The sequence below is a fragment of the Condylostylus longicornis genome, unplaced genomic scaffold, assembly GCF_029603195.1.
Source record: "Condylostylus longicornis isolate FDR11 unplaced genomic scaffold, ASM2960319v2 ptg000081l, whole genome shotgun sequence".
Classification (NCBI taxonomy): Eukaryota; Metazoa; Arthropoda; class Insecta; order Diptera; family Dolichopodidae; genus Condylostylus; species Condylostylus longicornis.
Genome location: NW_026578049.1, coordinates 4,925,447 through 5,069,625, shown reverse-complemented (window position 1 = coordinate 5,069,625; position 144,179 = coordinate 4,925,447). Strand labels below are relative to the sequence as shown.

The 144,179-nt window shown below is 24.2% G+C and overlaps 1 protein-coding gene across 3 annotated transcripts; it reads left to right on the top strand.

Moving 5' to 3' along the window:
• The first annotated feature begins 30,469 nt into the window (after window positions 1-30,469).
• LOC129613266 (serine-rich adhesin for platelets) lies at window positions 30,470-123,647 on the top strand. 3 transcript variants are annotated; one of them, XM_055527253.1, is made up of 8 exons: window positions 30,470-31,299; window positions 40,295-40,669; window positions 64,369-71,115; window positions 77,667-77,754; window positions 97,885-97,999; window positions 114,619-114,706; window positions 114,787-114,953; window positions 119,985-123,647. In XM_055527253.1, the coding sequence occupies exons 3-8, from the start codon at window positions 65,244-65,246 to the stop codon at window positions 121,881-121,883; spliced, it is 8,229 nt and encodes a 2,742-aa protein (XP_055383228.1). In that variant the 5' UTR covers window positions 30,470-31,299; window positions 40,295-40,669; window positions 64,369-65,243; the 3' UTR covers window positions 121,884-123,647. The 3 variants fall into 3 exon arrangements, with proteins under 3 accessions (XP_055383228.1, XP_055383226.1, XP_055383229.1); XM_055527251.1 differs by having other exon boundaries at window positions 114,619-114,712; window positions 119,985-123,646; XM_055527254.1 differs by lacking the exons at window positions 114,619-114,706; window positions 114,787-114,953 and having other exon boundaries at window positions 119,985-123,646.
• Window positions 123,648-144,179: the final 20,532 nt, after the last annotated feature.

Genomic DNA, 144,179 nt, shown 5'->3' with positions numbered 1-144,179 from the left:
CACAGGTCTATTCAAGAAAAGATCCTGCTTTTATATGATAGGATCAAAACATAATTATGTAACGTCTAAATCAAATTTTCATAAAGAAGAATAACATAAAATGGTTTTTTAATAACATTGTACATTTTGTCATCAGTTCCCATTTCCATTAATGGACGTTTTGAAATACTGCATTAGAGGTAGTTTCATTAGGCTCCCAGGAAATTCAAATTATCAAAATAATATAGGTAGAGGAGCATTGGAATGAGATTTTTGATGAATGCTTTGTAAAGTAGTATTATTCCCCTGAAATTTACTACATTATTTAAATTATTTTCACTGATTTACCAAAATAAATTAAAATTATTGCATTTTAAAATTGAGTCAAAGCAATTTTAATTTAAGCCAGTATAAGCTGAGATAAATAATAAAATTTTATTAAAATGATAGCATTTTCTGTTAGCTTTTAGCTTTTGGGTTAAAGCATTTGTTCGGGGGAAAAGCTCGCCTTTACAAACAATATCTTTTGACCCAATTTTTTTTGCGAACAGTACAGGATGCATAACTACATACAAGTATATTATTGTCTATAACATATTCTGAAATTTGACCTAACTAAAGTAAAATTACAATTGCTGTAGTGGCACCAATCAGCACTATTTTCGATTCAATTATTTTCATTAAAGTTTATTGTGATATTTAAGGGAATCTCTCTAAAATATAATCAAATTTCTTTAACAAGTCAATCATCAATAATTTCTGTATTTAATTGCTCTAAAATCCTACAATTTAGAGTACTTAGACTCATATAAAAAATTTTATATTTTTAACATATTTAAAATTATGCACATTACATAATCTATAAATGTACAAGCAACCTACTATTACAATTAGTACAATTGCAATTCTTTATTATTTTAATGAATAAACATTTAAAAGCAATTTCAACAAATTCTTAAGTAAAATAATTAAACGACAATGAAGGAAAATGAAAAACAATAATTAAAGTATTTTGAAATTTTATTTTCTTCTTTTTTTGATTGCTTTTTCTTTCACTTTTTGTTTCAAAAATTTGCTTTATTTCTTTAAATTATTTTAAGACTTAAAGAGTTGTAAGCAATTACTTAAATTACTAATAAAATTTGGTACAATTAAATTCAATTGAACCAAATTTTTTTAAATTATTAAAATGGACTGCAGGGTTTAAATTTATTATTTTGTTTCAATGTTTTGATTAATATTTTTCATGAAAAATAAGATGGGATATTTAATTTGGGATATAAAAAGCCTATTTTGGAATGAAAACCTCATTTACTTTAAATTTATTTATTTACCATAATTGACATAAATTTTCCATACTTTTCTTTAATTGTAAATTTTACCCGAAAATTCATCACGCAAGTTGTCTCATAAAGCAACCTTAATGCAGTTTTCGATCATAATTTGAAAGAAAACGTGCAGGTGTCTAAGATTCGTACTTTTCTTTTGGGCGTTTTACATTCATTACAATATTGTTATAGATTTCAACTCAACCCTCATTGCTATTATACCTTGTTGTTATGTACAGACTGACACTCGAACAAAGCATCTACATTTTTAAAATTTTACAAATTATATTAAAAAATGTCTTTAGTACCAAATTAATTTAAAGTTTCGAACCTAACGATTGACTCTGGGATTTGATTATATTCGATGATTTTTGTTGCTAGAGAGAATGGTAACTTTATTGTTAAAATCCTCTTCCATTTATCGATTGTACTAATGAAATCGATTGACATAATGAACGTGTGATTGACGGTATTTCCGAATCTAGTATAGAAATATGAATGGATAGTAAATGGGGATGCTAAAACGTAATCCTGGCCAACCTTCACATAAAATTATTATATTTTAAGAAGTGAATGGTAACAATCCATCAAATGCTTAAAATTTTCAATTGTTCTGTGCTTTTCCTTAAATTTAAATAGCCAATATTTAAAAAGTTACCCTATATTCTCAAAAATTTACTTCAAATTACTAATGTTGAAACAGGAAATAACTATAGAATAACTTCACTAATAGTTTGTATCCTTAATTTTATTTTTTTTCCCTCCATTTCCTTATTACTCTTATTTTATGAATGAAATTAAATTTATGAATTACAATATCCTTTTTTTTTTTATTATTATTTATTACAATCAAAACAAAAATAATTTTATCCTTATGAATTTACTTATTCACTTTATTTTTACTGTAAAAAAACAAACATTCAAAATATTTAAAAACCGTTAATTTAACCATTAAAATATTATACAAGCGAGAAATAAAGAAAAGCACAAAAAACAAAAAAGGATTTTCTTTGGTACGCGGAAGTGTTTTAATCATTCATTATAGACAACAAACCAAACAACAAATTAATAAATCATAAATTTTAAGGGATTTATCGTCACGAAAACAAGAAATTATTAAGGTTTTTTAATGCCATATGTTAAACAAGAGAAAATGAATTTTTCATATTTACTTGTTTAGTCTATCTGTATACGTTAAAGGATATTGGAAAACCTAAAAGGTTGGGTTCACCCTTCTTTATTTTTGTATCTCTTACAATATTTTGGGTGGAACAACAAAAGAAAAATACAGAAACAAAAAATATTTTTCATCAACAAGTAATTTTTTTTTCAGTGTTTTTTTTTTTTGTTTTCCATGATTTATGAAGTAATTTTGTTTTAATAAGAGTTACGCGATTGTTTGTTTATAGCACATAAAAAAAAGGGTTGGAATGAAAAATTTCAGACAAAAAAAAAATAACGATTTTTTTGTACTTGTTGTTTTATTTTTATTGAGGATCAAAAATTAAATGCAATGAACATGACACGCTCCATAATGTTTTCTTTCAACTTTAAACAGTTTAATAACTTAACAGACAGAAAGGGAAAACATATTGACTAAAAGCTAAAAATTTTAGAAGATCTTCAAATCCAATAAATTTTCAAAAGTCTTTTAAACAATTTGAAATTTGTTTTCAATTTTATCCTTTTCATCCTTTAAGAGTCGCAGACGTTTTGATAAAATTTACGCATTTTTAAAGCTCTTGTACATCAAACATACATTTGAAATTTTATAGGAAGAATGAACTGCAAGCAAAAGCCGTTGATCCGGCATTATATTATTAGTGTATAGAATATTAAAGGCAAAAAACCGTATTCGAAGTAAGAAGTTATAGTATTTTCTGAATTAAGGCATATTGACTGTATTAATCGAGTGACAAATTATCTTCACTAAAATATTCTCAAGATTTTTAATTGTTTCTTTATTTTCGTCTGATGATTCAATTTACAATCGAATGATAATTTCCATGATAATCGATTATATGTGTAAATGGGTCTTATGACGATGACTGTATAAAGGAATTTAGAATATAAACTATCAATAGTTTGCTGACGCCGTCATAGACCAATTGACACGTATAGAAAGTGTAATGTCATCCCTTCGACTCTCACTTGAACAGAATTTTTTTTCTGCCTTATTATTTGTGTTTTATTCATATGTCATCTATCTGTCCTGCTGTTGTTAAACACAATAATAACTAGTTTAACAATTTGGCTAAAATTGTATGTTTCATAAATAAGGAAGCAACACTATCGATGTATTTTAATAATTTATTACCATTACTTTGTAAAATTATATTACTAAATAAAATTTACCACAAACATTAATTTAATATTAAATCATTTTCAAAAGGAAGTTGGGTTACTCACATGAATTATGCAGACACAATTCACTCGCATTCCTATATTATATATTCTTAAATGGATTGTGCCTATACACAATATATTATTATATTTCAAAAGGTTCTTTTATCAATCGAATATTTTTTGCAATTTATATGTTTAGATATTCTAAATGACATTCTAAATGTGAACCTTTTTCTTTATTATATGGAAAATATGAAATTTATTAAACATTCTCAATTTTATCCTATTTCTCATATACAAAAAGCCCTGAAATAACAATTGTATGTAGAAAAAAAAGGTCCTTTTCGATTTTTTTCAAAAAAAGAGGGAGAGAGACAAAAAATATGAATAATTTAATCATCCCGAAAATATTATAAGAATCAAACATATTAAGAAATGGCACTAAATAAATGACTCTTTTTTTAAAGGATTACATTTTTTCTATACAATGTTTTTAGAGCACTACACACAAAAATGAATTTGTTGAAGACTTTCCATTTTTTATATAGGTGAAAAACAAAAAAAAAAATTGTTGCTTTGTACACAATTTTAGACTTGTTTGCCTTTTTTTTTTGCTCAAATTTCAATGTAGATGGGACTAATGTGAAAAAATATGATGTAATTAGTTTCAAGAAATGTATGTAATAATTTATACCACACATGTGTCACATATTTTTGCAAATAAAAACACAATGTGAATGAAAATTATGAAAATTATTTAATTTGTAAAAGCAAAAAAGTATGTTGCAAATTTTTGAAATGAGAAATTGTTTTAGAAATTAATCAGTTAGGATTATTGCAGAATGAGTGAGTATAGATGTGTGGGTATATAGATAAAGTCATTTAATAACATTTTATAATGCATAACGGCTTTATGAAAACAAAGACTATCAAGTAAAATATTTGGTAAATATGAATATTCATTTGCAAAATATTGGAGCTTTGTTGCAAATAATTTTTGAAACTAATTACGACAAAATTAGAAAATTTTGAATTTGCCAGATCAAATTATCCCTCTCTGTCCACTTTGATGAAACGTTTCGTATGATTTATTTTCTGTAATACTTCGTATTGTTTTGTATTTACTCCCAAAAAGTAGTACAATAATTAGTAAGCCCATTCTCACCCGTTATAATATGGAGGTATAAATTCGCCAAAATTTTTTTATAAATTTTATTACCGTCCTGTTTTGTTAATTTCAAATAAATGGAGAAGTTTATTGAATTAATTCTAGGGAAATATTTATTCCTATTTTTATGAGGTCGAGATTGTTTACAAATTTGTAATAATAAAAATCCCATTAACATTTTTAAATTGTTTAAGATTTTTGAATGAAGCAAGATAAGTGTTACTTTTAATGAAAACAGATTCTTGATAATGTGAAAGATTAGATTATTTTTCACACTATTTTGATGCTTACATAATCGTTTTAATTCATAACTATTTTTCAAATTAAATTTTTTTTTAAATGCGATGCAAAAATACTCATCCACGGGTACACCTTTAAACGTCGAGTAAAGGTTGAATTTATAATATTCAGGTGAATGCTTATATTTATAATTAAAATTTTCAGTACAGAACGCCTTGTTTAACAGAATTATTGGTATAAAAGATTAAAAAATTAAAATTTCATTAATTAATATTCATATTGCATAAACATAATAATTATTACTCGTATTGCATATTATGCAATAATATACCATTATCATTAGGTATTTTAATAATTAGAAAAATTCTAATTAATCAATGGATTCTTTGCTTTAAAAAAAAATACCATCCTTTAAGCTACAAGTACCTATACATACATTCATTTTATAAAAATACATCTAACAAGTTTTCTTTAGATTTTCTCCCCCATTTATTATTGTTGTATTGTTAAGATCAAGAAAGAGTCAAAAAAATAATGAAATAGAAAAAAAAACTAAAGTCAAAAGGAAAAATTTATTTCTGAATTGGGTTACATGCATATTATTAAACTGTACAGAGAGAGTTTAATTGGTACAGAAGGAAAACAAAAGAAAAATTAGTTTTTTTTTTTTGAATTTGAAAATCAATTCATCTTTTTTTTTAAGGTATTTAAGACAAGAGAACAAAAAAAAAACAAACAAAAAATCTTTAAGGTAATCATAATAATGGAAATTGAAAACAAAAAAAAAATTAATTAGAAAAACTTATGCAGGAATTGAAAAATAAAAAAGGATTAACTTTCCTCTTTTCCATATTTTTAGTTTAGCTATTTTGTTTTTGTTTTATTTTTGCTTTTTGTTAAGATTCAAAACACGATTACATAATTAAATTGCAAATCTAAACCGGATTTTCCCTTTCCCATAATCATCTTTTCTCTTCTTCCTTTTTAATATCTTTTATAAAATTTATTATTATGGATTTAGAAATGAGAATTTTTTCCTCATTTTTTTTTTTTTTGAATTTATACTGATTCTACTTCCTTTGTAGTTAAAATAAGCTTTGAGAATTGAATAATTTCAGTATAGTGATTCTTTTAATGTATGATTGTAATTTAAACATCCTTTTTAGATATAATTTGTATATATATAGGAATTCCGTTAATGCATGTACCTACCTATCTATTTTAGATCATATAAAAGGTACATACTCGTATAATATGAAAATAGGTAAGACTAGCTATTTAATATTATGAAAATATTAATGTTTAATCTAACTTACAAGTTGCTTTTACATGATGTTATGAAAACGAGCATATAGATATGATAAAAAGCTAGATTATTATTATACTATAGTTATGTAGGTATATATACGATTAAAATAACCTAATATCTAGAGAATTATATTAGATATATTTTATATATGTGCTAATAAGAGAAGACATTATGAAAATGTAAAGTTTTTCTTTTCAAAAAAAAAAATTCTTTATATTATGCGAGCTCTTAACGAATTAAAAAGTCCTTTTTTTCGATTCTTTTGAAAGAGAATATTTTTATAAGCTTTCAAGTAGATATGTGAGAGTTTTTTTTTTCAAACACATTTGCATTTCGAAAAATCATTTTATTGTTCTTGAATGAAGATTAAATTTTTTTTTTATACCCGTACGAACGTATGTTCGAAGGGTATACTAAATTTGCCTTACCGTTTGTAACGGTAAGGCAAATAACGGTGTTAGATATAGACTCAAGTGTATGTTTTTGATCAGCGTCAAATTCTGAGTTGATTTAGCTTTGTCTGTCCGTCCGTCCGTCCGTCCGTCCGTCCGTCCGAACGATAACTCAAAAACTAATTGAGCTAAGTTCACCAAATTTTCATAAATGATTTATTGTAGTAAGTGCCAGAACCCTATTTAAATTGGACATGATCAGGGTACCGGTTCGGGTAGCTGCCATACAACTTCAAAATTTATTTGGCTATATCTCAGAAACTATAAAAGTTATGGTATTGAAATTTCACACAAACGAATATATTAGTAGGGCCAATATGCCATATAAAAGTCGTTGAAATTACTTGGCTCCTTCTGGTACCTGCCATATAACTTCAAAAATTATTTGGCTATATTTCAGAAACTAATAAAGCTATGGTATTGAAATTTCATACAAACGAATATATTAATAGGGCCAATGTGTCACATAAAAGTAGTTGAAATTACTTGGCTCCTTCTGGTACCTGCCATACAACTTCAAAAGTTATTTGACTATATTTCAGAAACTATTAAAGCTATGGTATTGAAATTTCACACAAACGAATATATTAGTAGGGCCAATGTGTCTCATAAAAGTCGTTGAAATTACTTGGCTCCTTCTTGTACCTGCCATACAACTTCAAAAGTTATTTGACTATATCTTAGAAACTATAAAAGCTGTGATATTGAGATTTCACACAAGTGAATATATTAGTAGGGCCGATGTGCTTGATAAAATTCGCTAAAATTTCTTGGCTCTTTCTGGTAGGTGCCATACAACATCAATAGTAGTTTGGCACAACCAGTATTTTGAATAACACATAGTACTGAAATTTTGCATAAATTAATATGGTAATACGGCAACTTAAAGTCATAGTCTGCCCCATAGTTAGTTATGACACATTAGTTATTCGCGCATAGGATAACAAATTCGTACGGGTATCACAGAGTTGACAAGGTCAACTCTATTTTTTTTCTCGATTTAAATAAAAATTTTTCAAAAAGCATGTCATAAGTATAACTATGTAAATTATGTGAGTTATTGACTTTTAATATTTTTCATTTTAACTGTTATATTAATGTAATTTACCTTAAAAGAAGTGAGAAATTTCTAAATTGTTTGAAATGCGTGTTTTAATTATTAAATGAACTCAATTTGTTATATTAAGCTGTTGAATATTTTCTTAATGGTTTCGTATAATTTGTTTGAAATGATATAATTATTGTCAAAGAAACTGTTATATTGGGTGAATTAAAATTTTATAAGATTGCACAATGAGAGACAGGATGGAGTATAAAATTTTAGAATTGGATAATTAATTTTTCGATTGTATATGACGATGTTATTGTTAGTATTGTTGCAACCACTGTCAAGAATAATTAGTAACCATCCCCGAACTAGAAATTTCACTAAATCAAAAAAAAAGAAAACCCAAAATAAAAGCAGTAAACTTTCGGTTCATTACCATCAATGTATACCGTCAGTCCGTTTGACACTAAATTAAATTCACCACATTTTCACATTTTAATAGAGTGAGACCTAGTTAATATTTCGTTTAGTTACCATAAAACATTGAAAGTTATTTGAAACGAGAAAAAAAATAGAGTTGACCTTGTCAACTCTGTGATACCCGTACGAATTTGTTATCCTATGTGCGAATAACTAATGTGCCATAACTAACTATGGGGCAGACTATGACTTTAAGTTGCCGTATTACCATATTAATTTATGCAAAATTTCAGTACTATGTGTTATTCAAAATACTGGTTGTGCCAAACTACTATTGAATTTGTATGGCAGCTACCAGAAAGAGCCATGAAATTTTAGCGAATTTTATCAAGCACATCGGCCCTACTAATATACTCACTTGTGTGAAATCTCAATATCACAGCTTTTATAGTTTCTGAGATATAGCCAAATTACTTTTGAAGTTGTATGGCAGGTACCAGAAGGAGCCAAGTAATTTCAACGATTTTTATGAAACACATTGGCCCTACTAATATATTCGTTTGTGTGAAATTTCAATACCACAACTTTTATAGTTTCTGAGATATAGCCAAATAAATTTTGAAGTTGTATGGCAGGTACCAGAAGGAGCCAAGTAATTTCAACGACTTTTATGAGACACATTGGCCCTACTAATATATTCGTTTGTGTGAAATTTCAATACCACAACTTTTATAGTTTCTGAGATATAGCCAAATAAATTTTGAAGTTGTATGGCAGCTACCCGAACCGGTACCCTGATCATGTCCAATTTAAATAGGGTTCTGGCACTTACTACAATAAATCATTTATGAAAATTTGGTGAACTTAGCTCAATTAGTTTTTGAGTTATCGTTGGGACGGACGGACGGACGGACGGACGGACAGACAAAGCTAAATCAACTCAGAATTTGACGCTGATCAAAAACATACACTTGAGTCTATATCTAACGCCGTTATTTCTTAACGTTACAAACGGTAAGGCAAATTTAGTATACCCTTCGAACATACGTTCGTACGGGTATAAATATCTCAAGAATAATTGTGGAACACATAATATTGAAATTTTACCGAAACAATTTTTAAAAAAAGTTGCAGAAAATAGTGTATAAAAAAGAGTTGCATGAATCAGTGTGAAATTTTTCATACAACACTGTTAAAATAATTCATTTCTATGATTTGCACACCGTAAACCGTGTCAACTCTACCTTTTCTAAGAAAGAGTAAGAGAATAAAATTATAAAAGAGTGTTATTTATTTCTAAGAAAGCAAAATTCTAAGCACTCATGTTAATATTAAAGCTTAATTAAAAATTAAATATAGTGCTAAGATGAATGCTATTATGAATGGCATTATGTACAATTTGTGCTAGTGTTAATTTTATAATACATTTTGTATATTTATTAAATAAATTTGAAAATGATAAAGTCAGATAATTTTAAGTTAACGTAACTGTAATATTTTATTTACGTTTCAGTTTTACTTTCTACTAAATACGAGTAATAGTTTCAGTATCTGGTATGGAGTATAAAAATTAAACCAAAAAAAAAGGGGCCATACAAATATTTTGTATTATGATTTGATTTGAGATGAATAAAATGAGTGTGGAATATATGCCAAAAAAGGGACTATTTCAACAAAAAATTTATAATTTTCCATGTGTTTCTTTAACATTCTTTAATATTCGTGATTTCGTCTTCTATACCATATAATTTAATAAATGGAAAAAAAATTTTTGAATAGTTGGAAAATTCAGTTTCCTCACAGATTGTGTGTAGAATTTTACCAATATTAATTTTTTTTTCAGTTTAAATTTTCTTCTTAATGTACACTGCACTTATGAAAAATTTTTAGGGATTAAATGAGAATTTTTGAACTCATTTTCCGTTTCCCTTTAAAGATTTCAAAGAGATTACTCGCACTTATTCTCTTTGAAAACCCTTTTCACTTATAAAAAAATTTTATTGTTAATTTTTTTTTTGAAATTTTATTGTACAAAAAAAAATTCATTGATAACTATCGCGAAAGTAATTCAAATGCAACAACAAAAAAAACTTAACTGCCATATTATTTTAATATTAAAATTGCATACTATAAAAAAAAAGTAGAAAATTAAATAAAATGGGCTATATAAAAATTTTAAGATATTTTTGCATTCTTTTCTCTGGATTTAAGTGTAAATTCTCAGCGGGATTCCTTCAGAATTCAAAAATAAAAAAAAATAGTGAAAAACTATAATGGTGGTTCGGATATACAGCGAAAATATTCTTATTATATTATCTTAAATCTATTATTTTAATTTCAGAGAAGAACCAAAGTCATCTTCTGCATTTTATAGTGTGCGATATCATATGTATACCCAAGGCGCCACTATCATATGTATAAATAGTGTATAACAGTATATAGGATTAAGAAAAAGTGTACCATCATCTTAGAAAAATGGAATTGGAATTTTTGTTATTTTGTATTTTTTATTTTTTCACTTTTCTCTTCCTTTCACATCTTATAAATTATTGCAATCTATTTTTGGTTTTTCATATTCTAGAATATAGAATGGCGTTTATATGCATAAACTTTATTGCCATAAGGAACTGCAAGAAAGAAAAAAGTAGAAAACATTATAAAATAATAAAAAGATAAAATTGTATAATAAAATTTAATTTTCTTAGTTGAAACAACACTGCTTAAAGCATTCATTTTATCTCTTCTTCTTAATTTTACACTATAATATTTAGTGAATTTAAAATGAATAGGAAATAAAGTACATATGTACCGAATACTACTTATATTATATGACCTGATATTCATAATACTGTATAACATATTATTTGTAAGTGTATATTTTATTTAAAATGTATAGGTTTGCATACACATTATTCTTCTGAATAAATAAATAGTATGGTTTTTTTTTTTAAGGACATGGTGAATGAATTAAGAAGAAAGAAAATTGTGTTATAAGGTAAAAATAATACAAGAATGCAAAATAATATTATAAAGATTGCTGCTTATACGTGAATTATATTCACACTTAGTCATTGTGTGTAATAATATAAAATATAAAATATGTTTTAAAAAATGATTATATTAAATTTATTATTCGGTGTAATTTATGTGTTGGAAATTCTGTCTTATGTGTGTACATCCTTTTTTCTATTTTCATATTTTTCTTGTTAACATTAAATCGTTTGCAACGATCAAGAGCACAAGGAATAACGATGGTGTTTTGTTTTTTTTTTACAAACCAATTTTTATTTTATATATACATAAGATGTTTTTGAAAATATAAGTAATGTGAATTGGTAGATTTATTATATGGAATTCTATTATTGTATTGTATACTTATGAAAATAATGTATTATAAATTAAATATATTATAAGAAACTAATTTGGGCTGTGGGACTATAAAAAACCAGTCCGTGTCCATAACTTAAATAAAATAATTCATTATAATCAAAGCATTTTAAGTTTTTCAAAATATATTTGTGTAATGGAACCGCACAAGTTTCTTATCTGTAGAGTAGTAGCGTTCCAAATAGACACTATTTCTTATTACAGTTAGATTTGGTTCTTGAAACATATAAATATTCAATATTTCGTATTGAGTAGTAATTCAAACATTTCACACTTCTTATTTCAGCTTGTTTTTCAAAGGCTTTCAGACAGAAAACAATTCTCTTATTAATAACATAAATAGAGTTCTAGACCGACAAAATTTCTTATTTCTGCCAATTTGAACACATGAAACATTCAAAATTGACAGATTTCCTATTTCTGTTAATTTTGATTCAAGCACATTTATTACAAACGAAAAATTTCTCAATTTTCCCCACTTTCGCATTGAATAGTGTCTCAGATAGAGCGATTATCATAAAAATTTGCGTAAATAATTTCCAATTTCTTTACTGAGTAGCTTTCCCGATAAAAAGCGTTCCCATTGCAGAATTTTTTTTTTATTTTTTTCAAAATATTTGAATAAATAGCGTAATAATAATGAGAAATTTCATGTTAAATTAATTTTCTACTCTAACGTCACATTTTTGTACACTTGAGCTAAAAAAATGTTGCACATTAATATTAAAACTTTAAAAATATCATATTTAAACTCAAATAAACAGAAAAACATTTATAAATAAAATAAAATATGAAGTAATTAGTTGGTTTTTAAAGATATTGCAAGATGATTTCCGTCTTCATTTTCTAGTTTTATGCTTTGAATCTAAAAGAAGAAAAAATCTCATGGGAAATTATTTTTAGTGCAAAAATATTTCCTCCATCCACTAAAGAAACAAAGTTAAAAATAATGAAATTTTTAAATGAATCTGAAACCAACCCCAATCCAATTTTTCCACAATCCAAATAATATAAAGAAAATTTTATATTAAAATTTTAAAAGAAAGTACTTAGATATAGCAAAAATAGAAATGTTCTTTGAAAAACAAGTAAGGATTAAACTGAGAAAAATTGTTGTTTTGCATTTATTCGTTTTTCTTTCTGCTTTTCAAGTAACAAGCGTGAAATTTTCCACCTAGTGTTTTTAAAAATATTTCTTTACTCTGAAATGCAAATGCATGTTGCAAGTTATTTTAAAGAATGGTTACTGAGTGGAAATCGAATCTACTTCTTATGCGTTATTAGGAGTTATGGAAAAGGTAACAGGTATGTTATGAATTAAATTAATATTTTTATTACAGTCTTCCCATATTATATTAGTGAAGTTTAGGTATATAGAAATAGAAAATAGAATTTAGTGTAATGTAAATTTGCCACAGCCACTTGGGTCTTAAAATTCTTAAAAAACTTTAATTCACACAAAATATTTTTTATTTGAAAAAAACTGCTGTTCAAAGTCAAAATTGTCTAAGAATTCCTTTTAAGATTTTCTATTTGTATTACTCATTATTCAATTTATATAGTATTTCAGTGATTAATTCACAGCACATATAGGATAACATATCTTATACAGTCGGCCTATCACTTAAAATTTTTTTTAATTTTCCTCTTGTTTTAAGTGTTATAGAATTAAGCCGTTTTCTTCATTTTATTCATTAGCTAGATTTTCCACTTCAAAAATTTTAAGTTGCAGTATAGTGATAATTAGCTTTTATTCTTCAACCATATAAAATGGAAGAGTTATTCAAAACTTTTCTGACTTATTATCATTTTAATTAACTGTATACACGTATTCGCAATTTAAAGTTAAATTTCACTAAAACAAACATTAAAAATTAAATTAAAAGTAAAAATAAAAAATAAAATACAAAATTGTGTGAAACATAAAAACGCATATAATTCTAAAGTCCCAAGTTGAATACTTTTTATTAGCATAAGACCTCATAATAAAAAACTCTTAGCAAAATATAAAAGTTTCAAATGCTGCGATTCTTTAAAAAAAAAAAAATTAGAAACCTACGCCATTAATGTTTTAAAACTAGTGATAATAAAAAACAATAATTCCATTTTGATCTGGATTAAGAAAAAGAGAGAAAAAGAGAGAGTGAGAGAGAAAGGAAAAACAAAAATAACGCTTCAACGCTGCAAACTTTCAAATGTAATGAAATTTTTGTTAAAATATAAAATTTTATGTGAGTAGTGAATGCAGTTAAAATTTAGTTTAGAACTGTTTTTAAAAATATAAAACACGCGAGGTACACATGAAAAATTATAAAAAAATTTGTGCTATTATAAAATATTTTTTTTAGTTATAGTTCCCTTTCATCATTTTCTTTTGCGTATACAAGACGGAATATGGATAGAAAAAAATCATGTAGATTATCTTGAATTTTATGAAAAGGATGCTTTAAAACTTTTCACAAATTTTAGATGTTTAACTTTTACCACGAATTTTTATTCCATTTTCCTTATTCTTACGAATGTGTTAAGTGTATAAATTTAGTATTTGGCCAACTCTATGCAATCGTGAGAATGGGTAGTGTAAAATAGATTAAAAGTAAAATCTTCTTGAATCCTCTGATTAATCCTGTAAATAATCGTAGCTGATGTTATTACTAAAACCTAAAGAAATACTGATTTATTTGAATTCAGATTTTTTGATTTCATTTATATTCGTGGCTCATAAATGTTTGGCTAAATTTTAAATCTCGTAATTTATTTTGGCAAGCTACGTATCATATTTTTATTTTTGGGAAAATTAACGAAAATTTTTACAATACTTTTCGACGTTTAGTAACTATTGCCAGAACATGTCGTTCCAACTTTTTGTTCCAAACCTGTAAAATGCTATATTTTTATATAAGTAAAATGTACAATCTGGAATATGGGTGATTTTCTTGTGTGTTATTTACGACATATCAGTGAGGGGATAAAAAAATTCATGTATTTAAATTGAAATCAAAAGTGAATTGAAAATTTAGTAAATCTTCCTATATAGAGTAAATTATTATTAAAATTCTTTTAGAAAACTAATGAATACCAAATCTTAATACAAGATTAAATAAATAAATTGACTAAAATTAATTGTGGTGCAAAAGTTATTGAAAAAATTTACTTTAAATACCATTAAATATTTAAAACTCTCAATAATATTTACATGAAAAAAGACAAAATTTTCATAATTAAAATTATTTGTAATTTAAAATTTAATGAACACGTTCATAGTGTATAATTGTGTTGGATATATATACATATATAGTTAGTATGTTGTTGTTCTGCTTGCTCCCTTTCTTTTGTTTATATATAATATTGTTTTGTTTGTATTAAAATAATATTATTTATGATTTTAATATTTATTCATTTTATTATCATTATTATTACACTCTTCTTTAAGCAATTAAAATTTATTTAGAAACCGCATAAAAAATAACCACAAAATTTATTTCCTTTTCTCTAAGAGTAGTTCATAAAAATATTTTCATATTATTATACATTCATATAAGATATACGTTGTATATAGAAAGATATGAACATACATAAGAACATTGTGATACATATATTAGTAGTACAGTGTACTAGAAAATTGGTAGGGATTTGGAAATATTATTTAATTTTGTATACTTATTTTGGTAGCATAAAATTATTAAATGAATAGCAATTCTGCTCGATTAATAAAGTTAATAATAATCGCTCACATTTTTAGGAGAAGAGAATCAATATCATAATTTTCTTTTAATAATAACATTTTGTGTCACTTCCTCTAAGGATCAGTGTATGTAGCGCTCGAATTATTATATGTTATCACAAAATAAAATGCTGATGAATACGTTAGCAAAAATTAAAGCAAAATTTTTCTTCATTTTAAAAAAATTTTCGGAATATACTGTATATGTTTTAGGTAAAATTTTATTACAAAATCTTACAGTCTAAAAGACACATACCGCTCGTCCTTTCAATTGCACGAACTTAGCTAGAATAAAATTACCAATGCATAATATTATAATCATCGTCTTTAATTTCTACATTAATTATAAGATTAAAATATATGAAATAAAAATTTACAGAAAAATATTTACATGTCAATTTCTCGAAATATTATATTTTAGTTTTTATATCCCCACCTACCCTTAGCCATGTTAAATTAATGGATTTTAATGTAATAAGCACATACATAAAAATGAAATAATAACAATTTTAAATAATTTCACGTATACTTATATATGAAAATATAAACAGCAACTTTGAAATCCGTATTTAATTTTAATATCACTCTGTACTACAAAATATCCTGTTTAATTTTTTCAATAAATAACATTGTAAATAGTTTATAATAACATATACTATATACATATAATTATAAGAGCACATAAAATAATTACATATTATTCTTGTTTGCTATATGAATACATATATACATAATATATAAAGCTCTTAATACATAATCTAATAAATCCATAATATTATCATAATGAAATTTTTTTTTTACATAATTATTATTATATACAATATATACGATATACGAGTATTCCATATAATAATATCCTTTATCTTTTTAAATAAATGTTTCTAATAATATTGTAGCGCCATACATCTTATATACATTATACATGGCATATATGTTTTTTTTGAATAGTAATATATAATATTATATACATAATAATTATATAATATACGTTTTATATGCTTATCTAAATATTAATAATATTCACATACACTCACATTTATAAAAAGATGATATTATTTAAAATAATTTCCATAAAGATATTTTCTTCCTTTAAAATTCTATGTATACATATTATATACATCAAATATACAAAATATTATTATTAATATTGTTATTATTATACAACATACTTTATTGTCCTTGATCTTATTTAAATATTGTTACAATATTTTCGGTATATGTACTCCAACTTCTATACAAGAATAAGAACCATAACAAATTAAGAAAAACAAAGAAAATATGAAAAGAAAATAAAGTAAAATTAAAGGTTCATTGTAACCATCATTCATATACATACTATCATCATTTCTATATTATTATAATCAATGATCATCGTTTATAATCGTTGTATTTTTCATTTTTAATAGTGTAGAGATTTTCGCTTTTTATACTTATACTATATATACGAAATATTTTATATACAAATTCTATAGTAGGTGATATTCATATATCAAGGATATTGAACTTTTTTTCCTTCTCCATTTTGTTTTAATTTTTCGTATAACATTAACTTAAATCACGATAGATTGGTAGTATAGTGGCATTTTCAATTTTGCTTAAAAAAACAAAAAAAAAAAAAAGATAAAGCAAAATAAAACGAATATTTTCTTCCTTTCTTTCTTCCATTTTTATAAAGTTCGAAAAAAAAAAATATTTTGATTTTCTTTTTGTTCTCTTTCATATTCAATTTTTCTAATAAATTTTCTTTTAAGGATGTTTTAAATTTGAAATATATAGAATAATATAATGTAAGAAAATCAAGAAGAAGCAAACAAGAACTATGGCACTATATAGCTACTTATTATTCACATCTTGTCGAATTTATAACACATTTTGTTATACTGCATGTATACAAAAAAAAAAAAAAAAACCAAAATTTTTTATCACAACTAAAGAAGGAGCTAGATGAAAATCTTATGTATTCAAATATAGGACTATAGATGCAGAAAGAAAAAGAAAGGAATAGTTAATAGAAAGAAATATAGATTTTGTACAACGATTTTAAAATTTATAATAGAGTAAAACTTGTATTAAACATGAAATTTATTGAAATTACATTTTATTTTTAGAGTATTGTGGACTTGAAAAACTGACGGCCCAGACAAAAAAGTTTGAGTTTTTATTTTGTTCGTAAAAAAATGTATTACGTAAGAATATTTTGTAATTGATCAAATGTATATGGTTTGTAAAATAGCACATTTTTCTATTTTATGATTTAAATCTAGAACTTGCACATATTGGTTTGCTCCTTTCATTATTTAGATTATATTTCTTTAAAGTCCAAGTAAAGAAAGAGATCTATTACAAATATTCTCTTTTTATTATATTATACTATTGCATAAATTTCGGAGAAAAGAGTTGAAGTAATACTCTGGCACAATAATTGCTTATTGACTCTTCAAAAAAGCTCAACGCTAATCGATTACTAACTGTCTATAATTTTTAACGAGCAATAACTCAGCAATAGGAGGAACAAGAAATTTTGTTTTAGTAAAGTTGAAGTATATTCAATAAATTTTTTAAAATAAGATTTGCAGCTTGTATCGTGAAGGAGATAAATTACTCTGAAAAATCGACAGTCGGAAATTTGTTCCATAATTTTTTACTTTTATTCGTTTACAAAATGTAAAATTTGTTTTGAATTTTACTCGCATTAGTTTGTCAATCATTTGTATTTCTACGACTTTAAGATTCTAAGATGTGTTGCTTTACAAATATTTCTTTCACTTCCATTTATTCATGCAGACAATTTCATTTTGCTATCTTCGACAATTTTCCATTTATTCATGCAGACAATTTCATTTTGCTATCTTTCATTTGCTATTCGAAACAACGAACAGACAGAGTGAGACTAATTGGCACATTTTTCCAGAATTTTTATTTTTTGGAAATATTCCAAAATAATGCTATAGTATAGGTTTATGAGTAAAATTAAAAAATAATAAGCGAAAGAATTCAATATTATATTGGAATTGAATTTGATTCGAATTGGCTATCATAAATTCCTCTTTTTCTTTATACTTGCTAGCTATGATTATGGGATTAAGATTATGATTTATTGAAACTGCAGTTCATTCATATTTTATGCTTATGAAGAGTTTCAATAAAAATTTATGATATTAATTTTGTTTTTTTTTTTTGTATTCTATAAAAAACATTTTGTGAACAATATGAAAATTTGAGAAAATTTTAAAATTTTTTCATTATTTTTTTTGTGTTGAGTTCTTCAGAAAAAAAAAAAAACCGAGGGAATTTCTATGATTATTTCAATCTTTAATATCATGTCTCAGACAACCAATTGTGTAGTTTTGTATGTTGTCACTAAAATATTTATTATTTTAAAATTATTGTATAACAGTGATACTTTAAATTTGATTTCATATTTTATTTACATTAATGACGTTTTACGCCCCCATAAAATGAACATTCAAAATCTATTTTGTTTTATCTATCAAACAGGGATTTAGTTAAATAAAAAAAATGTTGTTTCTACAGAAAAATTGTCCAGCATACAATCAAATTAAGAGTTCAAATAAAATTTGATAAACTTTTCTAGTTACTTATTTACATTCCAGGGAAAGAAGATAATGTTTCTCTAAATTACCCACATTGTATATTATAAAAATTTTAAAATTATGGCGAAGACTTGTAAATTAAAATTTGTAAATTAAGATTTCCAAAACAGTATTCGCGATAAAATCAAACGCATTAGTAAGAAATCATTTTCCTCCCTTAAAAACATTAATTTCTTGGTATATAGAGTAAAGAAAATCGATTTGGGTGAATAAAGTACTAATACCATTTTATTGTTTCAAGCTAGACCTTACAATTGCATAAACTTTGTTAATGGTTTGGAAAGCTCTAAAAACTTATTAAAATTAAGTTTGAAAAAAAATTCTAATTTTATAACGTTCAGAATACCAAAATAAAAATTGTCCTTAAATAACCTTTAAATTATTTAGAGAAGAGCATTTGTCTGGCGTTTAAAAACAGCTTAAATAGAATTAATTCATGTGGTCTAGCATTATTTTTTGTAAAATTTTAAAAAATTTTCACAGTTTTTAAATTATATCTGCCTGTCTGCTTCGTCTGTAGTTGGAATTAAAATAATTTCACTATAAAATTGAGTTTGTCTCCCTACTTTGATTTTTGTGTTCAACCTAGACCTCTTCCTTTCTGCTTCTTAATTTTAATCCTTTATTATGCTCTATGCATAATTTTTTCATATATACAACAAAAAAAAATATAATTTTCTAAAAACCTTTTGGTTAAACTTAACTTGTCTTCTAATTTTTTCTTTAATTTTCTGTTTTTTTTTTTGATCCGACGTCGTATCCTCACAAAAATATTCAATTTCTTAACCCATGTTATGACGTTCTTGTAATTTTAATGATGTGCATGCAAGGAATTAATATTATATCTACTCGTACACAAAAATTCGTAGAATATCTTGTCATGCATGTAGAGATTCCACAAACGCTTGTGTGGACTACATACAAGTTATATTTATAAGCCTACAGATACATTATTTCACATGTGTGCTCAAAAGATCAAATTTTTGTAAATTTTTTTTTTTCAAAGAAAAACAAAAAAAAAATATATTTTAAATCTTATTTATTCCCATAAGATTTTTCTATAAATTTAAAAGAATTTTGGTGTTGAAAAACACTAAAAATAAAGTTCTGTGTGTTTTTTTTTTTTTGAGTAGAATTTCTGAAAATAATGCTAATAGAGTAAAATATATTGGTTGATCAGGTCAAACTTTAAATTTAATTTACGTTTTTGACCTACAATTATTTTTGACTTAAGAATTTAAAGATGATTGTAGTTTTCTTTTACAAGGAAAAAATGTCTTGAAAATGTTTAAAATAATAGAGTAGGCATTAAACAGTTTAAACCATGCGTAAAATGGTCAAATAAATCGTATATATTAAATAAGTAGGAAAATTTCGGATAACAACAAAATAAAAGTCTGATTTTTCTAATACAATTTTTAGTTATCTACTTATAGAATGCAAACAGATCTTTTAGCATTCATAAAATATTAATAAAATGTGCATTATTATTGAATTAATTTATTGTAACCACAAGCATTGAACAATATTGAAAAAATTAGAGTTTTCCCAAAACTGAGTCAAATGTAGATATTCGGGTTTTTTAAATGCTTACTGCATGCGATTAAATTTAAGTCCATTTCCTTTTTTAAAGTGATTCTATTTGAGAGAATCGAAATTAGCTTTATATTTTTCCATAAAATGTAGAAATAATATGAAAATGTAGCAGCACATACAAACCATATTATGTGCTATTCTGGAGTGCTAAATTGTGATAATATAAAAGAAAATCGCTGATTACTTGATTCCGATTGAATTAACACATTTCGAGCTCATTAGACATTTCAAGTAACCACCAAACTACTTAAATTTTTTGCCCTCTAACAAAAAGGAATCTAATAAAATAAATAATATGTGCGGGTAATTGATTTCGTACTCGCCCTCACTGTTCTCATAAGCCTCGAAATTATTTAATTTACAACTTCATTTAAAATTATATTTTAGAGTTATAGAGGTAATAAAAATATAGGTATTGAAAATATTCTTATTATATCAAAGAAATTTGTCATAATAATCGAAAATGTCCTTATCTTATAAGGACTTTCATGATTACAGCTTGTATTACTCTTCAAACTGCCCAAAAATGATTATGTACTTATTTATACCTACATTTTTTGAAATAAAACTTAATATGCTATATAAAAAAAATTATATTAATCCGAAAATGTCAAATTATTAATGAAATTATTTCATTTTTTTTGAAGGAGATGCTACGTGACTTGACCACCTATGTACATTTTGATATCATTTATAGGTAAAGCAATTTTCAAATAATTTTTATAAAATTTTTGCAATTTCATAATTTTTTTAATAAAAATCTAATGTAACTGGATGATAACGCATACTGAATACAAAACTTTTGGCACAGTAAATTGGTACATAACGTATGTCGTAAGGGGCAGATAAGAGAGGTAGAGACAAAAAAAAAATTTGAACATTTTTATTTATCCAACAGAAATCATTATAACTGGTTAACTAATAATAATCAATTAAAGGAAACAGTTTTTTGCTTTAACGGAAATAAAAGAGAAAATCTTCTTATAAAATTTTTTGTCTTAGCCAATTTGAAAGCAATACACTCTACATTCTGTTTCACTTCTATTGAATATACACATTTGAAATGAAAATTTTCATTTTTTCATTTTGAATATTTTGTTTTTTCTTACATTATTTTTTTTCTCTTTTTTCAATATAACACTTTAAAAAAATCTTCTTCTAAAGAGCTGTTACTAAAAATACTCTAAAGGGAATAGAAAATAATTTATCCTGGCCACTTGGGAGTCTTTTTTTCTTATTTTATTATTGTAATTTATATCAAAAAAGCAGATAAAATCGTAATACAAATAAATATTTTTTGTGGTAAAATTGATACTTAACAATGTTGCCAGATTATAGAAATAGAATTTTGCAATTTAACGGTTTGTAAATTTTGAAAATAAAAAAATTTTACTATTGAATAATTTTCAATTTTATTCGACAATTTTGTTTTATGTTTTCGTTATAAATAAATTAGGCCCCTTATAATTTGCTATTGTGTATTTGTGTAATAAAAACGGGGTGACAAGGCTGCCTAGATTTCATGAAAACAGTGATGCGCAAACTATCAACCTGAACTAATATGTACAATATGGATAAAATTAACCCTGTATATTTTCTTCAAAAAGTGCTGTAAGAAAAACACATTCTGGCCGTATGAGCCCTACCACCAGATCCACCAGAATTTTGCTTGATACTCTCCGACATTTTACAGCTTAGAAAATTGTTCCACAAATCCTCGCCTTATAAAGAAAATAGACATTTATAAACATACCATTTAAAAACATTCCATAGAAATGCTCAATGGAATAAATATGAAGGTCTGTTCAAACCCGTTCGCTCTCATTTTATTTATTTCGTTTATTTTATTTTCATTTTTCTGATTTACTTTCATTTATTTTATTTTCATATTACAATTAATCGTAAAATGTCACTTTTTACTAAGAATCAGTATTATGTCCTGGCAACAATATCTTTATTCACAAAGAATTCTGCACATCTTCTTTTTCTTATGCTTATATGCTACTGTTTTATATTCTATTTCTGAATGAGCAGAAATGTATAATGGTAACAAATTATTTAGAGCAACGCCAACGCAATTTCGTATCATATAATATGTATTACGTATATATATATAGAGAAAATAAAAATATAATTTATATTGAAAATAACCCGATTGTTTTGAATACCAATGCTGATTGCTTCAATGTATACACTTTAAATATTAATATTATGAAAAGGTGCTAGCGTTATTATGGTTGGTTCACATTATTTCATATTTTTTATGATATAGGTTTTGCAATCTAACAAAAATATCACGTTTTTTTTTTTCCTCTCAACTCGGTATAGAATAATTTGTTTAAATTTAAAATTATTTTTAAAATTTTATTTCTAATGGAATTGAAAAGCTTTCAATTTCATTTTTTTTTTTAATGAAAAATGTGAATGAAAATCTTATTTTTCTGAATTGTTTTGTTTTCGTTTTTTTTTTGTTTTTGCCCAAAAATTCACCCAAGGCTATGGCAATTATTTTATTTATAAATTTGAATAATTCAATTTATTATGTGCTTTTCATAATAAAAAGTATTTTTTTTTTGTTGGTTGGTTGGTTTTTTAATTAAATTTTAAAATTTTAAAATTATTTAAAAATTATATGGAAATACTTATTCATTTATGAAGAGACCATTAAATTCAAAATATAATAATTTTTTAATAATAATTTACGTGTTCAATAGATCAATTAATTGATTAAATCAATTAATAAAGGTCGGTGGTATTTATACGCAAAACATATTTAATTCTATTTTATATAAATGTTTTAATGTATAGGTGTGAAGAAACAGAATGATTGATTAAACTTTTATGCATCCACATAGTTAAAATTTACCCGCAGTTCCATACATTTGGGATGAGAAAAAAAAATACGAAAACAAATTGCATACTTTTAGGATGCGGTAAAAAAAATTTGCTTAAATTCAGGGCATTTCTAATTTGACAAATTCGTCAAATAAAACAAATATAATCATATTTTTTCATATATAAGGTGCCGAAAATTTAAATTTTACCAATTTTGGGCTACAATAACTTGAGAAGGTGATCGAGATGGTTAAAATTTTCTTCTAACGATATAAATCATTTGTTAATGTCCAAAAGTTGCTAAAATATCAGACTCCTAGAACTTATTGTCCAAAAGAGAGCCGATATAAAAAATTTAAGAAAAATTACATTTAGATAAAGGCCAATTTCAGCTGTCATTTTGTTATCTTAAAATTCTATTACGCTGTGTGCCACATAATAGAAGATAAAAAATGACGAAGAAAACTCTGAAATCAGTTTGAATCTAATATTTTGTTTTTTATTATGAATTGGTTAGCTTTAGTTCTTTGGAACATATTCCCTATTAAAGGTTTCGTAAATGTTAATCATTTTGCATTAAAAAAACAACAATTTCTGAAATACTAAATTTATATGAAAAAAATATCTGAGGTAATATTATTCTATTAAATACGACATAGGGAGATGATAGGTAGTTGATATTAAAGCATTAACAATTTGTCACTTTATCTCAATTTAAGACAATATATTAGCAAATAACTGAGCACATATTTTGTTAATATTACACAAAAATGTAGGAGCTCAAATTTTGTACATTATAATGAATATTTTTTGCTTATTCATATTGATATATTTTTGTGTATATATAAATAAAATGCTCTTTTTCTGTTAATAAACTGCTTGAGAGCTGTGAATTTGAATTTTTTGATTAAGAAATTTTTGCTCTATATAAGTAGGTGAAAATAAACTATTTTAGAGTTTGGAATTATTTTCAATTTAAATACTTTCAATAATTTTAAAAAATTCGAATGCAGAGAATTTAGAAAACTTATTTATTAAATATTTGCATTGAACTTTTATATACAAAGTGTAGTAAAAGGAATATTATATAGCTTTTGCTGAATCACCATACATAATTTATTGTACATACATAGCTCTAACTTAAATAACTGAAACGAAATCCATTTATTGTAAATAATTATAATAAATACAAGTAAGCTGACTGACGTTTATGAGATTAACTATTGAATTACCGTTATGCAGGCGTATTAACAATAAGAGGAAGTTGCAACTTGCGAGCAACGCATTTTACTAACTGTACCAACTTTATAGCTTTAACCGATATCTTGTCAGGCACAATTTATTTATTTTAATTTTGTTGAATACTCCCACACGGAAAATTTTGTTCTTAAAAAATCCAAGAAAAAAAAAATAGCTTTAACATCAAATGCTGTCAACCCTGTATAATATAGTAAGTTTGTAGATATGTTAGGACTAAAATTTCAATATGAATAATTCAATACGAAATAAATTATATCCGAAACTCTAAACTCTAAAATGTTAATGGTAAACTAAAATATTTTCTAAACTAATTCAATGTCATGATTATTTGTGTCATTGATTATTTGTGTTCATGATTATTTGTGTGATTATTTGTGATGCAATAAAATTCTCTAACTCAAGTTCATATACCCATAATATACTCTTATATATACAAGGACTCATACACATACTAAAATATTTATTTTAAATAATCACTTAAAAACTAGCTTTTTAATTGAATTTAAAATAATAATGTTATACACGTAAGTATAACATTTTCCTTTACATACGTTATTTATTATTTATGAAGAATTTTTAAAATAATTTACTTAAAAAACATTATAAATTTCGATTCCATTTTAAAAAAATAAAGAAGAAAAATAAAAATTTTATTTATTTTTTATTATATTTTTTTTTTGAAACATTTTCTTTAATTAAGTTAAATTTAAAATAAAGCAAAGCAAAATAAAAAAGGAGAAAAAAAATGCAACCCTTAAACAAAATTGAAATTACATAAATTTTAATTACATTAAAATTTATTCACAATAAGTCTTTTATAATTAACATTGCATATATTTAGGTAACTATATAAATATGTATATGTAGATATTGTTTTCTATATGTATTGTACTTAAATATAATGTATAATGGTATATAAATGAAGCTAAATATAACAAAAATAATGAATGTAATAAAAGTATAAAGTGAAAAATAACTATCATGATGGGAATGATACACAGTATTCAGGAATTTCAAAATAATATGCAGCGAACCAAAATTGATTCGATGCTTTGGTAAGAAGAAATTTTATATCAGAATTGAAAATTTCTTATTCTAATAATTAGGAACTTTTCATTTCAATTGAAATTAGAGCTATTTTCATCTCTATTAGATATTTTAGCATAGTTTTACAATTCTAACAAAGTACTGCAATGGTAACACGTTTTTGTAATTTGCTGCAAAAAGTATCCCCTTTCTTGAAGATAGAACTGGAAAAGATCTTCTGTGAAATCGACATTATAACTTTTTTTTTCTGCTCTTATATTTATAACCTCAATTAAAAGTGAACTCATTATTAAGAGAATAGAGATGAAATTATTGAGATTACACTAGAGTTTTTGTTGGCAGCGCTGCTTTAGTAGCCCTTTTGTAGTACAGTTTCAATCAATAAGATCTGTCGCAGTCAGAACTGTAAACGTGAATTTAATCATATATTTTTGACATTGAAAAATTTTTATATTTGAAATTCATCTACTAAAATAGTTTTGATAAAAATGGGCAATTATCAAATTTTAGAACCTTTTTGATTTAGAGATTATTAAAAAGTGATAACAAGACAATTTGTACAAGAATATGCATAAATTAAAAATAAGAGTGCTCTTTCACATTATTCCTTTTACTACTTTGTGATTTTGTATGAAAAGAGCAATGAAATGAGTTCATAATTTGTAAAGTATGCTATATACTTCTGCCACTATTTACTGTTGGCAGGTTGGTTGATAAACGTGACAGACATAGCCCGTCCACCGCACCAAAATTATCTAATCCACCAGGCATCTGGAAGAATCTATCTAAACACCCGATGCTAATTTACGATATTTCGCCAATCTTTCCATACAAGCAGCTACTTATTGTAGTTGTAACTTTTTCCACTTTAACAATTCGTTAAAAAATTTGTTGAAAATTGGTTCGCCAATGAAAACGCAATGTAAGCTCACTGATTTAATTCAATTAAAAAAATAATAAAAATTACAAAATAATGCTCACAGCAACATAGTTAATATTTTCATATAGAAAAAACTATAGTTTTTCTCTCCTTTCAATATTCATTATTTTTAACTATAGCTTTTTAATTAAATAACCTTTTCATTATATACGTTCACTTTTTTTTTTCTACTCTAACATGAAAGGAAAATATAAAAAACAAGAAACTCCCTCTTTCATAAAATAAGTGAAAAACAAAATATTAAACGCTTATTTTTTAAACATTTTATATTATGACATACATCACATTAATGTGCGTTACATTGTACAGTTAAAATGTTTTATGACTTATAAAAACACCTGTTCACAACACAATGAACAAGACAGGAAAATATTATGGTTTTTTACTTTATATCGAGGAAAAATTTATTTATATCACTGTTTATACATTATACCGTTATTATAGACTTATGTGTATATAAAATACAATTTTTTTAAGGTAAATTTGTAATTAGCACGAATCTTTAGTTGAAACGAAACTTTCAATATGAAATTAATATTACACAATAAACCTCATATAACACACCATAGAATAAAAATTAAATTTTTTTTAGTTTACAAAATTTTTTGGCGAAAATGTTTTTTTAAAGTACAATTTTAAATTTCTAGAATAAGGTGCAAAGTAACAGTTATTGAACGATATTCGTTCATAATACGGTTTAGTAATATCTATTTTCTTGACTATTGAATTAAAATGCTTCAGAAAGTCACTAATTTTGGTAATAAGCCAAAAAATAGATTTGGCCGTGCCGACTTAAATAATCTTCATATGAATGTTTTCAAAAGCTATGGGAAAATATTGTCAAAAAAGTTCACTACTAACATTATTAAGAAATTTTGTTTTCGAATTTTATAATAGGTATATAAAAACTTATACAACAACTATTATATTTTATTGGAATAACTTCCCCATTACAACATTCGTTTATTGTGTTGTTTAAATATTGCAGGCTTACCAAATTTTATATTATGTTGCAACATTGCTATTACAAGAATTAATACAAACCCATCCAAATGTTAATTTATTATTAAATTTGTGGTCCTATTATTTCATTCAACTATATGCAAAATTTGAATACTGTTACTTTTATAGTAAGTAACCGAAACAAGACCAAAATAATATGTTATAGTTGCAGGACAGCTGCCCACTGCTTTGATTTAATCAAAATTATTTAATTGTAATTTTGATGATTTTAAACACAAACGTTCAGTATAGAAATATTGCACACTTTCAGACACTCAGTATTAATAAAGTTAGGTCAAACCAATGGTTTGTATTGTAGCACTTTTCCCTTCAACTAGTGGAAATTCTGTTTTTAAAAATCTATGTATATCCACCACACTATTAAAATTATTTTCATTCATAAACGAAACTATTTCTAGGATTGCATATATTTAGGATGACCGATTTATGCAGTATTTGAAATAGAGCAAAAATTAATATAAAGAGGGGTTAACATAATGCTCGGTTTTAAGGTTTAAATGTGTGAGTTAAGAAAAATAATTATATTTTTTAATGTCATGGAATTTACCGTTAACTTTTTGCGTTTACAGACATTTGAAAAAGCTTGCGGTTTCGGAAATATAGGGTGTCAAAAATTCAAATTTTACAAATTTCAAGGGGCGATAACTTGAGAGGGGGCGGAGATGGAAAAAAATTTTCTTCTAACGAAATGAACTATTTGTTAATGTCTAAAAGCCCCTAAAATTTCAAGCTTCTACAGGCTGGGGTCTAGAAGAAAAACGATATCAAAAATTTGAAAAAAAACGGATTTTATGTAACAGTAAATTTTAACGGGCATTTTGTTTTTTTTAAAGTTCAAGTATAGTATACCACGCTAAGGAAAGCAAGCCGCTGCATTTTTGCGTTTGCAAAATTTCAAAAATGATTATGGTTTCTTTGCAACAAATAGTTGAAAAAGGCCATTTTTAGGGTTTTGGGGGGGTATACCTTCTAGAGGGGGGAAGATAGGTAAAAATTTTGTTCTACGGAAATAAGATTCTAGTAAAGATCTATGTACGTACAAAATTTCAGCTTTCTATCTTCAAGGGTGTAGAAGTTTTGTAAACAGACACACGGACGGACGGACGGACGGACAGACGGACGGACGGACGGACGGACGGACGGACGGACGGTCGGACGGACGGACGGACGGACGGACAGAGTGAAACTAATAAGCACTTTTTTTCAAAAATATTTTGGAAAAGTGCTAAAAATTAGTTTGCGAGAATTCATTAATATACGAAATCTCACGACTATATAGTAATTTAGTCTTACACAAGCAGTCTCGTAGGACTGCGGGAATATTTCAAGCTTTAGAGGTTAAATTCATTTGAACTGCTTCTGGAATTATATTATAGTTAAATATTAAATATTAGTATGATAAAATATATAGACACAATTTGAAAAAGTAATGTAAAGGTATTCGAAAATTGATTCCGCACCAAATTGAGAACATTCTATTACGCTTATCCTATTTGAAGTTAAAATAATTTCACCTTTGTAAATTCATCTCCATAATAATGTTGTAATACAATATTATGAACTGTACAATATAATTTTACATTATTTTCATTTTGTTATCCTTTAACCAGAATTATTATCTAAACTTTAAATTTACAGTATAAAGTCAATGTCTTTGAAATCAAAGAAATAAAATCAGACCATTTCCTGTAAAGAAAAACATAAAAGTAACAGAATATTTGTAATGTTGCATATATCATACAAATATTTTACAGATTTTCATGTTATTTTCACAATGTTTTCATAACACGTAATAAGAACTGCCACAATAAATTTTTATTTATACCGTCCCTTCATCACACAAAAATATTATCAAAAATCAGTCTTTCTCAAATTGTTAAAAATTTAAATAATATGACCTACCATTCACATATTTTTATTGTTATAGAAAATTTGTAACAGTTAACAGTTTTATACACAAATGAAAAATGTCATTTATATCAAATGAATTAAAAGAATATTGTAAACAATAGGCTGTTATGTATTCAAGTAAGAAAATCACACATTCATAAAAAAAGTTTCCAAAATTCATTTTGAGTTCCCCAACATGAGCATGTATTCGTAATTTGTTAACATTCACATGTATACCAATGTTCAAAACATGGAGTTTTTTTTATTCTTAGATTTCTACAGAATGCCAATGTGGTAAGTGCGTTTTAATAATGGTAAAACAAAATAACAGCGGTATTTTTCTACTATGTATTTTGTTTTTAAAAATTAGGAAAAAAACCAAAAACAAAAAATGAAGTTTTCGAAGAGCGCATGTCATTTTCGTGCAGTTCAGCATCCTTTATGGCTATATACATAAATATTTTAATTTACACTTCACTTCACCCTCTTTTTCTATATCTTTTTTTACCTTATTCTTCACTCCCTCATTTTATCATCTAGCATATAATATGGTATAAATATTTTTTTTTAAATGTTAGGTAAGTACACATTAAATAAGAAAAGAGAGATAGAGAGAGAGCGAGAGAAAGAGAATAACAATATTTAAAAAACAGAAAAAAGAAACAAATTGAAAAGCTCGAAACAAGTGAAATCCCCAGGCAACTTCATTATATTTATACCGAATCCTTTATACTACATAATATGTATACTATATACAAAACAATAATAAAAAAAAAAAAGAAAATTTTAAGGATTTTTCATTTCATCAAAAAAAAAATTTTTATCTCTATTACACAAAAAAATTTTCAGTCAGTATCAGAAATTTGGAACGTTCGAAACAATTTTTAAGAGTAATCCGCTACTCTAATTCGGTTGCGGTTTTAATTATTAAAATACAATAACAACAATTATAATAACAACAACAAACAACAACAATATAATATTCAGAAAGTGAAAAATCAAAATAAAATAAAAAAAACAACATAACAAAAAACAAAAAAGAAAATTTATATATTTTTCTTTAAAAGGGAAAAAAGGGATATTTGATACTCCGATTTTAAATTTTTTTTCTTGCTTTTATTAAATTTACGGGAATATACGATATTTAAAATTAAAATTTCTTTATTATTATCAAAATTAAAATAATTTATTAAAATAAACACAAAAAATATTAAAATAAAAAAAAAAAGAACATATTCATGTTCGTCCTTTTTAAACGATATTTTTGAGTGAAAAACAATTCATAAGATATTCGCAAAAAATCCTTGAAATTATACAGGATCTAATTTAAAAATTTTCCCCAATTTGATTTAATTAAGCTTTTAACATTTAAAAAATAATTGAAAATTTTAAAGTTAATACAAAAAAAAAATTTAAGGATATTTCATTATTTTTTGTTTTTTAATTAAATAAATAAAAAGTATTAAAGTTGAGAAAACCAAATTTCATTTTATGGAATACCAGTGAATGGAATACAAAAATTTTGAAATATATTAAAGTAAACATTTTTCCCTTCGTGTTATGAAATTAAATGAAAAGCAACAAAATATCAGAGGAAAAAACAAAAAATAAATAAATAAACAGAAATAAAATAATAAGAGAGAACGGAATTTAAAATTTAGGAAGACTTAAATATCCTTGTAAAAATTCTAAAGTATGTGAAAATTCAATTTAAAGTAATAAAAATGAAAATTTAAAATTAGAAAATTTAATAAATTTTTTTCTTTAAAATTTTTTGTTTTTCCTATTGCTAATTAAATTTACGATATTACTTTTAAGTATGTATATAATGTATATACAATAATATTTTGGTATACTGCCGTTAAATATACCTACATAAATATACGTACAAAACATTAATATTAAATTATAATTAATTCTGTCATAAAATGTGTAATTCATTTTAGTTTTTTAATTACATAGATCAAAATATTTGCTCTCGAATTGAATTTAAATCGTATATTTTTAGAATAACTTTAATTCTAACAATAAATTGTAGCAACAATTTTCATATTATAAAAATTCTGTGAATAAATTTTGAATTTTTTTATGTACATATTATTATGTATTTCTTAATATTATTTTGTATTACACATTTTATTATTAAACATACGAATTACGAGTACAACATGTATCTCTACACTCTTTTAACATTATTCATACATACATGCATATATACATAAAATATAAGTATATAAAACTCTATAAATATTATAATGTAATATATTATGAATAAATATGTATAACAATATGTTTGTATGTCGGAATATTATTATAAAATTTAACATCAAAGTATATAATATTATATTGAAAAGCTTCTCTTTCTCTCTCTGTATATATAATAATTTAATATTTAACATGAAATATAATATTATTTTGTTTTTAGTATAAAAATAAATGTAAGAGAGTATGGGAATGAGGTGAATATTCTAAATATATATACATAGAATATTAAATGATGATTATATTTATAATAGTAATATAAAAGTGAATACATTACATATTACATAAAAATAAATTAATAATAATTTTGAAATTAATAAATTATTTATAAAAAAAAAATTTATGTGCCATATTATTATTATTATAACAATATGTTGATATTATATGGAAGCTTATTACATTGTAAATAAAATGTGTACATAATAAATTTATATTATGTGCATATTGTGTACTTACTGCATATTTTATGAAAAATATATTTTTATCTTAAATTTATATTAAAAAAAATTTTTGTTTAAAATTAAATTGCTCACATAATTTGTATCTTCTGGAATAGTGAGGTATCCTTTTTCATTATATTTAAATTTTTAGATCAGGTTCAATTATATATTTGTAATTTTATTATCAATAATAAATAAGTTTGTTATTTACAAAAATTTTGAAGAATTAGATCTTATTAATAAATATTTGTTTTAAAAAGACTCAGTGCAACTATTTAAAGGTTTTTGCAATAAATATTAAATTAACTATTATAGTGTAGCAAAAAATGCTTGTGTTAAAGATGAACTGAAACTGAAATAAATTTTTAAAATCGAATAGTTAAAACTTTATTGAAAACAAAAATTTATTTAAGAAAATAAAAATAAGAATGTTGGGAAAAGAATGGCATTTAAATTATTAGTGGAGCAGAAAATAAAAAATTTCATTAAATTTAAGAAGAAATTTTAAAAAATTAACCAAACCTTCTATTTTAGATAGTAATATTCGAATTTTCTATAAATATGAGGAAAAAAGCGCTAGAATTTATTGAGAATAATAACTAGACATTTTAATGAGATATTAGTTTATTTGAGCCAAAAATTTAAAATTGTTCCAACTTCATATACTTTTTTTTGAAAAACTTGCAAAATAATATTAATTTCATTACTACTACATTCTGTTTGTTACTTACTTAAAATTACTACTAGGTTTCTGTTAAAATTCTGTGAAGGCACAGTAAAAAGTTAAACTGAAATTTTTTATTTTTTTCAAAAAAAATTTAAAATTTTGTTTAAAGTTTATTTTTGCTGTACGATTTCGTTTTGATCGCAATGTTTAATATATTTAAGATTATTAATAAATTGTATTCATTAAATTAATATAATTTAAAAAGGCTTATGAAAATTATAATAGTATAAGGAACTTGATATTATGGTCGCTAATATTACTTTAATTTAAATCCTTTGTTTAAAATTTGTTGCAAGCCCACACAATATTATTAGAATAAAAGCTCTAGTAATACATTAGAATCTGTTCTAATTTTACAGCATTCGCATGAGATTTCATCCGGAAAAATGAAAGATTAGTAATTCAAAATTAAGATAAATCTTAATCCAATAATTCATTTTATTCGGAATAAAAATTTATCATGATTGATATCTTAACAAATTTCACAATAATTGTATATAAAATATAAATTTATTGTGAGTTAATAAATTTTTGTTGAGCAATTTTGTTCAACCAATAAGTAGGCAATTTTATATCTTATATAATTAAAAAAACAGCAAAAATCATAATCCTTCTGCACTTTATATACACCATTTTTTTATATTTATTGCCAAAAAATTATTAAACATACCTTTGAACATGTTAAGCACACATTTTTTTCATTCAAGCCCCTTATGGTATGCAAAATTTTTTATTTTTAAAATATTTTTAACATATTCTGGAATTTATTAGCCAAGTCGAAAATTGTCAATTCAAAATTTTTGAATAGCTATTCATAAATATACAATAAATATAAGAAAGAACTTTTTATTAACTTAATTTGGAAAAGTGTAAATTCCTTACTTTGAAATAGCCTTTTAAAAGATCTGTAGCGAAAAGTGTACTTTTCTGTGAAAATACCAAAAAAAATAATTCTGTTTGGCCAATAAAACGGACCTTTCTGGAAACAACTATAATATTATAATTATATTGGGCAAATTTTGTTTAAAACTTAGAAACCGACACTCCTATGCAAATTCCAATCATCTCCAGTTTTATGGATTACCTATAACTTTTCTATAAAAATTTCGTATCATATTTTCAATTTCTAAATTAAAAAAAATATTTTTGAAAATTTAATTGTAAATTTTATTTCCATCATTTCTATCTAATCCTAAAAATGGAAATTTTTAATTTGAAGATATTGTCAAAGTCCAATATTCTAATTTTATCATTATAATTTTCTGAGATTGTTATTTTGATGCTGTAACCAAATGGCAATAGATTTTTTGTTCAACGGAAATTTTTAGTTCTTTATTTTTTGCAAATGACATTAGTTTTAACGTACTGACATGAATTTTCGTCCACCCACAACTTTTGTTTGTTGTATGTTTTACAAAAATTCAAAATACATAAAAAAAGATCAACTTTTATGTTGATAATATTTTATTCATTTTTTGTCATGCAAAACATTTTTAGATACAAACATAAAAAACAAGACCAAAGAAAATTGAAAGAAACATAAATGAGAAATAATGGTCCTTTCTTTACAAAGTACACGTATACACACATATTATATTCAAATTGGGATTTCATTTTGAGCACGGCAAACACATAATTTGATTCCTAGAATTTTAAAAATAAATTTTCATTTATTTCTTGTTTTTATTTTTGGTGTTATTTTGAAAGTATAGTTGAACATTATATTAATTTTGGATATTTATGGAAAATTATTTTTTCTGACAAGGTGAAAAACCAAATGTTATGCAAAACCATGGAGAATAATAATATAGTCAACGAAAATATAGAGGCTTTGTTTGAGGATTGAAAAGCTATGTTTGGTTTTTACTTTGAAAAGTCCCAATTTATAATACGATTTTTTTTTGAGAATATCTTTGTGAATAAGGAAATTTTTTTTTTAATTTGTAAAAGAATTCAATTATACCAAAAAAAAAGGTAAGCACATAAATTATTTTTTTACCTTTGTTGTGTTGTGGTCATTCAAATTTTGAATGAAATTATAAAGCTAAAATATTTTTTTAGAAATTAAAAAATTTTTTCAAACAGATATTTTTAATACAATAAATTAAATTAATGTTTTTACAAAATATAGAAAAGGTTTCTTTTAAGATTATTTTCTGTGTAAATTCAAAATTTTTTTAGAAACTCAATAAAACTCATTTTTATCAAAATATATTATTAATTAATTTGAAATTATTTATTATACTCAACGAAATTATAAAAATAATTGCAACCTGTTAAATGTTTTCTAAATTATAAGTTCGATATAATATAATTTTTACAAACAGTTGTTAATCATTGTATTACAGTCACATTTTCTTTACATAATATCCCAAAAACTTGAATTTTTCTTGAAATAGAATTCATTTTCGTTCACTTACAAACATTTTTTTATATTCAAGTTTTCTTCATTGGCAGTTAAATTCTATAGATAATGTTTTTAAAACAATTCGAGCTTTCCGAAAGTCAGTAAATTATAGTGCCCCCTTCTGAATTGTAAAACGTAGTATTGAATTCAGTGTAGAAAAACGCAGGCCGATTAACTTATTTTTTCATATACTTCATTTCAATAATTTAAGTAACAAATAATTGCATACTTATGGGATTTAAAAGCATACAAAAATATAGAAAAAGAATTAATATAATAATTCTCATCTTATAATAAAATCTAGTTCCATTTCGATGAGAAAATTAGAAAAATAAATTTGAAAAAATTCAATTGGAATAATAGTTGTATTAGACTATAGCAGTTTCGTTTGTTGAGAAATTAAATTTTAGTTTATGATCACACTTTATCATAAATTCTGCAAGAATCATATTTCTACAAATGATCGAAAATTTTACTAAATTTAAGAGAATAAGCAAGAAGAGAATAATTTTCTCCCAATAAAGTAAAATATATATATACCATTTAAAGAAAAATCCCGCTTTGGAATATCGGTTACTTAGAAAATGTAAAACAGTCTGATATATTATTTTCATTTTTCCGGATAGAGGATATGTTTCGGAAGACTTTACTTTCAGCCTTATTTATGGAATTAGAAATACCTTCTTAATCCGCCTCAATAACTTTTCAAAAATTAAACAAACTACAAATTCGTTTGCTATAATTTGGTTGGGAACGGAAATAGGCAAAAAAAGAAAATGATTTTCTATGTAAAATCTATATTGACTTCTCGTACTTCAGCTTAACATCTTTAAATTTTGTTAAGAAGCGTGCGAACAGCCAAATAGAACTAATAAGTGCAAGTTTTTCCAACCATTTATTATTATTCTTAATATTATTATCAGATAGATTTGTACGATATAGAAAACACAATCATCATTTAGACGCAAAAATTGCGGCTAACAAATTGCTAAGCAAAATCGTCATTATTCTAATATGGAAGGAACAAAAGAAATCAAAAAAATTGTAAATTGTATGTAGAATTGTATGTAGAATCTATTTATATATGGGTGTCTTCTTTTATTTTATAAAACTTTCCGTAGAATTATTTCTCATTTTATTTCTGAACCATAAAACATTTTCATCAAAATAGAATCAATTAAATTACAGAATATTTTAGTATACATGAGCAATTCCGTTTCTATCTTATTAATTTTACACAAAATTGAAAATTTTTAACTAGAAATACATGAAACGAATTTGTAATCCCAATTTGATTACATTTGAAGGACGTTGAGTGTTACATTACATTTTTTTCTATATTTAAAAAAACCATATAGAGAATTAAATTTGTGTCACCTAATTAACCAATAAAAAAATATCGATTCTATTTCAATTTTTATTTCATGACATAAGAATTAATGATTTTAATGGTTGGGTGTATAGAGAAGAAAAATTCTTTTACCGAAGGACTTTGAACTTTTTCATTTTAAATGGATTGTTAACTTTTTGGAATTTATTTTTCCTTTTTTTATTATTTTCCAATTTTCATTTGATTTCACCAGTATATTTGGTTCCAAACTTTTTTTTTTTAACTTTTGCAATTTTTTTGTTTTTTCTTCTTTAATTTTCATTATAAAAAAAAAAAAAAGTTTTTTAAATTTCTTTTTTCTGATTTCTACAACCCCAAAATCTTTTTTGCTGATTACAATCCGTTTCTAAAAATTAAATTTTCTTTCAAGTTTCTTTCGCTTCTTTTTTCTTACAAGGACGGTTTCTTTTCATCCCTTTTTTTGACCCCAAAATGTGCAAGTAAAACAACAAACTTAAAGTATGGAAAACCAATCTTTGAGTGTGAGTTGTTTTTTAATAAAAATAATTTTGAATTCAGCGCAGATGCAATTTGCATTGAAAGAAAATGCATTCCCTTTACTATACAACTGCACTAGAGCTGTAAAATTTTTTTTTGCTTTCATTGCTCTTATTTAAGAATTTTGAAATTAATTAAATGTGAAAGAGAAATTGAGGGTTATAAAAACATTTAATGAAATTTTTTTCTGTACTTTTTAAATTTGAATTTCAACAAAAACAGAGAATTTTCGCAGTTTCATTAAATTTCCAACTGGATTTCCAAAGAATTTGGCTATTGTTGTTGTTTTCGGTACATTTAATTTATTTATTTCTTTTTATGTAATTACAAGAAAATCTTATAGTTTAAATTTTATTTTGAAATTTTAATATTGAAAAAAAATGGTTGAATATTTAAAATTAAATTCATGATTTATTTTATTATGTTTCATCATGTTGTTGGATGCAATAGGTTTTAACTAATTTCAAGAAATTTTCGCGATTCTGTGTATTCCTAGTGCACATAATGTTTGTAATTTTTTATGTACTAACCCGATGTTACCATCATCTAGTTATAGAGCTATACGTATTTAAAGTCGAAATTCAAGTTTTTGAGAAACCTGTGCTCAAACCAAAAGCCATTTATAAACCTAGAAAAATAAATAATTATTTTGTTCCAATATTTTGTTTTTCTTATAAAAAAATATTCTTAGATATAATAATGTATATCCCAGGCTGTTGAATAGACCCAAATAACTCGCATTCTTATACTTGTTTTCCCCCTATTTTTGGAATAATTTTTCTATTACATAGTACCTTGAGATATGGACATCAATATTAATCTTCTACCTTACTAGAAAAAAAATTTACAACATATATTTCCTTTTTTACTGTATCTTTGCCCTTTACACAAAAATATACATTTTTTTTTTCAATTTCCTATTTTCTTAATTTTCCATTTTCATACTATATCAATGTTCTTATGATATCATTCTCTGGAACTGATATATCGTATAATAATTATTATAATATTCTGTTCAATTTACATTAAATGAATGAAATTTTTAAATCTTCAACCATATTCATTAAAATTATTTAATATTATTAGCAAAGATCCTGTTGTGATCATATCACCATAAAAAATGTCCATAATTATAACCTAATATTTAAATTTCGAATTGATTGCAATTAAAAGCTGGATAATTAAATTATAATGAAAAGACAAAAACATTAAAAATTTTTCCATTTATTTTTAACGCACACAAGCAATAGTACATAATATAGTATAGATGAATATAAAAATTTACACATAAATTTATACATAAATAATAAAAAAACTTGACTCTGAACTTAACATTGATATTTTTAACATACAAAAACACAATATAGAAAAGTAACAATAAAAAATACACGTACATCAAAAAACCAAAAAGAAAAAAACAAATTTTTTCTTAAAACAATTTATTTATATTTTTTTCTTTATTTATATAATATTAACAGAACCTTGACAGGACATCAAGAGCAAAAATGAAAAAAAAAGAAAAAAAAATTACTATAATAATTTATTAAAGGAAATAATAAATTTCCTTATTTTTTCATTTTATTTTTAGTTTATAAAATATACGATATCCGAGAGTATATACTTTATGTATACATATTAACATATTTGTAATATATATAATATAAGCATATATAGCATTTTTATTCTGATATACCTTATATTGTATAGAATTTGATCCAAGGTCCAAAATACAACATTGAAATATTATAATTGCATATAATGTGTATAGGAGAATAACCATTTGAAGTATATTTAAATAAATGAGATCCTTATATATGTATAAAAGTAATTAATAAATATAAAAATTATAAAAATAAAAACATAGGTATATCATATGTATTTATAGAAATTTAAATATACTTTATACAGAACTATTAACACGCACTTATACTATAAATATATTAGAAATAGTATGTTACTTTAATATTTTGAATTAGAATATTATAAAGAAGATCATACATTTTATTATAATATATAGCTAATATTATATAAATAAATTTTATATATAAAATAATACACGAACACAATTACATAGAATACAAACAGTTTATGTAAAAATTATTTTGTTTTTTCTTACATTTCAACCAAAACCATAAAATACATAATATGAAATAAATAAAAAATAATTCAAATAAATTATTCATTCCTACATATATATGTATGTATGTATATACAGAACAAAGTGTGAATTTTTAAATTACATTTTAACATACAAACACTTATATAAACATACAAAATTGTATAATATAGTGATAAGTTATTGTATGCTATTTATACTATAAGAAAAATCATAATAGCAACAACAGCAGCCACAGTAACACAGTATATACGAGTATAAGAGAACAATAACAAAGAGAAATATATTTAGCAAAAATAAAAGAAAAGAATAAAAAAAAACAAAACAAGAAAATCATAATAAAAACAGAGAGAAAAGATTTTTATAAAAAGAAAAAAATTCAAAACAACTAGCTACACACAAAATATAAAACGTACAATTGCTCAATATTACATACATAAATATTATATTATAATATATAGTGGAATATCAAGGACTTTGAAAGGTGAAAAAGGATTAAATATAAATTTTATGTACCTACAAATTTCTAATTTATACATACCATTATTACATACACACATATTATATACATATGCATAATATACCAGTATAATAATAATATGAGTTTTGTATATAATATTATTTTCTTTTATCGATTACATACGACCGATTCTGTAAAAAATATATACATTAATACATACTTAAAATAAAATTTCCTAGTGGTAATACATTTTTTGTGAAATAGAAAATATATAACATTTATACTCATTTATATACATATTTTATACACGCATTATATAATATCGTAATTATAAAATAGCTATATATACAAGTAAAAAATATAACTCTATGTAATTTATTATTTTCAGAATATAAAAAAGGAAGAAATACTATATAATAAACATATATAAATATAATATAGAAATCCTTAAATCCTAGTTCAGAAAAAAAAACAAGAAGGATAACATTTCTTTACACATAAAATATCTAATTTATTGGATAATAAGAAATTAAATTGCAAAAAAACAAAAAAAAAAAATTTTATATGAATGATCTTTAACAAAAAATCATAAAAGGAACCACAAAGATATATATATATAAAAAAAAATAAAAACTAATAGAAAGGATTTTCATTCAACTCAATAAAATAGAAAACCAAGAAAAAACAAAATTAGAAATTCTTGCTTTTCTATTTGTTGTTGCTTTCCTGGAGAGGTTAATAAAGACATCAAACAAGGATCAATGTAAGTTTTATTTAATTTTATTCCTTAGATATATATAACATATAATATAAATGCTAATATATACATATAAAAATTCTTATATAATAAAGTTTAATGTGTTGATCAAAGTTTAATGACGATTAAAAGTCAAAAAAATAAAACATAAAAATTATATTGCAAATTATGAGTATAAGTAATTAAAATATTATTTGTATCTGAAATTAAGTGGAGGAAAATGAAGAGCTGAAATCGGTTATAACGTACACCATCAAAGGGGATGATTTCGAAACGGTCTCTTGAATAATCATTGGAAAAACTTAATGTTGTTAGCAATTTTGTCGTTGAAAATCGTTTTTTATAAACCATAACACATTTTACCCTTTTTATTGTTTCAGACCCTCGAATATAGTAGAAATCCCGCTATTTTGGTGTAAACTTAAAATTTCATTAGTCATATAATATGCGAATATCAGTTTAAAATGTGACGATATTATTATTTTTGCAATATGATTAAGTATACATGAAGTGAAGGGACAAAAGGGGATTAGTGTGATAATATTGAACTATGGAATAATAATTATGAAATAAAAATGTAGGTATACCAATGAGATCAACAATAAACCGTAATAATTTTTTACCATTATCGTATATAACAAATAGCGTTAAAGCCAATGCAAAATAACTCGCGACGCAGTGAATTTTCCAGAAACTGTGCAGCCATAAAAGCCTCTAAGAGAATTAAAATGAGTCAAACCATTGATTTGTAAAATAGCTCTTATCAATAAGTGAAAATATAATTTCATTTATATATAAGAATTTTTTAAAGATTGCATACATTTAGGATGAATCAAAAAAAAAATTGAAAGAAACGTTAATTTAATGCTCGAATTTAAGGGTTAATTGCATGAATTAAGAATAATAATTATATTTTTTGATGGCATGCCGTTTACCGCCAGCTTTTCGCATTTGTAGAAATTGTAGGTGGCAAATTTCAAGCTTTTCAATTTCGAGAGCCGATAATTTGAGAGGGGGTGCTAGATAGACAAAGTGAAACTAATAAGCACTTTTTTCCCAAATTTCTTTGAAAAAGTGCTTAATAGTAGTAATAGCAGAATAAAAATACAAAAGTTCATATAATGAAATATTCTCGCTAGTGGCTCATTTCTGACACAATAATCGTCAATGTGCTATAGTCAGCATCATTTAGTGATCACAAAAAGCTCAGTTTTCTATATTATATTTTCGTTAAATGATACCATTAGGTACAGACGGAGTAAATAAATTAAATATAAACAACTATTCTACGACAACGCAATGAAAGATGCCCATAAATTAAGTAGGAAAATAACTACGAATTTCTAATTAACTTTTATTGAATTTTTTAAATAAACTCTAACCAAATTGTTTAGAAACAGGCTATAGTTATAAATTTCAATGATTAAACTTTGAAACTGAAAATTCAAAATTTTTTACTTATATATATAATAATTGGGATGTGGAGTAAAAAGCATATGGTACTCTAACTAAACATGATTTTTTAATGACAATTTAAAAAGTTGAATATAAAGTTTTTATGTCATCAAAAATTTCGGAATGATATAGACATTAAAAAGTTTTTTTTTTTTTGTTTCTCTAAATATCAAAATAATAACTTTGAAGGGTTATTGTCCCCCAAAAGAAAAAAGAAAGAAGAAAAAAGTTAATAGAATTTTTGAAAAACTTTATTTTCCTTTCTCTTTTTTTTCCTCTCTCAATTTTTTTTTTACGATAAAACAAAAACATAATAAAATGTGTTGTTGTTTAAAACATTTATAAAATGCAATTAAGTGCTCAAGTGCAACATATTGTTAACTGAATTTTTTTTTAGAAAATTTCATGAATAATTTTCCATTTTTCAAAAGTTTCTTCATAATTTTTTCTCTTTTCTTTTTTTTTTTTATAAATAACATATGGCTAAATTAATTTTTCAATGCGTAACAAAATTTATATATACTACATACATACAAACATGTGTACATATTTTGTATGCAAACTTTTCGTTGGAATATGCAATGATCACTTAATTTGAGTTTTTTTTTCCAGTTTCGAGTAAGAAAATAAATGCTTATGTTGCAAAATACACAGTATTTTTTAAACTTCAGCATTATTTAGCACTCTTCCATAAAATTTTTGAAAAAAATGCTTAATAGTTTTAGTCTCTGCTTAATAGTTTTAGTCTCTCTGTCCGTCCGTCTGTTCATGTGTCTGTTTATAGAACTTCAAGATAGAAAGCTAACATTTTATATGTACATAAATCTTTATTAGGAACTTACTCCCATAAAAGAAAAGTTTTACCTGTCTTCCCCACCCTTTTTTGAATTTTAGGCGTATTATATTTCTTATCTCTCGCAATAAACCAGTAAAATCGAGCATTATGTTAACGTCTTCTTAAATTTATTTTTGCTTTGTTTCTAAGATCATTGATCATCCTAGACGTATGCAATTTTTGAAATATTTTCGTATATGACTGAAAGTAATTTTAATAATACAAACATAGTTAGATTGTCATTAAAAGCAGTATTTTTACTTGTTAAAGCGAAAAGTGCCACATTACAAATCCTTGGTTTGACATAACTTCATTTTTTGATTATTATTATCAAATTTTGTTTAGGAGATTTTTAAAATTTGTTTCTATGCATAGTTTATGTAGAAAAACAGAGAAGTTTCTGCATTCTTTGTAAAATAAATTTTTAAAATCAATGAAATTTGATTGATGATGATTTTGATTGAGTATTAAAATTTTCAAAAAATCCTTGTATATCTCAAAAAAATATTAATCAAATTCATAAAACAATTTTTGGGAGACAAATTTTCGGTCTTGAATTTCATCTGTAATTGACTTCTATTCGAAGATTTCTATGATTTAAGAAACACAAATTTTGAAAAATCTTCTATCCTTCTAGAGCTAACAATAAGTTTATTGTTAAAACTTTTAAATTAGAAATTTTTTTCCCGCAAATTAACGGTGTTATCACAAATATAAATAAAAAATATTTTAATTATTGTGTTCTTTTATTTCAAACAGTTCCATCAGCATCTTTCCACTCATTACTGAACTATTGACTTTGATTTAGAATTATAATTGCCTCAATTCTGGACCTAACTTTAATTACCTCAAAGAATCATTTCACTTTAAGAACACTTTCATGATTTATTCTACATTAATAATAATTATTATCAATTACCGCTATACGATATAGCTATTATATCGTATTTTAAGAACTTGAAATTATTGGAATTTCATACTTTAAATTAACATTTCAAATCAAAATGTCAAAATATTATAAAGTTAATTATTAAATATTGTAAAAATAATATTGATAATATTCTCTTCGTTTTAATACTATGTTTAAATCCTATGTATAAAATGATTTTATGACGGTATTAACGTTCTGAATGATGGTAATCTAGAAGAGAATAGGGATAATTGAATAAGAAAAATATAAATATCTAAAAATGCTTCTTTGCTGTGAGTGAACTGAGCTCCCATTAAATAAAAAAGATACCCTGATTACATGACATCTAATTTTCTTTTGTAATCAATTAAGAGAATAAAGGGAAGATGAAGAATCTGGTGAATAAGTGAAGAAGAGAGAAAAGAAATAAAAATTTTTATTTTTGATAACGATCTCATTGACATAGGAACTATTAAAAGATTTTCATTTCTTCCTTTCTGCTTATCATTAGTGTTGGTCTTTTCTTTTTTTTTTTGTCGCTTTGATTTTTTAAATTATTTGCTATTTTTCTGCCATATTTCTTTTGTTCCTTTCACATTCAAAGAATTACAAAAATGAAGAAAAAAAAATTTTTTTTTGTATTTCTTTCCTTTTTTAAATAATTTTCGTTTGTTGTTTTATTAAAAAATAAAATAAAAGAACAGGAAAGAAAAAAAAATTTATATTGATCTCTTTAGACCTCTTTACCATTTTCCGTCGCTACCTCTCTCTCTCTATTTTTCTCTCATTTCATGTTTTACTTTTGTGTCTCTTATATTATAATATGCCGTATATTTTTTCCCTTAATTTTTTTTTCTTTTCAATAGCCCCTTTGTTTACAAGTGGCTATATTTTATTTTTAGGAAACATTATTTATCCTTAACGTTGAAGGACATTCGAAATTTTTTTTTATTGTTTTCATTTCTTTTTTTTTTATATATATTTTCTTGGAATTTTATTTTCCTTTTTTTTTCTACGCCATTGTCCACAATTTAAATAATAATATTTACAATTTATAAATATTCGCACTTCTATTTTATAAGATCTATACAAAAATTATATATTAATACATAGAGAAAAATTTATACGAGTATGTACAAATAAATGAAGTATTTTTCATAGCCTATATACAATATATAGGTAGTTATTGTAGAACAATAATTTTATGTATATGAGTATGACATCGGACTAAGAAATTCACTTGAGATTTGTTATATTTGTTAACATCAACTAGAAGAAAATAGAAAATGAAAAACAATAACATTATAATGCGTGAACAAGTAGAGAGAAAAATAGAGAAATGAAAAAAAAAAGACATCTGGTTTACATATTTTACATAGTAAAGAATGTAGTTTAAATTTACATTACATGTAAAATAAAATTTAACAGAAAACAGAAAAAAAAAGAAAATGCTTTGGGATAAAATGGGCTTTGAAATATTTGGTCAAAAAATAATATAGTACGAGTTTTTGTTGTTGTAAAATAATATCGAGTTTGTGTGTATTTTTAGGATCAAAATTTCAAAGATGAAAATAATATTTGAAATTTCGAAATAGATCCTTTTAAAATAAAAATTTTGAATAGTAATTCGTTTGCTAAATAAAAAATATTCAAAAAAATAATTGAAAAATATCCTAACCTTACTTTAAAATCACAATATCAAGATTTTCATTCTCTTACTTGTACCTCATATTTGCCATTTAGGGACGAGTAAAATGGCGAAACACAATATAACGTTTTAGCACGCAAATAAAAATGTGAAGGCTACGATGGAAAATTCCGGTTCAACACATAAATTTTTTACTTTGGCCCTCCTCACTTCTATTATTTGAAAAATTTTCATGTCATTTATATATTATAGTCTAGTAAAACATCCTGCCAGTACCTTCTAAAAATCGCAATATCATAATAATATGGTAATTTCCATTTTTACGAATAAAATAAATGGTAGGTTTTAAATGAATCATAATGATTAAAATTCACCTACAAATTTCCTATGCTATATTTTCATGCAATTCTTCAACAACATCATATTGTGTTTTTCTAAAAATAAAAATAAATTACCATTATCCTTGTAAAAATGTCAGCTATTTTATTGATTTTTATACCTACACACATATTTTTTTCTATGTAAAAGGAAATGAATTTGGAATAAATCAAAAATAAAGGACAACTTTTATAACAAACTGACATTTTATGTTATTTTTTGAGACTAACAGAAATTTTTGAATAAAGAAAAGCACTTCAAGTAGGACTACACATCTAAAATGTCAATTGGACCTTTCCTATAACATTAAGTTTTAATTACTTAGTATTTAAATATTACACATCTTTATAATATTTTCAAACCGTTTTTTGAGTTATTGATATTTTAAAATAACAAACTTAGTGGCAGGCAGCTAAGACTAAGTTAAGTGATAATTTCTTATTCTGTGAAGCAAAAACATAATATAATGAACATTTGTGTTAACAGGAAACTTTTTATCGAAAACAAAGGTACCCGTAGAACATTGCTGCTTGTTGTTATATTAGCAAATTTCTAAAACTAAAATGAAGCAATTAGACAATTTCTTATATTTGCTGAAATAGAACAAATTTGAAAAATTTTTTTGTTAAAAGCTCCTCTAATGTAAATTTACCTTTGAATTCAAAGTTGTAAATGAAGTGAGGTTATGTTAAAGGCTCATACGGTTTATTATTCTTGTCGTAACGTAGCAAGCGCCGTAGTCACAGAAAATGTGCATACGATGAGAAATCTAGTCGTAGAAAAATTTCCCTACCTTAAATTTAAAGCTTTCACTAGAAAAACATCTCATTTTTCTCTAAACTTCTAAAACTACAATACAATCTATGAACTTTATAAATACATATGAGTCTACATAATCCCTGGTTAACTAATTTTTCTTTAATGAAAAGTCAAAACGATTCAAAAACAAATTTTATATTGTAACAAGAATCATTTTTTTTTTTATTTTCCTGAATATTTGATTTTTATTCCCATATACAGGATTTTACCTGGTACGAGTATTGTTTCCGTTTGTGTTTTAAATTGGATTTTTTTATTATTATTTTTTTCCCCCAAAAAAAAAAAAAAATTATTATTTCCTTTAAAATGTACTTTACAAATTCAAACGACTTATTGCTTATATTATTAAACTGCCATGGGACAATTCGATTCTCTATAATTCTGATGTTTTTTTTTTTCTTCCTGTTTCTTTTTTTTTTTTTATTAAATCCTGACTTTCTCATTCCAATTTCAATTTGTTTTTTTTTTAAACCTAAAATTTAGGGTATGCATAGAGTGAAAGAATTTTAAGAGGAAGTAAAAGAAGAAAATTTAATAGAATGAGAATAAGAACGAAAATATGCCCACTCCATAAGAGAACAGAAAAAAAAAAACAATAAGATTTGAATTAGTAAAAACAGAATAACCAAGGGAACCAAAGATAGAACAAGGAAAAAAATTATGAAGTAGAAATAAAAATGCAAATAAAATTTAATAATTGAGTTCAATAAAGAAAGCAGAACATAATAAAATTGTTGGTATGTGGAGAGAGGGAGTCGGGGGAGGAGGCAAAAAATTTCTCTTACGTATCATTGGTTCTTTGAAATAAATTATGCTGTAGTTGTATGCAAATAAGTTGAAAATGAAATTGGGAATGAGGAAAATTGTGAAGAAGAAAAATTTTTTTTTAACATTAAATATACACTTGGAGAAGAGGTCAAAATAACATTTCTCAAAAACAATTTTGATATAATAATTAAGGAAAAAATCCTGACTCTTATAAAGCTACTTTATAATATGTAGTTATTTGAAACAGCTAGTTAACCTCTCATTCTATAATGATAATTGCTTCTTCTGATTTTAGAGTAGCAATTTGTGTTGAATGATAAAATGTAGTTAGAGCCAGACATGCTTTAAGCAAATATTTAGTACACTATAAAGTGAAATTAAGTAGTTTTTTCCTACAGAAAGATTTATCTACGTTTTTTTTTGAATACAAGACTATAACAATGTGTCACAAAAAGAATCAGTTAAACAACTTGATTGTTAAAAGTATATGTGAGTGAGGCTTTAGACTGTTAAAATTGTTTTTATAAATTTTTTTTTATTGATGAAAATTTGATATGAAATTTGCCAATTATTTCATTTGTTAAAAAAAATAGAGCTGCAATTAGTTTTAATCAATTGAAATTTACAAACAATTAAAAACACTTTAAAATCTTTTCAAAATTCGAAGCAGTCAGAAAATGTTTAACATAAATTACAATAAGTTTATATGAGCAAGCCACTGTATTTCTTTTTTCGGCAGAATAATGTAATTTAAAATATGGATTGATAGCTAAAATAACACTAGTTCGAGTCTACCGCTATGATTTTTAATATCTTTCATTGTTTTTCGACTTCTAACCATATTTCGGTCTCATAATGAATGCATACCTTTCTCTCTTTAGGACATTTATTATCCTTTACTATGATTCAAAATTAGTTCTTTGTATTCGAAATCGGTATACCTTATTGTTTAAATAAAAAATTTCTACTTAAAAATAAATCAAAGTTAAGCTTAGCAATGTTGTTCACATCATTAATTTCTTCTTCATTTTTTACATTTTATTTTTTCTTTGTTTCCCCTCCCCCCTTTATTCTTATTTTAACATTTTAATAAGAACAATGTAATGTTAAGCACCCCTATTTCAAAAAAAAAAAAAAAAATCTCCAACAAAAATACAAAACAAAACATTAAAAATAAAATGGGTATGAGGGTGCTTATTTTATTTTTGACCCAAAAGTTTTTGATTATTAAAATTTTTTCATTATTTTATAAATATAAAAAAAAAAATAGAATAATAAGAACTAAAAACAAAAAAAAAAAACACAGTGCCAAATGAATTGTATTTCAACTTTTAAAAAATTATAACCAAACAATATTTATACAATCATAACCCCAAGTCCTCTTACTCATTCCCTCCTTCTCAATCACTGCACCAGCGTCCCTTCTTTTGCCAATTATCGTCTCCCTCCAATATATAAACTTATTTTTCTTTGTTCTCTTATTTATATTATTACCTTATGTACATACTATATTTCGTCTTATTTCGATTTTGTTGTTCTGTTATTTTATTTTCGTAATACCTTTTCTCTCGACTCTCTAGCGCATATTATAACTACTGCTTGCACTCGCATACATTTTTATTATAACATACCTATACACTCTCATACATACATACATTATAATATTTCTTATTATCTTTTATGGTTCTTGTTTTGTTCGAATATTATTTTTGTTTTATTCTTCTTCTTTATTCCCTGTGTTTATTATATTTTCGCAGATAATAAAAAATCTCGTGAAAAATTGCTAGGAAATTATTTGAAAAAAAAAAAAAATAAAAACTTTTTATATTGCTCATTGTGTTCTGTTATTTTTTTTTTTGTTGTTTTTTGCTATTATTATTATTGTTGTTAGCATAATATTTTTGTTTTCTGTTTCATTTTCGAGGGGATCAGCACATAATAAGAAAATTCATAACTTTTTTCTCTTTATTTTTGCGAACAGGACATTAAATTTAATATTAAAAAACAAAAAAAACAAAAAATATGAAAACAAAGAAAAAAGAAAATTTTTTATTTCAAAGCTTGATGAAGAGCAAAATAAAAAAAATTTTAAATAAAAAAATTGAAATTATATGCATATTTTTTTTTCTGTTTTTTTTTTTTTTTGTTGAAAAATCATTCATTCATTAAAATTTCAATTCAATCATGTCGAATCACCTGTATAACTGTATACATACATAATATATATATTTATATACATACCAGTAATAATTTTGAACTTTTATTGTTGTTGTACAGTTATAAAATAACAGTTATTGCACCAAAGAAGACAAGAATTTGCTTTTCATTGACTGAAATTATCTTTCATAAAAAAAAAAAGAAATGAAAAGAAAATGATGAAAATTTCCAATACTAAAAATAATGATGAAAATAAGAAAAAATTAATGAAAAATTTAAGATTCAGGAAAATTTATGAAGAATAAAAAGAAAATATTACGTAATTAGGTTCATTATTACGTAATACTGGAAATTTTTTATATCTAATACAAATTCCATTTTACTTCGAAACTTCAACATCCAATAAAATAATGATTTTAAATTATGAAGTAGGTAATAAGATTAACATTGTAAGTTTAAATGTTCAAGATTTGCGTTCTGATTAAGATAATTGCATTTGTAATTTGATTTAATTGAATTTTTGTAGTTCTCCTTTATCAAAAATCATTCTAATTTTTGTAATATTTGAAATTGCTCAATGAATCAAAACTAGGAGTTCATTGGATTCTAGTTCTGTCGGCAAATACGCAATTTCGTATTTATTATAATGTATTTGTCATCGGTAAGAACTGCTATATAGCGGAAAAATGGCATTAATGAAAAATTTTTCTTATTCATTTTTAATTCTTTAAAATTTTCTTTCGGATTTCATTCCAGTTAAATAAATTTATTCAAAAGATATGCTATTATAACTTATTGAAAAGTTTAGTTCTTTATTTAAAATTATTTAATGGAAATGAAGATTAAGAATAAAATTATTATTTGAAGAGTTTCTTTTTATAAAATTTGTTTTCTATTAAAAAATTCAATTAAATAAAAGTTAAATAAATACAACGTTGAATAAAACTTGAAAAAATATTTTAAAATTTTCAACTCAATTTCTTCGTTCACTTTTCATTTATGGAAAAAAAAAAATTAATGATTCGCTCTTATTTCTAAATTTCTTTAGAATCTTTAACTAAAATTGGTAAAGTACTTGATTTTATAATAATAGTAATTTCATATGTACATATGGCAACCAAGTACTGCCCTATACGCTTTGCCATTACACAAAGGAAATTAAAATTCTGTTTATACTAAAACCATTTTTTTTTTCCTTCTTCACTCCTATAAGGAGTATAGGGCTAGTGCATGATATTTATCATGCCCTAGTTTCTATAGTCATAGGGAGTTAGCTAGGTAGGTGACTAGCCTACCGTAAGACTAAAACCATTAATCAATGGAAATTAAAATTAAATTTGCGCAAGCAAGCTTTAGAAATGTTCTATAATATGTTAATTAATATTCTGTATATTTTAAAAAAATTAAGAATGCTGCAAGAAAATTTATTTAACCAATAATTTTTAATTGGTTTTCATTTAGTAAAATGAATAAGATTCAAAAGCCCAAGATCAATTTTTTAAGATTATTTTTTGTTTTCACATTATGTTTCATAATTTTTATGAGAGGTTATAATTACATGTATTGGAATATTAAGCATGCTTCTAAAAAAAAAAGTTTAAGTCAACTATATGCCATTAAATCAACTATAATTTTAACAATATATAGAAAACATTGAAATACAAAATTTGTGAAAATATTTAAAAATAATTCAAAAGATGGTTGAATAATTAAGCTAAAACTATCGATCCCAATTATTTACCACTTTTCTTATATATGCACAAATTTTCAAATGTTGTTTCCAGAAATACTATAATAGAATTAAGAGAATTATAATATTTTAGAAGTTTAAAAGCAGCGTTCATGTATTGAATCCTATTTTCCAACAAAATATTTTTAATATTTAATTTTTAAAAATTACTTAATTTAAATTTAATATTTTATTAAGTAATTAAATTGCGGTACAAAATTTTGTTGTTTTGTTAATATTTTTATAAGTGAAAAATTCATGATTGCAAAAGATGTTTAAAAAGAAATTTACATAAAAAATAATAACAAAATTTTTTTTCATTGGCCAACATTCCCGAATTTCACGACCATCTATCTCAAAATAATATTTGCCTTCTATATATTAATAGCTAAATTATTCTTTATTTCTTTGAATTGTTATTAAAATTCTGTTATTAAAATAATTCATTAAAATAAATAGTTTCTGACAAAGATTAAATTTTGTAAAGCTTGCTGTTATTATATAAAAATAATAATTGTGACATTCATTCGATCACATTATTAACAAAAAATAATTGGTTTTAAAAAATAATTGGTGCGAAAAACAAAGGAAAAAAACCAATATTTTCCAAAATATACAAATATTTGCCTTTCGCCCTATTAATTTTTTTTTAGTTTATTTGTCAATCAATAATTTTCGCTCCATAGCTACTCATGGATCTTGTTTTTTTACATAATTTATTGTGAATACAAATAAAAACAAAAAAAAAGAAAATATCTTTAATATACCCAATTATCAAATAAACTTTTAGACAATAAATTATCCAAAATTACCTTACAATAGCATTTTATGCTCATTAATAACAGTCAATTTTGTACACCTTATCAATATTATTATATTCAAAAGTTATCCAGCGACAAAACAAAAAAAAAGAAAAGAAAAATTAAAGAGATTTAACAAAAATTTCCACAAAATTTTTTTTCTCTTCTTTTTTTTTCCAAAAACATTATTAGTTGAATAAAGGGCCTGAATATTGTTCTCAAGGACTATATTATCTTCTCCAACAAAAACTATTAAGAATATTTCTACATTCCTATTCTAATATTGTTATATCTAGAGTACTATAACTTACCAATAAAAACTCTATACGCGGTAACGCGAAAACGAGAAGGATCAAAAAAGGAAGATACCATTAACGCTTAATGATCCATTACAGACAAAAAAATAAAAAAAAACAATAAAAGAGAGAGCAAACAAATAAGAATCGAAACTTTTATTAAGAACCATTGAAAATAATTTATGACTATTATTTTCCGCAAAACGAAAAAGAAAGCAAACAAATTAAAAAGGAAATTCCTATTAAAAATACGAAGAAAAAAAAAATAAAACAAGAAAAACACCAAAAACTTTATTAAACTGAATATAGGCTTCTTAAATGAAGTGAAATATAAAACAAAATAATTTAGATTAAAATTAAAAACTGTACATTATACTTTATGTGCCATACAAAATACATTTTTGGGTTTGGACCAACTTACAATAGGGGGATTTTAATGTAGCGTTAAATACCGAATTCTGTGGCATATTAATTTATTACATATTACGCCTGGCTAATCAATATCTCTAGTTGGGAAATTTATTGATTTTGTTAGGAAAATGCCTAAGAATTTTGTAATTTTTAATAAATTAAATTTTTAATTTGTTAACAATTAAATCAAAGTTTATGACTAAATTATATCACTCATATATTTCACATTTTCCGTAAGATTACATTTTGTTAATATGATTTTAAATTAAACTTTGTTACAACGCTCCTTTTAAATTAAATAACATATCTTCTAATATTTTGCTATACTAATTCTTTAGTATACAAATCGCAGTAGCATTATAAAATTAAAGGACTAATTACTGAATTGTTAAGAAGTGTAATGAAGTATTTTTAAAGATTGAATGTTAGAGGTTTCATATGTGCTGTGCTATAATAAAATAATAGCAACTGTGAATTTATTTCCAATAAACTTACAAAATATAAGTTTAACTCAACTTTATTGTCATCATTTTTTTTCAATATTCCACTCATTTTCGTGCATTTCATTCACTTATAATTTCTTATAAACTATGACACGGTCATTTATAGTTCAAATTACAACACCGATGACCAATTGCTCATTATAATGGAAATTTTCTGTATTATCATTATTTTTTTAAAGTTGCCTCGAAAATTATTAAAATAAAAAAAATAATTAAATAAAACCAAAAATTTAATAGTTATGATTGAAACCAAAAAAAATATTAAGAAATTTTTCTAATCTTAAAATTTAATTAAAAAAACAAAAACAAAATAATTTTTAATAAAATCATTTTTAATTTTTTACTTATACTTATATAAAAATGAAACAAGAAAAAATCATTAAATATAAAGCAATTTTTAATGGACAATGAAAATTTTTTCTATTTTCGAATTTCCTTCGCATAAATTTTTCCAATTTCATTACACAATTTTGATTATTAGCTTAAGATTTTTAATGTTATTTATTTTGTTAACAAAATAATATTCTTGTATAATTTTCAAATTAAAATCCATGATTTTTTATAACTAAATGTTAAGTTTGAGATTACAAGAAATAAAACAAAAACATGAAAAAATGATTTCATCAATATTGCGTATAAATTTCTAAATGCTAAGAGTTTTTTTTTTCTCAAGGATATTTTAGGATAATTTCATTTTTAATACCTACTCTGTCTATTTTACATTATAAAAATATGGGAAGAAGAAAGACTCAGATCATAATTATGAGCTGTTAAGTAGTACATTTCCCTAAAATAATTGGAATTACGAAGAATAATTTTTTTTTTATTTTTTCTAAATTCATATAGATAATAAGTAATTCTTATTGCATAGTTTTAGGAGTATGCATAAAAAATGTTCAAAAAAGCATTAATATAAAATTATTCAAATTAATTAAAAAATATTTTTAAATTAAAAAATATTTTTTTGTAATTAAATTTTACCGTTAATTTTCTGTTCTAATGGAAACTTATTAAAGCTTTTCAAAGAAGTTCGTAAAGAATTTTGCGAATTCTAAATTTTAGTAGGTTCAAAATATTCAAATGGTTGAAAAATTTAAATAGTTCGGAAGGTAGAAAGGTAGAAAAAACCAATTTCCATTTGAAATTCTATAATATTTTGGAAAAGACACATGCACATTGGTGGACGGACGGTAACCGTGAAATTAATGAAAGTAATTTTTTTCATTTCTGTTAGAAATATGTAAAAAACAGCGGAATCAAGAACAACACGAGTAGAAAAACCAAATTTTTTTTTATTATTGTAATATTTGTTTGCAAAATGTGCGGTTATGTTTAATCTTCTCGAACATAATATCCTTATTATTTTTTTTTTTTTGCGAAAACAAACAAACAAATAAAATAAAAAGTGGTATAATTATCATAATAAATATTATAAGTGGCCTCAAGGATAAAATTAAATTTACTTTACCGTTACTTGGTGTTTTTTCATATTACGTTTTTATTTATTCTATTTGTTTTGAATTTATATTTTTCTTATTATTTTTTACATATACTTCATGTAATATAATTATTATATACCTTCCATTTTAATTACAATGATGACCTTGTTCTCTTTTGAAAATTTTATTTCTTGAAAAGTATTTAGAAATTCAAATAATGCGATGTAAAAAAATATTATACAAAAAGCCAATTTTAAAAACAAAATATATTTATTTACTTTTAATATTTATATAAAGTTAGAAATATGCATAATATGTATAGATGTTTATGTATTCTTACTATATAAGAATATTTTCAATTCTTTACACAAAATATACAAAATTATTCCAAGGTAAGACATATCACAGGTAACATCTAACAGTTAAAAGAATGTGTTAAAATATTAAACACAATGATACGAGGGAAATTTACTATAATAATAAAATATTTCAACTAGCACATAATTTATGCTGCTAAAAAATCAAGAAGAAGTGAATATCGTAAAATATTCTTTTTTATCGTTAATAAAACCTGATTTTTTCAATATGATTTTTATGATCTTTTGTAACTGTTTTATAAGTTTCGTAATATTTTATTAATTGTTATTTTGAGAACACAACGTAATCAAGAATTGTAATATCGTAATTTTACGAGTATAATTCATGCGGGAATTCTAGCCAAGAAAACTAAAATTCTTTCTAACGTAAATAGCATTAATTCAGAATATATATTTTAATACAATAATATTAATAACACAAATAATAATAACACAAGAAACTAATTCTTATTTAATTTAATTTCACCACGCTTAACAAACTTACGATCATGTATTTAAGTTATCATACTTTATTATTTGTAGTAGCACCCATTATTTTGTTTATCAAAAATAATATTTTCTAATCTCATCAATTTCTAAACTCACTCTCGTAAGAATCCGGAAAAAAAATATTCTTTCCATTTTCATGTCACTATAATACAATTGTGTTAAAATAAGATACAGAAATGAAATTAAAATGAAGAAGAAGAAAAAAATTTGTGTACATAATAGTATAATAACGGTAACAGCAGTTATTTTTCCCTGAGAGGATTTACTTTAAGCTCTATAGATATTTTGTTCTAATTTTGTTTTTCTTTTTTTTTTTTGCTTTTTTCATGAATACACAAACAAAATAGAAAACTAAGAAAGTTTTTAGATGAATTACGTGGTAAGAATTTTTTTCGAAGCGATTTCCCCAGTTTCATCACGATAGTAAAACAAAAATTTAAATATTAAAATTTTTTTTTTCTTTTGTGGAAAATAAAGAAAATCTAGTGTAATGCGTACATGTAAGAATCTTTAATTTTAAAATAACTTTAAAATAGTTACCTATATACATTGTTTAAGATTTTCACTTTGTATTTAGATTGATTACAGAGTTGATGAAAGGTTAACAATGTCATCATTATAATACAGGAATTTAAATTTTTCGTTTTTCAAAAATTTTGAAAATGTTGTGCTATTATGCAGAAGTACACAAAATGCTTCAATATAATTTTAAAGCTATAACTAATAGCTAGTTTCCATAGAAATTTCTAAGTAATCCTGGCACGTTGCTTCACGATTTTATTATTAGACTTTATTCTTTAATGTATAAATTTCCGAATAAACAACCAGTAGTTTATATTGTAACTAAAGAGTTGAATCCTAATCTCTTACAATGTTACAATTTACTTCAAATTGGTAAAAAAATCCTGTCGATAAATTCGCTAAAAATATTAAAGTTAAAACAAATAAATCAAAAAATTCTTCATTCCAATCTATAAATTTTGTGATCTGTTTAAACTCATTATTATGAAAGCCTTAATTTATCATAATTTCTGTTGAAGCTGGAAAGCTAATGCAGAAATAATAATGGAACAAATTTAGTCTTCTACGTAGGCTAAATACAGCTGTACTTGCACTCTACAAGTGCAAAGTAATATTGAATCTTGGTTTGACTATTTCAAAATTCCATTGAATTTGATTGTACTAGGGTAAAGTTAAAGTTAAAAGCATGTATTACAATTGACTTTCACCCTATAAATGCGGATATATGCAAAATTTCAATGAGTAGAAAACAATTTTCGGTTCTCGAATATTCCTTGAAACGAATTCCAAGCTCAACTGTAATAATTTAAATTTTTTAATTCATAAAATTTAAAAAAATTATTTACATAAAACTTTTTAATTAAATTGAATTTTTTTTTTGTAATAATGGAAAAAATTTAAATTTTCACATTGAAATCTTTGTATTTTTTTAAAATGTGAATTATTGCATACTTTGAAATGAATAAAATTTCAGTTGATAAAATGTACTAGTGATGATGATGATGAGGATGATGGTGAAGGTGATGAGGATTTATTCTTATGACCTTGAATAAAATGAAATATCTGTTTTGAATTTTTTTTTTATTTATCTTTTTATTAAAACTACTTTAAAAATAAATTTCCTGTGACTAATGTACGTAATGGAAAGTTTACGGAAAAGAAAAAGCTATTAAAATCATTGATTTTTTTTTTTTCACTAAATATTTGAAGAAGTGTAAAAGAAGTGCAATTTTTGAAAATTTACGATTTTGTGATCTTAATTTAATTTTACTTATATTTTACTCTTGAAAATAAAATAGTTTTAATTTTGTAGAGAAGTTAAAATTAATTTTCTAAAATAAATTTTTCTCTTTTAGAAATGAAATAAAATGTGAAATTTATTTTTATAAAATTTTAAATTTGAAATTGAAAATTTATCGTGTTTTTTATTCATGACAGCAAACAACAAAAACATGAACAAAATATTGATTTGGCCCAAAGCAATGACAAAACAGGATTTTATAATATCCTGTGCAAATAATAAAAAAAGTCTAGTATTATATCAAGTCTAGTATTATTTACCTGAACAAATGAATGTTCTTATTATGTCATTAGAAATTGCACATTGGGAAGAATAACGTCACATTTCAAAAATATAACTTCAACTCCCGGAACTTAAAGTGTTTATAACCGCGTATAAATTACTGTACCAAAACACGTTGGTGTAGAACTATTCTACAATTAGCTGTATGAACAAATGTTCTACATTATTTTATTACAGAAAAGCTTTATATATTAAAATAAAATAGTAATAAATACAAGTTTGCATGCAAATCTGCATTTTTACTTATATATTGTTGCTCTCACAAATGTTTGATATGTGAATAGGATGAAAATGAATAATGTTGCAATTTATTGGGTTCTTATATTTGATTGTGATAATTGCTGTGATGAATACTCGCTAATAAAAGAAATAATAACAAATTATACACGAAACAGCAATTTGTGGTTGACCAATGGTAGAATCTGTAGGACAAAATTTTAATAAATATGTTAATTGTTTCATGAAAATGTGAATTTTTTGAATTTTTCATACTTAATTCTACAAATAAATTTCAGTTCTAACTCTGCAAAAATATTTACACTGTTATTTCTAAATTTCTAAATGTTTGACATTATCTATGTTTTCTTCATTTTTCTTACAAAAATTTAGTTTCAAATTTTAATTATACTCGTACATTTACCAATAATACAAAATTTTCAAATTTTTGAAATGGGTCCAATATAATTTTACTCTTTTTCAAAAAATAATTCAAATTTTGGTCCTACCAAAAAAAAATTTAAAATTATTTTATACAAAATTCAAATTTTTTCATAAATTTTTCATAAATAAATTGAATATTTTTTAAGGAAATTAATGTTTTTGGCATGTAATCTTTTTTAAATTTGAAATATTGAATTTTATTATTATAAAGTTAGGTGGCACTCTTACACGTTTTAAAATTCATGAATATTTTTTATGAAATTTTTCTGAAAATTGTTTTTTTTTGAATTTTTTCACACTCTTGATATACATTTTATCTATAATAATTTTTTTTTGCATTTTTCTACTAACTAGTCGTATACAGCTAGGTTGTTATACGAAAAAATTTTATTATCATAAATGTAGTTATAGCGCATAATGGTATTCATATTATTTTTGTTAAATAGCTTTATAGAAAACAAATTGTTTCTTTACAAGGATTCTTTATTGGCTGCCAATTATTATAAAATTTTGATTAAAAAAAAATTTTTCAAAACCTTTTTTACTGCTTTACAATAATTGGTATATTAAGCAGTTTAAGTGCTCTCAAATGCAGGCTTTCCTAAACATTATTCAATTTAATTTTATGCCAGACTGAAATAAATTAAAAATATAAAGTTAATAACCTTTATACCTAATTGAAATCATTTTCACAGGTTGGAAAATTACTATACCTTAAATTTGTAAAATAGCAAAAATTGCCTAGAAATAAAGTAATTTTGAGTTTATTATTTACTTTAATTTTAAATTTCCATAATTTTTTGTAAATAAGTATTTTCTTAAAAAAAAAACGCGTAGCGAATGATTTGAAAGGTCAAAGGATCATATTGTGGAATTATTTGGAAATTATGAAAAAAGAAGCAATTTTTTTTTATCAGTTTTTGAAAAATCTTCTTTTTTTTAAAAGAAAAAAAAAACTTTATTGTTAAAATAAACAAGTTATACAAAATAGTTGGAAGTAACAAATAGTTAGAACTAGAGTGGGTTTCACACAAAACAAAAGAAAAACTTACAGTGCCAAGACGTGTCTAGCTGCAATTTTCTACTTTAAAAATCAATCAGGTTTACTATATTAGATAGAGTATAGAAATTTAACTTCAATGTTACGCTGGTAATCCTATGGAGGTAGTTGCTTTTGACCAACCGCATTACATACACTAAGGTAAATTATGTGATGGTACCAATGCATATCGAGTTTTCGCTTGAACACTTGTCACGGATTGATCAATTTTCGAGATATGTCACGCCCCGGCAAATTGACCTTTTTGCTGGCCAATTTTACATTTTTGCGCATACAAAGCGACATGACTATAAATTTTTAGACCAGAGCTCGGAAACCGAAGGACCAGGACTCGGAAAACGAACTCGGAGTTGATTACATTTTTTACCATATCTACTGAACTAATTATGCGTGTGGTCTGTTATATGTGCTGACCACATCAGATCTTTTTTGCATTATCACTATAGCGATAATCGGAAACCAACATAATAAATTTACAAAAAAAAAAATTAAATTTCCTAGTTTCAATATTGTCGTTTGAAATTTCTATTAAAAAATATCGCATAATTTCAGTCATTCTCATGAAATTTTTATTTAACATGAATTCAATCTTTATTTAAGAGACAATGTGAGAAAATTCGTCAGAAAAAGAAAAGATTAAACAAAAAAATTCTTAAATTTCCTTTTTGAGTTTTATTAACACATTTCATCTTTTAATCACATTTTTTTATGACACAATTTAAATGTTTCAGTGAGAATACTATAAAACAAAAAAGAGCGAGAATAATCCTTTTTTTTTTTGTTTTTTAAAGAAAAACTCATGAAAATTTTTTCATTTTATTTGTCATTTATTTAACCTAGAAAACAATTGAAGCATTATTTTAAGTAAACAATAAATTGTAGGTGGATAATAAAAAAATTTAAGAAGAAAGAGCAAGATTATGGGTTGTGTGAAAGTAAATGGAAAAACTGTTAAACATTAAAATTGAAAATTTTCTACTTTTTCAATGTTATCTATGTGATTATTTTATTTTTGCAGATTTTATTGCAAAAATATTGTGTTTTGCTTAATATTAGAGTTGAATAAATGAAAAATTTTATTCGGATACGTAACAGCTGATTTTCACTTCATTTAATTCTTAAATTGAGAATATTGTTAACGGTGAAAGAATTAATGGAAAAAGGTGGAGAAAGAGATAGACGTTAGCTTGCTGTATCCTTAATATTGAATTCAATAATTTAATCAAAAAACTGTGTTAGTAAAAAGAAGAAGTCACAAGTAGAAAGATTATGTGAAAAATTTTTATAAATTTCACCTTGCTGTTAATACGAAATTAATTGTTAAGAAGTGTTGAGATGATTCCTTAAATAGTCTTAAAATATTGGATTGTTTTTGATACATTTAACAAATATAATTGAATTCGTTTCTTTAGGATTATGCTAAATTGTAATTAATGCAATTTATAAGTTCAATTCAATTTGAATATCAACTCAATTTAATTATTTCTCAATTCAATCAATTAAAATTTTGGACAATTTAAAGCTATTTTCATGTTTTAGATATTTTTTAAACTCTTACCTTTATACTCCATTACCTTTAAAATTATTCATGGATTCCAAATATTAAATTACTTACATAAACTAATTAAATTTTTAAAATGAAAATCATCGATTTCAGATTTTTATGCAGATTTCAATTTGCCAATTTTCTTCTTTTCTATTTAAATTTCAATTTAATTTCCACAAAAAGGAAAATTTAATAAAACAAATATTTTTACAAAATTTCCATTAAATGTTATAATATAGCAATACTTTCCAGCTTTTTAACTGAAGTTTTCTTAACTCATTCTTCATCAATAACAAAATGAAAATTTGATTTATTTGAATAGTTTTTGTTTTTGTAAAGAATTGCTTTTCCAAATTAACTTTTCTTTAAAAAAAAATTATTTTTTACTTTCTTCTCTTTTTTTTTAATTCACCATCTCATCTCATATAAAGAAAAAGATGGTTTTTCAGCAAATTAAAGTATGATATTATGATGGGTAATGGAAGAATAGAAAAATAATAGGGTCAATATGCATAACAAACCGTTATCAAATTAATTTTTTTTCTGTGTATAACGTTAACAATGATAAAGTGGTTACCCAGAGCACAAAGCAAAAAAAAAAACAAAACATAAATAAAGTATGTGGGTTTACTGATTTTTCATTTGAAATGATTGAAAGCTTGTTAGCTTTAAAAAAAAAATACAAAAAAAAAAATAACTCAAATATAGAAAAGAAAACCGAACTTTGACTTTGTAAAAATCAATAAAAATATTTTTCTCTTTTTTTTTTCTTAAAGAATGTATGAATGTAATTGGAATTTATGTGTATACTTAAAAACAAAACGAGGACACAAAAAGGTCAAAAATCAAAAAGGACTTAACAAAAATAAACAAAAAAAAATAAAAAAAAAACTTTGTTTTATTTTCCTTTGTTTTACTAAAAACAAATTCTTGTTGAAAAATTTAAATTAAGTTTAAAAACAAAAAAGGAAGAGGAAAAATTGTCTTGGAAACCGGAAATCGTATATTTAATGATTTCAAGTGAACCGTGCATTAAAACAAATTACGTAAAAATCGAAATCAAATCAGTTTGTTGTTTTTTTTTTGCTTTTTAAATTGTATGGAATTTTAATGAAAAACAAAGATTAAAGGATTCAGGCAACTTTTCTAAAAAAAAAAGGGTAGAACTCTTATTCTTAAAGCCATACATTTTTCGGAAAAAGTTCTGAATACCTACTTCAAATATTATTACCGAAATTCATTCTAATGTTACATTAAATAGATTGGCGTCAAAGCCTGCATAGATCTCTGTTATGTCGATAAAGGTGCAACATTCTACTGTCATTCTAAGAAAGATCTAGCATTATGCTACGACAAATTTACGTTCTCGTTTCGTCCGGATTTCCTTCCGAATTTACCTACAGTAGTCGAAGGTTTCCACCACCTGTGCCCCCAATATTCCGCACAGTAATATAGCAGGTGCTCTAATGTTACATTAGAGTACAGACTATGCTCGTAAGAATCATTAGCCGCATGTACACCAATTAGAATGTGTTTCAATATTGTGCCAATTGCCTTTTGAACCGAGTCCATCTTCTTTCGGACAGTGCAAACATTTTGTCGCATCACCTTCATCCCCTTCATGTTTAACGTGGTAGAATTATATCGTAAATATGCCTCTACGACCATCCATGTCAAATTTGCTGTGCGGCAAAACCCTGGTTTTTTAGCATCTTGTGGTACTACAAAATATAATGTAAAATGTTTTTTTTCCAAGTTGATTGCCCTTCATATTGATTATATAACAAAAATCATATGCTATTCCTGAAGAAAAAACCTTACTTTCACCACAATAAATATTTTAGGATTAAGAGGACTGAAAAACAATTTCATTTATTTGTTTTTTTTTTCTCACTTTTTCTATAAAGGTTAAAATAATACACGTCGAAAAGACTAATTAGTAATGGTACGTGATAAATTTTCTAAATTTCTTCACGGATCTAAAGGACAATTTTTATTACTTGGTTTTTTTTTGTTGTATTTTAGAATGGCAAATAATATTCCAAAATTAAAATAGTAAATTTTTAAATTAAATTTTCTCCTCCGAGAGTTCATTAGAAATCGAAATTTTTATTTTAATAGATTAGTGAATGTGATTCGATAGAAATTTCCAATAATTTTGTTCTTAATTAAAAATGTGTGATTATGGTTAAATTTTCAACTTTAAAATGTTTTCAATTCCCTTTCGCATCATTCGGATACGTACAAAATTACAAATTATTTTGGTATATGGATAGGTAATATTAAGTAAATCAGAAAATCTGTATCAATTTTAAATTAAGGACATACAGGGTGATTCAGTAAAGAGAAGAATTACTATATATATCATTGTTTAGGGCATCAAAAATTCCGAGATACAGGGATTTTAACGATTTTTCAAAAAATGTGCCTATTTATCTCCGCCATATAAGATTTCTTAACGTTTAGTAATTTAAAATAAAGCTTAAGAAAATGGCACAAAACTATCTTAAAAAAATTTTACAGTTTCTAAAATTTTCACACGAAGTTGTAGAGTTAAAAAAACTAAAAAAAGCAAAATGAATAAAATTGGAGTTTTTCTAAAGCTCGAGTACTTGATATTCCGAAAATACATTAAATAAAAACTCAAGTATACATATGTTACTTTCAAGCACTTTACTATCCCTTTAAGAAATTGTTTGTTTAAAGCTTCTATCTCTATTGAAAGGGAAATTATAAGTATAAGAGCTTGGCCAAGTAGAAAATTATTGAAAATTCATTCAAATTCCTGTATCGCGCCATTGAGATTCGACAAATAGTTAAAAAAAAAAATTTACCAATTTTACCAAGCCCTAAATAATTGTAAATAATATTGTACTGTTTACTTAATCACCCTGTGTATACGTACGTGACTAAAGCTCAAATTAAATTTTCTAATTACAACGATTTTGTAAAATTATTTTTAAAATGTGCCTGTCTTATATTGCACTAAATTTTATATTTCTGTTATAAAATAAAAAAACAAAAAATAAAATCCTAGATAAATTGGTTTCTAATTTTAAATAATTGTTGGTTTTTTTGTATCATCAATGACATTTTAAATTGCCAATACTGTTAACATTTTTAAAATATTAATAAAAATTTCCAAATTAGTTCGAGGCACATGCTGTAATTTTCTTCTTTCTAATAAATGTCGTCTGAGTAATACCTAGCGTAAAGAACTAAATGATAGCAACTAATACCTTATATTTCAATAAAATTAAGTATAAAAGAAATTAAAAATTTCAAATCATATTTTTAATAATTTTTTTTTTCCAATTTCAGATCCAATTAAAAAGTCATCTCAATTATCACTAAAAGCGGAAACATTTGCCCTAATTTGTGAATTATGAAATGAGAGAGAACTACGTTAACTACTATTACTAACCATCATTAAATAACAATTGATTGATAAACAACACAACAATTAAGTGCCAAATATAACTAATCAGACAAAAAAAAAATTGTGAATTAAGAAGAAATTTTGTGTCAAAAAAATAATAATTTTAAGAATTTGCCAAAACCAATAATTTTCTCCATAAAGCCATTTGTAAATATACTATTAAATTCTAAATTCCATTTGGAAAAATTTTAGCAAATCCTAAAAGAAACATTTTTTTAAATACAGCAACAATAATCACAAATAGAAAAAAATTCTTAATTAGCTATTTAAAAACCAATTTTCCTTCGGTTGTACTTCGGAAAAAAAGCAAAAAAGCTGCAAAATGAAAAAAAAATGTTTAGCTAATTACTAAATACGAAAAAAGAATTGGGTGTAATAGCCAATAGACACAAAATAAAAAAAATGACAACACCTAAAAGCAACGACCTTCAGCAGCAAAGTAACAAAAACTTAAAAAAGTTTTACCACACTTTTTTTACCCTCTATGGTAAATAAATTGGGGTCGCAGAACAGAGAAGAAAGAATTTTACCATTCATGTAATTGTACAACTAAAATAAAAGTTTTCAACAAATAAAATCAAGAAATTACAAAAAATAATTTCAGAAAAAAGTTTTTAAATTTTTAGTATATGAAAAGTATAAGTCCACAAAGTAAAGCAGTGTATAAATATAACATTAATTCTAACGAAGCTATTCTCGACTGAAATATAATAAAAAATTCTGCAACTTAAAAATTTAAAACCAAATATAAGCCAAAATGAAGTCAATATTAAGGAATTTCAATAGAAATTATAATTTTAAATTACTTTTAATTTTTTATATGATTTTAAATATAAGCTCAAGGTATATTAATGCAGCACCAACAACTAATTCACCGTCTAAAATGATATCGCCGTCCATCAATAATTCGGAGCAGATTCATAATCAAAATAAAATTCAATTATTATTAAGTGAACAGACGACACAACACAATGGTGATAATTTTGAGCAACTTGAAATATCAACAACGACAACAGTACCAATATTCTCAACAATTTTAAATAAAAATATAGAAAATGATAAATATAAAACATTTTCGACAATTGATTCAACGACTGCAATGCCGTCTGTTACAAGTACAACATTAAAAACAATAACGCAATCATCGGAAAATCCAACAACCCAACAAAAAATTGTAACCACTGATGAAACCTTAACAACAATTGAACCTGGGAAACAAACAAAATTAACATCAACAAATACGGTAGCAGAAAGAACAACCGAGTTACCACAATTAAACACATCAACATTAAAACCAATTTCAGTAGTTACGGAGCAAACAGTTGATATCAAACATCATACTACTACTAAAAAAAATCAGAAACTAAGAAAATCAAAAAATCGAACTCCTAAAAAATTAGAAGATAAAGCTTCTAAAAGTAAAACTGATTCTTTGAAACATAATCATACACCAAAAAATGAAAAAAAAATACACGAAGACATTCATGTAAATAAATTATTCGAAAAATCTACTACTACAACAGCAACAACAACAGCCATGACAATTGAAAATACAGAACCAAAAACAATGTCAAGTTCATTCATTGCAACAACTAATTCAGAACCAATTATGATAGATTATTTAACAACAGTTCGATCAAGTCCGATGGATGAATTATTGCAGCTCAATGATCAACAAGTAGAGGAAGCGTTACTTTTGACTAAAAAAGATGTTAAAACCACCGAAAAACCCATACATCACAATAAGAAAAAACATGAACATAATTTAAAAACTAAGGAAAATCATAAAACAATTAAAACTACAGCAACGTCTACAACAACAGCTACCACAACTACAGCTACTAATACAGAATTAACACCAAATGGAAAACCAATAACTCAGCATACGACAGAGTCTAAAAAATCAAAACATTATGAGAATAAGAAATCTCATACAACGTACAAGAAAAAGCTAAGACCAAAAAATCATATTTCTAGTCATTCTAAAACGCACAGTGAAACGAAACATGGTATATCGACTTCAAGTACGCCAACTATATCTTCAACTGTTCTTCCATTTGCACCAACTACAAATGATATGTCGAACCCAACTTTTTTGCCAACAACTAATGATGCATCGTCATCTTCAATTTCAACTTCCAGTGCAGACCCATTTAGTAAATTGAATACAAAAACTGTAAATCCATTTAGACATCAAGAAGCTATTGATGATATTTCAGTTAGTGACACAGTATCTGCTACAACACTGGAGACCACCACCGTTGAAACACCTTTAGCAATGGCTTCAGCAACAACCACTCATCAAACAACATCAGCCGGTAATTTTCAATTAAAATTAAAGCAAACACCGAATCCTTCTACAGTTGATGAAATCGATGAAAATAACTCAAAATTTGCTAGCGCATCGGATGATCTAATAACAACATACTCAACACAATTGCAATTGTCCTCTTCTCCATCACAACAGTCAACAATACGACCGATTTTACACACTGTAAACTCACAAACACAAACGTCAATAAAAGATCAGGTTTTAATATCAACTGAAGTGATTCCAACAGTAAGTACAATAAAAGATACATCAACAACAATATCAGGTGAAAATTTATCAGCAGAAGAAACTTCTACAGAGAAAAATAAAATTTTAAAAATGAACAAAATACCTTTAGCACTAGCAACATCTTCATCTCAAACACTCGTTACTACTGAAAAAGAGTTATCTTCAATTTCTACAACAAATCCAATTATAAAACATAACAACGTAACGCCTCTTCGTGGAACAACTAAGTCTTTTGAAACATCATCCTCGCCTACAACATTTATGGCACAAGATCAACTAAAGTATGCAGAAGACGACGGAAACAATGTGGAATTGGTTACAACAAAGTTTATAACCTCTGATAATTCAAAAATTTCAAGTTCAAAAAATATTGAAACAAAGAAAATTGATTCTCTGTTATTACCTACAGAAATGAAAGATGAAAAATTTATATCTACACCATTAACAACAGAAGCATCAAAACAATTAATTTATGAACGTAAAAATCGTTTACAATCAATAAACGAATATAAAATTGATAACTCTGGAAAAATACACAACAAAGACACGGCATCTGCTAATGATAGTAACGAAAATTCTAATTTTAATACTATTGTACAGTTCAAAGATATATTTCCATATAAAATGACTGCAACTGAATTATCAACAACAACTACAACATCAGTCGATACCCAAAATAAAGTAATTTTGAAAGAAAATGAAATTTCAATTTCTACAAGCTTACCTATCATTTCAACCAACCCTATTGCAATTGATAGCACAACTGCTTCTACTACCATCAAACCAAAATCATCTACTTCTCTTTATTCAACTTTAAAAAATACCTTTCGTGCAATACATACGCCTACAGGATCTTCTATGGAGAAAGATATTTCAATATTGGATTCGGGAGTAAAGGACACTGCATCTACAGCAACAATAGAAAGAGATGGTTCAACACAATCAAACAAAGCAGAAAATAATTATGAGCATAATGAACAAATGAAATTATATTCAACAGAAGTAAATTTTAGTGACGGTGTTACCACTCCGCTCATTAGAGGAGCTACTGCTACGGTTGGTGCAATTGCCAATCAAGAAAAATTAATAAAACTGACAGATATCGAAAATATCGATTCGTCTGAATTAATAAAAAGCGAAGCACTTGTAAAACACAATGATAGCCACATTGAAATTTCACTTAAACCCACGAAGAATCCAAAAGAAGAAATAACAAACAATTCTCAAGGTTCAATTGGACATGATGGATTGAAAGCAACTAAAAAGAAACAATTACTAGATAAACACTTTAAAACCCTAAATACAAAAATCAATGATGAACTTATTCCTGAACATAAACTAGGTCCACTGCATATGAAAGAGACAGTTTTGAGGCCCAAATCTGAAGATACTACCGTAGAGCCTTTATTAAAATTTTCTCCAGCTCCACAGGATAATATTCAAAATAGTGACGTTACAAGTGCTCATTTAAATCTTGATAAATCACAGTCAACTGAGACGTTACCGCGCATAGATTCGTCAATTTTACATAATTTAGCATCACCGAAAACATCTACGGAATCAGATAATGAGTCAACTGTGATGCTTAATATAGACTTGATCTCTGAACCTGGTTCGCAACACGAAACATCATCATTTTTGTATGACACAGTTAGTAAAATACAGCCGCCACCTACAACTAACACAAAAACAACAACCGAAAGTGAATATATAAAACATAAGAATTACGAAAAATCTTTAATTCCTAAATTAGAATGGATTCCAATAGCAAGTGTAGAGCACATAGATTTTTCAGATTCCAACCATTTGGCAACACCATCAGACGCATCAACAATCATGCCCCAATTTGCTAGTGATAAATCAACCAAATTAAAATCACAAGATCAATTATCGGACGACTTGAGTAATTCTCGAACAAAGTCTCTTGAAATTGAACTAGTTGAACCAACAAAAACGGGAACTCATCAGTCGCAAACGGTACCAGAGTTTTTCGAAATTGCAAAACCAATTTCTGCGAACCAAAATATTAAAGCGAATGGTAACGATAAAGAAAATTCGGAGTCATCTCCAATAGAAATACAAATTAATGTCTCTGAAGGATTTGGTAATGAAAACGAAAATTTGGAATTTTCGTTTCGACAAATGCATTCAGAGAATTCCTTCAAGCCTATTAAAGTAGCTCATACTATGCAAAATCCTCCCCCAGGATTCCAAGAAATTGGTGAAATCACAATTCAGCGTTCAATCGAAAATCAAGGAACGGACTCAGTTATTACAGCAAAACCTATTAAATCTGTAATTAATAAAAATTTAACGAAATCTACCAATAATGCAGATCTTAACCCAAATAAGAACAACGAAGCGGAAGAAATTCTTCAAGTTGAAATAACAGCTATTGACAATAGCACCGGAATTGAAAGTTTTAACGAACCTAAATTTACCTTACACAGCGAACCAAATTTAAATCGCAATCGGGATAACGATGATTTTTTTATACCAGATCTAAAATTGGAATCAATTGATGAATTGAAAGAATTAAATCGTCAATCAGATAATTTTGGTAAAGACGCTTTAGATAGTGATTCTGACACCATATTTTACATTTCGAATACTGAAGTTAAGGTAGCCGAATCCAAACCAACGCCTAATACATTATATCACAGTGAAGTAGAGTCGTTATCTGATTTGTATCGTCACAGAAATAAAACTGCAGCTGAAATTAATCGTTCTAAGTTAGAGTCACAATTTTTTCCAACAATTTATGAAGAAGATGTAAGAATTGACGTAGGGAAAACTAAAAATTCCACATATATTCCTAAGCAAACAGAATCCGATCGTTATGAAGAGGATATAATTTTATCACCAATAAAAAACAATTTTGATTCCCTAAAAATGGAAATTAATTCTCAAGCTAACAATTTCAACGAAAACTCGGCAATTACACTAAATACAATCAATTCAGATAGTTCATATCCTCTAAGTTCATCTGCTGCAGATGTGAGTTATGTTGGAGAAACATTAATAGAAATAGAGGAATCAACTAATGCAAATCCCGCTATACCACCATTAGATTTGATAACAAGTGCTCCGATATCCATGTACGATAATGCACACCGTATTAGCACAACTAAAAAAGATAATGATATACCATTAGGTATGATTATTGCTGGAGAGAGTGCACCAATTGATGATTTAACGGGGGAAAACACTAGCGGAGCATTATTATCCGATGTTATAATTCAACCAGCTATAATACCTGAAATGTCTATTGGGGTTCCTGTAATCGGTGAACTACCACCGCAAATTGAATTAAAAGAAATTGATTACATTCCAAATTTGACAAATGGTGGTAGTGGTGGAGATGGAAAGAGTTCACAACAAATGCAGCAACAACAACAACAATCAGACCAAATTGATGGTGGCGCAATACAGTATGGCGGTGATTTAATATCTGATGATGATACATCCGGTAGTGCTGGAAGTCGTTATGTATTTGAATCGTCATATCCATTTGGTGATGAAAGAATACGTAAAGTTGGTAGATTACGTAATGAGCAAAATTTTGATAATGATGCTAGTGATATCGATGATAACGATAGTAACAGTAGTAGTCGCGATGATGATAATTTCAATACACCAAATAGAAATAATGTTGATAACAATAAAAATGGTAACAATAATGACGGTGATTTAAATAACATTGACAATAGTGGTATATTAGCGAATCATCAACAAATTGTTATGCACGCAGTTAATAGTAATTTTCAAAAAGAACAATTCATAGCCGATTTTCCCAGTTATGATACATTAAAAGAAATTCCACATAAACGAAATAATATTAAAGAAAATGATGATATTAATAGTAATATAAATTCAAATTATAATACGAAAACGAATTCTGAGGAAATAGTAAATTCAACTGCACAAGCAATATTAAATAATGCATATAATACAACATTAACTAGTCAACCATATGGTAATAGTAGTAGCGCTAATTCAACTGAACCAGAACAATTAGGGAATGCTACCGCTTTTATAATAATGGATGACACTGAAGGAAATATTTTTGGTAAGTTTTATATGAATTTTATATCTTTATAAAAATTATTTGTTTTATGAAATTTTTTACAAAAATTCTTTAAATTTGTTAAACTTACAATTCATGAAATTATTTAGTATGTATGTATAGATAAACCAAAAATCGAATCACGGTTCTAGAAAAATTTCCTTATTCACAGGAAATCTAATAGCAAAATATTATCATATAGTTTACCGAAATTATTTCAGAATTTATTCATTTCCTATAATATTAGAATATTCATTTTGTCAACAGTTTTTCAATTACAATGTTATTAAAAATTCCTTCAACGATTCAAAATTAATTTAAATGATTCAAAATTAAAAAAGATTTTCAAATTTTTTTTAAACTGGGAATTTTTGAAAACAAAAATGAAGATTATTTAAAGTATAGTAAAAAACAGAATTTTATAATAAAAATTACATAAAAAAATTCTTTACTTAATAAAGAATACTAAAATCCCATTTACAAATTTTCTCTTTTAAAAATATTATAAATAATTCCTACAAAAAGCATTTGCTTTAAATTTACAGTCCATTATTAAGAACTTATATTCCTATGAGAATTAACAAGAAGAAAATAAAATATTATATTAGATGTACCATTGCTTTTAACACATTAAAAAATATGTTAAAAATTTAATCTGCATTATCCTTTTTAAAATTTATCTTGGAACATAATTTCATTTCTTAACCAAAATATGTAAATAACAATAAAAATTATTTTCAATTAATTATCTCATTCTTGTTTTTTATGAAAATCATTCTTAGATTTAGCTTATCAAAATATATAGAAGATTTTTGTACACATTTTATACATATAACATGGATATATATCTAATACGAAGAATATCGAGACAGTAAGGATATTAAATATGATTTACTTAAGAAAATTTTTACACAGAAAGTTATTAGAATTTATTATATTAAATGAAACATCTTAAAAATTAATTATATTTCTCCCTTCTCCATCTATTCAGCATCAGTTTACATATTATTGTTTTTATGTTTAGTAAAAAAAATTATATAGTAGCATTTTCTTATTTTTCTTATAGGTAATGGGTTGTTTATGGGGTAAAGTGGAAATATAAATCCTTTTAGAAATTTAGACGATTATTTTCCCCTAAAATTCTTTATGTACAGAAATTTCATTCATTATTTTTTAATTATATTTTAAAATAATTTTCAAAATTGAAAATTATTTTTTATTGTAAGGGTTAACCACAAAATGGCTGCCATAAAATTTTTAATCTTTAAATTGATAATCACTCTAGAAATTTTTTCTTTAGAGTCTTTAAAAAAATTTTGATATAAAATTAGTGGAAATTTCGATATACTCGAAAGACAAAGGAATAAGTGATTTTTTAATGAGATTTTTGACAGGACATTTTAATTTAAGAGTAATCTGATGAAGTTAAGCCTGGATAGCGACGGCCTTTCTAGATTTTGTGGGAAAATGTCGAACGTATTTGTGAAGCTGTTTTTATAAAGTATTCAAATTTATTAGAATATCTTAGGGATGCCCTAAAGATTATATTACCTATCGGGAAAAAATTCTTATTTTTGAGACTCTATGCATGTTTACTTTAAGACAAAAGTTCGAAAAGTAAAATTTACATTCAATTCAATTTTTATAATCATTAAATTAAGAATGCTTAAAATTAAAATTGTATGACATAAAATAAAGTTAAACAATTGAAATAAAATTGAAATGACTAAAAATGAAATTTTTTTAAATAAAAGCGCAAGAAAAGAATTTTTAAAATTTTTATAGCAATTGCTATTTTTATTAAGAATTAAATTTATTACTGTTTCAGAAAATTATTTTTATTCCGAAAGGAATGAAAATTTCCAGTTGAGTAAATAAAGTTAATTAAATTTTCAATACAAAATTCGAAGTTATATATTTTTTATTTTGAAATATTTTAATAAAGAACCTGTAAGGCTAAAAATATTTTTGGTGATGAAAGGAAAAGATTTCGCATAATATTTAAGAAATTCATTGATAATATTAATTAAGGAGTTTAATCAAACTTAAACATTTTATATGGCTGTAATAGAGTATTCAAACTTTTTAATTCGAAATGCTTTGAAAAAATTTTATTGAGAAAATCGTGTCCAATTACATTTTTTATTCCATAGACATATTAGAATTGTATTCAAATTTATATATTCTAAATTTCTCTAACTTTAAAAATAATTTTGTATTTAATTCTTTAAAAATTAAATTCATGTAGGAGGGAAGTATGAGTAAAGCAAATTTTATAACAATTTTTGTAAAATTTCAGGCTTTTTCTTAAGAAGAAAATTCTGTTAATTTTTAATGCAACCTATACAATAATATTGTATAATATAATACTGTACATAATTAAGTATATATATGCACAAATATAAAAATTTTCATAATATCTTATGTAATTGTCTTTATGTATTTGGTTTCATTATAAAATATTAGGTAGACAATAAAATCCTTAAACAAATCATTTTTTATAAATCATTTTATCTTTTTCTTTTTCATGTAATAAATAAATATTTTTGTGGGTAGTCTACACCAGAATTAAATAGTACATGTATACATAATATTATATATTATGATGTATGTTTGTATACCTTATAATATTGTTTTATATAAAATTACAAACACCTCATATATACGAAAATATTTTTTCAAATTCATTAGTCTCAAACAATAAATCTTCAAAATTTGTTCTTTTCTCTAAAGTACCCCACATTATACTGTTAATAATTTCAAGAAAATTGTTAAAACGAAAAAAAAAATTTAATTTTTTCTAAAATTGGGCAAAATCAAAGATATTAAAATTTCAAAAACAAGGTGTATTCAGAATTGAAAAAGGTTTTGTAAAAACCAATTTAATTTAATTAGATTGTGAGGCATAAAGAACCAAATACGCTTTCCAAATATTTTAGAAAGATATTTTTAGGAAATTTTCAAGATATTTTAGAAAATTTGAAATTTTCGGAATCTTTTCATTGAAAGTGTTATTTTTTAAAGACGAACCTTACAATATTTACTGCAGTTTAGGTGTTCCCGTCTCACTGCCACGACATTTTTAAATCTTTTTAGAATAAATTTTTGTTAGTCAAAAATACCTGACAAAGCGCTAATTAGTTTAATTAATTAATTAGAGCCTTTTAGTTTTTTTAGGTTCCGAAAATCAGCAATTTTTCAGTAATAACAAATTCAAGTCACCTTGTCCATAAATATCAAGAATAGCGTCTACTTCACAAGAATAATTATTATGTACGAGAAAGTATCGTACTACCGTGTTACGAACTCATTATTAAAACAACTTGTCCAGGTCGCAAATAAAATTTTATAAACCTCACAATTTATTGTCAATTTTTATTTCCAACAGTTTCATTCAGATAGACTGAAGAAAATTATTGTTATTCAACCATCTACTAGAGTCTATTGTCTGCATACATTTATTAACTGCCATATTGTATGCATGTATACTCTTATCACCTCTTTTAATTTTTGATGGTCTGTAACTGAAGCATAAAAGAAAATCACATACATAGCATAAAAAAATGGGAAGAGGAATCAATTTTTTAATCGTTTTTCTTATATGAAAAAATTTTCCAATATTCTTTTTTATTGAATTCAATTTTTTTGTATTTTGTTTTTCTTTTCTTTTTTTGTCTCTTTCATTATTGTATTATTTTAATTTATATCTCTTATCCCTTGTTTTAGTTTCTCTGCCATTCTTTTTAACTATTTATAATATCTAATTCTATACATTTGTGTATCGAATTGTATTTCAATAAAATAGCACAGATGCCTAGAGTAGGCACGTAATATCCTGTATTTTATGGTTGTATGTATATTCTTAAAAATGTACATATTGTACATATATTATTTATAAGTATCCTGCTGTGTTATTTTATAGATTAAAATAATGTTTCAAAAGATTCAGATATTGAGCATTACAATATTGCTGTTGTATTCAATGAAAATCTATATTATATATAGAAAATGGTTATTTCCTTAGAATTTTATTAAATCCTGTTATATACATATTATATGCCTTTTTCCTGGTTCTATTAAAAAGTGGAAATCATCAATTTAATATTTTAGTTTTCTCGATGCTATTCTGTGTGTTTTCTGTTTTATGCTCTTTTTGTTGAGTATTTTTTAAAAGATTTATTTTGATATTCATGAAAAATTGGATTTGTTTTAAAAATGAAATGAAAACGGGAAGAAATTTACTATTCGTATATACATATTATGTACATACTTATGTAGATATTGAATAAAATAGAAAATAATATATAAGAATCATCATTTATAAAAGATTATATAATGCAACATAAATCAAATATATAAGTAATAAAATTTATAATGATAGATGAAAATAAATGGATGTGATCAGTCTTCTATGATTTTGAAGCTATAAGAAATGGAGATATTTTTCTAAAAATATAATTCAGAATTAATTTATTTAAATTTAGTTGAAAGTTCTCTTTCATTAAATTATAATAAATATTTTAATGAAAATAAAATTCAAAAGAAATACCGGTCTCTATGTGGAAACAGTTAATCTTATCAGACCTCATTAGAACTTTATCCTACCATAATCAATTTATTTTATTTTTTTTCGGAATAAGCATAGTAACCATTGCATAGTCTCATAATTTGAACTAGTTTTCTTTTTTTGCGAATTATCCCTACGAACTATTTCTTTTTTCGTATTTATGAGCAGGTGACCAAGAAAATATAGTTTAATAACAAAATTTTTGATCTGTTTAAAAAATTATATTCTCCCAATCAGAGCTCTGATTTCCAAAAATTTAAAATCTAGCTCACTCTTTTCTAACAATACTCTGCAATGACCACATTATTTAACCGATTTTCAGTATAAGAGGGCTTGAAAGGCTTTCAGAAATTTATTTATTGCTACAACTTCAACTGGCTTTTTCTCAAATTTTGGTTTTTATAAATAAACTTGTAAAGATTCATGGTAATCAAATAGTATAGCAGTCCATAAATAGGAAACACAAGCAAACACGTCACATACATTGTAAGTAATAAGACGTCATATGAATATTCATATACACGAATAACTAGAATACAAAATGTTAACAATTACTCCATTGTGCGAACTTAATTGAAGTATGTTGGTGAAACGAGTAGGTCATGCATGTTGGTCATGTAAGTCGATCATGCACATTGGTCGTAAATGCTGTTCATGCAGCCTGGTCACGCATCTTGTCCAATTTAAATTCAATGCATGTTGGTCGTGTTTGCCGCTTATGTTGATGGCTTATGCAAGTTTGTCACGTACTTTTTCTTAGAAATCATTGCAAGAATTTTCTAAACAACTTCCCAAAATTCCGTGCTAATCGAATTATTAGTCCATAAAGAACAGTCAAACAAACACACATTATGTACATTTACTAGATAGATTTTTAACTTTAGTCCAAATTAACAGTTTTTATATGCTAAACTGCCTTTTAGTTTGTATATCCTGATATTTCGAACAAATGGATGAATATTTCGAATTTTTTTATAGCTGCCTAACAACATCAAAATTAATTTTATATCTTCAATTTCATTCAGTCTGTAATACCGAATTTTTTCACCACTAATTTAGTCACTACTCACCAGTAATTTAGTGTTTGCTATAACATCTAAGTATAAATATTCACACTGCTGTAATCAAAATTAATATATGAGCTATTTTATTAACAAAACTATTGTTTAAAAAAAAAACAGCGTTCGAGTTTGTAAAAACTCAAAATAGAAATTCTCATACAGTTTTGGAATTTATAGTCGATATAACTTAAGTAAGAAGTGCTTCCTTTAGTTTTACTTAGAGATGAACGGTTCCATATATTTTTCTAGAAATTCTTTGACTATAAATTTTTGTTTTAACATCTTATTCACATTGTTTTTCATATCTACTCCATCATCTCTCATACCATTTCCATATGTATCTGAATTATTCTAAAAGAAAAAGTAAAAAAACTCGAAATTTTTTAAACATTACTTTAACTTTTAACCGTAAAATAAAAATAAAATTTTAATATTTTAAATGTACACCCCCCCCTGTATATTATTTATGTGAAGTACGTGAATTTATTTAATTTATTTTAGTGAATATTTTGATTATATAAAAGTAAACATACGCGGATATAAGAGATATTCAAGAAAAAAATAATAATAATTTTATTGAAATGTATGAAGCGTCGAAGTATGACTATTTTTATCTACAGTCTTATAAATATTTTATTAGAAATTTTTCATAGAAGTAAAATAAATATTATTCTCTTTGTTCATATTAAAAATACCCATATATAGTTACTCATATATTTTGTGAATAAAAAGGTGAACATCCTTTTAGACTCCCGTTATACAATAGTATAAATTATTGAATTTATGTAACAATTTTTTTGAAAAAATCAACTCTACTCTACTATTATGTAATTATATTTTATATAAAGCTCAGTATGTACTCAGTCAGCTTTGATATATAAATTCCTATACAACTTACTAGGTTTCTTTCTTTTTTATATTTTCAGATTTAACTGATATTCAAACATTACTGATTGCATGCTTTGCTACTCTTATACCATTGGTTTTATCATTGTTATTAGCTTTTGCTGTACGGTAAGTAAAAATTTTATTTTTTTTTTTTGTTCTTTTATATTCATTTATAAATAGAATCTGTTTTTTACATTAAAACTTTTCATGTCAAAACTTTATATAAAACAAGAAAATTTTTTTGGCAAATATTTTTAGATTTTTTTTGTAACTATATAGATAGAAGATTTTATTTTTACTTTTTTCATGTTTCGTTGTAAATTAAAGAAATTAGAAAATGGTGTATGAATATTTTTAGCATATTTAAATTTTGTAAATTACATAAAATCCTTGAAACTATATTATTTATAAATTCTTAAATTTAATTAAAATAAGTGAATATTTTGAGATGACAATTTAAAAGTTTCCTTAATTGTGGGAGGAAATATTTTAAATTATTCTTTGATTAAGAACTTAATAGAAAGAATACTGTATATGAAAATAAAAATATTTTATGGAGTTGCTATTATTTTTAATATTATGGAGTAGAGAAAGGCAGCTCAAAGCTTATCAGATTTAATTAACTTCAAAGATCAGTTCTTATTTAAAATAAATGCTAAAAACAGAGTCTTAAATGAATAGAAAATGTTGAATTTTTGAAATACAATAAAAATGTGTACTGTATCAAGAACTCATTTCAAGAAAATGCTCGCATTTAATTAAATTTTTGTCATTATGAAAAGATTATTTATATAAATGAGAGGGTACTGTCCTATTCTCTTTCTATTTTATGTTTAATTGTAAGTTATGAGTAAATTTCCGGCAGATACCCATTTTTTATGAATTAAGAATCGGCAATTAACTGTAGCTAGCTTATCTCCTTTTAATATTACCCAATTTGTCGAAGAAAGAGGAACAAATTATCAAAAGTCAATATTAGATCTTTTTAATAAAATGGTCTTATACTTGTCAATAATCATGTTTTTGTAATAAAATTTAAGCTAAATTTTCGACTTTTCGAGTCCTTAAGCGTTAACAAACATTTTGCATCTCAATTTAAAAATATTTTAATTCGGGTTTGTCCAAAAATATTGAAAATAATTATAGAATAAAACAAATAATAATTGTAATTGTAAAACAATTAATGCAATTTTAAATTAAAATAAAGGACTAAAACGACTTAATAGAAAAAAAATTTTACATAATTATGTCCAATTCTCCAATTTAATTTTTTTTTTTTTCATTTTTTTCGCATATTTCAACTCGAATGAACAACACAAAGTTTAATTTATTAATAAAATTTGAAAAAATACGTTCAATATGGAAATTAAGGGTTAAAGAAAAAAACAATTAATATAAAAAAATTTTCCACACTTAATTATAATTTTAAAATTTTAATTATTTTTTTCCATAATGAATTTTATAATAATAATTAAACTAATTTAAAATATTAAAATTTAATGTACTTTATTAAAATCTTATAAAATGATTTTGAATGAATATGAAATTAAAATAAATTACATTAATATATTAATGAATAAATTTTAATTATTTAAATTTTCATATAATTAAAAAATAAAATTTATATAATTAATCATTTAACCGTAAATTTATTTCCAGTAATTATTAAAACGTGAATGTACGCGAACCATATGATGTGAAAAATAATTTTAAATATGTTTTTTTTTTTTCAACATTACCATTTCAATTAACTCTTAATTAAATATGAATTATAGTTTAAAACAATTTTAAAATTATGTAATTTAAATATTTTTTAAACTTTAAATGAAGATATATTTTTATTAATTAAATTATTATGGTTGCTCAAAAATTTATTTAATTTTTATATTGGTTTCAAGCTAGTCAGACAAAATCTTTAACCGGCTAATGAATGTTTAGAAATGGTACAAAAATAATTAGAATTGTTTAAGTTTAATATATTGCAAATAAACGTCCGATATCTGAACCGCCATACTGGGAGAGTCGTGTTAATTTTGGAATCTTATTTTTTAAGTTAATAGTTAACTGAAAATTAAAATTAAGTAATTCAGCGCACCTACTACATAGAGAACATTTGAAGACGTTTTAATCACTAACATGCCTTCCTAAAAATATGCAATTTTTTTAATGTTACTATTACAAAAAATGATCAAGAAAACGAAGATAGAAACATGTTACATACGTTTACATATTTTGAGCTATAATAATTGTTATCAAAAAATTAATCTAACAACAAAAAATATTTTACAATATTTATATTAATTTCAATTTATTTCACAAACTCTTAAATTCAGCCAAAAATAAATCGCAATAATCTGGAATTTCTTGTGTTTTATTACAAAATATATGTAAGTTAGTGTTTAACTTTTGCTTAAAACTTTTAAAGGTGTTTAAATTTTTAACAACATCCCCATATAAATATGCAATTTTTCATTTTAATATTAATATTGTAGAATTAAGATCAAGAAAACCATGATAGAAACAGATTACATACGCTTATATATTAAAAATAAATCTTACCAATCTGGACGACCGAATTATTTGTGTCTTGTCACAATATAAGCTAGTGCTTATAATTTTTGCTAAATTTTCCTTAATAATTAAATTCTAGAAGTTGAAATGCATGTCACCATCTACTTTACATAAATATAACTTGCGTTATATTCAGTGTAAACTATATATATATATTAATAAAAATTCTAATGAAAAAGTAATTTTTTAAAATGTTAAAAATGAAAAAACAAAAAGAAAAAATTAATCACAAATGCAATGCTGAGCACAATATATACGAGTCTATTACTCAAATGTCAAATTGAAATGAAAAAAATTCTAAACACGAATTCCTTTTTCTCTTATAAAACACTTCAATATTTTTAAAATTCGTATAGTTTAATTAATTTTTGTTATATAGCTTGTAGAGAAGAATAAAGCATAAAAATGAATTGAATAAATGTGGAAAAAATACTGCAGAAAATAACAAATACACTACATACATATAGACAATATTCGAACATTCAATTTAATTAAGTTAGAAATTTTTTTAATGTAATCGTTATTTTATTATAGAAAGCGAATTAAAATTTATGTAAGTTCTTTATGGAACTTACATAAATGCATCATTTATCACAAATTTTATTTTATGCAATATAGTTAAAAGTCTAGAATAGTTTCCACATAAAACATTATTTTCAATTTATTTTTGAAAATTTGCCAAAACTAGAGTAATTCACATTTTTATTCGAGAAGAACGAACTATGAATATAGTGCTTAGGTATAAAAATTATATAAATTTGTGTTATATAATAAATGGGATGTCAAATAAAATTCTTTCTGTTGAAAAATAACATCTTATGTAAGAGTACATGATGTATTTGCACAAATTTTGCAGACATACGTGTATTCAAAACACTAAAAAGGATTAGGTAGTCCTTCACATTTTTTGTTTTTTGTATTTTTCTTGTATATAAATTCTAAAATTTATTTTTAAATATCTTTTGTCGTCGTCAAATGAAAATCAGCTATGTATAATGAAATTGAACTAAGAAAAAATAATAAAAAAACATAATAATGTTTGTTTGCTTTGCATTTGCAATAATTTTAGAAAAATGTATTTTGCATAGTCTACTTTAAGTTTTCATGAAAAAATTCACGATATTTCGCTGTATACTTAAGATAAAAAGAGTTGTCACTTATATTGCAAAAATTTATTTCGAGAACAAATTTAAATTATTAAATATTTTGGCAAAGCAAGTGTGAAAAAAATGAACAACAAAAATAGGAAAAAAAATTGATTTGAAAAATTTAGAAGTTTTCGATGGTAACTAAGTCTTTTTTCATAGAAATTCACAATTCTTTCAGGTGATTATGGAAAAACAATAGTATGTAAGACTATAAAGGACTGGCCCATTTCGGGTCTAATATTAATATTTTTCTGATATAAAATTCCACAGTTCGATGCTATTGCGTTGTTACAAAATATAAGTATTTATAACTTAACACAAATTACCATGCGAACAAACCTCACCAAGTGAATTTCTGACTTGCGTCAATTAAGAAAACGACATTCGTTTAATTGAACTTAAATTTTAACCTGTACATCAGCCTGTATAAAAAGACATTGTTTTAGAAAAAATTCCAACTCTAACATTTTATGGGTAATTTAAATAGAGAAAACAATAATCTAATAAATCTGAATCGTTCTTTTATAGGTACAAAAATAAACATCTCTCTATAAGTTGAAGAATTTCCAAAAAAGAACTACTCTCTGAATGAAAGAAAATATCATTAAATATGTATATAACCATAGCTTTGCGGAAAGGGAAAAGAAGTATTCCTGCATAATAAGAAATTAATTATATTATTAATAATATAAAAATTACAGTTGGAAATATAGTCGCCTTATCGGAATTTAATACATAAACAGAATATTTATATAGTGTGGTAGCTTAATTATTATTATCTTTATTATAACCACAACATCTGTTACACGATAGTATGCCTAAAACTGAAGAAAAAAAATCTAAAAATACAATAACTATTATATTGTATTCATTGAAAAATTTGTATTTGAATTTTATAAAGCAGCAGATGAAACAATATTTTTGATATATTTCGTCATTTATGATAATATTTATCATTAAAGTATTTAAAATACGATCTTATAGTAAACAATTAAGTTGGAGATTTGTATAAAAATTTGAAATTATGATTGTTTTATCATAGGACTTAATTTCAGCGTTCTCGAAACGTTTCACTTACATCACGTTACACTGTGATACATTAATTATCTCCTGTTCGGTTTGGTTTCAATTTGTTGACAAATTTAGCACTTTTGAAGTAATTTTGTTGTGTTCTGAATAAGAGAAAGAATATCATTCACAGTACAGGGTATCATAATATTGAATATCTGAATCAGGATGAAATATTACTCTTTATTATTATTAATCACATTAAATAATTATCGTTAAATTGTTTAGCAGATTAAATTTTATTTTGAAAATTATTTTGGTCATGGCGAATTCCTAATTAATTCGAAGAAATTTTCAATATAATCATAGAGTATTAATGACCTGTAAAACAAGCAAATTTTTAGATATCTGGTCGTGAAAGGTTAATTTTATTCGTAATTAATAAGTTATTAAACTACTATATTTTATATAAAAAAAAAATTTTAATTAAATTTCACTAATATTTAATTACAGCCGTAAGGTATTTGTTTTCGCATATATAATACTACATAATGGACATTTTATGTTTCTTTTGTATCTTAATATTTAATAGACTTTAATTTATAGAATCTTTTTTTCTGAAGTAGGTATAAGAACTTTATACATACATTCCTGTTTTCAATTTAAACATATAATTTTTTCTTCTCTTCGTAAATAAATTATACAGAGGAACATTACGAACAAAGGGATTTTTCCTATTTTCTTCTTTTTAAAATTAAATTCTTTTCAATGCATTTTTAATAGATCGCTTTCAACAGAGAGAGAGATCCTTTGTTATAACCAATAATTTACTGCCTTAAGGTACTTAAAATTTGTAATTTTTTTTTTTTTAAATACTTCAGTCTTTTTTCACATGCATTTTATTAAAGAATATCCTTTTGTATTAGTGAAGTACACATTTTATGGTTATAAAGTTACGTAAAATAAATTGGTATACACACACAAAATAAAAATAAAATATGTAGATACACACTTGTTTGTAAGCATGTAAAATTTTACCTGAAAGGATAATACTTTTATTTTTTTTTGCATTTTTTATTCTTCTGGAGTATTTTATTGCCTTTATGTAATAAGACGATTTTCATCTTGCATTTTTTCATTCACATTGCATTCAATTTTTCTAAACGACTATCAATTATCCTTTTAAACGTACAGCATATATATTAATAATAAAAGCAATCAAACTTATAAAAAATTTATACTTTATATAATATTATATATCCACATATTATAGACCAGATAATTTCGAGAGTTAAATTAAGAGTGCAGCTTTAATAACTTATATATGGTAACATTTAATTATTGCATGTTGTATGGTGATTGGTAATTTCTAAAGTTTAATGAACTGCACAAAAGAGAATGGGTACATTGGAATAATTGAGGTACCCATTTAATTAATTTATAATTAGTGTATTGGCTGAGGGAATTGAGAACTTGTTTTTGTATGTATTATAGAAGATATTTTAGATGAAGAGTAGATGCAAAGAGTATATATGTGAGGAAATAATATGTAGTTGTCTGATTGATAATAAACTAGTTGGTATGGTAATTCCAATAAATTAAAATAAAGTTTCTTGTCTAATTTTATAAACTACAATATTTTGTAATATGAAAGTCGATGAGGGTCCTAATTCGGTATATTTCTTATCAATTTATCCCTATTCATTGCTGAATTCGTTATTCTGTATTGAGTTCAGATTAATCTCTTAATAAATCGTTTACATCACCTGAATATCATACTTGAAGTTCACAAGAAATATTTTATCATATTACTGTTATTAGTTATAACGTAAAAATACTGCAATCAACTCTCATTCAACTCAAAGAATTAACAATTCGTACGAATATCTATAGTATTTCTTAAAATTAATTTAATAAGGTCAGCATAATCCTTAAACTTTAAAGAGGAAAATGTTAAATTTGCTTGGAGTTTTAGCATTACAAATCATTTGCATATTTATACTCGAATATTACAAGTTGAATAACATGTTATGCGATATATGATTTTTTCCCCTCAATCCTTCGAATAGAATAACAAAACCTTTATCTTGTTTAAATTTACATAAGTGAAGTGTATTTGATATTATTGTAAATTGCATAAAGTTAGAAGGTGGATTATTCAAATTTCTATCAAAAATCTAATACATTGTTATACTATATCTTATGTACTTTATAATTATAATATTATCTATGTACAATCAGAGGAACGACTATGATTCCCATTCGAATTAGAATTTTCAAAAGAAAAACATAAAACCAATAGACAATATGAACAAATTTAATTATTTAATTTTGAATATTATGTAAATGCTAATATACAAAATTTGTATATTTAAATTTTTGCATATTCATATACAAACATACATACACAAATGTATCTGTATTTTAGATATATTCAAATAAACGTTTTATCCTTTCTTTTTTTCTTTTCTGAAATTCGTTTTATCTTTAAATTCATCATTTCATTTGATCTGTTAACTCCAGTCATGTATGTATATAAATACATATACTTACATATATAATGTGTATAAACAATTTTCATAGTAAAAATCAAAAGAAAAACCTCTTGGCATATTTTAAGTGTAACGACTGATGTCCCAATTTTTCTTTGGTATATTTTTTAGCATCTACATTCATTCAAAGTACATATATCATATCTTTCCTGAAATTCAGAATTTTAAGTATCGTAGAGAAATAAGAGATAAATTTTTTTTGAATTTTGAATTTTTTTTTTTTTTTGTTTTATAAACCATTTGACATGAATACAGATCTAGCAGAGAAGAGAAAAAAAAGAGAAAATGAAAATTCATACTATGCACGAATAATGAATCTTTCATATAATTTTTTCTCATATACACGTACATATAGGAATATTTACAATTGTACATATGTATATTACATAACACAAGTACATACTGTATGTCAAAAAACATAGGTACATAGTGAAATTGAAAAATAATGAAAAATTCCTTTTTCTCATTAGCAAAACTTTTTCACGCATTCATCCGTGAAATATGCAACATAAATTTCCGATTTATTTATTTTAATAATTGCATCTACAATATACGCTCTGATAAAGGTTCAAAATCTAATTTTTTTTTCATAAATAATTTTATTTTTATTTTAAATTTTTCTTAAATTTGTGAATTTTCAATAATTTTATGGAATTTTCTAGCAATAATTTGTTTCTTTTAAAATTATTTGATATTTATTTTCTTTACTAACTATACAAGTAGCTAAGTCAAATTAATTAATACAATCTTATTTGTAACATTTCTATTCAATATAGAGCTTGATTTTTAAGAACCGTTGCGTTTCCGATTAAAGTATAGATATTATGTGCTTAATTTTTTTCAAGGGTTTTCCGAATTTCTTCATTTGAAGAAATTATTGTTGTACGAGAAAATTTTCAAGTTTCACTTAAGAAAATACGCTTAATTCTAATAAAACTTCAAAATATACTTTTTATGAATCATAATTTTACAATCTTCTAAATTCTAGTATCTTTGTACGTTCACCTTAATAATATTATGCAGATCAGTTAAAATACTAGTCAAAATTAATTTATTATTAATAAAAAGGTTGAAATCACAATAAATAAATAAACTGGAAGAAAATATTCTGTGTTAGATTCAAAACTCTTCTACTTAAAAAAAACTACAAGGCTTTTAAAATTATTTCCCCTAAAATTATGCAAACTTGGAAATACACAATAATATTGTAATAAATTTATTGGATTATTATCTTATCAATGAATTTTGTTAAATATAATTGTGAAATAAAATTTTCAATAATTTTTCAATAAAGACTTTCACAAGTATGCTATAGGTACGTGTACAAAAAATGTCCTTGCATCTATTTCCAAAAAATTAAAGTTTAATTCACTGAACCAACCTCTGTATTTTAACTAAAAAACTAAATTTAAGTGACATACATACAAAAAATTAATGTATGTACCAGTGTATGTGAATGGAACAATAAAATTACAAAACAAACCATTTAACCAAATAAAGCTTTCCCAGGAGAAAGTTTTTTAAGTAAAGCAAAGCAAAAAAAGAAAAAAAAATTTTAAAAATTCTAGATTTTTTTTCTTTTTCCATACTTTTGTGTCTTCCATTTTCTTTTGTTATTTATGGTGCGTTTTATTTTCTTTGTTCCTTTTATATTTTTTTCTATATGTACGACATTATTTTTTTTTTTTGTATTTTTGTTGCCAGAATAACTTATTGTTCTAACGTAATTAAAAAGTTTTCAGAAGTTATGAAACAATATTAAGTTTATAGAGGTTTCCTATTGTACAATGTACATACATTTTAAACAACGGTAAATGTCATTCTTTTACAAATCAAATTCATATTATATAAATGAGAGAGAGAGAGAGATTGTAGAATTTCGCACACAAACAAAAAGAAAACTTAATAATAAAAAAATATTGGAAGGTAGGATGGAGGGGGGAGATAAGATTTTTGTTTTTAATTTTACTTTTAGGTTACTAGTGAATTTCATATTTTTATTGCTTTTCCTTTTGTTCTACTTCATTTTTGTTTTTTGAATTGTTCGCTTCATCTCTGGTCTTTTTGGTTATTTTTTTGAAAAATATTTTTATACAATTAAAAATTATCTCATATTAAGTAAACGGTTATAATGTTGGTAGATACGTTCATTAGAATAATACAATTAAGGTTTTTTTTTATTTATTTGTACCAGGAAAAATGAACACCCATATTATAATAATAATATGTTATAATAATAATAATAGAATATGGTACAAAAATTTTATTATTTGATTTTTAGAGCAAATTTTGCCCTAAAATAAATGAAAAAAATTGTAGAAGAAATGTAATTATTGTTTTTGGTTAAGTTAATTATTACATAGTTATTAAAATAAGAATAGGTATAATTGACCGTGTCAACTCTGTGAAATCGGTGCGAATAAAAGATTCAATGTGCTGTGTGCTACACTGTTCCATATATCTGTCACACTGTTTCATACGTAATCCTGATTTTTCATTCGTCTACCAAAAATTTCGGAATTTTAATATAATTTCAATATAGTCTCCATAATATACGACCAAATGATTTTCGAAATTGTATGGCAACTAAGACAAGAAGTCAAGGTATTTAAACGATTTTTGTTATACATCAATAGCTTCGATAATATATTCAGTAGCCTTTAAAATTGCATGGCAGCTACCCGAACCACTGTCTGCATGATATCCAAATTAAATAGGATTCCGGTATTTACTATTATAAATCATTTGCAAAAATTTGATGAGATTAGCTTATTTAGTTTTTGAATTATCACTGGAATGGGCCGAGCGACAGAAGACAAACAGACATGGTTAAGTCGACCTAGAATTCGACGCTGATCAAAAACATACCAATATGCCTATATCTCAGATAATTTTTGATTAATAAATCCATTCGTAAATAATTGAAAATTGAGAAAAATCAGAATATTCGAAAATAATTTAAAATCAGCTCTATTCTAAGTTGTAAATATCTGCATTTAATTAAATTATACAAATAAATGTATATTAAATTATACAAATTAACAAATACGTCTTAATAAAAAAAAATGTCATCAGTTTCTAAATAATATGGATAATTTCATCGCTACATAATTAAAACCAACCTCTATTCAATCTATATCACCTATAAGATCGACGTATTCATTAATTTCTAAAAATATTATACATAAATGTAAAATCTAATCAATTACAAGTAAAAATGTCAATTAAATTTTATAAAAAAATTTAAGAAAATTTATAACTTCTCTAACTTTATATGAGTCTATTATATTTACATTTCACCCATATATGTATGTAATATGTACATTGTACACGCTTCTTAATTCAAGGTTGAATTAACAATTTTTTATTTTTTTGTCTACATTTTTGAATAATGTCTAAAAAAATATTTTATAAATGTTTATATGTAAGTACATAAAAATTTTTTTCTTCTAAAATAATTAATGACGAAAATTTTTTTTTTACTAATGTATTTTTTTTTTTTTCCTTCCAAAGAAACATCAAAGATTATTAAGCCTCTTTATCAAAAATATCTCCTTCCGAAAAAAAAATATGAGCAAAAAAAAAAATATTTTCAAAATTTTCAAAGTTTATTATTTTACCCTGAGAGAATAGACAATCATTTTTCTCATCAAATCATTGAAAACAACGAACAGAAAAAAAAATTTTGTATTTTATTATAAAAATTGAAGAAAAAAAAACAAGAGCCTTGAATCGTAATTTCTCGAATATACGCAACAAACCATACCAAAATAACATCCTTGAATCAACATTATTTTTGTTTTTCTTCTTTTATTATTTATTTTTCCACAAATGACATTTTACACGTACATTTAATATGTAAACCTACCTGCAACAAGGATATCTCGTTAAAAAGAAAGAAAAAAAAAAAAACAAAGCAAAAGAAAATAATCAACTCTTATATTGTCGTTATTTACACAGAACAAAAAAAAAATTTCCATGTACGTATAAATATAATACATGTATGTATATATATATATACAAATTATTTTTCTTCAAAGGAAATTAAAGCATATTGTTTGTAGACACAAAGGATAATAACACACATGTGTACACTTTTATAATATAGGCATATACTTTTCATATATACATAATAGGTTATCGAATAAAAACAAAAAAAAATAAGAAAAACAATAAAAAAAAATATATATTATGAATAAAAGGTGTAATCCGAGTTAATGGAATTGTAATAAATCTCGAGACATCATCTTTAAACAGCAATGTAAATTTTGTTTTTTACATTAATTGTGATTACGATCGTATATAAAAATTGATGCGAACACACGTTCCATAATAATATTAAATGCACACATACATTAGTACAATAGATGAACTTTTGATTCTGAAATACCTACATACGAGTACGAGTATTACATACACATACATGTTATAAAATTATAATATATCAGCAGATGATTTTTTATTGATATAAAGCTTAAAACATTGGAAATTAATATTATAAAGAGAAACAACAATAATTTGAAAATGAATAAAAAATTGTACGTTCATACAATAATTGTTATGATAGCAAATGTGTGTAAATAATCCTTTTTTGTCCTTTCTTTTTTTTTTTTTGTTATTTTTAAATTCTCCCCCATTTAATTTCCTTTTGAAAAAATTTATTCATTTTCGTATTTATTTATCTGTTTTTAATAAATGTGTTTTGTATATACCTACCATATAATACAAGCATCTTGAACATGCGATATGTAATTAAAATTGTTTACGTGCAATTTATTTACGAGCCCATTTTTTCTTTACACATGAGAATTTTTTTTTTGTAAATTGAATTTCGCAATCATACAGAACAAATTATTTATTACAAAAACGAAAACTGTATAACATTTCAAATTAAACTACTATGAATTCTCAAAATTCTTTAATTCCATTTCAAATAAGTTGAAAAACGGTGCATATTTTCTAAATTTTTCTGAAATATTTATTGGGATTTATTGCGTTCTAAGCATCTTAACAACAGTTTCTCCAAATTCTATATAAAACAGTAGTATATTTTACTGCCATGATAATGACAATCCCATGCATATAAATTAATTTTCTTTTCTGACATTTTAAAAATTTCTTATTTCTTGATTATTTTGGGAGACAAGACTCTCATTCATTCGCATATACACCATTATATTTTATGTGGTTTTGATGAAACACATATAATGAGGTATAGATCTACAGATATACTATATTCAATAATAATGTTTTAGACAGTTCAGTTTAACTATTTTTGTCTCTTCATCCATAATTTTATATGCAATTATGGACATACACATACACTTTTATACCTACATTATGTATAATTTCACAGTTATGCCCACTATTATTATCAACATTTTTCTTTATGTGTTATAATAAATTTTCTTTTCCTTCTTCATGGATCTTCATAATCAGAAAATTTCCTATTCATTTTGTCTATCCATTATACATTCATTTTATTTAATGTATAGTTATCCTTTTTTCCACTAACATACATCACATTGATCAGCAAAATATTTAAAATGATATTATTTCTTTATGTTTGTATTCTTGTACGGCCAAATGTTTAAGATTTACGCAATGATATTACTTTTTTTGTCACATTCTGTCTCTTGAAATGAAGGCGAGTATAAATAATGTGTATAATTGTAAGAACGTTTGAAGGGCAGAAGCTAGAATAAAACTAAAAAAAAAACTAAAGAAAACAAAAACGCAATAAAAAAATGATAAAGGATCGCTTTATTTGCACTTCGTTACATTCTAGATATATAAAAGAAAAAATTTTCATTATTTTTTATTCAAATATCAATAGTTTCTTATTTTTCTCTTCTTTAGGTCTGTAATGTTTATATCTCATATCAAATGATAGAGGAAAAACTATAGGAAAAAGAATGAGGCAAATAATTTTCTACTATACTGCGTATAAATGGTCTTAAATTTTTAGTCATAGTCTTATTTAATAGTAGTGGCAAAAGAATAATGCAAACCATCATTGCCACTATTTAAATAAAATAAAATTAATTAAATTCACCGTCATTGTTAAATAAAATATTCATTCGGTTCCGTAATGAATTAGAATATAACAAAATCTAACAAAAGATTCAATTAACAAATGATTTTTAAAAAATTTATAGTATTTGTTTTTAGTTTCTTATAGAACAAAATTCAATTAAAAATTATTCAAGCAGATTACCACGTGCTAGAATCCTAAATTCCTGAATTCTTTCTTATTCTCATAAGTATAATAATCGGAACTGCCTTGAATCTTAAGTTTCGTTAAAAATAATATGATATTCTATTTAAATCAAAATTTTAACATCATATATAGATTTAAAAAATTTCAGAATATTTAGAGTGAAATTTCTTTAATAGAATTTTGCAACGAGCCAATCCATTTCATATAGTAATATCGAACAATTTCGGCTCTCAATAAAGATATTTTCCAAATTCTCACACAGGATAAGGTTTATTTCCTAAAAGAATAAAAGCATTGCCAATTCTATTGCATATAATAACAATTTTATTCATAGACGAAAATATTACAAAAGCTAAAGAGAAATTTTAAATATTCGAGCTGAATATTTCCAAATATTTTATATGGGTATTAAAGGTACACCTACAAAATTTATTCACATTTTCCAAAATTTTCTATTGTACACAAAAATATTTCTTTTTTTTATTTTTTATTTAAACAAAAAATATAATAATATTTTTGAATTTAATGAGAAAATTTTATATTTGAATTTATTTTAGCATAAAAATATTCAACCACAATTTTTTGGTAAAACTTAAAAAAAAAAAGAGAAAAAATAGAAAAAACCAGAAAATTTTTTATTTGCATAAAAACTTTATAAAAAATAAAACCAACAAGTAAAATTTTTAATTGGGCAAAATTTAAATGAAAAAAATTTTTAAAATTTTAAATTTTTTTTTAATATACAATTTTTCTTTATTTGCTCTCGTTGCAAAAAGAATATGATTTCAATATTCTTGGAACAAGAATTAAATGCATACACAATGACAGATTGTCTTAACGACATGTTAGATAGACAAGCAAAACATGTAATATGCAAATAAATAAATTTGGAATTTTTCAAATTTCTCAATTTTTAATTTAATGTTATATAAGCTTTAACTTAAGTGGTAGTTGAGCTAAATTCTGTATATTTTTATAATACACTTCAAGATTCCATGATTTTAAGTATTATGCATTATTCCTCACTCATATTCTTTAATTTAGTCGGCAAATATTACCGTCTGTATATTTTCTGTTATTAATGTTTGTATAAGTAAAAAATATCACAAGAATGACTTGTAAGTCGGAAAGAACAGCCCATATTATGCTTCAAATATTGCAGGCTAACTTTCTGAGAAATTCAATAAAATTTCGAATTCTCTTTAACGAACACATTATACATTTGTTTAATAGTGTCTAAAATATTTTTGTTTAAATTTATAATACAAAAATGAAATGAATATAATGGACTCGTCCAAATAGTTAACAAGCTTTTTTATCAGACATTTGAAATTGAATACAACTTATACGAGTACATACGTTGCATCGTCTCGAAATCATACAATATTAACTGAAGTAATAACATTAAACGTAAAAATTTTTTTGAAATTATTGTGGCAATTTGCCTGTCATTTTAATCGGACCTTATCTTTAAATTCAAAATTAATAAGTACACAAAGCATTGTAATGATCTTCATTTAAAATAATTATAACTCTATTAAACAGAATATTACTTAATATTTTTATATTTTAATATTTTTATATTTTTCATTAAATTTTTAAAAGTGTAAATATAAAATGTAATTTATTTTTTTATTACACAACTTACTTTACACACCCAATTCAATATTATATTTAGGTCAAAAGAATATTTTTCTTTAATATTTCTAAATTTTATGGTGTTTATTATTTAGCGCAGAACAATATTATTCTTAAATTTAATCACGTTAAAAGAAAATACCGTGAAAATTTTATATAGAAAAATTTTACCTTCATTTTTAATGTGTACTAAATGATTTTTATTAAGTATATGTGTAAGTCTGCACATATATAAAAAATTATAAACTTAAAATATACAAAAATAATTATTATTAATGTAATTAGTGGTCTGTGGAAAATTTTAGAATATTTTCTACTAAAACGAAAAAAAAAAATATTAGGTTAATTAAAAATCATAGGAAATTTTTAATAATGAAAATATTTTAAGAAGACGTGTAATTGTAAAGTAACTCTGATCTATATCAGAAATAATTATTGATTTTTTTCTTAATTTTATTCCAGACCGAAGAAAAACTGTTTTAAATCTGTGATTGTGAATAAGTTCGTCAGCCAAAAATTTTTAAATTGTGTATTGTTTTTTAAAAATATTAATTAAACTATTTTAATTATTACACCACAAAATGTACTGATGTGCAGAACAATAATTGAATTTGGAAAACGTACAAACCTTGAAAAATTTTGGTCATAAAATGAAGCTCTTGATATAAAAATGAATTAAAAATAATAGTTAAAGTTTCTTACCATTATGAACTGTTCCCATTATGAACTCTTCCCATTCATTTGAATTATGCTTGTAAATTTCTAGCATAAAATTTAGAATTCAGATTATATTAAAAGTGATTTTGTTAAAAATTCTATTTCGGGGAAAACTTTCCAAAATGAAAATTTTGATGGTTATTAATAATCTGTAAAACTGAATAGCAATTTAGGTAATCAGTAAATTTGTTAAAAACACTACTATTGTGTTTTCGCTTAAACATGATACCGCAAAGTAGTAATACCAATTATTGAGAGTTAATCATTTATCACAGAGAGTATAATGCTTTCAACATTATTATTAAATACTTCCATGAGATAGAGAAACAGCTCAATTTTAAAGCATATTCTTACTAATTTTCAAGCTAGTCTTGTGACTGAAGAATGCTGAATAATTTTATTTCATTATAATCGAAAACCAATTTTCTTATTAGATCATATTAATATTAATTATTAAGGACATTATAAACGTTCCATTTGTTTCTCGATCATTTTAAACTTTTAAATATTCTTTAATGCTACTTTACTCTTTCTACTTTCTAAATATTTTTTTATTCTCTTTATATTTTTTAAAATTTTTTTTATAGTACCTCTTTGAAACATTTTTCCTTTTTTTCTTCTGTCTTTCCACAAATATATAATACATAAAATGAAAACAAATAATTTTATTTAAGTCATAACCATAAATATTACTTTGGTTCAATTTTCTTGCTTTTATTCCAATTCCCTTTATCTTCATTTTCTCTGACATCCTTTTAAGAGTTTGTGGTTTAAGAAAAACAAAATCGTTTATTATTATAATGTGTATAAATTGTATACGAATAAGAGAAAAAAAAAATTCTTATATCCTATTTATATAAAAATTTGTGGTATGAAAATGATCCTTGACAAGGCTAACGAGAAAAGAATAAACAAAAAAAAAAAAAAAAAAATTCAAAGTGAAAATTAGGAAGAATGAAACCAATGAAAAGGGGTTCCTGAATCGCATTTTGTCAACTCTAAGGATAAATAAAATAAAAAAATTTAGTTTTTGCCCTGAATTTTAGTTAATATTAATTTTCAAGTCTACAATAGAATTTTTGATTGGAATGATTACAAAAGTGTTAAAAATGTCTTTGTCTCTTACCCAACTTCCATATTTGGAAAATATTTAGCTTCGAATAATAAGATCTCCTAAGAAGATATATACGATGTGTTATTTTATTTTACAAATGCCAATTACCCATGCCAATTTACTGAAATATAGTGAATCTGCTTTAGAAATTTTCGTGTTTTTCTTTATTCTGCAATACAATTCCTACATATGAAACGTAAATTCAAAATTTTAAATAACTTTAAAAAATTCATTTTGAACTTTTCAATTTTTATTCTCTTTTTTTGTCTTTTTTTTTTTTGGATTCTGTATACTTCATAGAGTTACGAAATGAAAAATAAAATTTGTATAACCCTTAAGACTGACTCATTTAATATGGTACATGCGATGCGAATTATATAAATAAAAAAAAAAACGGAGGATAAGCTATACATGAGATTTCCTTTATTTTTCTATTTATTTTCCCTCTGCTTATATTTTTTTTTGCTTTTTCTCCTCTTACATAAAAATTTCGTTTTAAGCCTTTATTTATGCAATAGAATATTATAAAGAAAATTTGTTTTCTCCTCTTTTCTTTTCTTTTATTTTATTTTTACTGTACAACATCAACATAATTTTCAATATCTAAATGTTTATATCTATGTAATTTTTATGTTAAAAAGTCTCGTTTCCTTCTTCTACTACTAAAAACAGTGTTATCATCAACAATTCTACTTCTTTTTTTTATGGCAAGTGAACAAAAGAGAATAAAGCTAAATCGAGAAAAAAAAAGACTCGCAATTCCATCCACTCCATTAAGTTATAAGCCCACAAACTGTTGTACTCATTGAATTTTATAGTGTACAAAAACAAAAAAATAATAATAGGAGCAGAAAAAATATAAAAACTGAGAATGTCAGGAACAAATACAAAATATTACTATGAGAAGAACAGAAATGTAAAGAAAAATCCAAGAATCATTTTGTGGCCTCATATTGTAAAATCTTGAAACGCCATTAAAGTCTACATAGATGAAAATCCTACTCGTACCATTTTATTTCATTTTCGTTTCTCTTTTCTACTTTCTTAAAACAAAATTCTATTTTCGCGCTGTTTCAGTTTTTTACAGCTTAAATTTATTTTAATCAACTTTAGTACTAAGATATTCATATTTTAATAAAAAAAAAACAAAAAAAGAGAATGGCGGCAGATTTTTAGGCGTATTCCTACCTACCACTTATGTTATTTTAGATTTTATATTATGATGCGATATGATAATAAAAATATTTTTTTACGTTGAATATCGTGGAATAGAGAAAATAGCAATACTTTTTTTTACAGCATGACTTATTTTGGAAACAGACTGCAGTATTGCTATTTTTTGTTACATGAAAATATGTAAATAAATTAATAATTTATTCTAAATTTTTGGAGGAAATCTAAAATTTATTTGAAATTTTCATAATGAGGTCTCAAAAATGTTGGGTATAATTGGAAACTACAGTCAAAATGTCAAAACTTAAGAGTCTGCAACTCATATTTCAAACCTTCTAATCAAAATGTTTAGCATTTCAAGGTAAATAGAAGATTATGATATGTGAAAGTACAAAAGAATCTTCTAACAACATTTCGTATTTACAATTTGTACAATATTTCTCTAAAAATGTATAAGAGTCTCAGTTAATGCTTTTCTTTTTATTTTCTGTTCATAAAGTAATTTAGAATACAATAGTTGTGATAATTGAAAATCCACTCCGTTCATAAAATTATGCAATTTAATACTTGTCATACAACCTGGTAGTATTGGTGTTAATATAACTCTAAAATTTTGAGTATAACATTCATAATATCCTATGTAATCACCAGCTGCGTTATATTAACTAAATAAAAATATGTTATGTAAAACTACAATTTGAAAATACACCTTATTTTCTTATTTTACCCACTTACTTAAAAATAGGAATGTGTAAATAAGAAAATTCATATTTTCAAAAAATTATTTTTATAAAAATACATACATAATACAATTTTAAGCACATGACGTACGTATGTACAATATTTTTTAAAATAATCTAAATATTCATGTAACCATAAACATTTTTACTCTTAAAAATATTAAAGTCGGAAGTAAAATTTCTTCTAATAATATGGGTGGCATAAGTTGCACAAAACGGAAATAATAGTACTGTAAAAGAAAATATAAAAATGTAAAAAATGTACTTAAAATGTATGTGTGTTAGCACAAAAGAAAGTTTTTTTAAGGAAATTATGAAAAAATTCAAGTTTGTATAGTAAGAATATTTTTAATGGTAAAAATGTTTAACTCTTCCTTTACCTCTTTTAATTTACAAAATTATTCGGCTTCACGGATCTAAATTTAAAATAACAAAGAGAATTTGTAAACAAAGAGAATTCGATAAATTATAGATCAATGGTCATATCTGTTTGTTCGGTAGTTTGACTTAAAAATGTATTTCCTGAGTGCCACGCTTTCCTGGAACCCAGAATTTCATATTAAGTAATCGCAAATATTCCTTTGTATAAGATAAGATACAAATACTTTGTACCTTGCTTAACAAGAACACGCATTCCTTCAAGTAAACTTCAAGTAAAGTGTTTTTTACCCTTATATCTTACAAACATTAGTAATTCAAATATAATGTACCGATGATAGTTCTCTGAATAATCTTCGATTACAGTCTATTCTTCGATAATTTTTGATAGCTTTTCCGATTTAATACCTGTTCCCACGTAATATTTGGTGTAAAAATTGTATTTCTCTTGTTTGAAATGATTAATTTTTTTCAAGTGGCCTCCTTAAATACTTGTCCCATCCAAACAGCTGCTGTTTTAGTTTTGTAAGTGTGCCAGTTCTGATTAAGAATTTGATTTTTTTCAGCTATTATTATGATATCAACGTCATTTATTCGTACAATCTATGCCAATAAATCACCGACAGTTTTAATTCTATAAAAGTTGCGTTTTCAGGACCAGAAATGCTTAAAATTATTTACTCCAACCATTGTTTGTTATTTAATTATTACTTGACCCAAACTCAAATGCATTCATAATATTTGAACATGTACAAAATCGTATAACATCTGTTCTTTTTTGAGTTCTGCAGTTCATTAATTCGATTCTAATTTTCCTAGAATTAAAATGTTTTTGCCGTCTTTCAAACTACCTCAAGCAATTTAAATCGTATTATTAAATTCACAACACTAAATCACAAGGACTTGTTTGATTTAAAATTTTTTATTTATAATCTTATTTTATTTACTATAGATTATTGTCACAGTAATAATTATTTTTTTTAAATTCATATTTTAGGTACCTATGGAAGAAATATCGCCGTGATGATGATCCCGATGAAGAAGGAGGTTTAGTTGGTGATACAAGTATTGATCCAATGTCAGCTAAAACTGGAGCTTTATCACAAGATGAGGTATGTAAAAAAAATTTTTTTTGTTTTTTTTTTCTTTAATTATTTTGTATTATTTTTTTTTATATAAATTCATTTTCTTTCAATTTTTAAATATTATGATATTTGCTGGAAAATTACTCTTAATCAAAAGAAAATTTTTCCTTTTTTGAGCAATAAGAAAATTAAAAAAAAAATTTTTTTTTTACAATTTATTTGTATTGAATTCTTGATTTGCTGGTGTGATGTAATAAATGTTTCTATAAATATATTATACGTTTAACTATAATCAAAAAATATTATTCATTATCAAAAAAAAAAAAAGCCTATATTATCTTTTTTTTTAAAAAAAAAAACTTTTAAATGTTAGCACTTTCACATTAAATCAATTGGATATTAAAAACGCATATAAATTATACAAAAATAAATATTATAGTCCTTTATTTAATTTTTTTTTTTCAGTGTATTATAAACGTTTACAGAAATTTGTTCTCTTAACACACCACAATAATTATTAATAAAAGCATGAGAAAATTTTAATGACGCCTGAATTTATGCAACCTATACAAAAATTTTTTTGAATTTATAAAGCTTATGTAGGCATAATTATTATGAAAAAATTTAAAATGTTTAATTAACATTTCATGCCCCAGCCCAATTTTTGAACAATTTCCAATTTATCAAAAAAAATTTCAAGCACATATCCATTCATTTTTTACAGTAAAGGGGCGCAATAAAATTATGTCACATCTAAATGCTTTTTTATATTTTTTCAAACCATGCTTATAATAGCACATATTTTCATCATAGTATATTCAAAAAATATATCATGTCAAATTGTCAAAGTGTGAATAAAGATTTTTATTTTTCTTAAAATTTCAATTCACGTCGATTGAAAGCAATCCAGCCGATTTCTCAGCTTTAATCATCGCATTCGAATTTCAGTCGTAATCTCAGACAGAATTCAAATTCCGCCTTCTAATATAGATCTATAATTTAACCTTATTATAAAACTAAACATTTTTCAGTCAAAAAATAAAGTGGTAAATGTTCCCTTACACCTACTCTAAAACTAACAAGTTTGAATCTTATATTTTATATATATATGTAATTGTTCACACTTTATTCAGCAATTGAATTTACATTTAACGATTTTTATGTGGTGTTGGTGTGCAATTTTAATTTAAGAATTTATGTATTGTATGTGAAATTCAGCAAAATATTTTTATCTATCACTGTATATTCTTACTTTTATTTTAATTGTAAACTTATTTCTCCCTATAAAACGGAATTGCTAATAGGTTTATTAGATGAATTGTACATACAAATTAGAATAAATTAAATGTTAATGAATATATTAAAATAAAATGTAATTTATTGTTTCACACAAATGTTAATTTTCTTTAGATTTGCAATCTAATTTCTATTACGATAATTTCAAAATTTCGTAATACACTTATATGTATGTGGTGTTAAAATTTTCGACACATATTTTTAAACATTAAAATTCTAAATATGGACCTATTAATACAATCGAATTGTCTGTTAAAAGTATTTACAATTATTTGCTTAAAACTGAAAAATTTTAGTTACACATTATCTTGTATTTCTTGTATTATACTTATTTTTAAGACCTTAGTGTTAATGTATTAATATAAGTGTTCTTCATTGTTCTATTTTCTTACTTTCCAAAATATCGCTTTGAAATTTAAAATTTCTGAAGTTTTAACGAACTAAATTGTTTCCTTTCCTCACAAATTAAATTATTTCCTCTAGAACTACAGGCCTTTGGTTCTTTACTTAAAATTTTTACTATTAAATGATTTTAAATTTTACTTAGATCTAGTATAAGCAGGATGATATTAATTAACTAAGCATTAATTTTTTAATATAGTTATATTATTATTTCCGATATTAACAAAGTAATATAGAAACTCCGTTCTTAGCCAATATCCTTTTATACTATACTGAGAAACGATTGGGTTTTGTAGTGTTATTTAAAGTTTTAAATTTTACTTTAAGTATTTCTTAAATTTCACTATAAGTATTCACTTTAAGTATTTGAAATGTGTGTTTTGCTTATTTTACTTTTAGAAGATGAGTCTAAGTAGCTTTTCCAAAAATTAGTCCTTTTTATTTTAAATCTCTTCCACTTAGTTTCCTGTAATTTTTAAGGACAAGAGTAAAGACTATACAGCCTGCCTACGCCCATGTACAATAGAATGGAAGCTGCCACCTAATACTTTTTATCTCTAATACTCTCCCAGCTCATTAGGTTCTCTATAGCGCAGAAGTTATTAAAGATTTAAGATAAGATTTCAAGGTGAATAGATAGAAATTGTAGACACACGCAACAAAATTTCATTTCATTTTATCACATCCAGTCAGATCCATGACACCTTCCCTGCCACCAAAAAATAGAGACGTTTTCAGGATCCAGGGAATATTTTTAATCCTTTTTTACGAAACTTTACTTTTGTAGATGAAGATTGATCCTTCGGACATTATAGAAGTAACAATTTTTCAAACTGAAAATAATGTTTTAAAGAAAAATTGCTTCAGTTTTTAATTATTGAATGTAGAGTAGCAAATTTAATACATAAATCCAAAAAATCCCTTAAATCTCAAAATAACACTCACGTTATATATACATTTTCTTCGTAGAATACATATCTACATTTTTCAATTCAATTTTCCTATGACAAATTTAAGTAAAAGTTTTATATTAAATATAAAAGTGATATCATTTTTTATATCACCGACTTCCGATTATAAAAACAACGCTACATTTTACGAATTCAATTTAATAATATTAATAATTTGTATATTAATTTTATTTTATTCGTATATAATAATCATTAACACATTAAACTTTAATATGAATGAGGAAAAAAAAAACTAAATATGAAAGCATTAAAAGAATTTACCCCGCCTTTTCTCTCGATATGGCACGTGATATTACTGAACAATGTAAAGAATTATAATTTTTTTTATATCACCAAGTATAGCAATGCCATATAGTGGTTTTCGGTATTCGTATAATATATTGGCGATCCTAGTTTTTCCAAAATAACAACAAATTTAATGCGATATTATTCATGGGTAAATAAATATGAGAGAAAATAAAAATTATTTTTCCCTAGAACTAATTAAAATGAATTGATAATTCAATATCCTGTGAACACGCAATGTTAATATTTATTTAAAATGTCTACCGTCTACAATTGTCCTTCGAATATTTGAATCGAATAAAAGTGATGAAATAATCGTTAATTTCTAAGAAAATACTAATAATAATAAAAATAATAATTTTTTCCCTAATATTAAACAAATATTAATTAATTTTATGAGTATGTGTATTCGTTAGTAAGCTTATATAACAATATAATAGCTATATGTAATGTTCAACTTGTTTAGATGTGTAATGCATTATACAATCATGAATATATTTTTAAAATAGTCACTGATATTTCAATATTTTGAAAATAATAATGCAAAATTTAGTGTCGTTCTCGAAAGGCCATGGTGGAATAGTACTATCCTGTAAAATATTGTGTTTGTCAGAAATATTGTGAGGTACTTTTTAGGTAGAAAATATTTCTTTACAAATATTCAAAAGTTATGTAAATTTTCGAAAATATAGCCTTTGCTTTGAGGTCTGCATTAAATCTGAAAAGCGTTTCTGTATTGTTTTGGATCTCCAAATAATAATTATAATCACAATAAAAATGATACATTTACTTCAAACTAAATTTTTCAAATTAAAGATAGAAATTTATAAGTTGCTTTTCTGCCAACCGTTCCGCTTTCACGGCAGTCCGAAAATATGTATCGCAAAATTTTGGAAGTATGCAAATTGCAGCCTTAAATTCTGAAAATCTTCCCTATAATTAGGTTTTTAAAAAACCTATAAACTATATACTTCTTTTTAGGAATATTACCAAAGGAATAAAGAAAGCTTCTTCATTACAATCTTCAAACAAACTCCATAAAAATGTAAAATGCTTCAAGTCAGGATTCTTGAATTCCATGCGATTTTTTCGATATTAACAAAGTAATTTTTTTAAAGTTGTTTCAATTTATCTTATATCGTTGGTTATCTAATACTGCCATCTTTTTTTTCTGATGTACAATCCCGTAAAATAAGGTATCATATTTACACAGGAAATTACGTTAAAAATCAATTTGCACTATCTATTCGATTACACTATTTATTAACTATATTGCGTTTTTACTCTCGTTAGTGAAATTTTTAAAGAATTTCTTTACACGTGCTCTAGCCTATCAATTTCGTTATTATTATTAATAATATGAAAATTATTTTTCATAAATAAAAGCAATATTTGAAATCGTACCTTTTAAACTATTTGATCTTTTTAAATTAAACTCAATTTATGAATCATTGGTAAACAGGTGAAACTATAACAGATACAACATGTAAAATTTCTTTTCATATTCCTTCATGTAAAATTTCTGATACGCACGAAATATGCCTTTATACAATATCCAATCACTTTCTTTTTTCAATGAAAAATCATAAGATTTTCCGTTAGAGATTTTAAACACAATATGTTTATTAAGGAAACACATATACATAAGAATACCTTATAATACAAATAGATTTAATTCAGTGAAAGACAGTGAGAAAAAAAAACAACAAAAGCAACAAGAAAAGAAATTGAAGTGAACTGAATTTACCAGTTTTTCTTCTTTAAAATTAAATTTTGCGCTTTTCCCTTTTCAACTAAGGCCAAAAAAAAAAAAAATACAAAACCACTAACACTATATACAACGATTAGATAAGCCCATAGTCATTATACCATAAGATGCACTAAGAGGTTTGCTTTCACACTTTTTTCCTATTATCATGTTAAAAAATTTATTTTTTTTTGTTTTTTTTTTTAACACGCCTAAACATCAGACTTTATTATTTATACCTTACATAAGAGTACATATGTATTGAATTTAAAGGAAAAATGTATTGGTTAAAGGAAACAAGAACATAAAATGAAAAAACAAGAAACAAAACAAAAAAAAAGAACAACACTGTTACATGGAAAAGGTTTAAAAGACTCCTTCCACCTTCTACAAATATACATACCTACATACATTATAACGTTAACACCATTTTAAATTTTATCATAAAATGGGTATATTCTTATGCACTGGTATATTTCACATATTTTTAAATTGAAGTTATGATTATTTTGCTGCTTAGTTTTTCGAATGTTCAACTCGCTTGTCATTCTTGCATGGAGGGAGAGGATGAATTCCGGACAATATTTCAATTTTGTATTAGTATTTCACTACAACATTAGTCGAGAATACAATTTATTAGTTCGGAACTGAAACTGTATTTTAAGTTTGGATCCTTCCATTGGATCGTGACCTTAAACGTAGTCGTAGCCTATTTAATAATTAAAATTAAATTACATTTTATTTGAATCGGATTTGCGTCTAAATTGTGGCGTTTTTTTAGATATCCTTTTAATTAATGTAATATTAAACAAAATTACAAATATACCGACGGACCGACAGACCACCAAACCGACGGGTTGCTAAAAATAGTTTATTTACACACTTCCCTGGAAAAGTGCGTTCCCATCGAAAACTCGATATCCAAAATTTGTTACCATCACATAACCTACCTATTGTATACACAATACTGTCGGTAAAAAACACATAATTTCAAAGAAAAGAAGTGTGTTTTATAAAAATATATAAAGCTGTAGGGGGAATCGTCTGTATATGATTATAATTTTCTGCCTTATCTTTTTCATATTATCACTTCAACTATAATGTCTACAAATTTTTTCTATATGATACCCAAATGAAGTCTATATTATAGTTAATGTACTGTGAGTTATATTATATTTGCAAATGAATTCCAATCTATATATATGTATGTATTAGGTTATATATACATAACACATTATCAACATGCATTAATATTCTATTCATATTAACTTAGCAGTATTATAAGAAATTCATTACTATAACACTCAATCCACTCAATGTCATCACTTTAACATCGTATATATATTCATATACAAGATATTTTCTTTATGTAAATTTATATTGGTATACCAAAACGATTAGAACCGTATATTGAAGTGAAAAATCGAAAAAATGAGAAAAAGAACAATATGATTTTTTTACATGGAAAATGATTATTATGCATACATGACTATTTTAGAGGAAACAAAAAATGTACAAATTTTAGTGATGTTATCACAATTCACAAGGTATACGGTTAAACTAAAAAAAACAACATGACAAGTTTTTTCTAAAATGTTTAAAATTTAGTTGAGTCTGTGTAAATAATTGGAGCGAAAAAAGAATTAATCACATACCCTTATAATTGGGTTTTTGTAATTAATTGATAAAATGCACAAAAATATGAGTAACTACACATAAAAATGTAGATGTCGCGATAAATGTGAACAATTTTGCACAAATGAAAAACTAAACTCGAGTAAAACAGATCTATGGAAGACGTATTGGATGGTTTATTTTGATGGCGTCCTAAGCCCATTTTCAATTTGTTGAATAGGAATATAAGTATATTAAAAAGTAAATAACCAGTTAAGTGAAATTTTTGGTTACTTTAAACCCAAACAGCATAATATTCAATTTTTTATTTGAAATGAACTTAGGTCACTTTCAAAATGAACCATCCGTATGAAAATTCCATTTCATTTCTTGGGCTAATTTTCCACTAAAACGTTTGGAATCCTCTTTGTTTTTGTAAATTTCCAATGGAATAGTTAGATTTCGCATAGAAAAATTGAAATTTTTTTGGATAGAGACATGGAAATACTTTGATTTCAACAAAAACAAATATTTTCTTTTTCAAACATAATTCAGTCTGCTTTAAAGACAAATTGAAAATATGATTTTGTAGGATATTCCATTCTAAATTTCAAAACACTGTTACTTCTTATTTTTGTTATAAGTAAAATAATTTAGTTATTTTGAATTTTAGCAAAATTTCCACTTAGACAAATTCCGACAAGAGAACTAATTCATTTCCATGTGAAATTTCTGGAGAATTTTTTTTTATTAATTTCCAATTTTATTTGCTATAATATTTTCTTGCATTTTAACTCTTAATGTGGTATTGGAAAGTTTTTGAGATTATTTCACAATTCTACGATCTACCTTGCTGCTACTTACGATTTTCACAAAAAATAATCGTGAGATGAAAATTTTTAAAATTTTAGAATTTCATTGAAATCAGTAAAATCATGAGCAAGTAAGGGTTAATTAGTACTCGTATAACTAATTATATTAATATCAATTTCAAGTTTAACAGAGTTCTAACATAAAAAATCTATGATAAAACGTAATTATAAGTTGCAAGTGAACCAAAATTTATTAAAAATTAGAAGTCCCGTGTGATAATTTCAACTTGTTAGCGCAATACAATATTAATTTATTGCATAAAGAAGTTATGATTCACGAAAATTTTCACCAATTTCACAATACAAATAATTTTAGCTATTTCTAATTTATGATAGTGTCATGTAATAATATTATTGTACCACTTAATAAAAAAAAATACTTATAATATTAAAAAAAAAAGTCTATTAACAATACAATACAAAAGTTTGTGCTATAAAAAGAACTTGATGCAATAAAGAAAAACTCATTTCGAATAAAAAGTTCATTACAAAAACGAAAAACTTCATTACAAATTGAAATTCAACTCACTGTTCTATAGAAGTTTGTTTTGTCCATTGTAGTGTAACATAAGGATAATTTTCTAAAGTATATTTTATACAATATAATTCAATTCAATAAAAAACCAAAAACTAAACATTTTTTTTTAGTGTTTTTTTCTTAATTATAACAAATGAAAAATGGCTGTGTTTGATCAGTTAGTTTTATACTGCAAAAAAAAGTTGACAATTCATTTTTGTCTTTCATTATAAAGAGAACTTTATAAATGTACATACATACGCGGGTTATTATGTTTGTTCACCTAAAACAAGAGAAATGCAGTAGAAAAAGGATATTTTCTAACATATTTTCCTTGTAATTAATTTATTATTATATTATACAATTCATTATTTTATATACTTATTAAAAAAGGAATTTTCTTCTTCTTTTTCTTCTTCCTTGAAACAAAACACAATTATAACCAAGTTTTTCTTACATTCGAGTATCTATTGTGAACCAAGTACATAACTACATACAAACTTACATAATAATACAAGCATAATATAATTTCTTTTTTGCCATTTTACTTAATAACAAAACTTTTATATTAAATTTTTTATTCAATAAAAAGAAGAACGTGTAAAGTTCGCATCTATATAAAAAATATTACTTAATATTATGTGAAATTAGTACATATATATAGAGTCATTTATGTTTGAGTACATTTACAACCGAGATATAATTAAATTATAAAATGCAACTAACAATATTTGATTTAAGTATAATGTGTATACAAAAAAATGGCTGATATGGTCAGCACATAACCGGCAATAGTGAATATTTTCTTGATAATGCAAAAATATGAAAATTTTCTATAAGCACTGATTAATTTTCCATTCTAAGGTACATAGTAACCTTAAATATATAACAAAATATATCTAAAAAAAAATAAAATTCGATTCTAAGTTCAGAAATGCATTCTCAAATACGAATTCACTAGAAAGTCAATAGAATTAAGATATTATCGAAAAATGTATAATTGGCTTTTAGCAAAATTTCAGTTTCTAACCTCTGATATTCCTGGGAAATTTATGAATTCAATGTTTTAGTAACCAGGAAAATTTTATCCATAAACATGCAATTTATTCCTGTAACAAGGGCCCAAATACTTACTGATATCTAATTATCTCGAAAATCTTGGTAACCTGGCATATTTTCAAAAATTTTATCAGATTATAAGAGAAATATAAGAGTAAATCGCAGTAAAGGTCCGATACCTGAAACCTAACATAATCCGGAAGTTAATCAATCCTTCCTATAATTAAAATTAACTATCACATGTAAACTTTTTAATTGCTTAAAGCATAATATCGAGAAACATGAGCACAGACTGAGACAGCTACTCTATGTTTCTCTAATATGGAAAAATACATTTTCGGTGAAAACTTGACATGTATAAAATTTTGATGCGAACGCAATACCACGTACAAGTTGATAAAAATAAATATATACATATGTGTACATTATATGACAGTTTATATTTAATTTGGAAAATCTACACACACAAATAATCTTTTTTGTTACAAAACTAATATCATTGTAATAAAGTAATTTAGTTTAACAAGTAAATAACATTAAGAAGAAAAATTTATGTCTAATGTACTTTTGTTAAATTTTATAAATTTAATATGCAATAGGTTATTATTTTCATTTGAAAACAACAATGAATTAGCAATTAGAATTGAAAATATTATGTTATTATTGTAAAACATGAATCGACCTACATTATTATTTGACTGGTTTTAGAAAAATTTCAAAATAGTTGTAAGGATTTAAGAAAATACAACTATTACTGTTATTCATAACAAAATTTTACAATTTATTTTATATTTTATTTTACTATAACATTATTCTCAATTAAATTATTTTATACATTACATTTGTATAGAAAAACGTAGATGGGATTAGCACATAACCGACCTTATTATATTCCAAAATCTATTTTCATTAAAATATCTAAAAGACCTAAAGGATAGTTATTGATTTTACTTCATTTTGAGTACATATTCACTTTTTTGAGTCCAATTTATTAAAAAAAAAAGTTTTTCAATTGTTTTAAAATAATAAGCAGAATTGAAATATCGAGGAGTTCTAGAAATGCGATTGAAAATTCTCTGTGAAGTTCAAAATCTCTGTGAAGTTTGATAAATAATAAATCAACGTATTATTTTGCAAGGCTCATGAAGTGCGTTAAAAAAAACCTAAATTTTTGTACGTCTTTTAATTTTTACTAAAATTTTTTCTTAATGCTTGCATATACAAATAGCAATTACTGTATCTATTATTGTTATCATCAATTCGTCGTAAATATTCAACGTCATTCCAAACGAATTGGATACAAACTTCTCTAACGATTAATGAAACCTTCAATATCTACAAACTTGAACTGTAAATGTCAAATACACCAGGTTTTCTCCCTGAAAAGTAAAAAAAAAAACAAAATTATTTCCTTTTAACTATATAATAATGATTTTATTCAATATTTTTGCCAAATTGATATGCATTTGCCAATTATATATTGGTCTTGGTATATATATTATATTATGTACCATATATATTTGTACTCATAATATAAAATCATAATTTGTTCATATTTATAATAATTTATTCCTTTTTTCCGATATTTTGTTATCTTACTTTCATTAAACGGAAGTCATTTGCTCCTTTCTACATACAAATATTATATTATGTACATATATGCTTTATTGTATTTCTTTCAAATATATTAATATGTCACCGTATTGTCTGAACAGTTTACCAGAATAAAAATGATGCCAACAAAAAACAAACAAAAATTAAATCAATATCATTACTCTGATAATAATATAGAGGAAAATATTAACATGACAATAATATTTCTTATAACTATGTACCTATGGTACCTAATGTATGTATATTAAATGAGGTGTAAGTGAATATAGTGAATATTGAAACAAACTGAACAAAATATATAATATTTGTATATAATATTTTATATTAAAATAGCTAACAAAGGGAAAATAAACAAAATAAAAAATTTTATATATAATATTATTAGAGAAACTGATTTCCTCTATAGACCACTTACATATCCTTGAATGAATTCATCAGATAACTAAATAGTATTTTAATATTTTTTTTTTTTTTAGTTTTCCTTACTTATTTTGCTCTTCCATTCATTCTTTCTGTGTCTCATCACCATAGACAGGAACGAACGGAACAACAAGAAAAAGGAAAAGTAAAAAAAAACAAAGCTAAAAATGTTAATTTTTCCATAGTGGGCGTTAAATATCCTTAAAAAGAGTCAAAAATAAAAATAAGAAAAACAAAACAACAAAAATACTTAAATATATATTTTTTTGACACTTAATATAAAATACAACAAGGACATTCTTAGTACTTTTCCAAAAAAAAAAATTAGAGAATAGTATTTATTAGTTTCACTCTGTCAGTCCGTCCTTCCGACCGTCCGTGTGTCTGTTTTCAAAATTTTTACACCTTTTAATTTAGAAAGCTGAAATTTTATACACAAATTGATTTTTAATTAACAGAAATTCAATTTTGTAGAAGACGATATTTACCTATAAATTTTTACGTATTTACTCTGAGAGCTACAATATAGGCACGCAATATAGGCAAATATCACAATAATAAGATGGTAATTGAAATTAACCGTTATTGTATAATAATTATCGGTTTTCTGCTAAACGGAAAGTTGAAGAAGCCTGAAATTTAAACAGCTTCTAAATTCAAATAATGATTTATTTCGTTAGAAGACAATTTTCTTCCACTTCAACTCACTTTCATATTACTGCCTCTTGAAATTCGGAAAATTTGACTTTTCTGGGCTTTTGTATTTCAAAAACTGTAAGCATTTTCACATTTCTAAATAAGCAAAATACTAACGATAAATGCCAAGTCATCAATTTAACCAACTCAATTAGCGCTTTTCTTAATTTTGTTTTTTTTTGCTCATCCTAAATGTATGCAATTTTTTGAAATATATCTTAATAAAAATAATTCAAATATGTAGGTAGCTAGTACATTACTTTCTACTTACTCAATTGTTTAAAGGAAAAGTACTATTTTACAAAACATTATGGTTCGATCCGACTCCATTATATAAGAATACTGAATTTGGTATTATACCAAAACTTAATATTGAAACACATATTTGCTATAGAAAAGAAAATGAAATAAAAAAAAAATGATTATAGCTATATGAAAATAACATAGCTTTTATGATTCTCAATTTTTTTCTTATTATTTTATTTTTTTAAATATATTTGGCAAAAATCCATGTACTTACCTTTTTCATGTACCTATCTACATGTTATATAAATAATTTTCTTTATGTCTAGCTTTTATCTAAAGGACACTATAACCTGATATGTTTATTTAAATATTATCTGTGTATGTTTATGGTGCAAAAGTATTCAGTTCTACTACTTCGGACAAGTAAAATACCATAATGTTAACACCTATATAATTTGTGTATATACCGCTGACATGAAATTTATGCAGTGTGAAAATAATGAAATGTTTTATAATTACTTGAAATTAATTAAGAAAATTCTTATTTAACTTCTTATGAGATACGAGATCGATAACCTTTGTGTTGTGTAGCAAGTCAATTATTACATGACTTTATGAGCATGACTATTCTAAGTACTTTATATTGAAATAAGAAATTTACATAATAAAGGTGAAATCTAAATACCACCGCAATATCAAATATTAATTTTAATCGTTGTAAATTGGACATAGGCCTATTTTTTTCGTTATCATGAATAATATCACGCAACGCAATACGTACCTGCAATTAATGTTGCGAATTTTCCTGTCTAATTTAATAAACTTTTACTCACATATAATCGAAAAAGTTTTTTCATTTTTACAGGGTTGATAAATGTTAGATTTAAGTGAACCCGCGAAATTATTCGTGTCAAGAATTAGTTTTCACTGTTTTTTTATACTCGTAATGATTAAGTTACCGTTTCAGTTAGCAAAGAAATTTTTGTAACCTGATACACTAAGCAAAGCAATTTCTTGTTTTTTTCTTAACAGCTTTCTCTTAAAACTTTTTGTAACCTTGTTTTTATTTTCAAAATTAAAAAACTCAAAAATATTCAAAAGCGCAAAATTTAGCAAAATATGAACACGACTCGTTACAAATTTTTATTATATTAAGAACCCCTTCAACATATTGAATAAAAATTTTTTTCTGTGAAACACAACATTAATTTCACTCTGCTACAATATTTTAATCCATAATAGATACAAAAGTATTTTACTTGGTGGACAAATATATATGCATACGTATATATATGTTATGTATATTTTGTTTTTAGTAAAGATGTTAGAGTGTATTTTTTTTCTATAATAACAATGAATATTGTTATTTTTGGAACATGTCCAAAATAATATTTTATGCTTTCAAGTAGCCATACTTTATACGGCTACTTTTAATATTGTACATAGATTGTATAATAAACAACACTGCAACATAAGTAATAGTAATGATATTGTATACATGTATTGCATATAGTAATAATTCACCTGAAATATAAGGGAATATTTTGAAATATATATGCATACCTATATCATGTATAGTAAAATAAGGTGTTACTGACCTTATATGTTGGTTTTTTGTATTTTATGTTTTAAAAGGAGCCATTTTTTATTGCTATTTTTTCTATGAGTACGGTTAAGTATGTATGTATGTGCTTTGATTTAATATATGCAATATTTTGCTCTTACCTAAAGGTTAACAACACGAAATAATTACACTTATTCAATAAAAAAAATGTTTCTACAACCAAATCGATACTTCTTATTAAAACATAATCGAATATGATCGAAAAAATTTCCGAATTTTTAAAATTTGCAACATACTGAAATACCATTGTCTATGGCTGTCTTTACATAGGATCTATTTTACATTAGCCGTCTCTTACTTAAATTGAAATTAATATTACTTCTAAAAGATTCCACTTAAACCATATAGGTTCTCTTTTATCTCACAGACAGAAGCGACTTCTGCTCGATAATGAAGCCTTGGTCCCAATTTCCTAATCACATTTTTTTTTGCCTTGTCTACCAAGTGAAAAGTAAAATTGAGAATTCTCTTTCGACGAATGAAAAGACTGACGAATGAATTGCTGGAACCAGAAGAAATAACTGCGTAGCATGACAAATTTGAAGAATAATTTTTTGAAATAAGCTAGAGAGAAAATGCATTAACAGTATTTCCATTTAGAAAGAAAGATGTTACGGATAAAAGAATTTCAATAGTTTTTATATATCTGGAACCTTGCCACAGCAATTCTTGATAAAACTCATGCAAAACATTATTACCTTTTGTTTCTATGAAATGCTATATTTACCAAATTTCAGTATATTTTTACATACAGTCCACTAGATTGGCTAGTTTGGAAATATATTTGTAATTTATGAACATTTTGAACACACTGCTTTTGCAAAATGATATTTACGAGCGGCGTATTATTTGCGACCTGCGATTGTAAATATAATATTATGTAGTGGATTGTTTTAGGAGTTTTTCAGTGGGTGTCTCTATTACTCATGTTAATGTATATACTTGCACTTTCAAATTTATTGCATTCAATATTAATTGAAAAAATTTTTAATTATAATATTAAGACGTTCTGTTTAATTTGTTTTGATGGCTATGGGCAAAGAATCCCAAAAATATTCTGCTTGCAACGTAACGTTTCCATTGTACAAAAGTTGCCTATATCATTTGCAGTATTTTTAACTAAAATTATGATTAATTTGAATGAAATTTTAATTTAAAGGAAGAACGGGCAAAAAAAAAACTAAAAATCATTCTTTGACCTAACAATTTCGAAATTAAATGTTAATGTTTCCCTTTCTTTTTTTTCTGAACTTTTTATTTTAATTTGGGGAGACATTTAAAAAAAAATTTTGACATTTTTGGTGGAACTTTTGTAATAATAAAAATTTTTTTTATCATATGATTTTCTTTTTTAATACCATTTCATTTTTTATTACAATAAATTTTTAACCGCAATTTATTATTTTTAATGGTAAATTACTTATGGCCATGTGACTTTCCTTTTTATGTGTCATTCAATTTTCTGCTCTTTCTCATATTACTCTTTTGGTTTCATGGTGTCATTGTTGTCAAAATAAATGTTTTATTTGTTTTTTTTTTATTATCCAAAAAAATAAAATTTAATCTCGACATAATATTCCTTTTATTTTCAAATTATATAAAATTTAATTTTACACTTTTACCATAACTGTTTTTAATTTCATATTTTGAGCAAATGCTTATTTTGAAAATGAGGAAAATGAAATATGACTGTCTCGTCCCTCTTAAATTTTACTTAACATCTATAATTTTATCTTAATATGTAAAACGATATACATATGTATGTAAATGTTCGAAATCAACACGACTAAGATACCACAGAAGGGCAACATTTTGCATTATCAATACGCACACGATTCCATGTATTCATCTTCACGTTACGTTCATCGTTAAATATAAAATTTTCTCAATTTATGTACAATCGCAGTTTGCTTGTCATTTTACCACTCAGTAACATCAGCGAAGGAATATTTTTGAAGTTTATAAGTATTCATCTAGTAAAATAATATTGACCATTGTCAGTATAATTGTCAGCTTAATGTGACAAAATTTCACATTATAGTTCCAGTTAAAGTAAACAAATTGCACAAGTAGAGCACATGTAGAAAACTGTTCTAATCGCAACCGCATGTTTTAATGAAGATATCAAGTTGTCCATTCGTTGCTTTTAACGGTATAATTAGGTAATATAATAGAGAAAATCTTATGGGTTTTGGCCTTAAGGCATACAAAATACAGATTATGAAAATTTAAGTTGGCAAATGTACCCTCGTATCGTGGATATTTTTACCGTAATCGTGGATAACATACCGTAATCTTAATTTTTTTTTATGAACGGAAGGAGCTCATTTCTCATTGATGAACAAGTTGTTGATTATTTTAAAATTTTTACAATATTCAAGAACTGAGCCTGTCCGTTATACGACGCTATATTCCACACATCACTTATAGACTTACTGAACAATAATATATTCAGTTAGAAGTAAATTTTACATATTTGACATAACATGTTTAATATATCCTTAATTTTAAATATAATAACGTCTACACTATAAATTATTTTTGAATTACTTCTTAAATTAATTTCAATAATAATAATATAACCAGGTTCCGAAAACTTTTAATATTTTCTGTATGCATTCATTATGTTTAAGGTGTTTCCATTATTCTAATATTTTTTACTTCTGTCATTCTAGCCGTCATATCTTTACATTATCTATAATAATTGTACATAATTTTAAATATTTATGTATTTTATTCTTTATTATCATAAACATATATACATAGCACTTTATATAATCAAATTATATGTATGTATATTCAATAGTTATTCAAATATATATTATACTACATACTTACTTACATAATACAATATAATTTTTATATGTAAATCGCCATTTTATTTCAAATGTCATTGTTTGATGTTTCATGTTCACCGTTTCTGTCATGTTTATCTAATTATTTTCCTTTTTGTCAATTTCAAAATTTTTGCATTGTTGCATTTTTGTTTTTGTTTTTTTTTCATTTCATTTTTTCCTTTTTTAATTTTTTCATTTCATATAATGAAATTTTTTTCTCATATTCCATGTTCCATGTTTATTAAAATCATTACTATAATATTAATTTTTTATTTACTGCTTATTCTTATGCTTTCTTTTTTTAAACCATTGTCAAGTTTTTAAATCCCTTTAAAAAAAAAAAAAAAAACTCAAAAAAAAAAAAAAAAAACAAATCCATAAATTTTATTTTAATTTTTATTATTTTTTTTCTATTCTGTTTTTTTTTTCTCAAATTTTTTTTTCAGTTGCGAACAACAGAATCTGGCTATACATTAAATCGTAGTAATGATACACTTGACACGAATGCAACCGATTTAGATGGGGTTGCTAACGGTAACGGTAATAATGAAAAATAATTTTTTTTTTTGTTTCTTGTTTTGCATAATAAATTATAATTATCCTAATAAATTCAGCTGGTTTAAATAGCGGAAAAATAATGGCCAATCATTGTACTGGTGGTAGTGGAGGCGGTGGTGTTGCCATAAATAATGCTAATAATAATAATTGTGGGGCAAATGGATCCGTAATAACAATGACTTTGAAAAACAACCATCTAATTGTTGAAACCGAAGAAAGGAACGTAAGTTCACACAAAAAAAAAAAAATCCAAAATAAAAACATAGCCGTTTGTTTACCGCTTTTTTTTTGTTCTTTTCGAAAAGTGGCTTTATTAATTTATCAAAAAAAAAGTTTAATACTTTACCATTTTTATTCGGTGCACTCTAGAGTTAAAAAGGTTTAATCAGATTTTTTAAACAAAAAATTATATTTGGTTGATTTTTTTTTTTTGTAAAATTTCTATTGTATGACCTTTTTCTCTGCAAAAATACACAAAATATGGAACGGATCCCTGGAACACGTTATAAAATCTGAGAACGTTTTTGAAGAGTCTCTTTTCAAACAATTCACTGAACAAAAGTATTCAATTCGATATTTTCTAAAAGTGTTATAATATTTGATAAAAGTAGGGAGTCCATATTTGCTAAAGAGGAATATTTGTAAACGTGAACCGAAATCTCTTATTAACATTAAAAATAATGGAACTTATTTGCTGAAATGAAAAATAAGCATCCTTCAAATGAACGTGTCAACAACTAAGGCAGTAGTAAATGGACGGACGCGATTAAATCGACTAATAATTCGATCCTGAACAAGAATAGATATACTGTATGGGTTCGACAATTCCTGGTGTTACATATTGAATATGCCTCCGCATGATATTTAAGCGGATATAAAAAAGTCAAATTAAAGAGGCAACATTGAACTTTAATCAATCCTTAAAAACTAATACTAAAACTTTCGTAAAATTATTTTTCATGAAAAATAAAATTCCAAATTTTATTCCAAGAAAAGTAAAAAATCTGAACTTGATAAGTGAATTTAAAAATTTTCTAAATGAAGCGAAAAATTGACGTACTAATTTTTGTCTTAATTTTTTTTTTTAAATGAAAGCTCAAAACTTTTAAGACCACATCAAAGTAAAATTAAATGAATCTACTGATTCTTACCCAAAATCCTGGAATTTTAAAGAAAAAACAAAATTTTACAATCTACACACAAAATTTCTTTTTTTAACTTTTTTTTCTGTTTTTGCTATCCTTACTTTAATAAATAATTTATTGATTCCGAAAATAAGGAGAACACAAAAAAGAAAAAAAAAAGATGGTTTAATAGGAAGCACATTTCCTAATCGCTACTTAAACTGGCTCCCTTAATCAAAAAAGAAGATCTTAGCAATCGTCCTAACTGCCTAGCTATTTAAAATTTTGCATATTTTTAGGGGTTAACAATATTTTCGTTTCACTAATGAAATACCTACTACTCATCACTATTGCTCTGCTGGAACAATCCTATAAAAACTAGCGTTGTAGCAACCATTGTAGGTACTAAAATTCAATTATTTTTATTAGTCTAAAATCTTAGAAAATAAAATTGGATTACGGTACATATTGACAAAAGGACGATCGTTTTGCATAAAAGCAAATTTTATTTTGGAAAATTGTTTCAAAATTGAAATAAAATTAAATCAATCAAAATGAAAGAATTCCTTGAAATTTAATTTAAAATTATAAACATTAAGGAATTCTTCTGTTTCTCTAACCATTTAGTTTGTACCATTTTTCATTTTCTCTCATACAATTAAGAATATTATGTTGTACTAAATATGTATGCCAAATTTTAATCAAATGAAATAGAGTGAAATAAAAATATAGACCGTACGTTCGTGTGGAATCGTTTTATACATATTTTTACATTAACTTGAGTATAATTTTCGAATATGTTTTAGTCGTCACTAGTATTCGACTAAATATTAGTAATTTAAGGATTTAACTGTCATAAGCTACCGAAAAATCTTAATAAAAAGTAGATTTAACTGAACTAGAAAATATCGTAATACAAAAATTTGAAGTCAAAATCACTTATCTAGTGTAAGATTAGTAAACATCGCAATCTCTTCCATAGATACCGTGCAAATTGAATAAACTAAATAAGTTCAAAACGTGTCCATACCTTATGAAGTGTAATATGGCAAAATATTCTTATTTATAGAGTAACAACAATATTTACTCATTTTTTAAGAGAAAACTAAAAAATAAATAAATTATTTTTTATTTTTCATTTATAAAAATTGGGAATAACATTTTCAATCGATTTTGATTCCTCCACTTTTTTATCAATTTGAAACCAACAGTTTTTGTTTTTGTAAAATTTTTGATAAATGATTTCCCAGAATATTTCATTTTACCAAAATTGCAAATTTAATGAAATTCAATTTCCACTTGAAATTGTAGAATCCTATTCAATAATAAAAAGAATTGAAATAGAAGAGCTGTGCTATTTTTTGTCTTACATTTGATATTAAAAACTGACACAAAATTTAATTTGGTTTTCTTGCTTCTGCATAGTCTTCTGAGATCTTAATTTATCTGAAATTTTTGAAATTTTGATTGACAAAAAAAATTTCATTCTCTTTCTAGTTATAAATTTCAGATATTAAAGAAAAATTAAAAACGGGATTCTCTTGATAATGAAAATTTCCTTGAAATGATTTGATATTCAGTTAAATAAATTTAAGAACAATATAGAAGCTACATAGTGCATTAGTGCATACGATACAGGCAATATTCTTTTAAATAAAGAAAAAAAAAATTTAATTCAGAGAAATCAAACAGTGTTTTTCAATATTTACTTTTGTGCAAAATTGAATTTTATTGCAAAAAGCAAATGAGTATATTGCAGAAAGACAACATTTCGTTCCACCGAATTCATCAAAATTCTTCGATTTTCACCTGTTTCCCATGCAGGTTTTAAGTGTTTTATTAAGGAATCTCAGATGGGTACTACAATTTTTCCATTCTTATAAAATTAATATTGTATTTGCTTTCCAGAACTAGGTCTTTTAATGCTCTAGCGTATTTATAGCAAATTTTCTGCTATAAAATTTTTACAATCATGGTGAATATACAATATAATCAAATATGTCTATAACTTAATATATAATGCATATAACTAAAAATTTTTGGATAATGAAGCTGATCCTGTATGCGGTGTTCACATTTACCCTACGTTATCACGTTATAAAATCTTAAATTCGTTCATTCTGTAAAAAATACCATTATAAAATTTGAATAATTTTCAAAGCATATTGTGCAAACATTGGTTCGTATACATTGGCATACTATTATGTTGAGGATCATAAGTAATCATTTAAAATGGATACATTGAAAATGTCTGTGGAATTTGCAAATCATTAGAATGCCCATAAACATTTTCCCGTCATTCAATTTTAAAATGTGTTAATCATTGCAAATGTGATTGACAAACCATGAAAAATTTTAAAATTATCATGCAAGATTGCAGAAAAAAATTAAAACGTAATTTTTTTTCACAAAAAAAAAAAATCATTTCCTCAATTGGCTTGCATTTTGCTCTTTTATTGCTCTGCAATGATGTTTTTTTTTTTTGCCTCTTCCATTTTATTCTAAATTATCTTTTTATAAACCATAATTGAACAGAAAAATGTTTTTTTTTGCAAATAAGCAAAAATTTCTAAAAGCTGATGAGCTCCTTAATCTCTCTTTCCCTCCTCATCTGCCTCCTTTTCTTTTTTTTTCTTAATAAAATGTTTTGTCTCCTTCCTATTGCAAAAGTGTAAAAATAGCCGTCAGCACAATTTTTTTCACCCTTTGTTTTCCTTTTTTTCGTTTTTCATTTTCTTTTTTAAATTTGAGTGAGTCTCGATTCCACAATATCCTTTAGACAAAAGAAATTTTCTTTCATTTTTAATGTGTCTGTAATTAATAAAATAGTTTTGATATCCTTTTTAGTTTGCGTCCTTTAAATAGAAAAAGGAAAGAACAAAAAAAAGACAAAAGTTTTTTTTTTTTTTTTGTTTTTCATTAAAAAGGTCACATAAAAACTACAACCAGAAAATTAGTTTTGTCTAGAATAGTCTATAGTCGGCATTTTCTCTACAAGAATTTTTCTTACGTAATATGTAGCAGAGAAAGAGAGAAGGAAGTATTGAAAAGTTTGATGAAAATTTAAATATAAAAATAATTTATGGTTTTTACAGCTTGTTTTAAAGGAAAAAGCTTTAGAACTATTTTAGCAGTGGATAATTTTCTCTTAGTGCTTTTGAAATTGGTTTTAGATACGAAAGAAATAAAAGTTCATATATCATGCTAGTTTTTAAATCAAATAAAATATTTTTGCCCACAGAGAGCCTACTATCCTACTGGGATGCTATTTAAATATTCGAGATGTATAAAAAGAGCGCAAGATTGTGCCTAAGATACTGTGTAAATATGTGCTAGATTCCTGTGTAACACACTTGGCTTTAGCAAACTCCGTCTTATACTTAACTATTCAACAATATCCTAAATACGGATATTAAGTACCCTAAATAGGAATATTTAGGGTATGAATTGATTGAAAAATTTTCAGGATTTGAATTATTGGAACAAGCTACACTTATGTCCACAAATAAGATCATGTTTATTTTCCTGTATTCTTCAAAGAAATGTATGTGGCCTGTGCCGAACCTTGTTGAATGTATATTAAATATTTTGGACTATTCAAAGGAACTATTGTATTTTTAATTTTAAATTCAAAATATACCCCATTGGAAGACATGAATAATTCCTAATTCAAACATTCATACATTGACGTAGATATTAATTCATGAGTAGCACTAAAAAGCTTGGCTATTCGATTAAAATTATATATTTTATTTTAGTTACCACCACATTTTCATACTATAAAGTATTTTAACTTATAAATTGCAATATAACGCTAAAAAAATTTTACACCTTTCCCATTTAATAATTTAAAAGTTCACTTTATAGCGAATTATCAAGTCATTAAACATAAGAAAGCATTCACTAATAACATTCAAAATGTCAACTAAAATTTGCTTAACAAAATTTTTTGTTTTTTAAATTCACATATTCACCATCAAATGCAAGAAAAATTTTTTTATTATTAAAAAAATTATTTGCTTTGCTTTAAAACAAAAAAATATTTTTTTTTATTCTATAAAGGTGAAAAATATTTTGTAAAGGTGCCAAAAAAAAACTTATTGTTAATATATTTTTCTTCTATATTCTAGGACATTTCTCGTGATGCACGTGAAACAAAAATGCATTATAATTCATCAGATAAAGATGGTGTATTTGTTGTTGAAGTTGCTAGAGGTGCTGATACAACCGGTGTACCAAATAGTCCATATAAAGAAAATCATATTGGACAAAAAGCATGTTCACTTGATGGTGATAAATCAAAGCCATCACCAAAAAATCATGAAGAAGTTCAAATACATCAACCACCATCAGATAATTTTGATAATGATAATCCACCAATTGCAAAATCAGCAACAATATCTGAATTAGATGAAGCAAATTTTGAATTAGAAGAACGTGGTATAAATATTGGTATTTCAAAAACTGGACTATCACAATCTGATTTAAGTTCATCGTCAAATGATTCAAATAAGGGATATAATTATGGTAAACAAGAATTATATACAGCTGAAGCAAAAGTATATAATCCAACATCACCAAAACAAAAAGTATCATCGGATAGTTTAGATTCAATAAAAGATAAATCAGAAAATGATTTTGGTGATAATTGTGACACTGAAACATCACCATGTTCACGAGAATGTTCTAATGATTCCGATAATGGTAAACATACCACAAATAAAGGATCTGAAAAATTTACAGGAAATCAAAAAAATTCCGGTAAAAATTACAAGAGTAATGATACTGAATGCAATACCGATAATATTGAAAAAGAAATTACAAATAATAGTGATGAAAAAATTGATACTATAAAACTGAATGAAGAAAAAAATGATATTGAAAACAAGGAAAATAGTGTAAATTTAGAAAATGATAACAATAAAAAAGAGGACAAATCTAAACAAGAAGAAGATAAAGATGTAAAAAAATCTAATCAAATTGATAACGAATCAATAAAAAATCCAGAAAATGAAACAGAAAATCTAACAACAACTAAAAATAATACTGAAACAATTGAAACAAATGAATCTTTACCACCGCCACCACCTCAATTTAATAATGATAAGACTTCTTCATCACCTACCACCGCCATTTTTACCAACAGTAATAAAGATGAAGATGAATATAAAGAGAAATCTAAAGATGAAACCAATAATAGATATAACGAAAATGACATTAAAAATAGTTCAAAAACATCAGCAACAGAATCTGAAATAGTCAAATTAGAAAATGATAAAAAATTAGACAAAGAAGAGGATGAAAATATAAAAGGAGAAAAAACAGGAAAAAAAATAATTCATCAAGAAAATGGACTTGATGACCATCAACATCATCAACAACATAACAATAATAATAACAGTAATAATACAACTTTAACAAATGGACATTACGAAAAACAAAATGGAATAATTCACAATCATGATAATGATAGTGATAATGATATTGATTTAAATAGTAATAAAGATGAAACTATAATTTTAAATGATGATAAAAAAATGAATGGTAATATAAATGATAATAATACAGATACAGATAGAACAATTATATTATCATCAAATGGAGTCGGTCATGAAAATGGTTTTGATAGTATATTAAGTTTACCAGATCCGCCATCAACAGAAGAAATAATACAAATGAATGACATTATATTAATGGAAAATTCACAATTGGATTCATTACCACCACCACCACCATTAGATACAATAAATAATTTAACAACATCAACAACAACAACAACAATAATACCAGCTACAACAACTGGTGATTTAATAGGAAATTGTAATAATGAAGAAATAATGAAAAATTCTATTAATAGCGATAATTGTGGAATTGATACCAATAATTTAAATGATATTAAAAATTTATTAAATGGTGATCATCATAATAATATTATTGATGAACACAAACAACAGATACATCAAAATGGTATTGGTGGTACACAAAATGGTACAACAGCTACATTAGTTGCTGTTAATGGTTCAAGTTAATGCCAAAATATTAATGGTTAATTTATTAATTAAATAAAAAAAAATTAAAAAAAAAAATAAAATAAAAAAAAATTAAATTAATTTAATTTATAATTAATTATAATATATTTTATTAATAATTAAATATATAAATATAATTTAAAAAAAAAAAATTAAAAAAAAAAAAAAAAAGAAAACCAACAAATGTGTGATGTGACAAGTTAATATAAAAACTAAGAAACTATAAAAATGAATATTAAATTTTTAAGAAAAAAATTAATAAAATTAATTAAAATACAAAAAGAAAAATTATTGTAATCTATAAAAAAAAAAATTATACGAAAAAAATTATAGAAAAAAAAAATTAAAAAAAAAAAATATTAGAAAAATTAAAAAAATTAATTTGGTTTTTAAATTGAATTGTAAACATAATTTTTTTTACTACAATTGATTTTTGATTAACAGCACTTTTTATTTAACCCACTTCTTCCCACTGTACTAAATACTGGTAAAGACTTTTAAGTTACATTGAATAATTTTGCTTTTTGCACACTTTTTTAAAGCAATTTTATCCGACGTAATTTTCTATTACGTGTCAATATTGGTACATTGGGAAAAGTGGGTTAATTTTTTGTTTTGTTTTTGGAAATATTATTCAAAATCAATGTTTTAAATATGAATGCGATATTATGATTGAGGTTTTGATCAGTTAAAAGTCATTGTTAATCTCGTGACTATTATCAACACAGCAATAAAATAAATTTTATAATAAATAAGAAAAAAACATCAAGTTTGAAATTCACATATTAATTGAAAATAAATTTCTCTGAATTAAGAAACCTAAATGTATGTACATATGAGGCCGAAAATTAAATGAAACACCACAAGTAACTCTAAAAAAAAAATATTTATTCCAGGTAATTTCACTACAATATTATCTCATTTATTGTAAGGATTAATATATTTTTTCAAATTAATATCCCTACAATATTTTCTCATTCTCAATTTCTCAAATACTCTTTTACCTAGTGGCCAAAATAAGAAAATTGAAGTTCAAAGAGAAACTACATCTCATGTTTATGAACGAAAGAGGAAAATCCATGAAAAATTGTGTTTAAAATTTCAGTCCTCTAAACAGTTACGACTAATGTAAAATTGCAATTAACCCTTTACGGACTTTATGGTGTTATAATCGATTTTGGTAATTTAATTTCGTATCATTAGTCGTACCAATAAAAATTTTTTTCAAAGATTTGCTAATAAAATAATAACCTCAATCATGTAGTATAAAAATTATTTAAAATATATTTTCCAAACATAAAAACAAAAAAAGAAGCCATAAAAGCAAAATCAAAAAAATTTCACATTTTTATGAATTATAAAATATTTTTCACTTTAATTCAAATGTTCAATAATTTTATTTTGGTAAAGATTTAATAATAATTAAATTATAACTGAAAAAAATATACCGAAAATAGAAATTAACAAACAGAATTAAAAAAAAAAAAAACAAAAAATATTACCAATTATAAAATAAAAATATTGTAATAAAATTAAATTAAACCAATAATTCATTGATAAACTCTGTAGGAAAATAGAAAATGAAAATAGAAAATAAAAATTATAATTCTTTTGTTTTTCGAATTCAAATACAAAATAAAAAAATCCTAACCTCAACTTTTCAAAATAACAAATTTAAAAAAAATAAAAATTGAATATTTTCTACATAAAATTTTTCGAAATAACAAAATTAAAATATTATATAATAATTACCACAAAAATATGTACAATAAAAATAACTATACTCATATACATAATATATGTATATACACATTTACTTGTATACATACACATACATAATTTTATTATTATATCATAATAGGTAGGTAAATTATATAACAATATATTCGTGAATCTATTGACACATAAAATATAATATAATTTGTGTTATACTGGTATATTACGAGAATTATTGTTTTTTATGTAAATTATTAAAAAAAAAATAAAATTTTGAATGAAACTGTTTGATCCTTTCACAGTATTTAACAATATTTCAATTGAATTTTTAATCACCGTGTAAAAGTATATGTAGAAAATAATCTTAAACTGCTGTAATTTTCAATTTTTCAAGATTCTAAAACTTCAATTGTCTTTTCTATGGAAATTAACACCCAATTAACAGAGAAAGATATACTATTACATATGGTAAGAATAGACTTATTAATCGGATTTTCTTTAAATAACGATTTCCAACGGTTGCGCATTATTCGAAACCATATTGTGCTGCAATTACACTAACTTAGATAATTTTTGAAATAATATTCTGTACAATTTAAAAGTGAGTAAGGTGGAATTTAAAAAAAAAAGTAAAGGTTTATTCCCGATTTCAAAGACAATGTAAAGGTATTAGATTTTTGTTATAATTAAAAGCAGGTAATTTAATTTTTGTATACTGGTTTTAATACCGCAAAATATTATGATTTTTGCTTTTAAATAATCATTATTCATTGGACACATACAATTTATAAACATGTCATTTTTAATTTCTGGCAATTCCTGTTCAATTCCAATTGCTCAGACAAAAAATGATTCTTATGTATCGATCGACGTACTCGTATGTATGTATAATAATATGAATTCTTATTTTAAATAAAATGTATAACAGAATTTTTTTCATAATAGTATATATAACATCAGAAATATCTGACTAATATTCTTTTAACAAATTTTTTTTTAATGTTCGCGTTCCATATACTCAATAAATTATTATCATCGCATCATTATATAATCGTATAGAAATTTAATTATATTATAATTATTTTCTTAATAATTTGAATTATTATTGCACGATAAATGTAAATGTAAAATTAAGATTTCAAAATCCTTTAAGACGAATATTCAAAGTCCTTTCTGTACAAATATGTATAGAAAATCTTTCATATACATATATCAAAAATTTATAATGTTAAATTGTGCAGCCAAGATTTATGCAATTTACCATTAAGCATCATTGCATGAAATTTTTAACGCTATATTGTTAAAATCAATTGTTATAATATTATTCGGACTTAATTTATATTATAAATTATTATACCTATATACCGTAATATAATAAGTAGCGACAAATGAAAAATTAACATTTTTTCCACATTTTTAATTCGCTTTTCTTTTACATCATTTGCTACACTGAATTTATAATTATCATGTTTTTTAATTACGTTATACATAATAAATATACCCACAAATATATAAATACTGTGCAAAATATAATATGAATATGTTTATTTAATTTACAATAAAAAATATTTTCCATATAATTATCTCGGAAATACAATATTGAAAATAAAATATTTAAAATATTTAAAAAAAAAAACAAAAGTATATAGCTATAGCTAGATAGCTTGTTAGCTGGCAATGTAAATAGCTATCATAAAAATAAAATTTTTTATTTAACAATCAATTTCTATGTGCATATTTATAGGAGTAAAATATGTATATCTTTTTATAATATTACAATAAAAGAGAACTTGCAAACAGAATTTGTATGTGTAAAAATATATATACAAATATATACATATCTGCAAATACGATATGCGATTATAAGAATACCAGAAAATATTTTATGTGAGCGATAAGCAGAAATACTTCGACAAAATGAACTCCAATTTATATAAGTTCGTAATTACTCTGTCGTATGTATGTATTTGTTAAACCAGTTACAAGTTTTTTTTACAGTTATGCACTGTACCTTAGATAGATATGTAAAATTACAAACGATAATATGTTCAGTCTACAAGAAATCTCTCAAAAGAACAAGAAAATATTTAATAACCACTATGAAATACTCGTAAGCAAAAATAAAATCAAAACTCAGTTTTTCTCTTATAATTTACAGTTAAAGAATAACCATATTATTCAAATCTAATTACTGTTCTAAAGCTTTATACTCAGTTTGCATTTTACTCTTTTGTTTTTAGTAATTATTATCGGGGCGGTATTTGCTTTTCGCTCTATTGAGATTTCTACTAGATTTCTATATAAAACTTATCTGTCAACATTTAAAGTATAGCTACAATTACTCGCATTTATCAAATTATTAATACGTTCGCTTAATATTATTGAGCAGTTTAATATAGAGAGGTTTTACTGTATATACAAACAAATATAACAATGCAAAATAAATACCGAATAATTTAAGAAAGAAAAATAAAAGTAATCGAAATAAAAATTCAAACAAAAAAACATTATTTTTGCCAATTAAAATATTTAATAATTTGATCCCAATATAACAATAAAAAATTATGTGTTAAATTTTATTAATAAAATATTACGTACAAGGATTTTATACACACTTTTTTAAACAAGCATACATAATTCATTTTTCACACATATTTTTGCATATCTTTTCAAAAATCCTTCCATCGTGAATTTATATTTGCATATAGTCATAAATATATTTCACGTTATATAAAATTAATGCATACATATGTACAATATGTTGCTTTATTATTATTTATATAGGTTATTTAAATTAACCAACAAAATTTAATTATATTTTTATATTTGTATGACTTTAAATTTTCATGAATTGCAAATAATAATATGAATTTCGAATATTGATAAAATCCAATATTTTATACAAAGATTAAAAAAAAAATTTATTAATTGCTTAGGGTTTGCAAATATTATTGAAGAGTATTCGAGTATTAATATTTGGAGTTAAGGTAATGGCCACCATTAATAATGTTTTAGGTATTTACAATAGTATCTATAATTAATGAAAGTGTGACCTAATTCTTGTATAAGGGAATTGTGTCATACGTTAAAATTTTTTAGTAATTTATTTTTTGTATTTGCATTTCAATTTTTTTTTAAATAAAGTGTATAGGTAATGAGAGAATCAATTTAATTTTATTTTGAGAAATTCATTACAATTTTATTCTTAAAACAACTTTAATCGCTTTTTATTATTTTAAAAATCAAAAATTGACAATCCTTAAAATATTTATTTTTAATTATATTAATATTTCCTTAGCTTGCATAAGGTTATAGAATCCATAATTAATAAGGTGATAGAGTCAAAGACAAGCATATTGGAAATCCGAGATAACAATATTGAAAGACATTGATATAAATTATATTCAAACCAGTTAAAAAGTATTGTCTAATTCAGGGCTATTACTTAATAATTACCAATAAATTTATTTCAAAAATTCCTTATTGAAAAATAGGCATATAGATGACTTGTCCAATAGTTGCAATTATTGCTCTTTACTGTAATATTTTTCGAGACTATGCGAAGCCTGTATTAACCTATTATTTCTTTATTAACCTATTCCTGAATTAATAATATCAATAACGAATATAATAACTTCTAAAAAACTAGGACATAATAATTATTATGACATAAAATTTAATATGGCTCTCTCTACTATTGTGTGAATACACAAAAAATACCCGTAATTGCGTATATGTCAATTCGAATTTTGCAATAATATTGTCAAGCATTTTGTAATTTTTAAAATTTATTCCTGATTACTATTTATATAATACAGAAATCACTCTGAATTCAAAATAGGTAAGCCAGAGAAAAAAATACAAAAAAATTAAAAAATTAAAAATGAGATTTCCTGATGTCATGAGAATAACAATAATTTATTGTTCAAATTAAATAAATGAAAAAAACAAAAATTGAAATAAATTAAAATTATATATGTATAACCATTCATGATTATAAATTTAAGCAGCACATATGAATATACGTAATATATATACGCCATCAATTAATCTACACATAACTTAAAAAATTAAAAACAGGAAATTAAATTGATATATAAAAATTTGTTAATAAAACTCCAAGGATATAATTTGTACATTAATGAAAAAAAGAAATTGTAATGTACTTATATACATATCTACATACATATGTATGTATGTATGACGACATATGAGAAATTATTTTAATAAAAAAATTTCTCTATATAATTAAGAGGGTCTCATAATAATGCATCGCATATTAAATTTTACTACATCGGATTCACATTTAACATACATGTATATGAATTTACTTAATTAATACATGATATCACAATTACATATATTTCAACATTGAAATTTCCAGGAAAATTCCAATTATTATATTAAAATCCTTTTTCTGTAGCTATTTCTGTAGTTGTAAATTTTCATATTGCACACAAAATGAAAGTCAAAATATTGTGCAAAAAAAATTCTTATTAAAAATGTAAATTTAATACAAAATTATCTAGGGTAAGAAAAAATTAATCGCGAAAAAAAAAAAATAAAATTGAAGGAAATAATATAATTGGTGTATTAAATACAAAGATACAAACATACAAACAATCGAACAATAACGAACAATATTTATACTATCAGGGATTGATGCGCGATTTATGTATATTGTGTGCATTTATATGTGTACATATTGTATAAAATAAATATTAAATATTTATTATGTACATATGGTATGTTTTTTTTTTGTATATCAATTATTTTTAAGGGATAAAAAACTTAAAAAAATATGCATTTTTTATTTCATTAAAGCGTAATGCATAATAAATATTTTTCACTGGAATTTTTTATGACCATATAATATAGGAACATTAAATAGGATGTAATATTTAAATAATATGAATGAATTCGAATAATCCTAAAGGTTAATATTATAATAATTAAATTTTTTCATATAATATTTAAATATTTTCGAATAATATAGAAATTTCTAATTATTTTCAGAATAGCTGGCAGGATATCCGAATATTTTTCATAAACAATATTCTTTTCTGTCTGATCTGAAAAAAATTATGTTTTCTATAGCAACTCTGATGAATTTCCGAGTAAGTCAAGTACAAATTGAGTTCTTGTATATTGTTCTTAAAATAACACTTGAACTGCGTATTAAAATTTAAAAGTTTTATTAGTACTTATTTCTTCTATATATTTTAATATTTTAATATAGAAATTTCTCCTATACAAAGAATGTTCCCGTAAATTTTTTTTTTGAATTTAAGTCAAGAGTTTGAGAGATATTTAAATTTCATTATAAAATTTCGTTTTTAAAAAATATATAATAAATTATGTCCATTATGAAGCGAAAATACAGCGTATATTCCACAGAAACTCTTAATGAATAGTAGCTATAATAAATTTGGATTATCTGACTCTTCAAAAATATTATTTAACTTAGTATATTAAAATTTTAACTTAATTTTGAAAATAAAATTTTAAAAACTCCAACTAAAATAATAATTAAATAATTTTAATGAATTTCACTTTGTTCGGGAAATCATTATTCTGTTATACATTTTATAAAATTCTAGATATTGTGTTAAAAATTTTGCATACAAGTAAAAATAAACATCTTAAATCAAAGAAGGTTTTAATACTAATTTACACTAAATATAATTTTAATAATAATCTATTTTAAATAAAAATCAAATTAATATATTATTTATAACACTTTTTGTTCTAATACTTTCTTGTTTAATTTATTTATAATATACTATTATAATTAATATGCCAAATATAGAATTTTTCAAATAAAATTTTATAATATAGTAAAACTAATACATAATATTATATAATATTATAACACCTGTAATAATCTGTTATACTTGTACATATTTTAAATATTAGAAAATATACGAATAAACTATAAATTAAAAACACGATGGGCCAAAATATATATGCCAAAAAACCAAATTGTTATAATTACTATTACCATTATTATAATTATTACAATAACAAAATTATATTTTTTTGATTTTAATTGAAAATATTATGTTATTACATTATTATTTATTATTATAAATACAAAACAAATTATTAAAAAACAAACAAACCAAAAAATCTTTTGAATCAAATTTTTTATTAGTTAATTTGACAAATTGTTTAACATTAATTCAAATGAAATTCAACATTTTTAATGTATAGCATAGTATGAAATCATAAGTCCTCCCCCAATTAAAATCTTCCATATACAAAAAATTTTATTCTATATTTTATTATTTTTTATTAAAAAATATTGAATTAAATTAATCATGTGTATAATGAATTTTTAAATGCATATACCAATTCAAATTGGAAATTTTTTTGCACAGCTATTAAAAAAAAAAATCAATTAACAAACACAAGTATTCAAAATAAAAACCTTGTTCATTGTTTCAAAAAAATAAAAATCAAAAAAACCTATGCAATTAATCCAAAAATTAATCATAAACCCGATTATTCTTGTAATTATGATTATCTCTGTTATATTAATAATTATTATTTATATAATAATATATTATATGTGTATAACAGTAAACAATATTATATTGTAATTCTGTATAATAAAAATTTCAATAATAAATAACTATACAAAACTAAATTTAAGTGATATTTTTTTGATAATAATTTTAATCTATAAAATGAAATAAATAAAATTAATTATTAATTAAAAAAATAAAAACAATAATGAGAAAAACTACAGAGATTACAAATTTCACCCAAAAAAAAAAATACGGAAATAAATAGATTACAAAAAAGAAAAGAAAAACTAAAATGCATTTAAAATAATAAAAAAAAAATAATTAATTAAATAAAAATATGGAAAATAATAGTTATTGTTTATAATTATATTAGTTAATATACAAATATATTATTATTATTATTAATTATTATTATTAAATTTATAATATAATTAATGAGAAATTATCTACATAAATACTAAAAATCCAAATAACAAACAAGAGACAAAAAAGTAAAAATTAAAATATTTAAATTAAAAATCCTTACGAATATTAATATTATACAATAATAAAAGAATAATGACGGATAATTAAAAACAAAATATATAGAAATTTTAAAAATTATTATTATAGGGAAAAGATTGATGATAGAAAAATAAATAAGTTAAAGCTAAACCGATAGCCATTCATCGTCTATTTAATATCTTAAACATCCAAAATAATATTTGAATGGAATACGAGTAAGAAACCAAAGAATATAGAAAAGAATTAAGAAATTGTGTAACAAAAAAAATTATACAGGACTATTTTTAATTTATTTACTTTGAAATTTATTTTAATAATGCCAGGCCCAATGTTTTATTTAGATCTTGTAATCCATGTTCCTGAAGTTATTTATTTTAATTATTTTATACTTCAATTCATTTAAATTTGCAACAAACCAATGACATTAATTATTTTAATATATTTTTCATAAAAATTATTATTAATATTATCTGTTAATAAATTTGTTTCGTGTCTAAAGGAAATTTTATTGAAAATTTGTTGAGACTGAACATGTTTTCGAGAAATCACGGAATATAACGGTCATATTTTTATCATTTCCTTAACCATGCGCTAGTTGGTATTACATAATTTTTATTAAAATATTAGTAATAAAGTAATATACAGAAGGTATGAATGGGGAATTATTACATATTTCCAAGAAATAAGATGAAAACAAACGCAAAAATAAAAACAATTATTTTTCTTCGAATATATAGGACACAGGAACGTAAAATATTATTAATACACAAAATAATATACAAAAATAAAAATTCAATACCCAATATTATCCATAAAAATTAAAAGAAAAACATGATAGAAATAGTAAAAAAAAATAGACTAAAAAAATATTCCAATTGATATTAAATGTTTACAATTAATAATATTAATTAATATTATTAAAATTTTAATTTAAAAAATGATGGAAAATAAAATATAAAATATGGGAAATATTAAAAATTTTCTATTATATTATTTATTAATATAAAATTAATATAAAAACAAAAAATTTGTATAAAAAATATTACACATAACACAATTCAATCTTTGATAGAGAAAAATAAAATAAAACCAAATTTTTAAGTCAAATTACACAAATTGAATTTTAATTAATTAAAATCAACAAAAAAAAAATATAAAAATTAATAAATAAAATAAATTTAATTAATATATAAATTACATATGCAATAGTTAAAATTTTATTTAAAAAAAAAAAATACAAAAACAAATAAAAATAATTAAATAAAATTTAAAACGAATTAAAAATTAATTCTATACCATTTAATTAACGGTAAAATTTATATTTAATAAATAAAGAATAAAAATTTTTATGACAAAAAAAAATTTCTTAAATAAAACTAAAAAAAAATTTTTTTTTTTTTAAACTTAATATTATACCTAGAAATTAAAAAAAAAATGAACAATTAAAAAAAAAATAAATAAAATAAAAAATTTATGAATGAACGAATGAAACACGAAAAGTCAATCCGATTTAGAATATTATAAATATAATATAGTAGGTACCATGTAGATTTTAGAGAATATTTAAACATAAATCTTATAATATTTAATATTATAATATTAATAAATTTTACATAAAATATATATATAAATAATAGCTATAATATAAATTATATACCGTATAAAATAAAATATAAATTACAAATAAATAAATAAAATCTAAGCACACAATTAATATTATATGAAAAAAAAAAAAATAAAAAAAAAAATTAAAAAAAAAAATTAAATTAAAAAATCTTTTTTATTAATTTTTTTATTTATATAAAATCTAATAAATGATGACAAATAGTCGTCCTGTAAGATGAGAAATATTGTAAAAAAAAAAAAAAATTAAATATAAAATTTAATTTATTATACAAAAAAATATTTAAAAATAATTATTATATTTCTACTTATTTTATATTGAAAATTAATTAATTTTGTATATAAAATAAATTTTTCAAATTTTTTATAATTATACAAAATATTTTTCATATAAGCTTAAACTATTTAAATTTACTAAAGTAATGAAATATAGAATTATTTTCGATAATGTCTTTATATCTAACAAGTCCCAATGCTCAGAGAGAAACTTGAAAGCACACCTTATTTTATATGGCCTTTTCTAAATCGAAGTGGCTATTTTTTGAGAAGAAATATTAAAATAAATTCACACTTATTATAAAGCAGGTAAAATTTAGAACATATATTTGAAAAATCAAAAAAATATATTAATATTTTCATTGATAATTATTTTAAAATTTAAAAAAAAGCGGAAAAACAACAAACACAACCTTCGCCTTCAACGTTTTATTTGTTACTGAAAGCATTTCATTATTTTTAAGTGAACAGCTTTTTTTTCTCATAGGGTAAGTTAACGCAAGATATGGGAAGTACCTGTGGTGTCAAGTTGAAAATATAATTAATGAAAGATAATTCTTAAATATTGATATAAATACATAATAAAGAAAAAATTTGAAGAGGGAATTAGAAAATAATATCTAAAATACAATCAAATATTATTTGTTAAATACAAATTTTATATAAACTTCAAAATTTTACCTCTATTTTTATTTGAAAAAATATTAAAAACTTGCTATCATTTATATCAATTACCTAAGAAAAAAAAATATTTAAAATGTTTGGAAAAAACAATCATATATTTTTATGACCGGATTTGAATATTTTTCTATTTTTGAAATAAATGGTATTTTACCAAATGACTCGAAAATTCCGACTGTAAAATAACAGGTATTTTAAAATTTTTGTTCAGGTATTTTAAAATTCTTTCCGTTTAGAATTAAGATAGGTCATACATACACATGCAGGAACATTTTATAAATAGATTGCTCTTGTTTACCTGCTAATAAAATATGAAAAAAGAGCACAGCAAAATTTTTGAAGCACTCAATATAACATGTTTGAAATAGTTTTAAAATAATTATTTAAAAAAAAATTTATTGGAAGTAGGTACATACATATTTATTTTTAATAACTTAAAAACTAACTGAAATTATTTGAAACAATTTTATAAGTAACGTATGAATAATCGAAATGAGATAATTCAAATTGTTGAAATGTGTCAACCTATATTACTTTTAATAACATTTTTGTTAGCCGACACTACTCAACTTACCTTATTGGGGAATACAAAATGTGCATAAAAAATCATACATCCTTCCTCATTAACATTTGAAACCATACTGAAATATGAATTTGAAATTTTTTTTCATTTTTTCTTTCCTCCTACCTTTCTTTCTTTTTCGTGCAATAGAATTTAAATGGGAAGCTTTTTAAAAAATGTGTATAATATCCTGAGATTTTTTAAAATATTAATCTCTTTTTTACGTAAAAAAAAAGAAAAAAATAATAAAAAATATGACACGATCAGTGGCATTTAAAGAAAAAACCAACAACGAGGCCAAAAATTCGTAACATTTCGTAAAAAAAATTGAGTATTGGGACTTGTTAGATATAAAGACATTAATTTTCGAATAATATTAGGAACTGGTTTGAAAACACGCTATACAATTTTTCCTTTGTATTATAATTTTTACAAATTAGCAAAAACATTTTAGTGCTTTTCTGTATTCAGACAAAACAGCGTATTTCGTATTATGAGAATAATACCGTAACATCTCTAAATTTAATTTTTTTTTTTTCCTTATTCACTCCTAGAGGGAGCATAGGGCTAGTGCATGATATCATGCACTAGTTTCATAGTGTCATACAGTTTAACTAGGTAACTGACAAGCCTGTTATTTGTACTCGTATTTATTATTAATATTTACTGTTTATTTTTCTTAGTTTTTTTAATATCGAATATTATAAATATTTGAAAATTGCTTGTATAATATTTATTAGGATTGTATATTAAGTTATAATAATATTGAACATAATTTTTATAGTGACCTGACCGGGGTTTGAACCCGAGACCCTTCGGATAAAGGACCGGTGCCATAACCACTGCACCAATGGTCAGATCTCTAAATTTAATAGTTTAGAGTAAATTCAATTAAAAGTTATACGCTATTTTTTTTAGAGAAAATTAATGATCGAAACATTTTCTTTTATATTAGCATTTTTAAGTTTTTAAATTTATATAACAAAATATGTAATAAATAATTATTTTAATAAATTAAATTATGTAAGACTGCAATATTTTTGAATTACTGTGGGTTTAAATCTCCATTTTTATACCCGTACGAACTTATGTTCGAAGGGTATACTAAATTTGCCTTAACGTTTGTAACGCTAAGAAATAACGGTGTTAGATATAGACTCAAGTGTATGTTTTTGATCAGCGTCAAATCCTGAGTTGATTTAGCTTTGTCTGTCCGTCCGTCCGTCCGTCCGTCCGAACGATAACTCAAAAACTAATCGAGCTAAGTTCACCAAATTTTCACAAATGATTTATTGTAGTAAGTGCCAAAACCCTATTTAAATTGGGCATGATCGAGGTACCGGTTCGGGTAGCTGCCATACAACTTCAAAAGTTATTTGACTATATCTGAGAAACTATAAAAGCTGTGATATTAAGATTTCACACAAGTGAGTATATTAGTAGGGCCGATGTGCTTGATAAAATTCGCTAAAATTTCTTGGCTCTTTCTGGTAGCTGCCATACAATATCAATAGTAGTTTGGCACAACCAGTATTTTGAATAACACATAGTACTGAAATTTTGCATAAATTAATATGGTAATACGGCAACAAAAAGTCATAGTCTACCCCATAGTTAGTTATGGCACATTAGTTATTCGCACATAGGATAAGAAATTCGTACGGGTATCACAGAGTTGACAAGGTCAACTCTATTTTTTTTCTCGTTTTTTCATAAAATTTTTATAAATCGAAATGTTGCTATGCAACTGATTTGAAAAAAACTGTGTATACCATTTCAGTATATTTTGTGGATTTGGTTGATATTGCAAAATATCACCATATTGAACTTAACAAAAAACTTACTCTAAACAAAAGCAGAGAACTGAACTCAGAAAATTTTAAATGAAAGCGGTAATTACGTGATTCGAAGCAAAATATAAAGAGATATTTTGGGTTTTCAACTACGCATATAGCCTAGTTAAAAAATTAACAATTTCAAGACATTGCGGTATTATTCTCAAGGTGCCAATTGTTTTGTTTTTCTGGTTCATTATATTTTAAAATATAAACCAGAATCGTATTCAGTTCAATAATATGACGTTAATTTGAGAGAACATGACGTTAATTGAGAGAAATTTATAAAAAAGAAAGACTTGGAGTTACTTAACAAACGTTTACTTTAGAAACCGATTTATTAAAACAAATCTAATATAAAACTAATATAAACAAGATGGAAGGAATTTCGTTTTCACATAATTATAAATTTAAATTGCAATTTTTTCCTAATTATTAATAATAATTTTAAATTTTATTATACGCTGTATACAAAACCAAAAATAAAATGAGAAAAATTTATATACAAAATTAATTATTTTCGATATATATATATATAACATAATTAAAAACAAGTTAGCAATTTTAAAATTAACCAAAAAAAAAAATTAATAAATAAAAATTTTTGTGTAAATCTAAAATCTATATTCATAGTTAATTTTTTTGTTAAATTTTTACAAAAAACAAAAAATTTTTTTTTTGTTCATTTTAATTAATTTATTTTACATTGTTTTTTCCACGACAAAAATGTTTATAAAAATTAAAAAAAAAAAATAAACAAGACAAACAATTTTAACTCTTATACAAAACGAAAAATGCAAAAAAAGCATGAAAATAAAAATTCCAACTGATAAGGCAAATGTGTGTTTACCTTTACAATTTTTTATTACGCACACAATCATAAAGTTGAAAACAATTTAAATTTTAATTCCAAAAAAAAAATTACTAAAATATTAAGAAGCAAAAAAAACAAGTAATAATAATTAATTATGATAATATTAAAAAAAAAAAAAATTTATATAAAATTAAAGAACAAAAGAAAAAAAATTACAAAAAAACTAAAAAATAATAAAAAATAAAGAAAACACACAGAAAATTACTATACAATTAAAAAAAAAATTATTTATTAAAATTATTATGAATAAACGTATATGAAATAGAACAGCAAACCCATAATAAGATAAAAAACAAAAACAATATAAAAACGTAAAACAATTCAAAAACTAAAAAAAAAACCAAAAAACAAAAAAAAAATGAAACTAATTTTAAATAAATGTGATTGTTATAATAAATCAAAAAAAATATGAATAGTTTTCATTTAATTTAAACTAGAATCTGTGTCCCACTCTGTAAAGAATAAATTTTAGACCTAAAATGCTGTTTACCGTTAGACCTAAAATGCTGCTGGTTACGTTAATGTCCTTGTTAAGCATGTTCCTGATTTAGAAATTCAGTAATAATTTTATTTACTCCACAGGATATTAAAATCTTAAGCATATACACAAGTTCAATTTAAATTTTGGTTTATGTCTATAGTAACAAATTTTGAATTTGTTACGATAATTTTATATAACGGTATTGTATGTGCTATATATACATAATCAATTTGTTCTTCGTTAAAATATTAGGGCCGGGTATATTTGTTAGTTTTATTTAAGACATAAACCAAATTCATATATCAAGTAAGTAGTATTAATTCGGAATACTTTACACCCTATTAGTTATCTATGGGAATATTTTAAAAGTTCTATATGTTCTATATTTAGTCAATAAATACAACTGTTCTAATTATTCTATATTTTAGAACAGTTGCACGTTTTGAAAAAAATTAAAAACATAAATTAAGCCAAAACATAGAAGACAAAAGTTTCTTTAAATCTTTTCTTTAATAAATTAGCGTTTACCATAAAATAATATTAAATTTTTAGGTTTCTCTTGAATATGTAGTGCCATCTATTGTTAATACTAAGAACGCAATATTTAAAAAATTTTTTCAAATTAAGTATGGTTAGTAAATTTGTCTATGCTATTCTATTAACTACTAAAAAATACTGACATTTAATAAAATTAAAAACTAAAATTTGGCGATTTTTCTTAATTTATCAGAAACTTCAACCTAGTGAATGTTAGCGCTATATATTTAAAATTTTTATAGTGATAAAAATTGAAATTAAAACATGTTTAGGTTAGAATCTATGCTTTTAGTACAAAAAAGACAAAAAAAGGCAATTAGAAAAAAAAACAGTAACAAAGTTGGACACAAACTAAAATATTTTGGAAATGAAACACGATAAAATTATTTGAGACATTCATTTTTCTACCAACCACTAATAAATACAAGTTTGTCTTTGGCATACGAGATGGCGCTGTAATATTTGTATTTATTTTTAAAGGATTTAAAATTAAGAAAATTGTTATTCAAAATACAATTACAAAACTGTAATAGTTACAGTTAAAATTACATATCAGTGTAATATCACAGTAAGTAAATAGTTAAAATAGTGACGGTTATAATATACTCAAGTCTAAGGATTTAATTCTGACATTGATTTTAGCTGTAATAAATAATACAAGTCATAAGTTTTCAAAGCATTATTATAATGCCATAAAAAAAGTAAAAAAGTAAAATTGTTGAATAACTTTGATTTTGGAGTTTCATTTATGTAAGAAGTGCATTCCCAGTAACGATTTGAGGCATAGAAATCTATAAGAATAAACAATAATACCATAAGTAAGTTAAAAGAGGAATTTCAAATAATTTTAATATAGAAATAACGATTGGATAACTTAAACTAATATTTTTCCACTTTCATTACATTGATTCGATTTTAATTCGCTTGAATTGAGTTTAGAACTCAAGATATTTAGAAAACTGCACGAAGCAAGTAACGAATAAACAAACTATTGATAAATGTTCCTTATTATTCATCTATGTAAATTTTATGGCAAAGATTCATAAAACTTAATGTGAATATAAGAAAAAAATTAATTATTAATTATTGGCACAGTATTTGTAATACTCGAAAGCGTATCTTACCATAATTCAGCTTGGCTTTGATTACAATTCCATAATATAGAATATATTTTTCAAACCGTCACTTAAAATTCAATTTACCTGAAACATAAGGACATTAATAATTATTTTATATATTAATTTGAACATTATAGTTACATATTGGAACGCATATTTTTAGAGAACACAGCAGCTTCATCGTCCAAAACTAATTTCATAATTTTGTAAAACTTTTAAGATTTTAAAATACTTTTATTCACTCCTTTCTTTTGAAATTTGATCATGAAAAATTCTATATTCTCAAAAACAAAGCAAAGAAAATGTTGGAAATAGAAGTGGAAATCAATATTCTTTTGTACCCTCGCATATAATTTAGCTGAAATTTTTTTCTTATGAATTTTATATTTTTATTTTCTATTCTATGTGTACTTAAAGAAATGACGCGCAAGGAAAAAACGACTACAACGATAAAATTTTAACAAAGAGTATTAAACAAAAGATGCAAAAGAAACTAATGAATCCCCCCCAAATTTTATAACATTTCATATGCATTCATTTAAATTGCAAAATATTTAATTTTTACTAAACAATGAATAGGTGGGTAGGTATATATTATATTTAGAATAAAATCATTCTCAGAATAACCCTTCCTTCCGAAATAAATCAAAAACAAAACTTACAAGAATATTTTCTAAGAAATTTCCACATAGACATCTATATAACTATAGCTCCACACCAGATTACATCGTATATATATCAATTACATTTACAATGTGCAACGAAAACTTTTTCTTTATATATGTACGATTTTCCATGTGCATTATGGAAATTCAAAACAATGCCATATCCTTTTCTCTCTCTCTCTCTCTCTCTCTTATATTTTGTTTTTTTTTTTTCTATAATGCTTTTATTTTCATTTCGTTAATTATGCATACATGAAAAGTATTGTAACCGACCCTCTGTGTATATTTAACCGTAATTCATGTATTTTTCATATACATATGTAATTCAAGATATATTATTATACATATACATACATACATAAAAATAGATTCACATCTCATAATAATTGTAATAATAACATTCATGCAATGAAAGTGCAATTTGTCCCTAAACATATAGTTAAAAAAAAAAAAAATAAAAAACTCCATTTCATCTAAAACATGGAATTTTCCCTTTTAATTCAACTCTTCTTATATGTATACAAGGATATATTCTATTCCGTCATACAGAAATACAAACTTTTTGAGGTCTCCCTAATGATTTCACTTTCATTTTCAGTGCAGATTCTTTTTTTTTATTAAAAAAAAAGAAAAATTTTTTTTTTGTATTTTTTTCCTATCCAGGACTCTTATAAGTTTTTGTTTTTTTCGTTTTTTAACTCTTAAATTCTCAAGTGTTTTTTAGAGCAAAAAAGAGATTGGGGACTATTTTTACTCCTTATGATTTTTTTTTTTTTCGTTTTTATGTGCTTTTCACTATTAACGTTTTAGTTATTGTCGTCGATTCTCAATTGTTTTTATTTTGTTTTTGTTGTTGTATTTGTTTTTCTTGTTATCCTTTATACTTATTCATGTCGTGTCTGTTGATTCAAAAAAAAAAAAATACAGGAATCTTATCGATGGTTTTTTTTTTTGCATTTTATTTTAAAGAACAAAAATTATGGAGCAAAGAACATCGTTTGTTAATATTCGCGACACTAGAATCGGTTGGTCTACGTTATTCTAAGATTATTTTACCAATTTTATTATTCTAATAAATAGAAAGAAATTATGATTTTATTAAGCTTAAAATGAGTGGATCAATCAGTGAGATATCTTGAATAATAAGCCGATGATTGAGAGTAATAGTTTAAGCTTGGTATTTTTCAGATTAACTATGATATAATTTTTGGATAATTGTAAACTTAGTCTACATAATACGCATGTCATGTCAATCACTGGGCAGTTCTTACTTTTGAGCTCAAGTGCTGTAGAGTGCCGTATTGTAGAGTTCTAGAACAAAAATTAACAGGAGCTACTTCTTTTTTTTCTTAAATTTAGGAATCTTAAAATTAATGTTCCCGAAAAGTGCCCTCTTTTTGAATTTTCGTTTTACTTACTGCAGTTGAAGAAGAAATCTAAAATAAAAATGATTTTAAAATAGAAAGAGTAAGAAAAAATGAAGAAATCGTAAGAAAAAATACAATGCCTTTTAATATTATTTCGTATGTCTGAGGTAATTTTCTAATTCTAATTTAAGAATAACATTACGGACAACAAAGAGTGTTGGACCTTATTATATGAATGCTAGCCATAATCTAGTCTTCGACTGAGATTCTTTGGAGGAGGCTTTTTGACTCCAATGAAAATCTCTCGGCTTGATGTGGTTGCTATACTATAGTTTGTCAGGGGACTGGGTCACAAAATACCCTATGAGAAATACTATGATCCCCGACTATCATTAGCAGTTTTTTAAATTTTAAACATTAATATACGCAATTGAATAGATTGTGAGATCATTAACATGGCAGGACGTTTCAGTTTTTTGACTTTTTCGAGAGAAAAATTTAAAGATAAAACTGCTTTCAGAGGAAGAGAATCAGACACGATTATGTCATATTTTGTCAGAATTTTAATTAAATGTAGAGTAAGTATTGTAAGTAAACTCAATTTTTTTTTCATTTGCAATCTTCATCTTTGTGTTTTTGGTATTTCAAACGTTAAAGCTATGGCACAATATGCTTATTATGGTATATACAATGTGCATTTTTTAAGTGCAAAGTTTTTGATATCGTAAAAAAGGATTCTAATTACATACTCTACTTCAAAATATATAAAACATAACAATCTTTACTAAAAATATTTCTTATTTTTTCTTTTGTTTTTTCTAATATTTCCACATAATTATATGAATTTGCACTATACATGTATGTACACATACAGGGACATAATTAAGAGTAGGAGGATAAGACTTATGTCAGACAAATATGGTTGTAGCTTTATGTTTGGTAAACTTTTTATTTTCTAAAATAAAGGATCTGACTAAATTACAGTAAAAAAATAAATAAAAAAAAAAATTAGGGATGCAAACAACAACAACAATAACACTGACTAGAACATATAAAAGACGAAACATTTTTATTTGGATGCAATTAAGTGCCATGATTGCAATATTTATTTTTTTTTCAGATTTGGTGCTTCTTGCCTTATTCTTTAGAGGATGTGTAGATTACACACATTGACAAATTTGGATACATAATATAAATATGTATATGATCCTGGAATGGGGACTCTTGTAATAATGTATTCATATCCTTAGAAAATTTACATACTTCATGCACATATTTACACATAATATGTAAAATAAATTAATGTTATTTTTATAAGTTTTTATGTACATAGTACATGGAAAAAAATTAAGTAAATGGAAATAAAATGACGAGAGCTTTGGTTCTTCGCTCTTGTATGATGAATTGCCAAGTTCATGACAAAATTAATGTAGATGTTATTTTCTCTTTTTTGAAAAATAAAATAAAATACAAAACGAAAATTATGAATAACAACGCTTTTTTTTTAATTTCTCCCCATTTTCATTATAAAGGGTTCCCCAGTTTTTGGTATGGCTCTATATAGTATGAGTAAAGGGTGATTAATGACGAACACCATCATAGTGCATTAAATATAATGACATTTTTTTTTTTGTATGAACGAGTTACAAAAAAAATTATAACAACTGATGCCAGAGTAATTAAACATAGTTAAGTTTTAAATAAGCAACCCCAATTTTATCATTCACTAGTAATCACCGAAAGTCACAGGGTACTTTTTAAAATTCCAGAAAAGTGAAATTTGTTATTTCAGCTTGTATTGGTACACAGACAGCAACTGAAATCGGAAATTTGCAATTTACACTTAATGCCATTAGCAACTAAAAGAAGTGAAATCCCGCGCGAAAGTTATTTTTTATGTAAAATATTGCCAAGCCTCACACTGTCAAAAATTTATCTAATTAATGTGGAGTCAAGCTCCTAAGTACACAAGCCATTTTTCATATACTCTACATTTTAGCCAAAATATATGGCTTGGTCATTCATACAGACATGTTATGTAATAAAATGCTCCCTGCCAGATAATGAAGTTGAATAATAAAATTGTTTTTATTGAAGAACCCTCTTATTTTATGATACATATTATGAACTTCAAATAATTATTCTAAAATTTATTTTAAGTGCATTTGCAAATACACTATGCATACAATACCTATGTATATACTAAATAGAATACGTCACACGATGTGTTTACCGTAATATTTGCATATACATATTAGAATATCTAGAATTATAAAAAAAAAAATATCGTTTTTTGTTTTTCTTTATTCTGAAACTTACAACTCTGTGTAATCACTCCATATATCAAGTTATATTCAAAAAGGAAGTTATATGTTTTATATATATGTATTAAAATGTGTGTTTAGGAATAGAGTAAGTATAATACTACCAGGGTCGGTTCTTAAAATGCGCCTGTGTACGCTGGACGGTTCTAAACTGGCAATGGGCGTCAGTGTACGCCTGGTACATTCAATTTTTGATTTTTAATAATATGAAAACAAAACGTCCTTTTAATTTCAGAAAATAACTTGAAAATTTCTCATTATTCGATAACATTTAACACGTTGTTAACATAACTTTATCTATATGATTTATTACTTTATTTTAATAAATTCGTTATCGGCTTTTGCATTTCAGACCAGAATAAAAAATATGTTTAAATGTTTATGAGCTTACTTATTAAGTCATGTTAATTTAATAAAAAGTAAAGCGTTTTTAATGTAAAAATTGCGGTCAAAATTATACAATTGAGTTAATTCTGAATGGGTAGGTGTCAAGAATGACGTTGGTCACGCAAGCTGATCATGCCAGTTAATCATGCAAGTGACTCGTGCTGATTGTTCATTCCGGGTAGTAATGCAAATTGGAATTGTTGAATACTTATGTTATTTTAATGTATAGGTTGATCATGCAAGTTTGTCATGCCGGTTGGCTATGCAAGTTGGTCATGCTGATTAATCATGCAAGTTGATATTTCAAGTTTTTCATGTCAGTTGGTCATGCAAGTTTGTCATGCTAGTTGGTCATGCTAATGTCTCATGCAAGTTAGCCGTGCTAGACGGTATAAACAGAAACTATTTTCATAAACAGAAATGCATATGAATAAGCGGAAATGACTATTTATTGCATGCCAGTAATTGGATTGCATTTTGTGAAACCGAATGAGGCATGAAAAAAGCTAGAACTGAACCTGAGTAAAACACATGTTTTTCAATTAAATAATAATGTACGTATAACACAACTTAACATCTGATGCTCCTTCAAAAAAAAAAAAAAAATTAAAAAAAAAAGGATATTTTTATAATATGGCGTATATAATAATCGTATGATACCTAAGCTATGAGTTTAATGTGCAAAATGCAAACTAAACTAGGCAATAATAATTATTTTATACTCCACTTATAAAATGCTATTCATACATACACTTGTACATACATACATGTAATGCGAATGTTAAAATAATGTAGGATGAGAATTTAAAAAAGAGA

Bases quoted from the DNA above. Each gene is read 5' to 3' on its own strand.
- LOC129613266 (XM_055527251.1), top strand. From the start codon at position 65,244: ATGAAGTCAATATTAAGGAATTTCAATAGAAATTATAATTTTAAATTA. The intron at 71,116-77,666 runs GTAAGTTTTATA...TTATATTTTCAG, and splicing joins CACTGAAGGAAATATTTTTG to ATTTAACTGATATTCAAACA. The intron at 114,713-114,786 runs GTAATAATGAAA...TAATAAATTCAG, and splicing joins TGGGGTTGCTAACGGTAACG to CTGGTTTAAATAGCGGAAAA.